The sequence below is a fragment of the Coffea arabica genome, chromosome 2e (assembly GCF_036785885.1).
Source record: "Coffea arabica cultivar ET-39 chromosome 2e, Coffea Arabica ET-39 HiFi, whole genome shotgun sequence".
Lineage (NCBI taxonomy): Eukaryota > Viridiplantae > Streptophyta > Magnoliopsida > Gentianales > Rubiaceae > Coffea > Coffea arabica.
Window position 1 is genome coordinate 69,036,980 of NC_092313.1, and position 143,341 is coordinate 69,180,320.

General features: G+C 35.6%; 10 protein-coding genes, 1 long non-coding RNA gene and 1 other non-coding gene across 35 annotated transcripts; 4 read left to right on the forward strand and 8 right to left on the reverse strand.

The window, feature by feature from the left end:
• Nucleotides 1-1,302: 1,302 nt before the first annotated feature.
• LOC113732779 (F-box protein At3g56470) lies at nt 1,303-4,121 on the forward strand. The gene is made up of 2 exons (XM_027258742.2): nt 1,303-1,453; nt 2,352-4,121. The coding sequence occupies exon 2, from the start codon at nt 2,489-2,491 to the stop codon at nt 3,674-3,676; it is 1,188 nt and encodes a 395-aa protein (XP_027114543.1). The 5' UTR covers nt 1,303-1,453; nt 2,352-2,488; the 3' UTR covers nt 3,677-4,121.
• Nucleotides 4,122-4,626: 505 nt separating this feature from the next.
• LOC113732780 (sodium/hydrogen exchanger 1) lies at nt 4,627-11,318 on the reverse strand. Its single transcript, XM_027258743.2, has 14 exons — nt 10,894-11,318; nt 10,648-10,766; nt 10,346-10,443; nt 9,572-9,631; nt 9,444-9,490; nt 9,158-9,352; nt 8,761-8,807; nt 8,276-8,342; nt 7,268-7,368; nt 6,656-6,757; nt 6,434-6,569; nt 6,290-6,352; nt 5,376-5,459; nt 4,627-5,250 (listed from the first exon to the last, which is right to left on the reverse strand). The coding sequence occupies exons 1-14, from the start codon at nt 11,059-11,061 to the stop codon at nt 4,909-4,911; spliced, it is 1,629 nt and encodes a 542-aa protein (XP_027114544.1). The 5' UTR covers nt 11,062-11,318; the 3' UTR covers nt 4,627-4,908.
• A 2,052-nt stretch (nt 11,319-13,370) lies between these two features.
• Nucleotides 13,371-28,786, reverse strand: LOC113732781 (uncharacterized). Of its 4 annotated transcripts, none has more exons than XM_027258745.2 (8): nt 28,388-28,786; nt 27,481-27,560; nt 24,401-24,465; nt 14,941-14,996; nt 14,749-14,806; nt 14,520-14,577; nt 14,160-14,232; nt 13,371-13,900 (listed from the first exon to the last, which is right to left on the reverse strand). In XM_027258745.2, the coding sequence occupies exons 1-8, from the start codon at nt 28,703-28,705 to the stop codon at nt 13,808-13,810; spliced, it is 801 nt and encodes a 266-aa protein (XP_027114546.1). In that variant the 5' UTR covers nt 28,706-28,786; the 3' UTR covers nt 13,371-13,807. The 4 variants fall into 4 exon arrangements, with proteins under 4 accessions (XP_027114546.1, XP_027114547.1, XP_027114548.1 ...); XM_072080798.1 differs by lacking the exon at nt 13,371-13,900 and adding an exon at nt 13,901-14,040; XM_027258746.2 differs by lacking the exon at nt 14,941-14,996 and having other exon boundaries at nt 24,405-24,465; nt 28,388-28,785.
• A 3,769-nt stretch (nt 28,787-32,555) lies between these two features.
• LOC113732783 (UPF0603 protein At1g54780, chloroplastic-like) lies at nt 32,556-35,575 on the forward strand. The gene is made up of 3 exons (XM_027258749.2): nt 32,556-33,126; nt 33,752-33,944; nt 35,164-35,575. Exons 1-3 carry the CDS (start codon nt 32,686-32,688, stop codon nt 35,409-35,411), a joined length of 882 nt encoding a protein of 293 aa, XP_027114550.1. The 5' UTR covers nt 32,556-32,685; the 3' UTR covers nt 35,412-35,575.
• A 62-nt stretch (nt 35,576-35,637) lies between these two features.
• On the reverse strand, nt 35,638-38,804 carry LOC113732782 (GDSL esterase/lipase At1g54790). The gene is made up of 5 exons (XM_027258748.2): nt 38,456-38,804; nt 38,152-38,352; nt 37,857-38,023; nt 37,265-37,535; nt 35,638-36,001 (listed from the first exon to the last, which is right to left on the reverse strand). Exons 1-5 carry the CDS (start codon nt 38,688-38,690, stop codon nt 35,733-35,735), a joined length of 1,143 nt encoding a protein of 380 aa, XP_027114549.1. The 5' UTR covers nt 38,691-38,804; the 3' UTR covers nt 35,638-35,732.
• A 2,516-nt stretch (nt 38,805-41,320) lies between these two features.
• LOC113732784 (kinesin-like protein KIN-1) lies at nt 41,321-46,945 on the reverse strand. The gene is made up of 16 exons (XM_027258750.2): nt 46,827-46,945; nt 46,569-46,707; nt 46,314-46,413; nt 45,735-45,778; nt 44,272-44,301; nt 44,060-44,182; nt 43,935-43,960; nt 43,747-43,828; nt 43,247-43,288; nt 43,137-43,170; nt 42,926-43,001; nt 42,638-42,857; nt 42,469-42,560; nt 42,182-42,296; nt 41,901-42,080; nt 41,321-41,616 (listed from the first exon to the last, which is right to left on the reverse strand). Exons 2-16 carry the CDS (start codon nt 46,680-46,682, stop codon nt 41,464-41,466), a joined length of 1,431 nt encoding a protein of 476 aa, XP_027114551.1. The 5' UTR covers nt 46,683-46,707; nt 46,827-46,945; the 3' UTR covers nt 41,321-41,463.
• A 1,355-nt stretch (nt 46,946-48,300) lies between these two features.
• LOC113732785 (uncharacterized) lies at nt 48,301-53,146 on the forward strand. 19 transcript variants are annotated; one of them, XM_072080800.1, is made up of 6 exons: nt 48,301-48,514; nt 48,622-48,669; nt 49,084-49,127; nt 49,372-49,415; nt 49,627-49,672; nt 52,763-53,146. In XM_072080800.1, exons 1-6 carry the CDS (start codon nt 48,448-48,450, stop codon nt 52,877-52,879), a joined length of 366 nt encoding a protein of 121 aa, XP_071936901.1. In that variant the 5' UTR covers nt 48,301-48,447; the 3' UTR covers nt 52,880-53,146. The 19 variants fall into 19 exon arrangements, 7 of the variants coding, with proteins under 7 accessions (XP_071936901.1, XP_071936900.1, XP_071936902.1 ...); XM_072080799.1 differs by having other exon boundaries at nt 48,304-48,514; nt 49,084-49,133; XM_072080801.1 differs by lacking the exon at nt 52,763-53,146 and adding an exon at nt 52,028-52,258 and having other exon boundaries at nt 48,311-48,514.
• Nucleotides 53,147-53,964: 818 nt separating this feature from the next.
• Nucleotides 53,965-60,414, reverse strand: LOC113732787 (uncharacterized). Of its 2 annotated transcripts, none has more exons than XM_027258761.2 (10): nt 60,062-60,414; nt 59,916-59,985; nt 59,680-59,817; nt 59,500-59,563; nt 59,326-59,413; nt 57,655-57,739; nt 57,434-57,490; nt 55,725-55,838; nt 55,334-55,404; nt 53,965-54,513 (listed from the first exon to the last, which is right to left on the reverse strand). In XM_027258761.2, the coding sequence occupies exons 1-10, from the start codon at nt 60,172-60,174 to the stop codon at nt 54,189-54,191; spliced, it is 1,125 nt and encodes a 374-aa protein (XP_027114562.1). In that variant the 5' UTR covers nt 60,175-60,414; the 3' UTR covers nt 53,965-54,188. The 2 variants fall into 2 exon arrangements, with proteins under 2 accessions (XP_027114562.1, XP_027114561.1); XM_027258760.2 differs by having other exon boundaries at nt 53,965-54,624; nt 60,062-60,408.
• A 4,831-nt stretch (nt 60,415-65,245) lies between these two features.
• On the reverse strand, nt 65,246-67,088 carry LOC113732788 (uncharacterized). Its single transcript, XR_003458887.2, has 2 exons — nt 66,651-67,088; nt 65,246-65,455 (listed from the first exon to the last, which is right to left on the reverse strand). It is a non-coding gene; the product is annotated as an uncharacterized lncRNA (long non-coding RNA).
• Nucleotides 67,089-70,640: 3,552 nt separating this feature from the next.
• On the forward strand, nt 70,641-86,842 carry LOC113732789 (branched-chain-amino-acid aminotransferase-like protein 1). 2 transcript variants are annotated; one of them, XM_027258762.2, is made up of 20 exons: nt 70,641-70,862; nt 72,248-72,346; nt 73,655-73,726; nt 74,320-74,412; nt 74,722-74,859; nt 75,749-75,807; nt 76,615-76,717; nt 77,440-77,613; nt 77,738-77,838; nt 78,786-78,840; nt 79,008-79,094; nt 79,238-79,289; nt 80,512-80,597; nt 81,887-81,940; nt 82,407-82,490; nt 82,943-83,014; nt 83,706-83,786; nt 84,508-84,543; nt 85,150-85,293; nt 86,477-86,842. In XM_027258762.2, the coding sequence occupies exons 1-19, from the start codon at nt 70,773-70,775 to the stop codon at nt 85,276-85,278; spliced, it is 1,665 nt and encodes a 554-aa protein (XP_027114563.1). In that variant the 5' UTR covers nt 70,641-70,772; the 3' UTR covers nt 85,279-85,293; nt 86,477-86,842. The 2 variants fall into 2 exon arrangements, with proteins under 2 accessions (XP_027114563.1, XP_027114564.1); XM_027258763.2 differs by lacking the exon at nt 86,477-86,842 and adding an exon at nt 86,112-86,264.
• Nucleotides 86,843-97,592: 10,750 nt separating this feature from the next.
• Nucleotides 97,593-98,672, reverse strand: LOC113729399 (F-box/kelch-repeat protein At1g57790-like). The gene has a single exon (XM_027253699.1). It carries the CDS (start codon nt 98,670-98,672, stop codon nt 97,593-97,595), a length of 1,080 nt encoding a protein of 359 aa, XP_027109500.1.
• Nucleotides 98,673-103,894: 5,222 nt separating this feature from the next.
• Nucleotides 103,895-104,001, reverse strand: LOC113733605 (small nucleolar RNA R71). Its single transcript, XR_003459108.2, has one exon. It is a non-coding gene; the product is annotated as a small nucleolar RNA R71 (small nucleolar RNA).
• Nucleotides 104,002-143,341: the final 39,340 nt, after the last annotated feature.

Genomic DNA, 143,341 nt, shown 5'->3' on the forward strand with positions numbered 1-143,341 from the left:
ATTGTAAATATTAATAACTAAAGAAGATTAGCAGCTTATCAATACCATGAAAATGACATAAAAACATCCAATTGAGATGTAATAGAACCAAGTCACAATTGTATGTTCACTTACAATAATACAATTGTAAACAACACTAAATAAGATTAATAGCGGTCAAGATGGAAACAAAACACAATAAGTCAAGTTACATTCCCTTATTCAACAAACTCAATCAAGTTGATTTTTCATATTCAACAAACTAAAGATACTCAGCAATAAGTCCAACTTTTCTCTTCATCAACCTAGCACAACAACTTCAGAACATTTGCTCTTCATCAATCTCGAGATGTGATAATTCACTTGATAAAGCAACCTTGACATTTGATGCCAAAATAAAAGAAGAAGCTTGTCACCAAGCTATAGTCTATAACAAAAAATTGGAGAAAATCAATTTAGATAAATCAAATTTCTTTAATACCTATTCAGTAACACAATCAACATCATCTTCTTCATCAAACAATGTATTACATGATATCCTTTCGGAAGTAGAACAAGTAGCTTGCACTAAAATAAAAAAATAGCTACATATTATGTTAGAGATATACAATTATGTTATTAATTATATTATTAAATATAAAGAATTGGATTATAACTAATTTATTATATTGTGTATCTATTTGTATTATGTATACATCTATAAATTTAAATATATATAAGTTTTTTTGTATGCGTGGAATGGGCCGAGTGTATGTTGCCCTGCCTCGCCCTATTTCTACCCCTACTAGGTGGGTGCCCGCCCGTTGCGACCTTTAAATGTATATAAGATTTAAATGTAAAGATAATCATTCAATGTATAGAAGATTTAAATGTAAAGATTTAAATGATTACGTGTCAATATAATCATTCAAAATGAGATATAAATGTAACGTCTCAAGACGACGCTAAATATAGAAAAAGGACAATTTTTCGTTGGTGCCTGGTTAGAAAATTAAATTTTCTAATCTTTAATTTATAAAAGACGTAACGTAAACGTAACGTTTATACAAATGTCTATATTATCTTTATATAAGTAAACGTAACGTCTATATTATACAGTCGTTTAAATTATCTTTATATTAATGAGATATAAACATAATCATTAAACGAGATATAATCGTTAAAGATAAAAATAGAAAAAGAATAATTTTTCGTTGGTGCTTGGTTGGAAAATCAAAATTTCAAATCTTTAATGGAAAAAAAATCTTTAGTGGGAAATTAACCCTTTATAATTCAAATTTGGGACCAGTATAAATGCTAATAATCCAACTGTATAATGCATGTTCAGCTGGTTCATTTCCTATTGTTCATATCCTGTTAGCCACTAGAAAAATCTCTCTATTTCTTTCCATCACTCCTATCCAAAATACAATAATCTTTTTCCTGCCGCTACCGTCGAGGTGTGATCGGCGGCGGGGGCGGCGGCAACTTTCCGGTAAGGGTAGCTATTAAAAAGGGTAGCCGTTTGAATTTGTTTGTAAAGTTTTATGATACTTACGGGTTAAAGGTTATGCTTTCGTGACGATTTTTATACCTTTTGCTATTGGATTTGGGGGGGGGGGGGGGGTTTGTTTTTCCTGTTTCCCTAAATTTTGTGACAAAGACAGGAAAAAAAAAAATCTGTGAGGGAGAATTGTGAAATTGGGGAATTTTTTTTGGTATTAACATTTTTTTAAGATTTATTTGTTTTCTGTGAAGCTTTTGTTTTGTTGAATTGGATTGTCATTTTGGTGAAGTTGATTAAGAAAATGCTGCGGGTTGTCTGTTTTTAGTTGTCTTGAACGGAATGAGAAAGGGTTTTTGCTTACTGCATTTTGGGCAGAATTAAAGTTTTCATTGATTAAGTTTATTAGCTTAAGCAATGGGAAATGGAGTCTTGATTAACAACTATGTATGGAAAACTAGCAATTTTAGCTCATTTGTTGAGTTTACGTATATCCCCTGATACTCTAATCAGTGAGCTGTGTGTTGTGTTTAATGATTTTGGTTGTTCACATTTTATATTGGGAGAAACCTTGAGAAAAATAGATCGAAATTAGGAATCCAGATTGTAGTTGAGTGGGTGGAATTCTGGTCTTTTGCTAACAAAAACTGTTCATGAAACTAAGAAATCTGTTTGCATTCCTTAAATTTATGTGGATGTCCCTATTTTCCACGTTGCTGACCGTGGAAGAATTTACAGGCTGTTTATTTTTTGGATTGCTTTGTATTTACCAGTTTCATTAGTGCTAAATTCACTTTGCTTTGATGAACATCATGTTGCACTTTTTTCCTGTTTGATTCTGAACATCAAGAAGGATCTAATGGGATTTTTCTACCCAAAATAATATTAGGGTTCTAACAGCGTCATGGCATCACCAGCATCACCCTGTAGATCTTTTATTTGGTATCTGTAGCTGCTTTTGGACCTTCTGCTGCGTTAGTATTGCTCTAAAGAGGAGAAAAGGGCCAAAAGGCCCATTTTTAGGAGATGGGAGGGGACAAAATTAGTGAGAGGACTTTGAGGTACAGAAGGAGGTCAACCATTGTTGTTGGAGCAAAGAAGCAGAGGTGCATCCCTAGAAAAAAGCAGAAGACTGAATACAGACCTTGGGCAGATCTTCACGAAGACATGTTGAGGATTATCAAGAGCAAGTTATGCCTTTCTGATCAAGTAAGGCTTAGTGCAGTTTGTAAAAGTTGGCAGCTTTCTGGGAGACCGCTGATGGCAATGGCCTATTTCTCTAAGCATTGCTATTCTGCAATCTCGCCGGATCCATGGGATGACTCATCTGATCGAGATGTTACCTTTGCATGCGAGATTTATGACTCTTGTGGTGGAAAGATTCACAAGGCTAGTTATAATATATCAGAAAGAGGTTGGCCTTCTTTTTTCTACCGATGGCCAGAGGTTTGTGCTTCCAAAGAGGGCTGGTTGCTTATAGTGGACTGTGCACACACTGCTGGAACTGTCACCTTTTGTAACCCTTTTTCCAACCTTGTTTTATCAGTACCCAGATTGGGACATCAGATAGATGTGGCAACTTTCTCTACAATCCCTACTTCGTCGAACTGCATAATCTTTGTTTTCTATCGTAGTTGGGGCAAGACACACCTTGGTACTTACCGTTTTGGTGATAAAAGTTGGACCAAACTAATAATTGCCGAGAGAAAAGCTGCAGCAGAAGTATTGAGCATGTTATACATCGAGGGGGTACTCTATTATGTTTTTGAGGATGGAATGTTGGGCTGCTTTAGTTATTCCGGGAAATATTGCAGTGTACTTACTGAAAGGTTTCCCAAACGCGATTCTAAAAGCTCCTTTGTTAGCTATCACCTGGTTGAACACAGGGAACAGATTCTCTTGGCAACCGCAGATGAGGACGCCAATTGGTGTATTTTCAGATATGATGAGTCTCAGATGAAATGGATTGCTGGGATAAGCTTAGGAAAGTGGGCATTATGCGTAAGTAGTAATTCGTTTGTAGTACAAGCTGTTGGGGATCAAGTTGACCTTGCAGACTGTATTTGCTACTTTGACTATGAAACCCATGATTTGAAGGTGTACTCGTTAAAGGATAAGCAATTGAAGGATCCGCAGCATAAAATACTGACATCTAGCGGTACTTTCGACCTCAAACATGACCTTACAATCTGGATTGAACCTCCTAATATTTGAAAGGGAATGACCATGTAAGCTTGCTAATATTTGGAAGGGACAGTTTAGTTGCTTTAGTTCTCATAGACAACAATTTGGTGGATCCTTATAAAATTTCAGTATCAAGCCCTTTGGTTGAGGATAATTTAAGAATTTTTCATTTACTATGGTGACTTTGTTATAAAATGGATATCCAGTACAGACTGAGGTGGGAATAGGATATTGCCTGCAAATGACTCAAAGCCATTTCGGTTTTCTCATTGCCAGAAACATGTGAAAGAGGGGATCTGATGTTTGTATTCAGGGGTTAGATGATATAGTATATTGCATCAAAAGTTGGGCTACTCAGACCAGTGCTGCTGGTTAGTGGTTACTTGAAATGTTTGTCTTGTAAATAACGATCTCAAAAATTTGTTATTCATATCCTTGGCAAATTCTCATTACTGGACTTAAACGTTGACTGGTACTTTTGTCTTTCCTACCTTTGTTTTCTTCAGCTGTCCCTGCATGTTAACTTGCTTCTGATGCAGTGATAAAACAATCGGAGAAACTACCCTGAAAAAGAAAGAGGGTTTGAATTAGTGACCCTATAACGCTTCCAAAGCCCCACCTAAAGGCGTGAACTCTACCCTGTAGGATCGCGTACGGATTTGCCAGATTAGTAACCACGCCTTCAGTTTACTCAAAATAACATGTTCTTAGCGCACCAAGTTGACCTATCTGAGGTTCAGTTGATTGACTTCAATTAGGATACACATTTCAAAACAATTTTGGTTAAGATTTTGGGGGGGGGGGGGGGGGGGGGGGGGTTTGCCATTCGGAGTTATGCAAGAGTACAATATTTTGTGTACTTCTGATTTCAACTGCTTTTTGTTAATCACTCTATACCTCAGATATTTGCTAAACACACTCAAACCTAATGCATTAGCTGATAAATGACTGTTAACTTTTCCTGTTGGAGACTGTGGGAGTGTAGGGTAATTTTGTGAGTGATTCAAATATGTCAGTTTACATGAAAACTATCATCTAGTATCAAACTAGTCCCATGACAGTAATTTAAGCTGATACCAAGCACATGTTCAAGTGGTAGATTGAAACAAACAAAATACATATTTCCACAGGCTTCTTAGCATATCATCAGATATGCTTAAACAGGGCAGAAATTCTTGGAATTGTTGGCTTGATCTTTTCTGTCAACCTGAAAATGGCTGTATTTGAGCAATCGCCACGAAATTCATTCCTGAATGTAGTTGTCAGTTTGAGTTGTTTAAATCGGAGGTTTCTTCTGCTGCACTTCTTGGTGAACCAGGAACAAAAGGAACAAAGCCTCGTCCACCGAAAACTGGTCTCATGAATTTATCATCAAATTTCCTCCAAAGGTGATGAACAGTTGATGTTGGATGTCTGATGAACAATTGGAGTTTACTTCGCCTTGGGGCTGATTGGTTGTTGCCATTATCTACTGCCCCTCCATTTTCCAGAGACAAGAGTCTCAGGTCTTCTAAACTTGCAAAATCATTTTCCCCAGAAGTCAATGGGTTTGCATTGTTTCGTAGCACTGCTTGAATCAGAGGCTTTGTCACGGAACCAAAAACCTGTCAAAAATGTTCCAGAAAGGAAAAAATTTGACTTACAAAAGAAAATGAACAGACTATAATATATAGAGTGTTGAAAAAAAGTATCTACACTGTTTGAGCCCATGTTTAATGGTAAAACTTACCACTGTACTAAATAGAACAACAATGATGATACAAGTAATCATCATAGCGTCCACATTTGCAGATGTAGTCCCAGACGATGAGAACTGAAGTTGCAGATTGAATACTTCAATTAGATTGCAATTAAATGTACTTCTCACCACTTGATCAAAGAGTTTTTTGCCAAAATAACACTCTTGCTAAAAATTATTCCCAATGTGATTTACTTTCAAAATTTATTCCCATAACGATGTTGTTGTTGCCATCTAGTTATCCTAATTGCCATGCAGGACAATAAGAAAGGAAAGTTTTAATTTAGTTTATAGTTTTCAACATGAACTAAAAATTTAAATTTTTTTTATTATAGAGGCACAAGAAGATTGCATAACCTTTATAATTCCCTTATAATTATTTAAAATAAATTCTACCATTATTGACCTTGCTATTATTGGTCTCTGAATTTTTTAAAATGTATCAAACCTAAAAATACAAAAAATTGCAACAAAAATTTCAATGAAAATTGTAAGCAATTACAAAAACTTCAAGACTATCATATTTGTTTATGTTATCCTTCCTACTCCTTAAAAAGACGAGAATAATTTTCATTTGCCTTGAGATTATTGATTTCGAGAAGCATATTTTTTAGATGTTGTTAATATAAATATTTTCTTCTTAGAATTACGTTTGACAAAGGAAAGATAATGAAAAAAAAAACACGGGAAGGTTTAGAAAGAAAATTGGAGAAGATATTATATAGGAAAGAGAAATGGAATGTGCCTTTATCTCCATCCTCGCACATATGCAGCCTAAGTGGTAAAAAAAGGATCATAAAGGTAATAAATTTTAAAATTAGATTACTTTGGGTATATGTTTTGGAAGAAGGGTTATTTTGGCAATAAATTCCTTGATCAAGAGTTCAAAAATTCATCTTATTCACCTGGTTGTAGGCTAAAGCAATAGTGACTGCACCTCTTATTAGACCTGCCCACCATATAATGAACTGAAATGCTAAAAGGTTAGCAGGAGGAGGAGGAGAATAGCTAGTAAGAAAGAGTGTATTAACATGGTATCCAAGACATACCTGCTTCTTTAGCTCAATCTCTTCACTGCCTTGTTTAGTGCAATTTAGAATGCAAGAAATAGGATAAACAAAGGCAGCTCTTCCTACCAATACGAGTGCAAACAAGGCCAAACTAACAATAATTGAAGTTCCTGCACTGAAACACAAATTAGTGAAGTCCATTACAAAACTCACCAATGCATCTTCGACTTGAGGAAAAGAAAACAAGGTAGTAACCCTTACCTCGCATTGCTTTCTTTCCACTTTGTGATGTCCAATGCATCCATTCCCACGTAAATGAATATAAAAGTTTCTGCTATGAAAGATAGTGTGGCAAATGCATGCCTGGAAATGTCTAGAATATCAAATGGTAATTCTCAAAGCAATTTTATGAAATCAAGTTAAAATCTGATGTCAGGATACTTCAGAGTCATTATACTTGTAAAAGATGTTTCACTTGTTGTTTGATTCTCAAAAGTGCTCTGTGACCTAGAGCCTGATCAGAAACTAGGCGGAGTGTAATGAGAGCTAAACTCAAATATGGATGATGGAAAATTTTCATAGAGTAGATCCCAGAGATGAAACAAATAATTTGGTCTATTGCAAGTGTTTCCTCTACCCAAAGAGAGAGCTGGTAATCTCTTGAATATAACACTTTTGGTTTTGTAAAAGGTCAAGAGAAGAAATTACAGAGGTTGATTTCTTGATTAAATTATTGGCATTAAATTGTTCTAAACCTGATGCATGCTAATTTCTGCAAGACACATTGCCTCTTTAAACATTCAGTCCTATAATCATGAAGCTACATTATGCAACAGGGAGATCATAGAAATTCAATCAGTAGTAAATTCTCACTTGGTTGTTACACGAGAGCTTTCAGTTACGTTGTGCCATGTGTAATGTGACATGACAATACCACAGAAGAAAATTGTCAGAATTCCACTTAGCGACAACAGCTGCAAGATGAGAATCACTTTCATCAATTTTCAGGAACACGAGTAGCCATGGAATTGCAATGATAATGGTTTAAACATTCCATCCTAGTTACTCTAGAAAAATATGCTGCTCTAGACGTGGGAGTGGTTTACGTTATTCTGGAAATTAGGGATGTGTATGTTCTATTACTTTTAACAATATTCTGCCATCAATCCATCTTGAAATATTATTCAGAATATTCCCCAATCATCTGGGGCATGGCATGTAAGATTCCAGAAAACAATTATAAAAAACAGTTCTGCAAGTAAGGCATATTTTATACTAGATAATGTGGGATGGAAGATGGAATAGAGAAGCATTAGATTTTAGTGGCATATGGTTAACTGAAAGATCATTTCTGCAAATAAACAGATAAAGATGTATAAAGACTATGGTAATGAAAATGACGGATCCAAAGGAAAAAAAGGGGTGAAACTATCTGTGTCCGAGTTCTCTCACATAATCGAGCATCAATTAGTTGGAAAAGAAAAGGTTTTACTTTTACCTACTTTCTAATCACCATGCAGATTACTACGTGACTAAATGATCAAGTCTCAAGCTAGAGGGACTCAAACTTGGGGCCATTTAACTTCAAGTCATCCATCTTAAACCTTTTTGTCATTAAACCATTAACTTACAGCTTTTGACTTGTATATAAGTGATCAAATCATCTGTTTTGGATGAGAACTTTGAAGACATAATGTATATGAAAAAACTGGTCTTTGACCAAATCCTATTTCACGAGGAATTGGTTTCCGTGTCTCCTTTGCAACAGTAGACTAGTGCCAAAAGCATCATGGAATGCACTATTAGTATAGCAAAACAAAAAAGTGGAAAACAAGTCTACAATATATGTAGAAGGGTGTGGAAACCAGTATATATTGGTACCTCAGCCACCATATATGATAGATATGCCAAGAGCATCATGATTGCAACTTCTCTATCCGTTGAATGCCTATCAATATGAAACAGTCTTATAAAGATGAGTGTCATGACAGGAATGCAGTAAAATGTTGATTTGATATTGTATTGTCGCCCTTTTATTTACCTTCCCACAAGTACATCTTGATTCTAGAAAAACACAAATTGGTACCTGAATCTTTTGTTTTCTCGAGTAGTTTATACATTGTGCTGTCATAGTCATATTCAACGTTGCTGACATAGTTTTGTGGTAATGTACTTCTAGATCCAGTAAGCTATGAACCAGTCTACTTATTTTCACACTAAAATATCAACAGAAGTAAATTGTCCAAAAACTATTTCATGCCTCAGAAACAGAAGGAATTCTTGTCTAACATGTTTGTAATTGATATTCTTCCCAAGCTCCAAAAGAAGATATTTATGAACAAGGCATAGTACCAACAAAACATTACCTTCCAAAGTACAGTGTCTTTATCCCAAAAGCACTCAAGAGTCCCACCTAGTATAGATGCACAGACACCAAGTTAAACTATCAAATAGAGAAGATGAAAGATCAAGAAGTTTGTAGGAGATTCCAGTCATGTTTCATTTTAAAAAAAAAAATTCTTTTAAGGGAATCTTATTTTGCTTCCTTAAAGATGAGAATATGGCACAGTTATTGCTTTTCCAATTACTACTATAGTAATTTATTGTAAAAGAACAAGTTATCAATTTGCTAACTTAACACGATCTTTTGTTTCTCGGGAAGATAATATATAAACTAGCTTATACATAGTAGATCAGTTAATGTATCATCACAATCATGAGTTACATATCGCTCGAATTTATGTTTTCTGAGGGTATACTTACAGCAATACCCAGAATAGTACTCGTGAAGAAGAGGTATAAGAAGTTTCCCAACAACTTTAATGCTGTCAAGCCATCGATATTACTGAAGTCAATTGACTGGACTGCATTGAAAAGTACAATGGAGGTTGCATCATTCACCACCCCCTCACCAAAGACAGCACTGTAAAGGAAGGGTGTTTGCTCTTGACTGAGGATCTTGTGCAAGGTGTGGCGAGAATTAGTCGAAAATGCAACATCTTCTAACATGACAGGTTTATGATCAATAGCTGAAAGTATGTAAATGTACCTGCAATGTACATACTGAATCTGTTGCCGACAATATTGCACCAATAGCTGCAGCATAAAATGCCTGGTTAGTGAATACCTGAATATAGATGGCCTTTGATAAAATCTTTATTTGTCTGTTTTTTTTACCTAGACAATCTTTCATAGTCAAGGATGTTATACCAATCTTTTTAAACAATAGAAAGGCACCTGCAAATTATCACGAACAAATAAAGTTAGTATATTTCTATTTGTTGAGGAATTAAATCCAATTCCTGAATTGCTATTTAGAAAGTAAAATCTGCATTTTAAATATGAAGCTGAATTAAAGTCTTGATACAAAGTCAAAAGGTGTTTGCTCTTCTGCACTTCAACTTCAAAGGACAAGAGGTACTATTAGAATCTATGCCAGTTTCAAGCAGCATTATTGTGATTTAGAATATGTGCAGAAGGAAAATATTTAACTAGCATTATTCCCGAAAAAAAAAATCTTTTTTGAGCTTTCACATAGGATGACCATGTTTTTTATTTTGTTGTATCAAGAGCTCATTCATGAAAGAAAAGCAACTCAATCATTGTAGCAAGGCTACTAGAAAAGAAGATAGTTTTTAGAAGTGGCAGCAAAGAGGAAATTTCATGCAAAACAATTTATTTTATATTTTTCTTTTAACTTCTGTTTGATAGCAAGTGATTGGCATTGCATATTATGAAACACAAAGTACTTTAAAAGAACTGGTGTGAGTTTTGGTCCAGAAATCAATTCTGTACTTGGATTGAAGTTCATGGAATGGTGAAATTTTCTTTTGATAGCGCTCTTCAGTTACAATTATTAGATTAGTAGGTACTAACCTTGGTAAATTTGGTAAACTACTTGAATTTGGAAAGCAAGAAACAGTAGAAACAGCAATAGAGACTAGATGTTACCCAGAGTTATAAGGCAGAAAGATATAACTGTTCCGAATATCCCAAACAACAATATCACCGAGAAATTTTTGAAAAATCGTTTTTTCTTGACCTGGAAACTGCAAACATGTCAAAGTTGGAAAAGTTAGATACAGGAGTCATCGCGGCCGCTTAATTCAAATATTTCTGGCTAAGAATTAGACTATGTCCTTCATATTTAAAACATGAACGGTTCTACTGCTGCAATTTCAAAAGCTGAACCAGACTTCAACCAAAACAACCTAATCTTAAACAGCAAAAGGATGGATGGATAAGGCTCTTACCCAGCATTGAAAATGATTGGGGGCAACAGATATATGAAGAATAAATCCTCATTGAAAACCAACACTCGTGAACTTTGGCCTTTACTGACGAGCAATACCACAGCTCCAGAAGCCAATCCCTATACATGAAAACTCGGTCTAAGTTCGTATATACTATAATAATGAAGACTCGAATCACATTGGAATCCATTGAAATTTACCTTAAAAAAACTTAAAAAAGATAAAACTAGACTGGCTTTTACTAACCAGCAGAAGGGCAGCTATTGATTCATTAGCCCATCGATTCTTTTCCACCAGGTGACCGATTACTATGCATGCACAGAGGAGAGCCACAAATACAGTAACAGCTATAACAGTTGATTGGTCAAGTATGGTGTTGGCCATGGAAGATAAAGTTTGAACCATGCTGGACATGGAAGTTGTCTGAGGCTTCACAGCGTAGTATTCAACTAAACTTAGCTATTACTATGATCTAAACTACTGTTGACTACTTATATGCGAAAAGAACTGGTGATCATTAATTTTTGTGCAGAAAAACTACGGTCACTTATCAGGAAATTAAGCAAAGGTACGATGAAACTTTTTGTTTTTTTTGAAGCAAAGGAACGATGAAACTTGATTTCAGAAGAGTTTGGAAGGAGGGAAGACTGGTAGTTGAAGGTTGCATTGTCTTATTGTTGGAAAAAAAAAAAAAAGAACTGTCCGTCACTGGTAAGATTTTTCTACAGCTTCTGAATCACATTTTTCCTTCGGATCTGTCAATTAGTGCATTTAATGGGGCTTCATTTTCAGGCAAGTGATAACAAGTTGGTAGGGCTGTTAGTTGGCTCTCACACATTTTTTTGATGATTTTCACTTGCTTATGACAAGAGGGGCATCTGATTTAGTCTGAAATGGTCTACAATGATCTTGGAAAGAAAAATTATGATAGTGTTTGATAAATTCAAACCATGTAATTTCTACGCTTAGCTTGATATTCTACATTTAGTCCAACCTAATTTGTTGAGAGTGGTGCAGGCAACATCAAGCCATCTACCTTTCCTGAGTGTCAAATTTGATGGCACAGGTAAAAATATTGCCAAAAAGGCAGAAACCGAAGTGGTTACTTACACTTCCCTGCACAATGCAAGGGATAGCTATGAAATCCATGCAAATGATTTATCCCCTGATGATCAAGAATTAACACTTACCATGGATTTTTGCAAGGAAATGTTAACAACCACAAACTCAATGGAATATAGAAACAGAACTACCCCACAAGGGAAAACAGACAAATCAAAAAGTCGGTACTTGACAATAAGACCACGGCTCTATCTGTACTAGATACTGACTCAGTAGGTCTTATTTCGGAGAAGAAATTGCAAACTTTCTTGACTTTTCAGCTAGGAAAGGAACTCCACTGTAGGATTGGGAATTTGAATACGATAAGGTAATTTGGTTATCAGCTATCACGCTCCACACCAAAGACTTGTGTTTCAATTGTCACTGAATCAAGCTTGTCCTTCTTAATCAGTCTTGAAGATAAGCATAAGATAGCTGATGATTGAATCTTGGGAATACAATTTGATAGCGAGACTCAAATTTATGCTTGTCTTGGGTGGAAAAAATGTAGTGCTTATCAAAATGTTATGTTTGACAAGATAATGTTAATGCGAATGCTTCATCAGCTAGAACTGTCATGTGATGATGAGAATAGAGATTTTTCACAATGATAGATTAGTTCAAATGCCACAAGATTTAAGGAGTTGAGACTAGCAATTTTGGACTAACCAAACCACCTTTTGCCAGGGAAATTGGAAATTTCTATTGATACGCAACAAAGGACCTAACTGGCACGGTTCAACAAACGCTCCACAATTCAACAAGGAAGTGACAGTCTATGCTTAAATTTTTATGAAGACATCAAACTTTGTGTATGAGCTAATAAGTAGGATACGAAGAAAATTAGGGGGAAATAGTGGAGTTTCCAACTTCATCTAACACGATGATTTCATACCATTTTTTTTTTCTTATATAGACCAGGTTTACCAATAGGCCGTCTCAAACAAATTTGATCCCACACAGGCGAGTCCTACTTGGTCGTGAGATGGTCTACTGGTAGACCTAGTTCATATTTTGTACGAGCATTAAGCATGTAATTCTCTCCTCGGTCAGCTTAAGCTGAATAGTATAGTTTCCTGTGCAATTTGATAACTCCAAATGAGAAAGAAATCAATGTAATGATTAAGGATCTATCTTCCACACTCCCCCTCTCGCCTTTGTTTTTCAATAAGCTAACTCCAATTAAAGGCAACGTGCAAAACCTGTGATGGGTTCAAACCTTGGTAATAACAGTGAGAAGAAAACAAGAAAAGCAGCAGCCTGATGCAAAAACCTTTTAAGGATTCATCTAACATCAGAGAGTTCAGGTCGTGTGCAGTAATGCTGAGTTAAAGAGGACAAATGTACAGTATCGCATGATTGAGTTTTATATCTATGAAATATTTATTTATAACGTAATAATATGCCTGAGTCTTAGACAGATTCTTATGCACGTCAAAGATTCAAACATGATTTTACAGCCACTCCAAAAAAAATATTAAGATAAACAAGCCTTTGGGGAAGAAGAAATTAATGAAATGGCAGGCTTTTTGCTAATAATACAGTGGTTTGTTTGGTCTCCTTCACCAATGTCCGCACAAATTTTAGAAAGATCCACCCTTGACTCCTAAAAGAAGCAAACATAACAACCAATGAAGATGAAAATTTGAAGTCATGAAAAGTTGATTACATGTCTTGGAGCTGACAAGATATAATAACTAGCCTACTAACAAAAATCTCAGCACCCAAAAAAGAAAGGACCAATCATTCTCAGCTTGCTGTTTGAAACTACAACCACCAAAAAAATTTAGGCCCCTTTCCAGCTTAAGTAAATCTCTCGACATATGCATACAACACATGTATATATCCCTACTCCTACATGCTGCTATGGCAAAGAAGAAAGTTTTTGCCTATAACAGGCATCCTCAGCAGAAATTATTCATAATGCCTATTACTGAAAAGGCTTGAGATGACTGATGACAGTGTCGGTATTTACTTTCAGCTGTTATCTGTAGCATCTTCTTTGTCCTAGTCAAAAGGAAATCCGGTTTATGAAGAAATCTCAGCACCAGATTATAGGCTATAAGACTGTCAACGAGACAGCAGCAGAACGAAGCTTCACACCATCATCATTCCACTTGTGCTGTGGTGCAGTAGCTCCAGCAATAATGGCCTAAAACATTTAAAGCAGACAAGAATATTGATGAAACAAACGCACACCAAATAAGTAAAAAAAGTTAGTTAAGAAGAGAAACATAAATTCAAGATTAGAGGATAATTTAATTCATTCAGGAAATTGTTGAATCCAGTGATCTGCAAGCAATAGTGAGAGATGAAATTACAAAAGTGCACTAAGCAGCAGCAGAATGAGCACTCTAATTTTTCAGGACAAAAAGAATCAAAGCTATTTAAGAGAATCGAAGCAAACATACTTTTCCACTATTTACAGCAGCTACAAGTGCAACATGTTGCTCATCGCTACCAAACTCATAGAAGTAGTAAGTCCTGAAATGCAAATATTATGGAAAGATATAAGGACACAGTTATACTTAAATTGCAGGAATAACAGTAATGAGAGATGGTTTTCCTGTAAAGATATTGAAGTCAAGAAAGCTTTCTAGTCTGAAAGTGCAGGGAAGAAAGAAAAACAGGTACTTCTATGGTTGACGAAAATCCAAATTTTCCATTTACACCTTTTAAAGCTTAATGTTTTTTTCTCGTATAGTATTTAGAATGCATTCATAAACAGGATAGCAATGTGTACTGATATGCTTTAAGAAACCTGTTCTTACCTAAATCCTTCATCCTCCTTTATTTTTATTGTGCGGGCAGAATAAAGGGTTGCTCCACCTGCCAGGCCATGTTCGGAATTGAAATATCAACACCAAAAAACAGACAAGTCACTTCTGAAAATGCAAGAAAGATCTGAGGGATAGACCATGAATTATCTTGATGAATGGAATGATGTTCAGGCCTTTGCTCGAAAGTAAAAAGCAGGTAAATCAACTAATACCAAAATACCTGGAACAAATATTTTAGCAGCCTCCTTTATGGAGCCTAAATCAGTAACATCTTTGGCCTGCTCAAAAAATTATAAGAAGCCAATTGTAAATTTGGTAACAGGACTGCACAATCTGTTCCCTTTCCAAAAAGGTTTTTTGCATATGCACAAAAAATGAAAAACGGAAATAGCTAAAGACATGAGTTATTTACACCAATATTGCTTTTCGTATCAAAGTCAAGCAACCATTGCTGGTTTTGATTGATTTCTGTAAAATAGAAATCGATTTGTCAAAAATCAGCTTTAAAGTTAATTTATAAGAAAGCAACTTCTGTTTTCCTCCTCATGATTACTTTTCTTCTTTCCGTTTGCAGTTCACACCCAACACCTTAATTCCTCTTCCTCCACACCTCAAAAGTATAACCACAAATATTGATGGACCTTACTTCAATCTTGATTCCAGTAATTTCCCATCTACAGCCAACAGAAGCTGCGATACAAGCTTTATTGCCTACAAGTATGCTGTCGAAGTCCAGCTGCATAAGCCTTGGGTGTTTGCTACCATTATGTTGTCAAATTGCAGCTGCAAATAAGCAGGCAAAAGCTATCCAACTTCTCACCACCTCCCCATGACATTCCAATTACTTTCTTTAGATCAGTCATTCACCTTAGTCATCAAGTGGTAGCAGCTAGAAATTGAAAACTTTGTATGGGTCTTTGAAGCAGTAGAAAGGAACTCATACGTATACAGCTTCAAGTTCCAGCTTTATAAAAAGGAACTCAGAAATCATATACTTATTTGACACTGAACACCTGCTAGTCATATACTCATTTTTGCTTAAGGTGAAAGAGAAGCATTTTCAGATTGGTTTCTAAAAGATTGACATCATTGTCAACATTTCATGATGAAGCTAATTGGACAAATCAATGTCTGATGAGCTCAGATACTTAAATTATCTCATTTTTAGTCTTTAGTACCTTTTACTTGCGATAATGCTACAAAAGTAGCAGATCCTGAGAGCTTTTGCTTTAGTGAAAGGGGATTATCTCCTCCAGGGAGTAGGAGTTAGCAAGCACTGGATCAAGCTCGAAGCCCCACATACAAGAGCTCAAGAACTCTCTTGTGGCAATGAAAATCTCCTTTTACAAAAACAGAAAGCTAAAGTATGATAAAATATTCTGCAGCTTTTGTCAAATTACTTCATACTAACCATGGAATAATTTATTACAACATTGCATGCATTACACTACATATCACATCATTTTGATGCATGCAAATGAAAGCAATGTTAAAGAAGTATGCAATCAAGTGACAGAAATGGCAGGACACTTTTTGACAGCTTTCAAGTTTACTGTTTGTAAGACAAGCTTCTCTCCTCCAAGGATGTGTCAGATTTGAAATGAGTTTTTATTGTGAAAGAAGCTCCAGAACTCCAAAAGATTTTTTGGTGGTGGTGGTGGTGGTGGTGGTGGTGGGGGGGGGGGCGACTTTAGCATCTTGTCACATAGTGCCTTGTTTGACAAATGGAACAATTTTCGGTTTGGTATGCTTGCTTATGCTTCTCCTATGTCTTATGCCTCAATCTGGAAAGGTTGTGTATAATACATATACATATGGAAGTATGATACAAACTAAGGCATGTATGGGTATGTTCACCTTGTGGGGCAAACTCAATATATAAGTTAATCAGATGTCTGTATGCTTTAAATATTACCCATATTCTCCATATGAGTTTCCCCTTTGCAGGAAAAAATCAAGGGTGCCAGAAAGAAGTATGATGTGCCAAAAGGGGTTGTTCATGCTTTTAGAAATGGACAACTTTTATGTGTTGTAGGAGGATTAGAAAACTAACCTTACTATGTATGGGGACAGGTTATCATGATTGCTCAAACCACCAGAATTGTAAACTTGAATATATTGGCCAAAATCCAAGTTCAGACTTGGTTGCACACGAACAACATGCTAAATTCTTATTGCACATGGAATACCCTCAGAACATAAAAATTAGGTGTCAATGTCACATATGGTACAGACTGTGTAACTCGGCTGGACTATTTTATTCCTATTCTCAAATCTCAATTTAAGATCAAGCCATAGTTCTTTTTTCTTGAGTGCTATTGGTGCCATAGCACCCATTTTAAACTCAACAGAAACAAGGGAACAATGAATTGGCCATGCCCATAACCAAATTATGCCACATCTAGCACAAATGAATTGAAGCCAACCAAAGTTTGACAAATACAAGGATGCCAACTGCAGAAAAGAAAAGGTGGGTTGCTCTTTCTATATATTTCCCAAATCACATAAGAGGGGAAATAGTTATATCACTTAGAGATTACTTCTTGAGCAAATATTCTTACTTTCTTAGTAATCACTCTTGCTCTTCATTGACAAAGTTTTACAGTAACTTACATGCTTCAAACAAGGTGCAGATTATGGCCAAGTCCACCTAAATAACCACTAACGCTTCATTTATGATGTTAAACCCATATAAAAAGGGATTTTGACTCCTTTTGAGTTAGGATTATTGGGTTAAACAGGAGGAAAACTCCTAGGCCAACCACGGTCTATAGTGGGATGTCAAAAGGTGCAGATTATGGCCAAGTCCACCTAAATAACCACTAGTGCTTCATTTATAATGTTAAACCCATATAAAAAGGGATTTTGACTCCTTTTGAGTTAAACTGGAGGAAAACTCCTAGGCCAACCACGATCTATAGTGGGATGTCAAGGATTTGTTGAAGAACAAGCATTAGATGCAATTAGGAACATCCAGTTTCCTATTTCTCCCATTTACATACGAGTTGCTCAAGAAACCCACCAAAATGGATCTCCTCATCTACATTGTCTGATTCAATTCACAGGTAAATTTCGCACTGAATCTGCTAGGTTCTTCGATATCAAATCACCCAATTCAAATTCAATGTTCCATCCAAATGTTCAAGGCGCAAGGAATTTATCCGCAGTTAGGAATTACATATCAAAATACTGAGACTTTGTCGAATGGGGAAACTTCGGACCAGATGGCCGGAGCAGATTCTCATCTGACGAAACGAGGGAGGTATATGCCACTGTGCTTGTCAGGGACGACAAGGGAATGACCCTTGATGTCATCAAAAAGGGCGATTCTCGATCATTCATCATTCACTACGACAAATTATCGAGTAATCTCGACAGAATATTCCAGAAGCCACCAGAACCATACATGGCTCTCTTCCCTCAAGCCGAACGCGTTCCTACGTTCTTGATAAATTGGGCCACTCAAAATGTAATTGGGCCTGCTAACAAACCACACAGGTGCATGTCTATAATAATCGAATGCTCAAATCGAACAGGTAAAACATGTTGGGCTAGAAGTTTCAATCTTCAGGCACACAATTACTATGCAAGCCATATTGATCTGACCCATCACTGTGACAATGCGTGGTATAACATCATAGATAACGTAAACCCTCAGTTTCCCAAACACTGGAAAGAATTCCTAGAGGCACAACGAGATTGGTCATCCAATTGCAAATATGCCAAACCAAGGAAAATAAAAAGGGAAATTCCAACCATTGTACTCTGCAATCCTGGTCTCAATTCTTCGTATCATGACTACTTAAATGCACCAAATCGCGTGGATCTCCTCAACTGGACTAAGCACAATGCAGCATTCTACTTTCTCGAACAGCCCCTATTCGCACTCACAGACCAGTCCCACCACTTGGTCGGTGTCAATTCAGACAAACTACAACCTCCGCAAGAGGCTCCGCCTCGACAAGATGTAGGCACGGCTCCTGATTAGCCTCGACAAGATGTGGGTACGGCTCCTGATCAGGATTCCCTTGCGGAGGTTGTAGTTCGCCCGAATTGACAGGGATTGGTCTGGAACGTGGTGTCCCTTATTGCATCAATTCCACTGAAAAAATATACAACCACACGTGAACTTAACTGTTGTTGTCCGCCTCTTCTTCTTCTTAAACAGGTGGTAGCTGATCTTGATTTGTGAGTGCGAATAGAGGTTATTCGAGAAAGTAGAATGCTGCATGGTGTTTAGTCCAGCTGAGGAGATTCACGCGATTTGGTACACTTAAGTAGTCATGATACGAAGAATTGGGACCAAAATTGCAGAACACAATAGTTGGAATTCCCCTTTTTATTTTCCTTGGTTTGGTATATTTGCAATTGGATGACCAATTTCGTTGTGCCCCTAAGAATTCTTTCCAGTGTTTGAGAAACTGAGAATTTACGTCATCTACGATGTTATACCACGCATTGTCACAATGATGGGTCAGATCAATATGGCCTGCATAGTAATTGTGTGTCTGAGGATTGAGACTTCTAACCCAATATGTTTTACCTGTTCAACTTTGGCCTTCGATTATTATGGACACGCGCCTGTGTGGCCTATTAGCAGGCCCAGTTACATTTTGAGTGGCCAAATTTATCAAGAACGTAGGAATGCGTTCGGCCTGAGGGAAGAGAGCCATGTATGGTTCTGGTAACTTCTGCAATATTCTGTCAAGATTACTAGATAATTTGTTGTAGTGAATGATGAATGATTAAGAATCGCTCTTCTTGATGACATCAAGGGTCATTTCCCTTATCATCCTTGGCAAGCGCAGCGGCATATATCTCCCCCATTTTGTCAGATGAAAATATGCTCCGGCCATCTGGTCGAAAGTTTTTCCATTCGACAAAGTCTCCGTATTTTGATATGTAATCCCTAACTGCAGATGAATTCCTTGCGCCTTGAACATTTGGATGAAACATTGAATTTAAATTGGATAATTTGAAATCGAAGAACCTTACAGATTCAGTGCGAAATTTACCTGTGAATTGAATCAGACAATGTAGACGAGGAGATCCATCTTGGTGGGTTTCTTGAACAACTCGTATGTAAATGGGAGAAATATAGAATTGGATGTTCCTAATTGCATCTAGGGTCTGTTTGGTTAGAAGTAAAATGTTTTCCTTGGGAAAATATTTTCCGTGGAAGTAATTTTTCATGAAAATCATTTCCCTTTCATCATTTTCAGGTGTTTGGTTAGCTTATTGAAAATATTTTCTTACTTCATTTTTCTGGTGTTTGTTTAACTTTTGAAATATTTTCACTTTTATCTCTATCTTTACTTTCTACACATTATAACTACATACTTCTTCCCATGAGAAAATTTATCTCATTGTTTAACTTTAAAAAATCTTGGAGAATTGTATATTTGAATAAAAAATATCTCCTTAAACAATAAACAAATTACTGGCCATTTAGTGTCAAATATCAATCACATGCAATGCTTATTGTGACATATATCTTGCACTTTCACTGCTGAAAGTTTCTCTAGAAAAGAATGTCCCTATTATACATAATTAATTACTAGCATAGGATGAGCAGGATGAGGTTTTTTTTTTATTTTGAATATACTAGGGGGAGGGTTGGGTGGTACGGGGGAGGGAGTGTAAAGAAGAGGTCTTGGGTTCGAGTCCTCCTGTTTATAATAAAAAAAAAAAAAGAACATACTACAAGATGTTTTCAGTAAGTTTGGAACATACTACAGGCGGGATGCATGCATTTCGGAAAACAACTTAAGTAAGTTTGGAAGGGAAGTTGTTTTTCATAAGATGAGTGAAAATATTTTACATAGGAAGGAAAATGTTTTCAGTAACTTTTGTGCAACCAAACACGGGAAATTAGGAAAATATTTTCCTGAAAAACATTTTCACCCGAAACAAACGGACCCCTATGTTTGTTCTTTGGTAAGAACACACCTGGGATAGATGAGGAAGATGTTCTTTGCGTTGATGAAGAAGAAAAAAGGAATTTGAAATGAACGACCCAAATCGGACCGAGTTGAGCTGACCCGGTTTAGGCCACCCATTGTGCACTTGCAACCGCAAACACACCAAATCCCAAGGCCCATGGACCAAGGTCTACCTAAGAATTTACCTACAATGAAAGCCAATACAGGCCCACTGTTTGTCCATGTTTCAAGAGATTCAACATTCCAATAACATCAATCATAATGATGAAAGAACTTACTCCCCTCTAGAGCACCTCCTCTCCCGCTCCACCAAATGCCTAAATCCGCTATGCTCAAATCTTTTCATTTAATTGAAACCTAATACATTTGGGCATCATTAGGACACTCAGTACAAATATTAGCTATATAAGCTCAACTTGAATCCAAACTCATCAATGGTAGTAACTAGGGTTACACCACATAAGAAAAAACATGGCATATATACTTTCATGAATCCTCTAGAATAAATTTGAAAAGACCTAGAAAACATTCAAAAACTACTTTTGCCTATATATCAATAAACATAAGGCATGAGCAACTTTGGTGTTACACCTTTTGATTGTACCAAAAATATGCTCAATCACATGCTACTATCACATGGCTACCTAATAACAACAACATCCAATAATTTTCACTCCTTTTTTTACGTCATTTTCTTTTTAGTTCCCTTGCTAAATCTATTTTTCTAAATTGCACAAATTTTAAGGTGTGAGCTTCCAGTATGCTAAAATATGTCGGGGTGGGGGGTTTGGCGTGTTTTAGTCTTGTTTTAGATGCGCAAAAGTTTTATTTAAACACTATCTACAGTAACTTGTAAAAACACTCAAGTTTTATAAAAATCACCAATGAAAACACCCAAAAAGACCAAAAAACCCACATCCATTCCTTCTTCTACCACCATTCCCACTTCCACCACCTATGTTACTAGGAGTTGGGTACGAGTGTTGAATTCAAGTATGTATTTAAGTGTCTAATTCGTCAACTATCTAAAATTAGGCTGATTCCTTTGAATATCAATGAAAAAATCGCACAAATATTGTTCTGATAGGGTGCTTTTCTTCAACTCTACCTGCCAACTTGGGAAAATTCTTTTTTTAAAAAAACACCTGAAGGCTGCCAAGCTGACTAAGCACGGCAAGCTTGGGAAAATTTGAATCTAGAATACCGGCTACGTGCATCACCTCCTACTGACATCTACGTTCTCGGGTGAGTTTGATCAACAAACAGATCGCCCTTGATTATCTCTAATGACATCTAAATTAAGTAACCAAATTTCATGAGTACTCCTCTCTAATCCCTTGGACATTTAGGTTTCAAGAAATTGTTCCTTTAAACGCTAGTAATGTCTTGGGTACAGAAGACAATGGGCCAGCTAAAAAATGGTTAGCACTTATTAAGAAAACTATAAACAGTCTTCTGGGCACAAGTGGTGGTTACTACATGCCTCCCTAGTCCCTGAACAGTCTTCCGGGCACAAGTGGCAGCTGCTACACGCAGGGCCAGCTTTCTTTTTGAAAAGAATCACCTAACATGCCCTACAGATTTCATCCTTTTTTTCTTTGGCATCATTTCTGCCGGGCTGAGTCATTCAATTTTTTCAAAAAAAAATTACCTAGGCTGTCGAGCTGAGTCAGCCCGGTAGCCTTTAGATTTTATTTTTTTAAAAAAATATTTTCCCAACCCTACATTTACAAAACACGGCAGGTATAGTTGAAGAAAATCCTGTCAGAACAACATATGTGCAATTTTTTTTCACCGATATTCAAAGGAATTAACCCTAAAATTAGGATATGCGGACACTTCTAAGGACTCAAAACACCAGTACAGGGGTACAGCAAAATTTCTAGTAAACATATGATTTGGCAAATTTCTTAAATTAATACTAAAAAATAAATTTGTCCCTTGAATGAGGAAATCTCCAATCCATTTCTCAATCTAGTGATGCCACATCTATTTAAATAATTTTTTTGAAACATTGTATGTGGCACCTCTCACAAAATTGTATTTGCATTTCAATCCTTGAATTGAAATGAAAATTTTTTTTAATGACCGTGAGATATGCCACATCATTCACAATTACAATCTGTTAGAGGTGCTGCACACTTGCAACATAAAAAAAAATTCCATCAGTGCAGTGTGGCACCTCAAATGATTTTTAAATATATATATATATTGCAACGGCTATAATAGGGCAATATTTTTTAAAATCATTAATGGAAATTTTTTTAATATTGTGAGGTGCCACATAGAGCAGTGTGAAGTACCTCTAATGGATTGTACTTATGAGAGGTATCGCACACCCTCTCACGGTTATTTATATTTAAATCTCTATCTAGGGATTGAAATGCAAATATAATTTTATGAGATGTGAGCACACTATTTCAAAAGAATGAAATAAAAATTTAAGTTTGGTGCACTAGATTGAGAAACGGATCGAAGAAATGAGGGACAAATTTATTTTTCGGCATTAATTTAAGAAATTTGCCTATGTGATTTATAGAGTATAGCCAAACATACAAGTTATAGCCCAATAAAGATTGGAGAATTCTAAATCATAGCTCATTAAGGATTCCAGTGTAACAAGTCTTCTATATCCATGAGTTTTCTCAACCATGTCTCCTCCCCATCAACATCACGTCTCACAAAAGTCAAAGTTTTTGACGTGTCAAACTTGTATCCCATACTGGCACCAGCGTTAGGTCATGTCAACACGGGTACTTTGGAGTCAAATGAAGAGTCCAAGTAACATAGTCCACCAGCCCACCTCCTCCCTACCACTCTTGACCCCCTCTCCGCCACTCTTTCCCTCCTTTTCTGCCACCGCTTCTTCTACCCCCTCCCTCCTACTTTTCTCTTCCCTTCTGTTCTTTTCCCCTCCACCACCAAAGCGGCCACATCCACCCCCTTTTTTCCCCTCTTTTAGAGGAAGGGGTGAGGAGGGAAAGAGAGAGTGGAGGGGGAAAGTGGGGTGGGAATGGTGGCTTGGATGGTACAAGGGGCAAAGTGGGGAGGGGGTGGTGGATATGGGGAAGGAGGAGAAGTGGAGGAGAAGAGGGGAAGGAGAAGGGGCGAAGTTGGTGGATAGGGGGAAAGATGAGGTGGGGAGGAGAAGTGAGGGTGGTGGGTTGGTGGAGGGGGGGTGGGGGAGGGAGTGCTTTCAAAAATTCATCAATTATATGGTGTTTTGGAAAAATTCCTAAAACCAATGTCGTGATCTATAGTGAAGTTTTATACAAAATCCCAAAAAACAACCATCTATTTGGACCCAGCATGGCGACGCGTGTTTACTCAAACAACATTAGTAAATACTTGAATATCCCAAAGAAAGGCTTCAGATGGGCATGAACTAACTTTTCTTCCATTTTTGCTACATGATAACCAAATACATGCAATAGGATATATATTAAAAGAAAAGGTTCCATTTTGCAAGAATTGAACATAGAGCACTTATTAAGAGTCTTCAATTTTTTGTCTTAAAATGAAAGTTTGATTCTCGCTATCCCCATCCCCTTTGCTCTCCTTTCTTCCAAAAGCTCGCCTCTAAATTATTGAGAAACACAAAGTGGTACTTGAAAGCATGAATTGCTCTGCTCACATAAAATAGAGGTATAGACTACCCCTCAAAAGCCTTTCCTTTGAAAATGATCATTTGGCAAAGAGAAATGACAGCACATGATAGTTATCTTGACGGAAACAAAAGGCAATGTTAGCTTAGTTTCTCAATGCGTAGGCAGCCAAAGAATTTTCTGTTTTGGAACATCTTCTTATCTAGCTCGACTACCAGAAAGTAGATGCCTCAAATGCGACAATAAAACAATAAGAGGGACAAAAGTAAATCAGTTTCTGGTGTTACTGAAATTAATTCAGAGTAAGCACTATAATTCCACTTACCAACCTCTAAGAATGTGATCTTCAGTTGATTAGAAGGGCGAATGACAACACTTAACACTTCGGACCTGGATCACAAGCCAAAAGTGTAAAAATTGATTGTTAATGAACACAAATTCAAGTCTAAAACTCCAGTAACTTAAAAAAAATTAAAAAATTACCATTACATGGAATGGTGAAGGAAGATGAAAAGGTAGATGATCAAGCGGGTAAAGTGATAATGGAAAACATAGAGATGCTACAGAATGTACTCAAGCCCTTAAAATTCACTCAAAATCCTGTCTGATCAATCACCAGGGGAATTTATGGCAAACCAAACATAAATTCCTGAAGAAGGCAAAAGTTAAACTTTGTAATATTAGCAACTCAGAAACATTCTGTTGTCTCAACTGTTCATTTTTCCCAAAGTAATAACTTGAGAATGCCAAGAACATTTTCACATTGATTTCTTCTATACAAGCTTCAATACATTCAGATTCTGATCCAACTTAAAATACTTTAGAAGGGCTGCAACAACTAACTAGGTTCCTTTTAGGCGCTGGATGATGGAGGGGCAGACAACATAAAGACATGAATTCAAAGCCCTTTCTTGCAAGGAGACGTATCTATATAAATCAGTCACTCAGCCGAAAGCCAATGGAAAATACCATTTTCTAAATCTCTTCTTCCACAGCCATATGTCAGTAATTTGATATTGATATTGCCTTTGTGAAAAATTTTCAATCCAAAAGGCAGCCAGAAAGACAAGGCAGTCCAAGAGAAAAGGACTGAGGTCAGGAAAACAAGGTTCTCTATCTCCTCTTAAGTCACCAAGTATGGTACAATAACCAGACTCCTAGAAACAACCAAGAAGAACAAGCTGAAATGACAATCCTTATGCCTGTTGGAAAAAGAAGGTGGCAGTGACTGTTGGAGGAGTGGTCAAAGTTTAGTACTAAGCCTTTATCGTAAGGGCCAAAACAAAAATATACAAGCTAAAAGCTAATAAGCATAGGGATTCCTGGACTCAAAAAGTCTTGCCTTCCATTTGGTTCACGGGTTTTGACACTCCCCACTGGGTATAGCTGGTATTGACACCCATACATGATGTTTAGTTTAGCTCTATGGATATGTATCTATCACTTTCAAAAAACCTAAAATTAGGCAATGGCCATTATAGACCAAATTGGGCATAGGCACTTTCAGCCCATAAAAGAATTTGAAGTGCAAACAAAAACAAAAAAGAAAAAGGAAAAAAGAACACAACAGTGGATCTCTTCCAAGTTTCTTTCTCCAGTGATGCACCCCTTCCCCTCACCGCCTGGAAACTCTCATCAATTTCCCCTTCTTTTGGCCTCTTCCCTCCTGAAATTCTCAGCAATATCCCCTTCTCTTTTGGGCTCTTAACTCCTGAATTCTCATTGATTTCCCTTCTCTTTGGCACCTCCTAATTACAATGCATAACAACATGGCAACATGGCAGTGAAGATTTTGTGGCAGTGATCATGGTTGTTTTGGTTAACGGGCTAAATTTCATGAGTCTGGTATTTGTTTCAACTTTGGTGCAGTAGGTGTCAATCTAAATTTTATAAGTTTGTCTTATATTCTATGGCCTACTTTGAGTTATATTAATTCAGATTTACCTCTTCCACATCAAGGGTACTAATCTGAGTTTGATCTCAATTTCATTTTGAGAAGGGCTGGAGGTGCCTTAGCTGGCAGCACACTTGTCTGTTAGAGGTGGAGTTGGACAGTAGCAATGAAAGAGGAAGCTTGCTATGGAAACAGATAAAGGAAGGAAGAATGAAATTGATGAAGGAAAAAAAAACTGTGACCCATTACCGATGGAGATTAAACCAAACAACCTAAAAAGGTTTGACCAACACCCATTGACATCGAGGAATTTTCATATCCATTACCATTGTCATTGAGGAATTTTCACATCAAGGGTACTAATCTGAGTTTGATCTCAATTTCATTTTCAGAAGGGCTGGAGGTGCCTTAGCTGGCAACGCATTTGGCTGTTAGAGGTGGAGTTGGACAGTAGCAATAAAATAGGGAGCTTGTTATGAAAAGAGATAAAGGAAGGAAGAATGAGACTGATGAAGGGAGGGAGGGAAAATAAACTATAACCATGGAGATTAAACCAAACAACCTAAAAAGGCTTGACCAACAACCATTAACATTGAGGAATTTTTATATCCATTACCATTTTCATTCCGTAGTATCTAACAAATGGGTGGTCACCCAGCCAAATTAGCAGCATACCATATCAGAGCAATTCATTTTACCAAAAAGAGAAAGGACTCCATCACTTGCTCTTAAAAGGAAGGATGGAAGGTAATAGGCAAGAGAGAACCAATATTACGTTTGTTCTCTTGAAAGTTACTGTGTAGCAATTTCAAAGTCCTAGCAAGCAACATTCTTGAAGAATTACTTTGACGAATCAATATTATAATGGTACAAGGTCAAATAACGAGAAAGGGTTAGGACAAAGAGGCATCAGTAAATGTTTCCTGCCACAAGCAGTTGATCAACTAGAACAGATACTATTGCAGGCCTCTATGCAAGAAAGAAGTGGAATTAGATTTCACAAGCATAGTTAACACCAAGAACATTGCATTAATCAGATCTCTAGAAAATCTTTACTTTAGTTGAATAACCAGGATAAGACATAAAACTTGATAGCAAGAAAGTGCCACCATATTGTCACCAAATGAGCCAACTTCACATACTGAAAACCCATCAAAAATCACTAAAACACTCTAATGAGACCTGAAAATATCAGGCATGTTAATGTCTACTAAGTGCCTCTCCACACCAACCTACCAAAATTAGACGGACTATTTTCCACCTAACTTCTTAACCCCATAAAACCTGCTCAGCTGCATTACCATTGCAACTGAGAGCCATATCTTTGACGAGCAATCTCAATCACATGCTTAATTGTTCATAAGAAAGAGTCATTACATTCTATAGTGTTCACTTCAGTTTATGTATTTTGCTGGAAATTCTGGGGTTCTCAAAAGATATTTTTCACAAGTGAAACAATAAAGAAGCAGGACAAGGCAATTGTAAATGAAACCAAACATCAGAACAATTACCCATCTGGAGATGCAAATCGCGCAGCAAAAGTCTTTGGCTTTGCCTTATCTCCATACAGAGACAGTCCAGCGTTATAATCCTATAACACAGAAAAGATTAGACCCTGTACATTAACAAAAATGAGATATCTAAGATATTAGCAGAAGACCACTATCAAAACGTATGAAGCTGGTTAATTGAGATATCATAGTGTTACTGCATCATAACTGCATTTGGTGATTAGTATGCACTTTTACCAAATAGTGAGTATTTGGTACCAAAACATATTCAAAGGAAGCTGCAAGATTTAGAAAGAAAGCCACTAAACAAGATTACAATTCATCTGCTGGTAAAACTAAAACATTACTAGCAAACAGTAAACTTAAAGAAAACTTTGAAATTTGCTTCAGCTGCAATGGAAGTCCTTTCAAGATGTTCCACAGCAAATTTAATCCAAATTACAGTTTTAACTTGGAATAGAGTCCGCATTTTAGCTTGATTTTGTTCATTATAATTGTAATTTTGAAGAAACTCAGAGTTAGAATGAATTGCTTCAGGAAGGTTACGGCTTTTACTGATCTTAACAACTTTACAGTCAATCTCATGAGTTTCCCATAAGTAAGTTTTGCTAGTTGGAATACTGTAATATGTGAACTCTACAGAGTGGATAAGATCATTGTATGAGCATACGGAATTTATTTTTTAATTTTTCCAACAAATCATTTTGAACCTTTAAAAAAAAAGAATGAGAAGAAAGTTCCCTAATGGATCTAATCTAGCTTTTTTTTAAAAATGGAGAGTTTCACTGAATACCAAAAAATTTTACATAAATGCAGCTTACCAAACTGTGACATCAGTCCAATAATACCAATGAATTACTAAACAAATATTTAAAAAAGAACAAGCTTAAAAGAATTGGTTCCAAACCTCAGGCTCCAAGATGTCTTCAAACTGAGGTGGGACCCGGATGGCAAATCCATCGCCATAGAACTGAAACCAAGATTTGGTATTGGCAATTCCTGATAGAAAAGAAGTTGATGATGCTTCAGCAGCAGATGATGGGGGGATTTGAGGGCATTGAAGGGCCAAGGAGAGGACAGAGCTCAGTGAAGTGGTAGTGAAAATAATACCAAGCCTCCTTGAGATAAAAATGCTGGGGTGCTTGAGAGGTGAAATGGGCTTTCTTGAAATGGGGTTTTGAGGGGGTTTCGGAGAGAGGCAGAGGAGGAAAGTGGACATGGCCATGAAAGATGGTGGAGACGATGGGAATGGAGACGGGGACTGGGATTCATGGCTGGTGATGTGGGGAATACATAATGTGGGACAGTTCTTGGGGATTTTATTTTATCTGTGGGAATCTTTTGCACTTAGGGGGTTGGTGGTAATTTCAAAAAATGGAATTCAGGATGTGGAGAAAATTATAAAGAGGGAAAATAGCGAGATTGCACGCAAAGTAAATTTGACGGTTTTGGAGACATATTTGGACAAGGACAAATTCCACTTTATACTCCAAAACCTAAGTCAGTTTGGTAAGAAGGTTTCGGAATGAAAAATTAGAATAAATTTCATAATTATTGTTTGGATTACTACTATCAGAATTGAAATTTTGGAATCATATCTAAAAATTTAGAGTTCCCCAATTCCCTAGTAACTTGGAGGGTTTTAAAAAAATCCAAATCTGATTCCTATTTCGAAATGGGGCTCGTCGGCCATCGGTTAAAAAATTAATATATAATTATATACATATCTATATAATTATATATTATATAATTACAATATTTAATTATAATTATATATTTTATTATAATATTAGTATACTTATTATAATATATTTATAATAATAAATATAAATATAATTATTATATACACATATATAATATATTTTATATATTATAATTATTTAATTAAATATGATTATATTGTTATAATATATATTATGAATTTGTTAATATTGTATAATAATATATTTATATTATTTATAAATATATTTATAAATGTATATTATATGTGCACATAATTATAATATATTATATGTGTATATAATAATAATACATTATATAATTATAATTATATTTATTATTATAAATATAATAATGTATAAATGTATAATAATTATATTTAATATATAATATACATTATAATTATATATTTATATTATAATATTTGTATAATTATATTCAATTATATATAATATTTAATTTAATTAGTTACAAACTTATAATAATGATATTATTAGTTATATATATTATATAATGCAAATTAGTATATATAATATAATTGATATTATCAATTATACTAATAATTATACATGTTTACTTAAAAATCAAAGCAAGAATATCATTACTAAAACGTCAACCTATAGATCAACCCTCTACATCAAAAACAAATGAAATAGTTATTTCTGAAAACCCATCAGATGAAAAATAATATTTAAATATAATTGAGGGAATAACATTTCAAAAATGGTATGCATTAGTAATCGTAATGGTAGAAGATTTTAAGAAAACATTTGTAGCATTATTAGATAGTGGAGCAGATCAGAGTTGTATAAAAGAAGGATTCATCCCAACAAAGTATTGTGAAAGAACAAATGAAAAATTAAGAGCTGCAAATGGAGAAAAATTACAAGTAAAATATAAATTTACTAAGGGATCAATATGCAATAATAATTATTGTATAAGACATAATTTTATTATAGTAAAAAATATTCACATATATATAATTTTAGGAACACCCTTCTTTATTCAAATATATCCTTTTGCTGTAAATAGTGAAGGAGTTCACACAAATATTATGGAAAAAACTATAACTTTTAAATTTCTAACACCAATAAAACAAAAAGAATTACTAGTATTACAATCATCTTCTATCTATAAAACAATAAATACTATTCAACATGTTAAACAACAAATCAATTATTTTAAAGAAGAAAAATCATATTTAAAAATAGAAGAACAATTAAATTAAACAACTATGCAAAACGAATTTTAGAATTAGAAGAAATAATAAAAACAGAAGTATGCATAGAAATACCAAATGCATTGCATATAATTATAATATATTATATGTGTATATAATAATAATATATTATATATTTATATTTATTATTATAAATATAATAATATATAATAATTATTATATTTAATATATAATATACATTATAATTATTTAATATATTAGTATAATAAATATTTATATATATTATATAATTATAATTATAATTATATATAATATTTAATTTAATTAGTTACAAACTTATAATAAGGATATTATTAGTTATATGCATTATATAATATATATTAATATATGTAATATAATTGATATTATCAATTATACTAATAATTATATATGTTTACTAATAGAAATTATTAATTAGTTATACTAAATTTACTAATACATTTATAGTAATACATTTAATTAGTGAAAATTTCTTATATCCCATTTCGAAAGAGCCAACGAACCAAACATCAACTATAGTAATGATATACATTCCTGGTATTGAATCAAACAGATGTATTGGAATGACTGACTTAATCCAAATCCAGAATGAATGATTCCAAACTCAAATCCAATTCCAAGGTGTGAACCAAACGCCACCTTATATCACTTTTTCACTTTATAATTTTAATTTTAATTTTAAACATTTTGCATCCTAACTGTCAAATTTGTCCCATTTAAATCCAATCAATAACTACGTTTGCAAAATTAACTAGATAAAGGATTGTAAAAATTAATGACAATGTATGGCTTTAATTACTAATATTGTTAGTAAAATTAACGAGATAAATAATGGTGCAAGTTAATGCCAAAGTATCTTTTTTTTTAACTACGATACCGTGGTACCTTTTGACCATTTTCGGCATATTATCATTGATTTGTTATATCTTCTATGCACTTAATTTTGCTAAGTTTTTATTATTTGGATTTAAGGATGATAAATTTGAAAGCCCAAGGTGCAAAGTGTCTAATTTTGGGAATTTGGGGTGTAAAGTGTTCAGAACTAAACTTTAGGGTATAAAAATGGGAAAGTGATATAAATTTAGGGTGCAAAATAGAATTAGCCCTTTGGACTATTGATATTTGAATATAACCAAACAATTTGATTAAATTCCTAATCTAAAGTTAATCAACTATTCTTATTCCTCAATTTTTCGCACGAAGCCTTTTAGAATTTCAAACTGTTGGACAATTTGAATCTTTTACATTATATATGATTCCAAACTCATAATGATTCTGAGACTATAATAGCATTTATTTGTTTTGCTTGTGTTGTTTTATTTTATAGCGATAGCACAAAGATGAAGAAAAGGCAATAACATGTTCCATAGATAATACAATGAAAAGTTACCAAATTTAATAGACTCTTTTGAGTTTTGCAAAAGATAATAAATTTGACAGGCTTTTTAGAGTTTCTACAGCTTTGTTGTCATCCAGAGTTCAGACTTAACCCCTTCTTGTTTTGGGATATGGTGGTATATTTGTTATGATTTGAAACCAAATTCCAACTTTAAATATTTGTTATTTGTGAATCAATTATACCTCTCTTTTTTTTTGTTTTTGTCAAATAAATTATACCACTCTCAATTTTTGTGTTCGAATATTCTGTGCATGTCTTTATTTCCAATTGCGAAAACACTTTAACCACATTTCGAGATTTTTTTAATTAAAACAATTTATTTAAAATCATAGTGGAAAAGCTCCTAAAGTTAATTAGTAATAGTAGCTGAAAGAAACTTTGGCAACTTGAGAGTATTTTTTCCCCAAGTAATATCATTGCTATGCCTATTAGTCCAGCAAGAGCATGTTGAGTCCTTAAGTCATGACTATATAAATATTTTTCAGTGTTCAACTGTAAAGAATTCAGACAATCACTTGCTCAATTTTAGGTATTTCATTTGTATTTTAGCCATCAAGACATGTTTGATTTAGGAATTCTTCCAAGCCAACTGCCAAAACAGTGTATGTTGTATACCCGCCAAAACAGTGTGTGTTATTAGTCCAAAAGGCCCCTATCCTTTTTCCATGGTTCAGAAATTAGAACGTTATCTGATTCAAATCCAGCCAAGAATTCAAGCCACTCAAAAATATGAATCCCAAAAATTCATCAGAAAACTATCTGAGCAAGAGAAGGAAAATCACTTTCTGTTTCCAACTTCCAATGTCCAAATTCTTCTCTTTCATATCCCACCAATCCTGATCTGTTGCTGTTTTAGTTTCCCCCTGCCATGGAAACCATCCTCTCCCCTTCTTCATTCTGCCCGCTCTTCAACCCCAAGATTTCATCCCTTCAATCCAAACCAACTTCCCTATTACTCAGTAAAAGTAGCAGTACCATTTGCTCTTGCCTCAAGAAACAACCAACTCAGTTATCTGTTAGTGATAAACAATCTTCTTCATCTCCTACAAATTGGCTTTCTCATGTCCAGCAAGGTCTTGCAGCTCTAGCAATTTCTCTTGCACTCAGTTACTGCCCAATCTTACCTACTCACTCTGCATTTGCATCTGAATTTGATGTACTAAATGATGGTCCACCAACAGAATCATATGTGGTTGATGATGCTAATGTTCTTAGCAGGCTCACAAAATCCGACTTGAAAAGATTGTTATCTGATCTTGAATCAAGAAAAGGGTACCACATTAATGTCATCACTGTCCGAAAACTCACTGTAAACCTTTTTACTCTGCCTTTCCCTTAATTTCATCATTTTGAATATCTTTTTTCTTTTCCCCTTTTGGAAGACATAAAATGGATTTTTTGTGTGAACTAATTTGCTGTCTTTCACCATGAATTGCTCCTTGTTTGTCTTGTGTGATGCTGAATTACTTTACCAATTTATTAAGACTTGGAATGCTCCACGTCTATGTCTCTTGTGTCAAACAAGGATTAGAGATGGTTGGAATATTGCTTCCTTGGTGTTTGCCAGAATCCGGACTTGTCAAAGATTAGTCTCCTATGTTTCATTTTTGTTTAGTACTTTAGATTCTTTTGACTTCCACTTCCAAGTTTCCTTGAGATAATGCAGTTCATGCACTGTGCATATATTTTGCACGGGGAACTAAAATGAGAACGAGAAAGGTTTAATATGAAGTACCAAATATGTTGAATTTGCAACAATTTTACTAGACTAGAAGAAATCTACAATATACCATCAGAGCTGGAACATTTCCCTTAACATGCATTGCATGCAAACCATTTTAGGTGCTAGGGTGAAATTCAAACCTTAACAGTTCAAGTGATACCGGGTGCTGTTAAGGGAAAGGTTTGTAATTGTTCATGTTCTTTGGTTGTAGAGCAAAGCTGATGCTTTTGAGTATGCTGACCAAGTTTTAGAACGTTGGTACCCTTCTCTTGAAGAAGGCAATAATAAGGGGATAGTTGTTCTTGTCACCAGTCAAAAGGAAGGTGCAATTACTGGAGGCCCTGAATTTATTCAGGCTGTTGGTGATACTGTTCTTGATGCCACTGTCTCTGAAAATCTTCCAGGTATAGTTCTTCTTTCTTCTTCTTTTGGTTCACTTTATTTTCACTGCATTTGTTTTTGCTGGTAGCAGTGCAGCTTCTGCTATTATTGCCATTATGTACGTAAACTAAAAATACTGGGGCAACCTTCATACCAAAAAGTTCATGTTTCTTGGTTAACAAAAAGTGGAGAAAGACTTTCATTTCTTACAACAAAGAAAATGTAGGAATGAGAACATTCTGCCAAAAGGCATTATTTTACCACAGACGTTATCAGACAGAAACCAGAATATTATTTTCCTATTACATCCTGAATCAATACAGCACTAATTTACCAAATACAATTAATAAACTTCATCTTGATTGTGCCTATATTTGATTGTTTAGAATAGATGTCCAAGTTTGATGCCGTAGATGAGCTAGGCTTCAAGTCTTATACTGTGGATATGCCCTCAACACCATTGCTTGCATCAGAGATTATTGTAGGACTCCTATTATTTATGGCAAAAGCTTTCCAATAGGTGATCATGTCTTCATTTTGCTTGGAAATACTAGTTTATGTGCCAATTCGATTAGAAAGTAGGACATTACATCTCTGGATCCAAAATACACCTGTCAAATATACTTCTCTGTGCCTCATGGCCCTCATCCCACTCCCCGGTCGAAGCAGGAACCGTTTCTTCGACATGTTCGATCCAAACGAAATAACATAAGAATCTTAAAGGGATTTGTAAAGGAAATCCCTGGAAGTTTGGGAAACTTTCAGAAATTAAGGTCCAGCTTATCTGAGTCTGAGGTAAGACAATGTGCGCATACTGGCTTAAGCAATAAAGCTCCTTCAGTCGAAAATACATTGTCAAACCTATTTTCCATTTCTCTTTGTTTATTTAGGTTATTTCAATTAGAGAACCAAACGAAGAAGCTCCATTGTGTACCCATTCTTCAACTAAGTTAGTAGCTGCAGATAAAGGGTCAAGTTCACGAGACAGAAACCGCGATTGCATGCATACTTGGGTTTGGTTATGGGCTTCATCTTGGGTATGCAACGTCTGGAGTCCGTCTCAGGGATGAACATTGCCCCAAAATTGTTGCCTATGTTTCTGCTGTTCCCTAGTCAAAATAACCAATATCTAGAATGAAGGATAAGCTAAACGATGCATGAAGGACAACTTTTATTTGTCATGCCAACTGCCAAGCAGTTAAGAGCCTGCTAACTATGAGCATGTTTTTTTCCTTGATGTAGTGCTAGCAACTGACGAGAAATACAATGAAGCAGTATACAGCACTGCCAAGCGTCTAGTTTCTGCAATTGATGGGCTTCCTGACCCTGGTGGCCCCAAATTCAAGGAGAACAAAAGAGAATCTAACTTCAAATCCAGGGAGGAAACCGAGGAGAAAAGAGGGCAATTCACACTTGTTGTTGGAGGTTTATTAGTGATCGCATTTGTTGTTCCCATGGCTCAATACTATGCTTATGTCTCCAAGAAATGAACTGATCTCAATTTGTAGTTTTAGTTGGATTCTTATTTTGCTCATAGCTGAGCAAAGAGGTATAAAGATATTGTACAAAATGGTCATTGAAAAGTGACAAGACCCTATCCGTCACAATACTCCCACTTTTTTTCGCAACTTTATTGATGTTTTTCGTGGAACAAGACCGTAGTCAAGAAAACACTTAAATTCTTTCTTTTTTTCTTCGCTTCGAACTTCCCTTCCATTGAGAAAATGACTTTCTTTATTTCAGATTCTTCAATAAATTTAGTTCCATTACAGAAAAAATGAGAAGCATATCTTCATTTTTTTTTTTGGTTCTCAAAACTTGAGTTTAAGTAGGAAGGGCATCTGATCCGCAAAGGGTGGATCAGAATATTTTCCAGTGAGAATTTGGGAGGCCACAAAATGATTTGCAGCTTCAGTGTAATGAATTCCATCCCAGTTTACGTATTCAGTACTATCATTGCATGCTTTCACTGTCACTGATGTTCCATTCAGAACCTTGGTTTGGCCACAGGTTATCCGACTGTCATAGTTCAATGGTGGACCTCCTGTTCCACAGCATACCATTATAGGTTGTTCAAATCCTGCAAGTTTAATGCAGTCACGCAATCAAATTTCTTTATGCTGCAGAACTTTGTTATGAAATTACTACATATTCATAATTCTTGACCCCATTCACTAGCATCCACAGATTACTTCCTATTTAATACTCCTTCGCCCCATTTTATTAGTCTTGATTTCTAGTTTGATTTGTCCCAAATTATTTGTCGTGGTCGTAAAAGGAAAATAAAAAAAAGAATAATATCCCCATTTTAAGCTTCATTCAATTTCCAAAAAGAGCAGTAAAGTTATGTTTCAATATTAAGTGCTCTAAAATACTAATGTAGAATTGAAAAACAACTAACAACGTTTTGAATTTTAGTTAAGAGCTAATCATGGAAAGAGTTTTATAATAGTTGATCAAAAATTATAAATTTCTTAAACTATGTGCAAAGCTGATAATGACAAGTAAAATGGAACGGATTGAGTAGAATTTATTGTCCAAACAAATGATGTGGGGATTCCACAATTCAAAGACAGATTGTAGTGGTTTGAATTTCTTGAGTGTAGTACTGGTAACAAGTGCCTACCAACTAGTCCATTCCACCTAAAAGTCTGAAACCTACCATTAATGAGTCACTGAAACTTGGAACTAAAAAAGCAGGATAAAATCTGTTTTCAATGTTGTCTAGACCATAAAGAATATTCATTAGACTATTATGCCAGTATTGTTAAGTTTAAATTGAACCAACTTGACTGGAAGGTTATGCTTTTGATTTAACGGTCAAAATGATAGAGTCAAGAACTCGTTAAAGCTGATAAAGAATCCAAAAACAATTTGACTTCAAATGGGCATCCTATAATTGCAGTTCAACAAGTAATGAACAATCTCTGATTACACACATTCTTTGTCTTCTATTATTGCTGTAGCCAAGAAAACTTTTTTTTTTTTGGGGTACTTAAAGGGTTGCTGATTGCTTAAGAATACTTAAATCCGAATGATGGACAAGTAATGATTGGGACTACGTCCGATGAAACACGTCTATCAACTACCAAGCCCGCCTACACATGTCCCAAATAAATTGGCTGAGGATGCTGAAATGCAAGAAATTGGCTGAAAGAATTTGCACATTCAATTTCCCTAATCTAATCACGATCTATAATGTACCAGACATAAAATACTTAAGTTGAAGTTCTTTTAATTTTGTATCAAGAAATAAAAGTTAGTTAAAACCTTTGGATTCAAGTTAAAGTTGAGCAAAATATCAGGTGGAAATATAAGCAAATAAAGGGTGTAAAATACTGACCGTATTTGGAGTAGTTGGCAATGAGATTGGATTTAATTGAGAATATATCAACATGTGTAACATTTGCGTCTGAATATTGGCCTTGCAACTTCTTGCAAAGTGCATAAAGCTGGAGGTTTAGAAGTTTGGAAGCTTGATTGTGGGTGATGACACATCCAAGCTCGTCAAGCTTGGATGGATCAGTTCCAAATTTGGCAATATTTTGAGCTAAGCAACCAAGAGGACCCGTGTTGTGAATCCAAAAATTCCTTGCTCCTTCATCATATAATTTCTGCCAAAGCAAACAAAAAATCCACGAAGGAGGCACATTTAGATACGACAAATTATTTACAATATGATTATACGACAATTACGAATGATATACATAGAATTACTATTGGCATTTTTAAGGAATAAAACTTGTGTTGTGCAAAATAGCTAGACTCTTTAGATACTTTCATCATGTTACTAATTTGGATGAGAACTTAGTTACTATAAGTTTATTATAGTTCTAAAACTATGATAATATTAGTACATGGCATAATTATGCATGCCAAGCTTGATGCAGAAGAAATTAACTAACATTTGAGTGTGTTGTCTACATTTTACCAACCTTAATGCCAGCTTCAAATTCTGCTAAAGTGGTTGGGATTGAAGCAATAATTTGATCGTATGTCTTCGAATAAAAGGCACCAGCAAGATCATTCTGGCCTATATCGAAAGTGTAAAGCCCCTTCTGGAAAACATCTGCTGCTGGAATATACTTGTCTGCTTTCCTACCTGCAATCGAGTCAATCAAAATTTACGTTACACAACTAAATTGTCCTTCAGTACTTGTATTTGTACTCGCTTGTGATGCAAAACATCATTTTAACTTGTCTTTGAAGATATGCATCTGTTCAACATACCTTTAGGCTGAAGGTCAAGAACTCGGCTCTTGAATCTGATGAACTGGTCCACTTGAACCCCAAATGAAAATGGGCTAATAGCATTAGCTGTTGCTGGAAGTATGGTAGAAGCAGCAACCGCGAAATCACATCCCCTTTTGAAACTCGGCGCACCGATGGAATCCAAGTAAGGATTTAGATATGGAAGTTCCAGTGCATCCACTGCAAAATGGAGAAAGACTTCCTTAAAGCAGAGAAACAGGGGAAATGGTTGAAGCTGAAGTGGACGAAACAAAAAATGCAGCCCCTATAGGAGAAATCTTACTTAAGAAATCTATGATCAAACGGCCATCGCAGAACCTGCCAGATGGTTTTCTGAAGTAAGTTTGTCCATTTGGTGGAAGAAGGGATTCTCCCACACCAGCAACAAGGCCTCCCGTGTCAGAATTTGAATCACCAAAGTTGAACACTGCAGGGTAATTGAAGTCAATTGAATTGGAAAAGGGAATGCAAATCAAGAATAAGGTGAAAATGTGGATAGTGGAAGCCTTTGAAGCCATGTCCAGTCTGAGACACAGCTCCAGGTCTTTTCTGTGTTTTGGCTGTGAATTGAACCACTCAACCGGATGGCATACCCCATAAAAAAAAGGAATATCTGGTAGGCTTTTGTGTGTATCTAAAGTTATCTTAAATTATGGGAAAGCCCAAAAATAGAAGGGTCCCTATTGATCAATTGCTGGTATATCCTTGTAGTCTTAAAGATATGGGCTGCGCTTATTGGGGGTTACTTATATCTTATTCAGCACAATTACCATTTGCTGTACATGCATGTTGCAGACATAGATTGTGGTCAACATGTAATGTTAGCTCGTACAACAGCGTATTATTGTTTATTGGATTTCAGTGTCGTTCCATTCATTAGACATCTACATTACTGCAGTCTACAAGTGGCAATACACCTATGGTTGAACGTTACGGCCCGTTTGGCAAGTGAATTTTTTGGGTATTTATTTAAAACTTTATTATAACTTACTATAAAAGTTGTAGGAAAAAATTTTGAAATGTGTAAATTTTTGGATATTTTAAAGTATATAATTTAAAATTTTGAGAAGTTTTTTGAGATTACTGTAGTTAAAGTTGTTAAAAAATTTATAGCAGACAAACTTGGTCAAAACTTACCTGCCAAACAAGAGTTATGAAAACAAGGGGCAAAAACTTGTTGGAAGGAAATCATCTTTTTATTTGTTATTTCTTAAGCAAGAGTCAAACTTAAAGAGAGTAAACACAAAAAGATTTAAAGAAAGAGCTTTTTGTTTTCAAGCAAAAAGTAGTGCAAAATTGCAAAGAATTGTTGTTAATGGATCTTATTGAGAGAATATGTGCTTTGAGTGCACGAAGTGTTAATCTAAGTACTCTAGCGGCTGTTAACTTTATTGCTCATAGTACCATTTTCTGTACCATTAGAATTGAGAGGATTATAAAGTCTCTTTTAGGTATCATACCATTAAGTTAAATGGTGAAATAAGTGTTTTTGACTCTCAAATTATAACAATTTCAAAAATTCAAATGTTAAACAAATATCATCATTAAGACATTTATATTGAGGGAATGCTATCTTAAAGAAACCAAAGAACTTTACATCAAAATATATGGAAAAAAATATATATTGTGAAGTTATAAACATATTTTTAACTTTGCCCTATCCTGTAATTTAGTCTGGATCGGCCAATCCGCTGAACCGATTACTTTACCAGTTTACCTAGGTTGGGTTCTTAAGCTCTGCCGACAAGGAATCAACGGAATTTTTTTTTTTTTTGGGGGGGAAACATAACTGCATTATCCATGATCTATGAATAAGTCTCCTAAATATCAAGAAGAAGAAGCAGGACCAGTTTTTTAAAAAGCAATTCTGCAAGCCATACTTTTCTGTATTAGCTTCCACGTGTGGGGCATACATTACTTCTTGTTTCTTCCTTTTCCATATCACGGGTGAGGAAAATGCATCATTCCAAAATCTTCAAGTCACAAGAAAGAAAAAGAAACATGTCTTCAAGTAACAAGAATAATTATCCCTTCATGGGGAAACACAATTGGTCCCAAATAATTAGCAACTGACAAAAAAGAACCTTACCAAATGCAGCCTGTAAAACTAGAGCCTATACGAGTGTAAGATCTTTTCATTTATCGAGAAAGAGGAACGCCCAAAATTCACGTCCTAGTAATTTTCGTCCTTGTGGTAATTGCCATAGAAAAGTGAACCAGGAAAGCAAAGTCGAAATGTGAAACAAATCTTCTCAATGGACAAAGTAAGAATCCAAAACATACCGAGGGATAGGGGTCAGCGTGATTTCAACTTGAGAGACTCGACAACTTACGAAAACTAAGGGTCACTTACCTACCATATTATGGAATGAGGACTAACATTGCCTTGCAGAATTTACTGGCTAAATGAGGACGTTAAGAGATCATTCTCAACTCAGTAAGGGACCCCTCTTTCATGCTTGGGAGGAGGGAGACCTCCCTTTGGAGCCAAGCTGGATCATCTTCTCGTACGTTCCTGTCAATTTTGAGGTCATTTAGTTTTAACCTCACACCAAAGGATATCAAAAACTTGTCCTCGGCAATTTTCAGTTCCTTTTTACAGAAATGAATAGATAGGTAGATTACCTAAACACCGTTTGACAGAAAATTTTATGCTCATGTAACAACTTGTGCTGAAAGAAAATCCGCGTTTATGAGGAGCAAAGCTTAAGGAAGTCCAGGTGAGAGCGAGTACCATAATTCATGAAGATGAAGATATACCCCAACAGACGCTCCCTCAGGAAGGTGATGCAATTCTAATGGACTCACCATCTCTGCCTTTCACCTAAGCCTACTCTTCACCATTGTCTGTACGCTTTTTCGTTCTAAAATTTTCAAACTTCAAGGTTGTCAATTTCCTTTCAGTCCGCATATTAAGTGGCATTTCTGCATAGCGCACCTTAGGCAACCACATACTGTAGATGTCAATTGGTCACCGGCCGCAGGGTGCAGACTTTGGTTGAAACGTTAACAACACGATTCAAAGAAACTCTTCCAAGTACACATGCGTAAATTCAGTAATAGATACCAAAAATCAAGCACAACTTCAAAGGCAGCTAAAGAATAAAATGAATAAAAAATTCGAAATTGTCACTAATCAAGCCAATCAGCTTTTAAACTGTGCTTCTCATTTTGAATGTTTGAAGTTGAACTCCTAAACAAAAGTAACATAGCAACCAGTGATCCATGTAAAGAACCTTAGAAGAGCATGAAGAACAAAAACTTGTATTCAGTAACCATGCAGCTGTTATCTTAATTTGTTACATGGAAGAATGAAGGAACCCAAAGGTTGATGCCGAAAGTCCCACTCAAAAAGCTTGCGCTTCCTTTTGCTTCTTTGTGCAGAGGGTAAGACATTTCAGTAGCCCTCAATTTGGCCTTTAGAATGGCATTCTGTTCTGTAAGCTGGACAAATTTGAACCGCAAAAGTAAGTTTAAAACCATCACCTATGACCATTGTATATTTTTCAACCATAACCCAAACAATTTAAATTACGTGCAATGCATCCTACCATGTCACAACTCAGTCATAATAAGAGACCACATCTATGAAGACCGATTTCGCTATGGTAACTCGCTTCTTTTTGTAATTAAACTTTCAAATTAAATCAAACATAATATGCTGGATGGATTAGCTTCTCGTGTTCTGCCTAAAGAAAGCAAGAAAGCATTTTCTATTTCCCTCTTACCTCTTCAACCTTGGAATTCAGATCTTCAACAGCTTTTTGCAACAGTGAAATTGTTCTCAAAGTAATGTCTTCGTAAGCAGCTTCCACCTCTTCAACAGAACCTGGATCAAAGAAAAAATCATCCAGTATAAACAGCTGCTCTAGCAAATCCACATCTTCAGCTTTGAAATTCTCCTTCAACTGCATAAATTATAGAAAGTTCCTTAGGCATGAAAAGCATATAAGATAAAATTGAAATACAGAAGTCAGATTTACTTTGGTGAACACAATTCAGATAAGACCTTGTTGAGTGTCCTCTCACGTAGCTCATCTTTATTTAGAGACATGGTTTCATGCTTTTTGGCAATTATGTCTTCTGGGGAATTCACACGTATTGATGCCTTTATGTGCTTTGCTCTGCCAATTAAACAGAAATATCTTTCAATAGTTTCCCTTCGTCCAACATATAGAACACCAGGATCCAAAGAATTGCGTGAAAACAAAAGGACACCAAAGAATATCTGTGTAACTTTCAGTTATCTATAATGAGAAACTGTATAAAACTTTCAAGACAGGTAGAATGACATGCCTCGCACCAAATCGAAGAGTGGACAGGCTTTCAGGAGCATTTGAAGGACTTGGTGAGCAGCAGCAAAGCAAAGCTGTTTGGGATTTACCTCCCTGTAAAATGGAAGCTTATTAGCCCTAGGAGGAGTGGAAGCACAACAAACAATTGGAATTCAGGAAAGGAAACTAACAAAAACATCCTGTAGGATCCTGGTAAGTTTAGAATCTCGATAGGGAACATGATTTGCTTTTCCAGGGGAACCACCAGTCAGAGCATTTATTACATTCCCCAGAGCTGAAAGGGATTTGTTGATGGACTTGGCTTCTTCAAGAACTCTACCTTCAGCTCCAGTTTTTTCAACTTTCTCAGATCCAGCCAAGTCCACAAGTATCAACTTTCCAGATTTCATCCTGTTGACAGATTCAACATCTTCAAGTTTCATTTCATACAAGTCTTCACAATGCATAGTGAAGTATACCTTCTAGTCTTTGTGATTTCTTGCTGGACAGTGAACGTGTAAATGCAATGACTTCTGCTGCTAGCCATATTCATTTCTGGACTTGTTAAACCATACAAAGTGATATGCATAAAAAAGAATCTAAGACCTCTATAATACTTAGAAAGGAACAAGACAAAGGAAAGGGAATTATTGGAAAGCCAGAAACAATAATAAAAAGATACGAGGATACGGGTTTCTCCAACCGCTCTGTTAGCTATCCCATTCTGCAATTCAATCAGCTATAAAAACATCTGTTCTAGTACTTTAACACATGGAAAAGGACAAGAATAGATATCGTACACATAGACTTTGCAGTGCCTCTGTACAATTGGTAACATTAATCTGTAAAAGAGAAAACATACACTCCTGAGATCTAACAAGATATAAATGAGCAAAAATTTACAAAAACAAGCAGCCAACATGACAAAGCATATGAGTGAAGTAACAGATGAACACCTAGTCTCTTTGGATGCAAAAGATTAAGCTAAAAAAACCACTAAAGGTCTATGTTAAAAATTTCCAATGAAGGAGCTCTAGTCAACACGAGCAAATACCAAGCTTGCACTACCCTGCGAAGGATTTAGGGCTGGCAGTAGAAAAGCACCAGTTCTTGTTCCTCTAATACTTAAAATAGGTGCACTTAAACACAGGATACAAAGACCAAATAAAACCAAATTGTGGTAGAGACTTCTATGAACCTGTCTTCCTCAGGCTCATATAGACTATTCTAATTACTGGCAAAGGTGCACCATAATCAGATTAGGATGAACAATAAGGATGGAGAAGGTAGCATATCTTACCTCTGTAGCTCCATAAAGAAATATCCCCTGCTGCCTATTCTCCTTAATCTGTATGTTGTCATTGACTAATTCAAACAGGTCCCTAAAAGAAGGGAGAATGCTTATTATTAAGAACATTATTATCTCTAGTGTACAGGTTAGGTACTGCAAACTGGAAGTCCAAGAAGTATGTCCCATTGAGAACGGACCTTACTTTCTCCATGTAAATCTCAACCTGTAAGCATCAAATCAACAGGTAAGTCATATAGCATGAATAAAATAAAAAATGAAATTGCAAATCTCAAGTACGCAATTAATTAAACTTTCTACACACCATGGATAACTTGATCATGGAGCTGGCCGTCTCATCTGAAAGTGCGATAGCCTCAAAAAGGCCATTCACCACTTTTGGCAACAGTCCTTTGTTCTTCTCATCTCCATCCATGATGCTAGGCCCCTAAAGTTGAGAGAATTCAATGAAACTCCTAGTTTAACATGCGTCTATCTACTGCAGCTTCACTAGACTGTGTAGCATCGTCCTCTTACCTCCATGGTATATGTCTTCCCTGCTCCAGTCTGTTGCCAATAATATACAACAGCTTCATTAAATTCAAATGGTTTTCAAGTAACCCGAGAAATCTATTAATAAGTCTCTGAAGGAAACTTCATGATGCAAAAAATGCAAGTTTCAATCCTGATCTCTAAAGTTGATGATGTTAATGGAAGCATGCCATATAATTTGGCTTTAACTCGCAAATGTCTCCAGCAAACTGTATAGTGGTCAAACTCTCGCCCTGATCTGATATTTTTACTCGAATTGAATTTCATGCTACATCAACAGTTCCTCATTATCTAGCCAAATCATTGTCTACAAAAAATGAGTAAATTAGCTACGTGATGAATAGAACAAATCAATGTTCTTCTTGGACCTTAATTGGAGCTTGATATAATTTGAAAAACAAGAAGATGTCCTACAATATTAATTAGAAATAATTAGACACATCAACAAAAATTTTCATTCAAACTCAAAGTAGGGTCTGCTAGCCATTTCCCTCCCCCCAACCCCAACATACACCAACCAATTGAAAAAAAAAAGAAGAAAGAAAATATTATTTGGCACATGTACAACTTATTCTTCTGTAGTAAAATGACCATATACACTTCATAACTCTAGAACATGTGAACAAAGGACTTTTTGATACTTAAATCACCAGCATGACTCTTGAAGTCAAATTTCTAGCATATACATTCCACAACTTTAACTATGATGAAAGTTAAGATGGGGAAGAAATTATCTACATTTGGAAAAGAAATTAGTTGGTTTCATGAGAATATGGTGAGACAAAAGCTTCTTTTTGCTGATCAGAAACTCAAATAAATGTATTGTCAGATCACTACTTTTGACTTCAGCAGTTAAGCTTCTGCAGGATTTTGAGAACTACCATAATGCAGCATATGTAGAATTTCGTTAGCTGAACTCTTGATAGAAATTGAGGAATAATGTCACGTATTCACCAATATCAGAACGCTCAATAACTAAATAGAGTTTTCATCATGAAAAACACGATACCAGCAAATCAAGAAAATAAATATTGATCAACATTATCTGCCGTGGCAGCTGCATACTATTATCTCTGGCATTTGGGAACGTAACCTCACTTATTTTAATCAAGTGCCTCATTCTATGTAAAATTTAAGAACAAAACAAGACACAAGCAGCTACAATCTCAAACATCTGGAACTTTATGCCTTCTTTCATACAATTCTTGATTTATCTTAATTTTTCCTCATGATCATAAGTATGCTGTAGTTATGATGGTTAAAGCAACAATTAAGAAAAGCTACAAAGTGGACATCTCATGTTTATTAATTCTGCAATTATTTATTCTGAAATGCAGGTTCTGCAATCAAGAAGTTTGTTAAATCTGCTTGTAGAATACTCAATATATTACTACGAAGGCACTGCAGACGTGAAAAGACAACAATGGGAAATGTTGAATCATGACTACCTGTCCATAGGTGATAATTGCCCCATTAATTCCATCAACAGCAGCTGTTGAAACAAAAAATAAAAAATAAAAAGATGTGAATAAGAATTACAGGTTAAACTTCTTGTTAAAAGACAATTGTAGGAAGTGAAAGCAAATCCAATTGTTCCACTAATACTGCCTGTTTCATAAAAAAAAAAAAAAAAAAAAAGGATCAGCTTAAGCTTAAGGTTTACTGACCATAGACAACAAGAGATGAATTCGTTCCTGGTTTACAAACACAAAACGAGATTTTGAATCTACTAGCATCAACCGCTAACGTCTTCAATCTTTGGATGTAACCAAGATATAGAGTTTTTGAGTCGTAATCTTACCAATCTTCCAGTATAAAGGACCAGATCAACTTTGATATTTCCATTCTTTTTTTTTTTTCACTTCTAATCAACTTAGCAATTCTAATCTACAGTTTGTCTCATCTTTTGTTTAAAGCAAACATTTCTCACAACATCTACCAAACATTAAAAAATATACAAGCGCTAACAACATTCAATAATCTCATTGTAGAAAGCTGAAACCAGAGAATCAATAGAAATTTGATACCTTGCACAAGAGGCAGAGCAATAAAATCATACACTTCAGATTGCGGAGATCCTGGATAGAAAACTCTATCGAAGCTAAAATTGAAGTCCTCCTTCTCATCCTACCATACACCGACAAAATTCACAAAATTTTCTTATTTCACAAATTTATCACTTGAAATTATGCTTCAACAACTCAACAGGATACAATTTTAGTAGAAAAGCATATAACTTACGAACATATACTAACATTATTGTCGAAATTGAAAATTAGAACCTTGAATATGAAGGATTCAGAGTCTACGCGGTGTATGCAGATGGAATCGCCGTGATCGGCTCTTTCTTTCTGATTAAGAGGTCTGAATAGCGCGCAAACTTTGATTTTTGACATTTTCTGTGTTTGAATTGATGAGAACCTGAAAATCGACCACAAAATTCAACTAAAAATATACAATTGATTATTGATCAAAGTTCGGTTTTGAACTACACATTCACAGTTCACAGACCAAAAATGCATAAGCACAGGGAACTATACCTGATTGGAGAAGAAGACTGAATGAGAATTCGAGGATTTTTTTGAAGATTTTCCCGCCAAAATCTGGAGAGAGAAAACTTTGGAGTCGAAAATGATGATCAGCGACGTCTTAACGGAAAAACAAGTATTCGGACCTATTTATAGGGCTAATTTCTTAAAATATACCTGAAAAAAAAATTCCGTTAAATGTACCTCACCTTTGGTACCAAACTATAGCTGACATACCAAATCAGCACGGCAGAAAATTTTTTTTTTTAAGTTGTAGGCTACCGTGCTGACTGTGCACGGTAGCCTGCAGTCGAATTTTTTTCTTTTAAAAGGCAGCCTGCTACCATGCACTCTTTTTTCAAGGCAGCCTTCTACGCCAGTCTTTTTCACCAAGAGCTTGTTTTGAAATGGGGCGCATGGGGGGAAGTACTTTGGAATGATTTGATTGGGACGCTAGTGAGTTAATGAGCACCATTTACATGGTTCTATCAACCCTTTTCTTGCGTGTTCTGAATCGACTTCCTTATTTATAAAGAAGAGATGCCCCGTAGAAGACTTCAGGCCACCGAAGCTAACAAAAGGCTAAGGAGACCCATTTAGTATGGTATTTTTATGCCGACTAAAGTAACTTCAGGGGTTAGCTTTTCAAATGTTAAAAGAATAAGGGCAGCTAATTCATCCGCATCTGTTGGAGGAAGGATATCCTTTCGCCCAAAATTTACTTTTCAAAAGGGCACCTGCTACGGTGCTGATTGTGCACAGTAGCAAGCTGTCCGTGCACAGTTAGCACGATAGCCCGCAACTTTTAAAAAAAAAAAAATTTGCTGCTGTGCTGACTAGGCACGATAGGTATAGTTTTGTACTACGGGTCTATCAGAGAGGTACATTTGGCGGACATTTTTTTTTCAGATATATTCTAAGAAATTAGCCTATTTATAGTTAGCATAGTGCACACTTGTGGGCAAAATATGCTATTGCCGAGTTGAAGAGAATTACGTGAATTGCCCAACTAAAGCCTATATTTACCTTTTTGGACCCTAAAAGTTTTTTTTTCTTTCTTTGTTTTGACAAATAAAGGATTAGTGGTTTCCTTTGCTTCAAATTGAACTGCCAGAAAGCGGAATATATGAATGAAGGGATCTCAACTCATTTGTTGGATGAAAGATCAATTTTTGCAGGCATGGTTTGGTTAAGTTTACCATAAAACTTATTAACGAAACTAGGTAGAATGATAGTTTTTCTTGTGACTTATTAAAGTAGTACAAAACGATTAACTATTAAACGTGACTTTGTTTATATATCTTTCTCTTCTACTTGCAGCGAATCCATCTATAAAGCTCAAGAAATCCACCTTCCTATCCTCATTAACATATATAGTAAATGTGTGAATGCCAATCCCTCCAATTGAACACAATTGCTGACGTGGCACGCTGTGATTGGCCGATTGATGGTAGTCCTCCGTTGATTGAGCTGATGAATTGAATTGAGGACAAAATCGAGATTTCACCTCATCATTCAATAGATAGGGTTTCTGAAGCTGCTGCCGAGAGTCTCTTCTGCGCCTCCCTATCTAATCCTCCTCCTCGATTTCTTTCTTTTTTTCTTCTCTCTTATTTTCACTTCTTTTCTTTCCATGATTCGCTGTTGTCCAGATCTTCCTCTTCGTGGCTCTCCAGCTCCATTACTCTCCATTGATCAAGGTGATAACAATGAATGGGCCTCCCTATCTAATCCTTCTTCTTGGTTTCTTTCTCCTTTTCTTCTCTCATTTTTACTTCTTTTCATTCCTTGATTCGCTGTTGTTCAGATCTGCCTCTCCGTGGCTCTCCAGCTCCATTACTCTCCGTTGATCAAGGTGTAACAATGAATGGGAAGCAAACATTTATTTTACTTTAGGCTACTTAGTCATAATTTTTTCTTCATATTACTTAGCCATATTAAAAATCTTTTTTCCCCTTTTCGTTTTTTCCGCACATGATTCCTCGAACCCATCTGCTGTAATATTCGTCCCAAAGATATCTTCTTTACACCCCCAATGTTAATATGGATGGTCTGTATCAAAATTAGGGATGCCCAGATATTAGAAATTCGCTAGCTTTTGCTCCAGTCTTGGGGGATTCAAATCTTGCATTCTTTTTTTCACAACTTTCTACTGTTCGATGTTTCCTGTTTCGTTTCATGGAGTTATCTTTTTAATACAAGAGAGAAAAAATTATGATTACTTTAGGTTACTCAATCATTGTTTTTCTTTCTTTTTTTTCTTGGGCAGATTGGAAGGCAACAGTTGTTCGTCTCATATTTTATGAGAAAAAGGTAGAGGTGAGCTTTTTTTCCTACAGATTAATTCGTGATCATTTGTTTCTATCTTGGAGAGTCGGCTATTTTCTCCTTCCATCTTTAAATTCTAACAAATACATTTTTTATTATTGCTTTTTTTCCTATACACTATTATCTTTATTGTTGTGTGATTATTCTCTTCTTGTGCGAACATCTATATGGTTATTCTACTAGCTGTTTTTTTCTCACTTGTTATTGATATGTGCCTTTTTCTTTTTAGAAAATTTTTAGTGCTTCTTCTCTCCCGCATTCTCGTTCCTCATGGTGAGTTTTCTAATTTTTGCATCCGTGCTTACTTTTATTTTTTTTTCCTGAGCTCTATTTTAAGTTTTTTATTATTGTTATAAGTGTTGTTGCTGTTTATATTTGGAGGATTTGTTTTGTCCACTTTTTTAATTTGCAATTATGGTTTCTAATTTTTTTTCTCTATATATAAGTAGCAAAAAGTAGTTCCTACCTTTATATTTGATTTCAGGTTTTCATCTTCAAGGTCAAAGAACTCAGTAAACGTGGCAAAAAAGGTTATTACCTTTTTGTTTGATTTCATGTTTTTATCTTCAAGGTTAAAAGAACTCATGCAAATATAATGGATTTTAATGTCTTAATATCTGTTTTCCTTGCTGAAAAGTTTTTTATGATTTTTTCAAAATTTCCCCTCGACTTATTTCCTAATCATTCACTTCAAGTAGCACAGCATACTAGATCTTATATTTGCAAAATACCAAAACAAACAGGTAGCGTTTGTATAAATCTCCATTTTTGAATTTGTGAAATAGAAGAAAAGAAAACGTGGTCTTCTTATTTCTTGTACTTGCTGTGTGTTTTGAAGTTCAATTGAAACTCATGTGCTTGGAAAACTTTAGAAATTAACATTTTCATTTTATTTTAAATATTGTTGGGGTTGTCAAATTGAATTAATTGAAGAATCTTTAAATATGACACATATGCTCTTATTTTCCAAATGCTTAAAAATTGCACTTTTTGATTGAGTTTTTACTAAACAGGGACAAAAGTAGGATTTCGCCTTGAAAAAATGCATATGCAATTAGAATGTATGAACAAAATTAGTTTAGTGGTTCATATATGCCTCAGCAAAAGTGTACTGAAAAAAGAGTTTGATCTCAAATGAAGGTCCGGACTTTCTCACCCACTGGTAATTAGTTAAGCAATGGAGGTATGCAAGTGACCAGCAAATTGAGTACTCAATGAATCGGTTATTACTTTATTTTTGGAGTTAAGATTTTTGTTACAATCTATTTCCATCCAAGAGGTTTGCTAATGTGTTGCTTGCTTAACTAGACTTCATCCTCTATATAACATTTTCTTGCCTTGAATCATAAAAGAAATGATGGCCGTATTTTGTTTGGAAAGTGCTCTGCTTTCAATGCTCTATGCTTTTAATTCATGACCCTAAGTTGCCTCTTACCACTTCTAAAAATTTTAACATGGAAATAATTACTAGGTAATTCAGTTTTGGGTGTTTTAAATCTGTATTTGCTAAACATGATGTTCCCTGTTACATTTTAGTATGATTAAGTTTGGAAAGTCTGATTTTTATAGCCAGTTTGTTGTACTTTGTGAAATTGGATCCAACTGAGAAAGAACCCTAAACAGGTTAACGGACAACAATTAAAGTTCGAATTGCCAATTGAAAGATTCAATGAGTGAATGTTAAACAGATTTTCAATCTACCTTTAAGTTTTTCTACGAGAAAGAACTTAATGGAAGGAAATGTTACTTTTGAAGTAGATTTGCTAAACTCTCTTGTAAATTACAATAGGATGCATAATCCATGCCAAATATGGCATCTAGATGTTCCAGTAGAAGAAGACCCCTCTACTTTGAGAGAAATTGGTATAGACTTCTTTGCAGAATCTTAGAATACAATTATTATTTCTTCCACTTTTGTTTTTAGGCTGAGGCATATATGCCATATTTGCCGCATCTTCTATCAGTTTTGTAGCTACTGCATTTCAATTGTGTTGTTGCAGTTTGCAAGAATTATTATGGTGCTCTTGATTCTCATTGGGCAAGATCCAAGTAATGAACTTTGCCACGAATCCTTGGAAATTACTTCTTATGTATGATTTGTTTATAGCCTTTCCAATTACCAATAACTTCAATTCTTCGGCACTGCTTGGATTAATAACAAAAATAGGTTAGCTTGAGATATGAAACATTTCAGATTTCGTCATTGTTAGATAAATTTTATAGCCAAACATGATTGGTCTTTTAATTTTTTTTTTGTGGTATTTATGAGCAATAATTTGATTTGGACAGCAAATCAGAAAGTGTAAGCGCCCATATTTGAAACTATTCATTTTTGTTTCGTGTTAGGTAATGGATGATATTTTTGCACTATATTTAACCCACAAATGCAGTCTAATATAGGTTGTCCTGCTAGGTTCAGCTCTTGATTCACACATCCAATACGATTTTATCAATATGGACTGTGCTTATTTATTTATTTTTTCCTTCTTCCTTTTGGGTTTTGGTTGCCATAATTATCGACACTATGTATCTTTGTTGTTTTTGTTGGAATCCTCTATTCGTAGGCTAGAAACATGCACAAAACTAAACTTCTTCGAAATGCTATAGCCTTAAGAAATCCAGGATTGGCAGGAGCAAAAGAACTCAGTAGAGACTCCTCTGGTTGTTGGATGGAAGGCTATAGTAGAAACAGTGCAAACTTGGGAATTGCTATCAATATTTTGGCTGAACTATGGGGTTTTAGAGACGGAATTATGCTTGCTTTGGAGTTAAATATTCAATTCCTAGATATTGAAGTTGACTGCCTTGACATCATATCTCTAATGAAATCAAATACTCTCAGTAATCATAATAATCATTGTTTGCAATATAATTGTTGATTACAGAGTCCTATTGCGGTTGCAATAAGAAGTGAATAGATGTGTAGATGGCTAGCTAGACTGGGAGGCAAGATGGAATGGCATTTTGTAATTTTGGATTCCTATCCTCATGAACTACCTTTTGCTTTAGATGAAGATTTGAGGGGAAATTTTTTTCCTCGTAATACTTGTTTGGCTTGTACTTGGTGTTTTATTTAATCTATTTGTACCCAAAAAACAGGAAAATGTTCCGGAGCATTTTTTTCCTTCTCCTATGTGACTTGACCAAAACTAACCGTTATAGGAGACATCCGGTCTTTAAAATTTCGATGGATGAGTATAGTCCAGAAAGTACTACCAAGTACCAACCAATCGAGACTACAAACTTTGTTCCCCCCACCGCCAAGTGCAGCTGCTACAGTACTTTATTTGGATTGATATAATATACTATTGCACAAGTTACTTCTCCATGAATGTTGAGTTGGACAAACATATATAAAGCCAATCTCGGCTATTTATACTTATTATGTGATTTTTTGGATTATTGTTTCTTTCATTGAATTGTAATACATAAGCGGATATAGTTGAACAAATTTGAAAATTTACTTGGCATAATTGAAAACTCTTGCATTCCCCAATTGAAAACTCTTGTATGCGAATTAATCTCTAACTATTTTACCCAATTTTTTTTGTCAATCTTTCTTGAAACAATCTATTAAACAAAAGGAACACCTTTACTAAGATTGTTAATAAACTTTGTAGGTGGAGTTGGCTTTATTTGTTTTGCTTGATATTAGATCTCATCATGATTGCGGTATGGCTTTTCCGGCTATTAGAGTAAGTATTTGGATTCTAAATTATTTCTTAACAAAAAGTTGAATCGGATTATAGTCAATGGATGCCAGTATTTTGCTTGCGATTCTAAAAAAATTGTATATATAATATATATATGTATATGAAGAGGACCCAGTTAATTTTTTCTTTCAATTTTGATTGATTAAGAGCCTAGATATTGGAGCCTTGAAAGCGTATGGAGTTCTTAGCTCGATATCTTTGTTTTTGTCTTCCTTTCTAATACTTTTAGTAAGTTGTTCATTATGCACCCTAACAATTAGTGGCTATAAAAATTCCATTTTCTCTTGGTTTTATGATGATTTCTTTTAATGTTTTAACACTTGTGCGTGATGATCTAGCTCAATCAAATTAAAGTTTATGAACAACATTATTAGCTTCTCCTTGATTACGTGTATCTATTTTTTTTAATTCTATTTTCATTCTATGCAGAAGCAAGGAGCATCTTAGTGATCTTAGTAGTCTAATCATGATATTGTCTTGCATTTTCTTAACAAATATTCATATTCACTACTAAATAAGACTACAAAAACAGAACGGCAAAGCTTTTGGTGCATATTTGTGTAACTTTTCATACTTAATATAAGAATTTGAATCACTGGGCATTTTTGGGCAACCGTGAAAATTACACCGCGCATCGTGCGGTGTTATCCTCCTAGTATGATACAAAGCAGCATTGCAGTTTCCCAAAAAAGTCATAAGAACATGGCAATGGTGGCTGCTCATTCCCATGAGCTACCGAAAGTCAATTCTTGGACCCAAGCTGCAGCATATGGTTTTCCTATAACAATGCACCCTTCTGCTTAGATATGTCAACGACCACAACTGAGAATCTAATCGATGGTAAAGCACCCTTTATGGTTTCACACTATGCCACCTGATTTTCCTTACATGTCAAAAATTTCTTCGTATCTCTTATAGTTTTTGGACAAAAAGTAGTGACTATACCGTCGTTAGTTGAAATGTTAGTATCGCCTTTTCTGAAATACTAGCAGAACAACAGCATAATGACTTCACATAAAGTTATAAAGAAATCATGTCAATATATGCAAAACCACAGGGAAGTTGGAATAGATTTATAGTGTTTTCTCACACACGTTTTCGGAGGCCAATTGAATGGAAGTACCTTACATGCACTTTAGACTTCATATCAAATCACAGGGAAGTTATGTGGATACCTTAAAAGGTTGTGATTACATGCAAAATCACAGTGGGTTACTAGTAATTTACCCAAATAATTACTAGATCACTATCTGCAACGTCGGATACAAAATTGATACACCAAGCTGGCACCAGAGAGGGTATCTCTGCATGGAGAACAGAAACTTGGCAGAAGTTAATTGTATGAAATGCTAAAAATCCGTATGGTGGATCGCTGATATGATTTTGCATAGGGAAGCAAATCAAATGGCTTCGAATTCTCAGTAATGTCGGCGACAGTAAGGTTTGCCTCCTTCGTTAGCTCAAGAAAGTAATTGAATGTCTCAATGTTACGAATCACAGAAGCAATATATGCTACAGGGCGTCTCTCCAACGCATCATCTTTGTCCTCAACACATGGAGCACTGCAACTCTCGGCTTTTCCTTTGCTGCTATCAAACTCGAAATCCGCATGTTGAACTTCACTTCTGATACATTTGGAATCTGGTTGACATCCCTCACTGCGAACACTTCCATGATTAGGGAATGATGTTCCACGTTTCAGAAGAACAGTCAGGACGCGAACAAGATGGGGAAGGTATAATGGGTCATAAATGACATCTGCACCCACACTGCAGAATAGTAGAGAAGGTTACAAGGCTTACTTTGAGCTATAGGAGAGGAAAAGCAGAAAAAACTAGGAAGTCTAATTTACATGAACTGGAAAAAGGATGTCATGTGTTAGATCTCAATGCTGTAGTTGTGAACTGCTTAAGGTGCAATTAGCACCAAGAAACCATGACAGATAGGTGCAATGCACAAAGGGAGGTGGCTTTTAAAAGAGAGGCATGGGTGGAAAGCACACGTGCATAAAGTATTACAAATACTGGCTTCTAAGGGTAACAACTCACAACAAGCAAATCAACATTTAGCAAGTGGTTGAGAATTGGCAGCAGGAAAGTACGGGATACCAGAACAGCTTTAAAGGAAGATGTGTGAGAGAGAGAGATGCCAGTATGGATACTTGGGTTGGGAGGGTAAAGCAGGGAGAGAATATGAACATGGAGCAATCAGTAACTTCCCCAGCCAAAATATGCCCGAAAAAAAAAAAATTCTCTCTCAGTTCCCTGGAAAGCATTCTAAAAGTTGGAACATTGATGATACATGGACAAACTAATCATCGCAAAACTAACAAGTTCCTTTCTACATCAGAAAAGAGAACCAAAGGCATGGAACAATGTTCACAGTCTCGTAGAAGCCAAATAGATTTCTACTGTATTTAAAAAAAAAAAACAACAACAACAACAACAACAAAAAGAAACAAAAAGCAAAAGAACTTACATTATGTCTGGCGCAAAGTTTTGCAGCTCAATTTCTGTTGCAGATTCCCATGGTAAATGAACGCACTGCACCTGCAACCAAAATTATGTCAAGTTGATTAGCTGCTTGTCCTTGTCCTAGTAAAGTAAATCCATGAACAGCAAGGCAAGCTTTATAACAATGAAAAGCTTCTAGCCCTTCGCAGAAATTACCTCCAAATTTTAGGAAGGACCAAACCTCATCAAAATGACAGCAGAAATAAGAAATGTCTTGAAAATGCAAGGTTTTCAGATACTTATATTCCTTTATAAAGGAAATCAGTTTCTTTAAAATTTAGCTCTGCTAGTTTTAGGAAACCAGAACACAATACTAAGAAAACCAACATATGTAGGAACCAAAGTCCTATACTTACTGTACTTGCATCTTTTTTGCATTCTGGTACGTCAATTCTTGTGCTGAGCAGATTTGACTCCAAATTAAGCCTCATATTGGATAAAGTGGACAGGTCGCCATCACTCAAAACCACCTGCATAAAGAAATCAATTTAAGATATGATGGTATCAGAAGTCTTTTATATGCTCTCAAGAATCTTTTCACTCTGATGAGAGGGAAATAAATGCATAAAAAATCATGCCATTTAACAAAACTTGAGAAGGATGTTCTTGAAAAGACAGTAAACATACTGTTTAACCAATGATAAAAGCAGTTTTATTGGACAATTTTATCTACTAGTAGCAACTGAGACAGAAATGGTTGAAAAGTTTAGATGTATTCCCATATATAGCTCTTGCTCGAAAAGACTCTCAAGAAGTTTACCCAACTAGAAGCAGTCCAAGCCTCAGCAGGAATCAAATTTTCTTTGGCAACATTGACCAAGATATCTACATTTCAAGATTATATTTTTAAAGGTGAAATTTGGACTCTGAAGCTTTCTCCTAGTTGCTAGAATCCATCTACTGAAGACCATAATAATTGTGGATATTTAGACGCCAGACATAGTATGATCAAATTAATCAACAAATTATATAAGTGCTCCAAACAGAGGAGTTAAAATGCCAATATTGGGAATTATTTGAGATCTCAAACAGTAAGACCCATAGAGATATTATTACCTAAGGAACATTGCGACACAGTAAGCGCATAAAAAATGTACTGGAATAATAAATTACCAATTCTATTCCTAAAGCTGCCAATCCAATTTTGTAAGCTGAATCTTTCCTGATAAATAGATCTAACATCAATCGTAATCTCAATAAATATGTCAAACCTACTGTGGAATCAACGTGAATGGAGGCACCAAAATGCAGGTATAGGTGTCAATGGTATAAATGGTAAAAAATTTGTTGATCAAACCAAGAATTCAACACTTTTCAGTGAATTGAATTAAGCATCTCAGAAGTATTCAAGCTTTGTTTGCAAAATCATAAGAATTATCAAAACTGTACTTATAAATCTTGAGCTCTCTTTATGGAGGTTTAGCTTTCCCAAAATAGTTATTGGAACAGTTCATTGCAACTTGCATTGATTTGCTACAACCAGGCCTCAACACAAGAAATAATACTTTCATCTCTAACCAAGCTGTCAACATTTCTCCAATTTAAAGAGTTAAGAGTATTCTGAACAAAGCCCATGAAAATTACCAAAATCAGATGATTGCTATTTGTATACAGGCCTTCATAAGAGGTGAAGTGCCTTGCATCAGGTAATTACATAATTGAACATCAATCTGAGAATTGAAATATATCCAGCTGACAGTAAATGCCAACCAGTGCCCTCAACGATAAAAATGAAACTTTTAGGCGCACAACTCAAATTCTATATGCGTCTTAATTGCACAGAAACGAGAAGGGTTCACTGTATGATCTTCAATATATTAAGAGTAAACACAAGTCTCTGGATAAAGATGGAAGAAGGCCTTACATAAAACCAATAAGAAAGATGGTCGAAAGCATATGGATGCATTTTTTTTTTTAATTCAACAAAAAGCATGCTGGTTCCTTCAACGAACTGTAATACATGCATAACAATTAGAGAGGAGAGAGAGTTTGTGAGAAAAGCACACTGACTCCTTGCAGAAACCATAAACATACACATAATGGCTTGAGTTAGGGAGAGACTTACAGCAGAAGCTTTCACGTGGGCCAAACATATACCAACCAAACCTACACCTGAACCAACCTGTTTCTTGGTCAATTACCACAAAAATAAAATTCCACTAGAAATATAACATAATCATGATTAGTAAAATGAAGATGAATAAGCAAGTCAAAATTCACACTCTTCCCAGGGAGTGAAAGATGGAAAAACAGAACAGCAACTAAATTCTGGAAGGCATACCTCACCTCAAAACAAGATCTATTGGAAAATATGTTTGGGAAAGAAAGTATAAACTCTGAGAGGAAAAGACTTGAGGGCCAGATTGAACACCTGTTTAGACCATGACAGAAAGGAAATCCAATGAGGTCACAAACCGATCTCAGACCAACTAAAGTACATTAGACATTAAAAATATAAAAAAAACAATGGTCAGACTATAGAAAACCACTAATAGGGAGATTAAAAGAAAATCTTGTCGAATTTCATTCCTAAGAAAATAAGAACAAAAATGTTTTTTGAGGATATAGCATTTTCTCCTATGTTGCATTTTTGCATTTGAACAAATCAGTAGGTTGCATTTCAGCGACTCAATATTTGCCTACTCATACATATATGCTAAGTTAAGAAACATGCCAATGAGATCATGCAAATAAAAGACACTATTATTGCACGAGGCTCCCCCACTTCAGGTCTAATTAGATTTCTTAGTTTTATCTTTTTCTTTGTTTTGCAGGCCCCGGGGGCCCAGGGAGTACACTTACCAGTCTGTTTAAGTTATTTTCATTTACTGAACATTTGACTTCCCAAGTAACAAAACGCAACCTTAGTCTTACTTATGGTCAAAGATACAGAAAAATCCTTCTCCAGGTTTTCCCAACTCCCCAGACCACTTCTTTTCTCATTTTTAATCCAGTACATCCACCCTTCAAAACTTTTCCTGCAACTCAATGTTAAGCAAACCAAACCTGGTAAACTCAGTTAGAAACATTTTCTTACTTAAAAAGAGTAATCATTTTCACCATATTTGAACTACAAATTCATGTCCTGCTGTAATGAACATCTCAAATCAGAAAAAAGAGCAACTGCGTATATAAGGTCTCTGAATGACGAGTCTGAAATCAAGGTAAGACACAAGTTGCCTATCACCCAGAGTCCATCTTGCATCCATGATTCAGGAATCCCAGCCAAGCTAGTTGGCCTTCTTATTCAGTTACGTATTCAAATATGAAACTACTATTCTTTCTCTGTCAACTTATGGTCTGTCCTTTTGAGAAGAAGCATGCCACTTGCACTGATGGACATTGAAAAAACAACATGAAAGTTCTTGTATCCTTTTCCACATCCTCCTGGCCGAAAAAAGGGGGAGGGGGAAGAGAGAAATGGTATGTCCATCTACCCCATTACTTTGATCAAGATTGAGCTCAATTTCATATGTGGCAATTCTGCCAAGATCTATTCATTAGTTGGGGAGAGAAAACGAGAAGCAGAGTGGGCATAACAAAGGTAAAACTTGGCAATCAACGTGGAGTATGAAGAGGGCCATACAGTATGGAAAATCTCACACAACAATTCCCTTCCCAGACACTGGAGAATTAGCACCTCACAGTGTAAATAAAAAATGTGACAAACATTATCATTTCCCTAGGGTTGGTTTGAAGAGACAAGTAGAATAGAAATTTTAAACGAAGAAAGCATGTATTTGGGAACTATTAACATCTCCACATTCACCAGTCAAGAAAGCATATTGATAATTTGTTCACTTTCTGCACTACTTCTATCCAACAGCGGGGGTGAGATTGGCAAAATAATACCTATGCAACAGTAAAGAAAGCAACCTCTTTCCAAATATATTTTCTCATTGCAATCCTTACAAAATTGGATTCCCTCATCAACATTTAAAAGGAAAAAGGGTATACCCTGTATCTCCTTCAAGCATGTTCACTGAACAATGAAGTGACACTTCCAACTTCTTAGATTTCGGACAACTTGAAAGTTCACAACATTCTACAAGTGCCAAATCAACGCAAAAACTATTAGTAATCACAATAACAAAAGATAATAAATGCAAGGTATTTTATATAAATCCTCACCATCAGGAAAAAGAAATGAAATTCTTTTCAAAACCCTTGAGTTCCCTCCTGAAAAGTTGTCACCCTGGAAAACCCACAAAAATTGAACCAAAAAAAAAAAAAAACTTATCTTTCAAATAAACTTTTGCAAGAAGGCCATAAAATATAACAAGAAAAAAAATTTTAAGAAAAAATCACTACCTTTAAATTAGTCATGATAAAAGCATAATGCTCATATAATTCATCCAACACAACACCTCCATCTGACTCAATTTCGCCAATTAGCTTCTTTAAAACCCTTTTCAAGTAAGGCCCCTGCTGGCAACCACCATCCCCTACCTAAACAGATACATGAAAACCTCTCCCAAAAAAAAAGAAGAAGAAGAGGAAGAAAGAAAGAGGACCAGTCAAAAAATTCAAAAATTTCATTAACTTACTGTAGTGTTAATATAATTGTTCCAAATGAAGCCCTGTATACTTTCCCCAATCAAACCACCACCACACTTCCTGACAGTTGTTCAAAAACTTTGCATGTGAGCCCCAGAAATTTACCGTTCCGCACAATATGATAGCATTTGTTTACCTTGCCAAGGAGATTAGGACGTCAGGGGGTTCCATTGCAAGAAAGGCGGAAATCAGATGTAGATACGGAGGCTTAGAAATGTCTACTGCTTGCTGGTTTTCTTGGATATCCATGGCCTTTCTGAACAGAGTATGCTTGCAGACGACGTGTTTGTTATTTTGCGCCAAAGACTTCTTTGCTGGGGAAATAAAAAAACCTTTTTAAGGAAAAATCGTTTTTCAAGTGGATAAAATTTCGTGTCCGAACCTCTTGCGACCATATTTTGCCTGAATCCATCATTTTAAAAGCAAAAATGTTAGATCTTATTTGTAGTTAAACAAATAATCCTGTCCATTTTTATTTTTGCCCATAAAAGGTCAGATCTACTAGAAGTAGCAAAATGAATTCGTATCCACCAATCCATCCATATAAACCAATCTTAAATGGATTTGGATGATACATATAAATTTAATGGTTTTAAATAAATAATTTATTTAAATTTAATTATATTGGTAGATTTAAATGGATTATCTATGTGTCATTCATATACATTCACTTAACTTAAAAAACAGAAAACAAATATGGTGATTGCAAATATTTATAAAAAAGCGAGATAGAACCTCATGGACTATTTATTCTTTCCTTCATAACTTTCTCACATGCCAAATTAATTTTGTGGAATCACCTATCCTTTCTTTCATAGCTAGAAGTGGCAAAATGAATATATGGTTGATAAATGGTTTTAGTTAATTATTATAATTATATTTATGTAATATATATTATAAAATTATTAATATTATAAAATAATATATTTATATTATTTATAAATATATTTATATGTGCATATAATTATAATATATATAATTAGAAATCTTAGTTCAAATTTCCGTGTTCCTTTTTCACTTCTCTAATCCGAGTTTATTGTCAAAATAACTCTTCTTTTGAAACATATACCCAAAGTAACCTAATTTTAAAATTTATTACCTTTATAATTCTTTTTTTTCAGTATAGGTTGCATATGTGATAGGATAGAGATAGAGGTACATACTATCTCTCTTTCCCAATTAATATCTTCCCTGATTCTCTCTCTGAATCTACCCACTTTTTTTTCCTTTATTATTTTTTGTCCTTTCGTTATTTTTCCTTGTCAAATGTAATTGTTAAAATTCAATATTTATATTAACAACATCTAAAACTTCATTATCATTCCTGATATTGTATCTGTAGATGAAAATATTCTGCTCGAATTGATAATTTCTAGATAAATGAAGATTATTCTCTTGTCTTTTCTGTTGTGCAGTTTTTGGAACATTCCTATGGCCTTCAAAAAATTTTGAATACTAATTGCTTTAACAAATGATTTCTCACACCGTGTGCTTGATAAAATGTCTAAGAGGAAAACTACATAACAACATAAATTCATGTTCAATATAAGCATGTTCATTTGTAGTGCCTCTCTATCACATAATCAAATAATCTCGTATACTTGAAGTATTTTTGCACATTTATTCAACATCAATTAATGGCTTGTGTTACTTTTGAGAAACTTTAGCATTATCTTAATTGCAATAGTTTGATTACTTTTTGTAAAAGTACTTTTCAAGGAGTAGAAAGCATAACATAAACAAATATGATAACCTTGAAATTTTTTAACTTTTTCTTATTATTGCTTATAATGTTCATTGCAATTTTTGTATTTTGCAAATTTATTTTTGAAAAAATATATGCAATAAGTTTGATACATTTTAAAAAATTGCAGAGAGCAATAATAGCAAGGTCGATAATGGTAAATTTTATTTTAAATAATTATAAGGAAATTATCAAAGTTATGAAATTTTCTTGTGCGACTATAATAAAACAGTTTAAATTTTTAGTTTTTATTGAAAACTATAAACTAGATTAAAGCTTTCCTTTCTTGTTATCCTACATGACAATCAAGGTAATTAGGTGGCAACAATAACATCGATTTGGGAATAAAATTTGAAAGTGAATCACATTGGGAATATTTTTTAGAAAGAGTGTTATTTTGGCAAAAAACTCCCTTAAATCCCATCTCTTCCCTATTGAAAAAAATAAAAAGAAAAAAAAATGATCGCCTGACGCACCAATAAATAAAGTGGAAAAAAGGAGGGAAGAGGGTAAGTTGCCATAACAATTTCACTTGCCAAGTTTGACGGAAGACTCTGAAAGGCTTTCTTTAGAGTGGCATAAACCTAACCACATTTAGTTTTAATCATTGCTTAGTTTTAATCTTCAAACGCAAAAGTTCAGATGCTTCGACAAGGTCTAAGCCTATGTTACGAACATCCCCAGTCCATGTGCAGATTATAGAGTACTTAATGAATGAGAAATGCTTGAAGATCAATGCAGTAAACTCCTTCAGGCTAAACAGGGTTGGATGTCCCTATCATGTGTTCCTCCAATTTCATCGAACTAAAAATCGCAGAGACGATTCGTTATGATGGACGGCAGAGGTCTCTGAATCAAACGCAACCTCAACCGTCTGCTGCTGGCTTGACAGCATCAAGACAACCACAAACTGATAAAAAAAAAATGTACAGATAATCGAGGAACAGAGAATGATCATATGCCCCCAGGAAGCAATGGCTAATTGTAATGGCATCCCTGATTGCAACAGCAACATTTGAGGTCGCACTTCACCCTCCTGGTGGACTCAAAGAGTAACAATAATACAACTTCTCTTGCAGATATTGCAACTCATAGGCCAGGACATGCAATCTTTTATGACCTGAAACGCTACGAATCTAATTGTTTCCTGTTTTGTAACACACACGTCTTTGTGATTTCTGATAGCATCATAGTTGCTCTGATAAGCCCAAGAACGATCAAATTCGAGTTTAGCAGATTTTTCAACTATATGCTTTCTTTGCTGTTCTGGTTTGCTCTCAACACTTGGTTCGGCTTTTCACCCTTGATTGCTGCAGCATGGAAGATGTTGAGGAAGTTGAAAACTACACAGCTTCTTGAGTGAGTTTTTTGTCAGATACTATCCACGAAAGAAGTGCTACATGTACTAACTGTGGAAATCAAGTAAAAGTCATTATTCTGTTTCTGCATAAGCTATTAGTATTGATTACCAGAAGGGTGGCAGACTAGTGGTTTGTGCAAACTTTTCTTTGTCATTTTTTGAACTTTCAATTTTATTCTTATAGAAGCTAATTTTTAACTTAATTGCCTAATCGTATTTTGCCAACATAACTACTCATAACCACCCTACACATTGTAACTACCAAATTAGTATAACATTATAATTTTAATAAACTTATTTAAATTGTATTTATGTAAAAAAATAAAAATTCATATAATATTAATTCATTTAAATTATTTTTAAATTGCACATACTTTGGCTGTGCCCTTAACATTAGTTGTTATTATTATTTTAATGATGGCAACATTCTTAATCTTAAAGGTGGTTGGTTCTTAGACCAAATATAATCAAGCAAATTGAACATAATTTCTCTTAATTATAATTGAATATCTCAAGGTGATGGAATTTTTATTCCTATGTAAAAAGTTCAAGCATATTGTGTTTAAGAAACAATAGCCTAATTCAAGGTTATTATTTCTCTTTAATCTGTACAATCAAAAGAAATATAAGCTTTTCTACACAATCAAAAGTAGTTGAACAATCGAACATAATCAAATTACAAAGAGTGCATTAATTAGGAGAAATGTAATTTTGAGAAAATTCTACACAATTTATTTCTTACATGATAGGACTGGCAATAGGGTTGGATTGACGCAATCTTGGACCAGGGGTTTGGCTACCAATGTTTATAGGCTGGCAAGGTGAGAACTCAAAATATAGACCCAGTTAAAATGGGTTGAGCTTCGATAATGCTCTGAGTTCAACCATACATAAGCTTGGCCCATATAATTATTTATTTAATGTAAAAATTATATATAATATTTATTAAATAAAATTGATATAAATAATTAATCATTATTTAAAGAGTTATGAATTTGTAGGCAAAATTTTTAATAAGTTACAAAAGTTATCGCATTCCTTTGTATGTTATTATTTTAGTGCCAACATTCATTGTATCAAGACGGTTTTGTATGTTGTTATTTTAAAGTTAACATTCATTATATCAGAGCGTTTCTTTATGTTATTATCTTAGTATACACTATCATCGTTGAATTCATAACATGTGTACAAAAATTAATTTTCAAATTCAAATTTTGCATAGTTATCAATCATCCAACGCTAATAGTGATTAATTCTTATTGTACGAGTAAATCTTTCCTACACTGACGGTGTATACACTATCATCGTTGGATTCATGACATGTGCGCAAAAGTTGAATTTCAAATTCAAATTTTACATAGTTGTCAATCATCCAACGCTGATAGTATATACACTGTCTTTTATTTGTATTAGAATCTACATTATATGATAGATTTCTGCTATTTTCATCTACACTTCAACTTCTGATTCACCTTGTTAGACAAGGGAACCTTTATTGGGGCATTTTAATAAAAGATCAAATGGTATTGACCAAATTTTGAATCAGTGAGTAGCTTCTAAAGAATTTATTTTGGGAATTATGGGAGTTATAATTCATTTTAAAAGGGTTATATATCTTACGTCTTAAATGAGAGAGTTATGATATTTAGATTCCTAACTTCACTAACAAATTTTATACTAGTTATATAAGTTACCATTTGCAAAATTCGTCATACATTATATTTAGACATATGATTTATATTTAATATTAAGTGTGTATGTATAGTAGGTCTGTCAATTGGACAAGTTTTAAAATTTTCACGCTTAATCACAGTTAAAAATATAAAAATTGAGTTCATTCAAATTTCAATCATCCAAGCTAGGGGTGCAAACGAGCCGAATCGAGTCGAGTTTTGAGCTTATCGAGTCGAGTCAGGCATATTTATATGAGAGCTCGAGTTCGAGCTCGAGCTCGTCGAGCTCGAAAAATAGAGCTCGAGCTCGGCTCGACGTAAGAAAAGGAAAACTCGAGATCGACTCGTTTATGACTCGTGAGCTTAGCTCGAAATCTGGCTCGCGAATAGCTCGAGTTTCGCTCGATTTTCTAGCTCGCATGAAGCTCGAAAGCAGCTCGAATTCTAGCTCGTTTGGAGCTCGAGTTCGAACTCGAAAATAGCTCGAAAATTTCTGAAACTTTAAGCAAGAATACAGCATTTTTCCCCCATTTTTTGACAAAATTTGCGCATGAAATAACTACAATTTTTCACATATTCTTGATTTTGCGGCCTACAAATTATGCACTAATACAATCATAAATGTCCAAATGTCCACTAATACAAATTATCCAAAAATTATCCACTAATACAAATTATCCAAATGTCCACAAAAATCCATTAATACAAATTATGATAACTTCACTAATGCCAGCAATGGATCTACAAACCAACCTGCAGGCAACATGCAAGAGCTCCTTCAATCCATCAAGAACTTCAAAAGATAGAAATATACTCATTAAAATGAAATTATATGAGGAAATACAGGTCTTTTAGTCCAATTTTTCAGCCAAAGCTCAAAATATTACAAGCTATCACAAATTTACAACACAAAATATTTGTTATAGACAGCTTGATACATCCAATTGAAAAGATATATAGGCACGAAAGTCCAGCCCCAATTTCGTTAAGCTGTTTTAGTCTCCCTCTACCCATTTTACAGAGAAAGCAAAAAAAAACTTGGGCAAAAATTAATTATCTTTGCAGAAGAACCTGCCCGGAAAAAGAAAATCAGATAACTTCAAACAACTCAACAAATTTCACGACTTTCTATTGAAACTGTAAATACTGAGAAAAAATTCCACTAATAAGTAATTAAACAGATGTCTCCTTAAATGCCACTATCCCATAGTTACTACAAGATCTGGAGCAATATCAAGCCTCTTAGCACTGTCTCCATTTCATTTTAAGCATTTTTATTATCAGAATCCAAAAAATTATAAAATTGTAAAATCTTAAAACTTTGGGGGAATTGTAAAATCTTAAAACTTTGGGGGATAAATAAATAAAAAAAATAATAATAAAGTAAAATGAAGGACCAAAATCATGATCCTAGGAATGGGGTCGTCTTTTCTCCTCTGCGGACAGAACATCAAAAAGCTCAAGTCTGATCATTTCCAATCAAAATGAAAATCACAAGATCCTTCCCATGCCATTTCAATCCAAATTCATACGATGGGAGGCATAAAGCAACAACAAAAAAATGCAAGACTGCAATACATCAAAATTTCTCAGGTGCGAGGAAATGAACCTGCGGACTTAGCCGGTTCTTTAACATGAAAGAAAAAATGCAAACGAATCTTCTTTCAATAAGAATTTTCAGCCAGGCATTTCGTCGAACAGGTTAGGGGCATCACAAATTTCACTAATCTTCTACTCAATTAAATCTATATTCAGCCCCCACAATTTACAGCAAAACCAAAAGAATACAGTCTAATCAACACACAGAAAAGGCCACGAACAATCGACGTAAAATTTGAAACAACATGCTAACGGCGGACATGGCACGTTCATCAGCAAACATGCTCTGAAATCTTTCAAAGCTTATGTTCGAATGAAAACTGAAATATAATGGAGAAGATTAACTTACAGTGGTCTCTCGCGGTGAAGTTGCTGAAGTGGAGAAGATTAACTTTTTCAGATGAACCTTCCTTGCTCTGTTTTTTCGCAGCTTTGCTCCTCTGCCTTTCCTTGGAACTTGCCTTTCTTCCCAACCTGCCCTTAGCACTACAAGATCTTGGAGGTTGCTGAAGTGGAGATGGCGGAAGCGGTGGAGATGCAGCTAGCAGTAGCACCGATGACTGTGGCTGAAGTGGGAGGAAGTGAAGAAACTCGAGATGCAGCTAGCGGTAGCAGCAATGGCAGTGACGGAAGTGGAAATTGGGAGTTTGGGACAGTCGGTGGCGGAGGAAGAAGATCAATCGAAGGAGTCAGCAGAGCATAAAAGTTAACCTAAGTGAAGGAAGGAGGAAAGTTTACCAACAGTGGCTGAACATCGATTATAGCTTAGTGCGCAGAGAACATGTAAATTTTAATTGAAGCAAGGGTATTTTTGTAATTTCACACTTACTCGAGCCCAACGAGCGGCTCGTCGAGCTATCGAGCCTAAGAAACGAAGGCTCGAGCTCACCTCGTTTATCTTAACGAACTGCTCGAGCTCGGCTCGAGCTCGGTCAACACGAGCTCGAGCCGAGCTTTGACTCGAGCTGCTCGCGAGCAGCTCGAGTCGTCACCAGTCCTAATCCAAGCTCAGCTCTTTTACATCATTAGGCTTTAGGCATCAATATGGGCTTGTCCAAATTGAACAACTTCCTATTTTAAAATTATATTTTCTAAAAATACAAGATATTAATTAAATAAGTTTAAAGTTTAAGATTTTAATAGCAAGATTAATCATATTCATTATTATACATTTCAAAATAATTGTCCGTTTGGATCCCTTGTTTTTGGGGTTATTTTTGAAAAACTGTTTTTCACATTCCAAATGCTACAGTAAATGTGTATTTCCAAAACAACTCCGAAAACACCATATCCAAACATTATATCAAAAACAACTACATATGTATATTCAATTTGTATATTTTAATTATGTATATTATATATATTATATTAATATAAATTGAAATATACAGATTGAAAATTATATATATATTATATATTATATAAATATTTATATACATTAATATTATACATAATATTGTATATTATAAATAATATAATATAATAAACATAATATGTAATATTGTATACATAAATGTGTAAATATTTATGCATAATATATTATGTACATTATATTATAATATATACATTATAAATGTATAATATTATTATGTACATTATTGTGTATAATAATGTATAATAATTTTATGTATAATATTTAATATGCATAATATGTAATAATGTAATAATGTATATTATGTATAATATATTATATATATACAATATTATGTATATTATACAAATTGAAAATTATATATTATATATTTATATACTATATATTACATGAATATTTATATAATGAAATATACAATAAATATTACAAATTGAAATATTATACAAACACCAAATTTATAATATTATAATATTTATAATTAATATTAATGTATATTATATATATTAAATATTTATTTATTTATTTATAAATATTTTATTTTTTAAAAAAAATATTTTTATATATTTATAATATATTTATATGAATATTATACATTATATAAATTATATAAAATATAAAATATAATATATAATATATATTATACATTTATATAAATGTACATTTATACATAATATATATATTAATGTATATTTATAATATACATTTATATTATGTATATATATAATATAATACATTTATACATTTATATTAATATACATAATATTAATTTTACATTTATACATTTGTACATTTATATTAATTATATTAATAAATTTATACATAATATTAATATATATTAATAAAATTATAATTTATATAATATTCATTTGTAATTTATACATTTATAATAATATGCACTTATACATTTATAAATATATTTATATTATGTATTATATATAATATAATACATTTATATATTTATATATAAATACATAAATATATTTATTTATAAATATTTATAAATGTACTATAAATGCATAAATGTATATTTATATAAAAATATAAAAATTATAAATTATAATTTATACATTTACATAATATTCATTTATAATTTATACATTTACAATAATATACACTTATACATTTATAAATATATTTATATTATGTATTATATATAATATAATACATTTATAATACATTTATATATTTATATAAATATATTTATTTATAAATATTTATAAAGGTATTATAAATGCATAAATGTATATTTATATAAAAATATAAAATATATAATTTATACATTTATACATTTATAATAATATACACTTATACATTTATAAATATATTTATATTATGTATTATATATAATATAATACATTTATATATTTTTTTAGTGAATTTATAAATACATTTATTTATAAATATTTATAAATGTATTATAAATGCATAAATGTTTATAAAAATTATAAATTATAAAAATACCCAAAAATATGTTTTAAAAATATCTCTAAAAATAATCCAAAAAACATCTACAGTAAAAGTTTTTTATATAGTTTTTGAAAAACAACCCCAAAAACAACTAATCCAAACGGACTTGTATTTCAAAAATGAAATGCTACCGTGCTGTTTTTGAAAAACAACTCCAAAAACAGCTAATCCAAACGGAGTTAAAGTAGAACATTTATTTGTGACGTGTGGTTGGTAGGTTTTATTAACTACTGCTTGTGTTTGTTTGGACAGCAGATTACTTGGCCAAATATATTTGCTTACATCATCATTACAATTTTCAATACATTTTTTTATCTTTCCAATTACCTTTTTATCTCACATACATCACATCACAAAAAGTGATACAGTAAAAATATCTCAAATAATTTACAATCCAAATGTATGTGAAATAAAAAGGTAATTGGGAAGATAAAAAGATGTGTTGGAAATTGTAATGATGATATAAGCAAATAAATTTTGACAAATAATCCTCTATCCAAACAAACCCATCTGATTTCCATGATAATCCAAAATAATCCTCTTTTGCTCATGTCTGATGTCCATGACACAAGTTTGGATTAGGTACACATCTATCATTAATAAAAAATTGATTCATATGATGGATTAATTGAAAAAATTATATTAAGCAATTCATCCTGGTAAATATTGGCAGTGTTAATTTTATTTGATTGAGGTTTATATCCTTTACAAGAATCATTTGGTTGTTATAACTGGCTTGTTTTAATTGAGAATCATTTGAATTTGTTTTGATCATTCATAATTGCCTTTTTGTGATTTGACAGATATGAATTAGCTGGAGAGTAGGTAGAGGATACATCAATATCTTTTTTTTTTTTTTTTTCCTTTCTAGCGATATATTTTCCAAACTTTTCCAAATGAGTCTACTTACCAAAAATGACTTAAAAAAAATCACACACGACATTCCTGACATGAGTCCACTTAAATTGCTTTTGTAAGCAATTTCACTAATACCCCCTCATATTTGATAAATTTAAAATAGATATATATTGGGCATAGTAAATTAACTATCTAATGCAAAAACTTGAGGGCTGCCATGGAATCGAATTTTTTTCTCTCTCTTAATACCAATTTTATATTGTTTTTCTATTTGAATTGGATTGATTTGTTACAAACTAATTAATTTTAGGGGAGGTTTCTGATATTTTGAAAACCTCACAGGAGGGCTTAAATGGTATTGTCCTTTACTACAGGACTTTTCTTTCCAAATACTTCCCACATTTGGACCGAAACTGTAGCTTCCCTTATTTGTCAAGAAAGAGCCGCTGGATTCCCCTCTGGAAAAAGAAATAAGTCAAGAGAACAAAATCGACATCAGTCATATGAGATTTAGCAAACCAACGGCGATCAAAATTTGCACCGTTTGACGTCCGACAAGAACAAAAAGCCAGCACTATCGTCGGTCACGATTAGGACACGCATGCGTCAGTAAGGCGGTAATATGGCACACTGAAAAAGTCAAAATTTATTACTCCTACTCTGCAACTCAACCATCTTCAATCCTTTTTTTCAAGAACAAAAGAACCCGTCCCAGTTCGTCGCTGTACTTTCCTTTCCAATCACAGCAATCCCAGAAAGAAAACAACCAGAAACATGGCAGAAAACAATGGAGGAATTGAGGTGATTCATTCATGGTCTGCTCCCAGGTCTCTCAGCACCAGCCTTATGTACTCTTTTGCCCAGGTATTGAATCCTTGTCAACCGCTTTTATGAAATAGTGGCATTGATGAATGTTTCTGTCTGTCTCTCTCTCTTCTTCTTTTATTCTAAATATATTCATTTTCAGACGCGGATTATGTCTTGTTTTCGCTTTATTCCGAGTCCCTTTTCAAATTTGTTTCCATTCTTTCCATCTACTCTTTTTTTTTCCTTCTTCTGTGGTGCTTTTGATTGTTTTGGTAATAGATATGCAGTTCACATTTTATGTAGAGTGTGGAATGAATACTCAACTGCGTTATAAGAATGTCAATTGTTGGTGATTTTGGCCTAATGGTGGTTGTCTCCAGTCTCACTCTCTTGGATTTCTTGATTTCATTAGTCAATATTTGAATTGTTTATTTCACGTGTTTGCATTGATTCTAGTTTGTGCTAACTGAAAGTATGTATGTTGCTTCCCAACTGTTTAATCACCAGGTTAGCTACTCAGTTTAATTACAGTGACCTCCCCTGTTGTTTGGCCCGTATGGCTAGTTTCCACAACCTCCAAACTGAAATTCTATAGCTAATATTTTCATAGCATGGAGTAGGGTACTTTTGCAATCCCACATCCACTTGTTGCTGGCATACAGGGAGAGATAGATGGTAGAGAGCTGCCTGTGCCAAAAGCATTTTTTAAACTTGATATGACCTTGAGATAACCTCACTCTAATTTTAACAACCAGAAAGTAGATTTTTGTAGTTATCACAAAACGTCAGTCTGTTCATAGCAGGGTATATTGTGCAACCAAAACTGCCAAAAAGTGATATGAAGAAGTCTCGTCCAAATGTAACTTATTTGATTAGCTCATCTCTGCAAAACTTGCTCGTATAGTCTCTTGGTTGAACTTTTTGGAATTAAAGTGTCCAGGTATGGCCCACTTCTTTTAGGAGGCATTAGAACTAATGTACTAAACAGGTGGTCTTCCAGACTACAATTGTTGTATGCTACATTAGAGAAAGATTAACCATGCTTGTAATTGATAAAAATTGTACCTCATGGCTGCATATGCTTAACAAACTATCTGGAATTCAGGTTTCACAACCTCATTAACACGAAGTTCAGTTGCTAAGTAAACTTCATGGTTAGAGTGTCATGACAAGTACTTTGTTAGCAAACAGCAGAGATAAGAAACTGACAATACAGTACAAATGCCTTTATTTACAATTCAATTTAGTAGCTTAGTTGCGTGCAGATCAACTAATCACAGGATTGTGTAGCTTCATTGACCAATTAGTCAAAAGATTTCGTAGTCCACTCTCACAGTTCTGTGTAGATAATTTGATTGTTATGTGAGGGAGAGAAGTGTACTATTGATAGTTGATCATTGTTTCTTAATGGCTTGTGTAAACTTTTGATTTGATTTGCGCAGAGAGATGATACAGAGGTGCTTGATGAACCACTATATGCGAATTTCCTGCGCGTAACGGGGTTAGAAAGGCCATACCAACAAGAACTTCTTTCCAAGTTGGTACGCCCATATGGAGCTCTAGCATGTGCAGTTTGAATTGCAGAATCCATTTCTTTAATTGTGTTTCTTCTCAAATTCAGCAGTACAAATTCATAGTTTATTCCCCTAGTTTGAATTTTGCTTCTTTACTAGTCTTATTCTAGCTTTGCCTTGTGATGCTGACATGTGCTGGATTGTGCTTATTACTGAACTATGGGATAATTAATTTTATGCTTCTAGCAAAGTTATGTGTTCATACAATGTTTTGAGGTGCTTAGCCAGCTAGCTTTCTAGGTGGTATTTAAAAAGTACAAACTTCAGCATTGAGTATATCTTGAGGAAGTTTGTGTAGTACCAATGACCTTGTTGCTTCTGCAGAAAAGTTCTTTGATGAGCTGAAGATCAGGTATATCAGGCTTGGGAGAGAATTTTGATCTGTGAAGCTATAGGAGACATATATTAGGTTATGGTGTTGATCTTAAGTGATGGTGGTCACCAGGAATTTTGTTAAAGCATTGAGGCCCAAGTAATTCCTCTACTAGGAGGCTAAGATTTTTGCTTCTTTGTGGGTGGAGTTGAAGAGTTTAAGGTAGAGCAGACGTGCACTTGTTAGATTGTTGTATTGGTAAGGTTTGATTAAATGAAAGTTTAGGCCTATTCACGCCATGTCATGTCAAATAAAGCAGAGAAAATGGAAATTGTAGGAAGATCTTTTTATGAATAAATTACTGACAGAAGTCTTCTTGGACCACCTATACGGATACAGTCACCTAGGATTTGGGGACTAAAACCTGCTGAAGTCACATTATTACATGCCAACTGCATAATTCAAATTATTTGTTACCCTTGACCTAAATGCTTAATCCAAGTAACTCATTGACCTAGGATATTGTATACTAATCACATCCTTTACAAACATTTGATGTGGGACTTCGGGGGTCTCACATTCATTTTCTCAAGTTGAACTATAACGAATTACATAGACTGCATTCTGAAAATTGTAGATAACTAGATTTGCAGCTCTAAATCAGTTGATAATTTTTTTTTTTCTAAATCAGTTGATAATTTGATGAAGCTTTCCACTCGTAAAAGTTGCCAATTAGTAGCACATACAAGAGCAGGTTGGAAGTTTATTGCATAAAAGTTGTGCTTTTTTTCAGCTTAGACAACTGTATTTTTCAAAGACTTACTTTCTTACTTTTATTATTTTTTTTATCAGGTTCTTTCCATTAACCTTGAATTCCATAGGATGGCATATGTTCTATTTTGTTATTGAGCTTCTTATAAGCTTCAGTCATTGTAATCTAGTTGCTATTGTGAAATGAACAGGAATCTGATGGAAATAAGGTGGTCAGGGAGATTATTTTTGGTCCTGGAGGAAAGAAGTATCGGTTTTGTAAGGTAGTCTTCTGATACTCCATATTGCAGACTCTTTGCTTGCCTCTCTGTTCCTGCAAATCTGTCCCATATTTTGGTCTCTTTGCCTTCAATTTTTCATTAACAAAGATTTTCTCATCATGTGACTGCATCATGTTTTAGGTTAATGTAGTTATCAGATGCGAAAATATACTCAGTGAAGTTTCCTGTTTTGTTGTTGTTATGTTTTGGCAGTGTTGAAATAGGTGATTGTTGTTCTCAGTGTTTTTCTTTTTCCTTATTTTCTTTTAAAAAACTAGTACCTAGTAGAGTATGTGAAGTACAAAACCTTTCAAAGCAGATGAAGAGTTGGAAAGACAAATTAGGCTTAGTAATATATGACCAGCTTCTGATTCCTGTGAGGAAGAATATTGGGCTGAGGATTGATGTACACAGATTTTGATACAATTTGCACTTCTTCTGGCTTTGAAGTTTGTTGAAATTCAATATATGTTTGAGTTTTGTGTATCATCAATATCAAGAATCATTTGTTTAATGTTGAAGGATAAGATTTTTTTTGATGATTTTTCATGAAATTGTAGGAACTAATTTGTGTTTTTTCTTCATCTAATTTATAGCATTTGGCTAAACAACTTCTACCTGGTTTGAGTGAAGATTTGATGAAGAAAGGAAAGCACTTCATACTTATCCGGAATCCTCTTGAAATTTTGGTGAGTATGTACTGTATTACCTTTAAGTTTCATCTATTAGACTTGAGATTTACTTTGCAAATTGCATTTTAATTAAACACTAAAATACTCTTTCCTTATCTAACTGCACTTTTGTTCAGTTATAGGTTATTAACAGGTTTATTTTAGTAGTTACTTCAAGGCAAAAGCCTGAGAATATGCTTCAGATATTATGATTAAGTGTAAAAGTTTGTATGGCAACAGCTTTTTTTTTTGTCTGTTCTTGTTTCTGAGTAGATCTTTGTCTATTATTGTCATTTTTCTGAATTGATTTCCTATATTGGTTGTCAGCCATCCTTTGATAAGGTTGTGCCCCCATCCTTTTCTGAACTGGGATTGGCAGGATTGGTCTCCATATACAGTCAGCTATGCGAATTGGGAAAGCCTCCAGCAATCATTGATGCGGCAGAACTGCAAGCGGATCCTGAGGTCCTGAAGAATTTTCCCCTTCTGTATGGTTTTCCTTGAGGCATTGTCTTTCCACTTCTCCTTCATATGGGAGTTTGACTGCTTTTTTGTGCCTTCTGGTCATTTCCCCCAAAGTAAAGTTTTGAATTGTGATTTTATCCAGGATGTCAGGTTATTACCAACTAAGTGGCCCATGGTCTAAATAATATAGGATGGTCATGGCACTAAATTCTTTATGCTCCTATCTTGATTTCATTTTACACAAAGAAGTACAAAGATAGTTGTGTTGGCCTAGAAAAGACTAAAACAGGAGTGAGAGACGACACATAAATCAAGAAAACAAACAGATACTCTATACTCTTCTTCTTTAGCTTTTAATGTGGAGTCTAGAGTACTAGTTTCTGCCAAAACAGTTCCATCTATTGTGGAACTCTTGCCTAAATGGGCTTCATCATGTTGGAAGTTAGTCTAGGGCTTCTAGCTTACTCCTTAGAACCACGGGGTTCTATGTTAGGGGGACAGAGGTTGACTATAGTTGCATTCTTTCTCCTTCCCCCTCCTATGCTGCTCTGCTCACTTGCTGCCTTGCCCTTCATTTTCTTTATAATTTGGTTACAATAAATAGAGTTTTATCTTGATAGAAGGTCTTATACTACTTGAAAGTTAAAAATGGCCGAACCATTTCACATCATTTTTGGGAATTGTAAGCTAACATGTAAACCTTTTAAAAGCGTGATTGTTAGATGATAGAAGATTGCTTTTATTTGACTAGTTTTGAAAATCTTCGTCCATGTATTTGTAGTTATTAGGGTGCACTGAATATCACTTGTACATTATTACCTGATATTGAACAGCTGAATCCTTCTACTCCTTTAAGTAAACAATTTTGTTGCCTATTGTCCTTCTGCAGTTTGCTTTACGTGGACTTTGTGAAGATCTCGGCATTCCTTTTCAAGATTCAATGCTTAAGTAAGCCAAAGCAATGCTCAAACAACCTTCGCTCTTAAGCTTTGCTTCTAAATTTTTAGTAAACGTCATTGTAAATTATTATGTTAAGTTGGTATTTCATCCTTCAGTTTTGAAACAAACAGCTTGATTTGTATTAGGTGATGTGGACAAAATGAATGATACATGTTCTTGGATAAAAAGAAATTGAATCGCACATGTTCTTGGTCCTCTGAGTTGGGTCAATCCATTTTGTTTTCTTTGTAGACATATACCACAAATATCTGGAAGTACATGCCTTTTGGAAATTACTGCATATAAAATTGGCATTGATCAAGCAGCAGAAACTGTTCACTACGTGACATTATTATCTGGGATTCACAAATATTTGATTTTATCATAAAATGTCACTGAGAATCCACAGAAGATACTAATATTATGGCATTGTAGAACTATATTATCACGTAAATTCTGATACCAAAAGGTTATTCAGTCAAGAATATAATTCCTTAATGCATTTGACAGCTATGACCTTATTTAGTAGTCTTCTTGGTAAACTTTTTAGATTTGCAAAACAAGCATGTATACTCAGGAATTCATTTTGGGATAAATAGATCCACATGCATGCACATACAAACAGGCATATATACAGATTCCTATCTTGCAAAAAGTCTGATAATATATTACTCTATCTAATGCAGAATATAGGCTTTATTTTTGCCCCTGCTTCCACGTTGTTCTTTGTTTTTTGATTGAATGCCATGTCTTATGGTAGTTGCGGAAGATAATATTAATATTGACTGTTGACCAATTTAAACTTTGTATTTGTAGATGGGAAGCTGGACCAAAATCATTTGATGGTTTGTGGGCCCCATGGTGGTACAAAAGTGTACGTGAATCAACATGTTTCACACCCAATACAAAGTATCCTTCGGTAGGTAGTATTGCAGTCAACTACATTTTGAGTGGCTTCCAATATTATATATTGACTTATAGGGACAACTCAAGTGTTGTTCCTCAAATGTGTTCATGCACTTTAAGTTGGAAGCTTACAGAATCTTAGACTTATGATGCCATAGTATGTTCTGTGGAATCCAACTTGTTTGCATGTGTCAACATTTTAGCTTGACAAATCTTTCTACAGACCTTTTTAATCCAAACATCTTTACTCTCTTTTCCACTTTCTGTACTGGCCTTTCGGATTACCCCACTCTTAATTAATTCTTCTGTTTCTCTTTCATAGCATTATGACAGATATACACAAGTCACTAGCATCATCTTGTTCTCATTTTAGTGTTAGATATATGAACACTTATGCTTCAATAGTTGTTTAGAAAGTGAGTTGGAGTTTCTTAAACTTGAGATTCCTTGAGTTGATCTGTTTATAGAATAACCAGTGCTTCAAACAGCTTAGAATTCTGTTGTTCGTATGATTTAGGATGCTAGATTATAAGCATGATTTTGAAATTAGAAGTGCTATTCTTAGCATGAGATATAGAATGGGCAACACAGAATCATCAGATGACCATTTAATTTTATTAGCTCAATATGCACGTGCATTGGAGAATAATAGCAGATAATCTGTACAATGCGTTAAAAATCTCTGAAAACCATTTCTAGTTTCCCTTTGATTCTATATTTCTTGTGTTTTTTCAGCCCCTTCCACAACCCCTGTATGACCTGCTGGAGCAGAGTTTGCCTTTCTACAACATGCTTAGGCACCGAGTAAAACGGAGGTCTTCTTTGCCTCATCCAAGTCTTCCTGTTCCTGCTAATGAGAAGCTGCTTGCTTGGGTTGGAGATGAAATTGTGCCTCGTGAGAGTGCAAGGGTACTTCTTTACGGAACTTGGGGGGAAAACACTTTATGAAATTACAATGCAAAATAAACCCTATTTAGTGATTAATGTATCTTCAAGGTTAATGAATCTGACCCTTACTACTGGAATTGTAAAGATTTCAGTCTTTGACTCGGTTGTACAAGGTGGCGATGCAGTTTGGGAGGGGCTGCGGGTGTATAAAGGAAAGATATTTAAGCTTGAGGAGCACTTGGACAGGTTAGTTAAATGAAGTTAACAGAATTTTTGGAATACTTGGTTTTCATACTACCTGCATTTCTGAATTACTGTAATATACTTTGCACAGAGACAGAAGGGTTCAAATTACAAACACTAAGGATTTGACAAAATTGTCAAAAATGGTTGACTATGTTTGTGGATGATTAATTGTATATATTTGATTTCTAAGCTCTTTATTAAAATTTAATATATAAACATTTAGCGCCTTTGCTAGATCAAAATATCTTTCTTCTAGCTGATGATTCCTTGAGTATACCAGCTTCGATAATGGACAAGCAGCAAAAATTAACTAAATTTGTAACTGCTAAATGAAGAAACTGATGCAATTTTTTCTTGATCCTTGTATCACTCTTTTGAATCCTTCTCCTTTCACCCATCGCAGAATTGAGTGTTTTTGAATTGAGTGGCTAATGCTTCTCAAATCTGGTGATGTCTAAATGAGCTGTTGGTTGGTATCCTTCGTACTTGTTATACTTTTTACTGAATGTAATGTCTTTTCTGCTGAAATAATATTCTTGTAATTATTTAAATTGGTAGCATACAGGCAATGTAATCCTCAATCTTATGTCTTGTAAAGTAGTTCACATTCTTTGCACAAGAGCAAATTTTGTTTTTATGATTGCTACTAGAAAACTGACCTTTTATCATTTCTTATTTAAATTGGTAGCATAAAGCCAACCTAGCAGAATCCACAATCATACTTCCTGTAAAGTAGTTGACATTCTTTTTAGAAGTGCAATTGCTTGTATGATTGTTTAATAGAAGGGTGAGTTTTTGTCATCTCTTATTTAAGTTGCCTGGTTCAAAATTTGTTCTGGATTTATGCAGTGTAGTGTTAAAGATGAATGCCTTGTAGGAGTAAAAGATGACCATTTTAACAGAGTAAATAAAGAAATCTAAATTACTAAGTTCATGTCTCTTGTCAGATTGTTTGACTCAGCAAAAGCTTTAGCTTTCAGCAATGTACCAACTCGTGACGAGGTGATGACTCAATATACTTCTTTCATTTTCTTATCTCCTGGCATTATGAAGCTATAATTGTAAACAACTCTACTGGGATTTTACCGTAATAGAACACCTAAAATACCCTTGAATGTCTGATGCTGAAAAATGTTAATTCTTGAGAGTGATTCTGCTACATTATGCAGGTTAAGGAAGCTATATTTAAAACTCTCATCTATAATGGGATGTTTGATAATGCACACATCCGACTAACTATGACTCGTGGCAAGAAGGTTTCTACTTCTCATATATCTTTATCATTGTAACTGTGGAGATTTACTATATAGAAGTGTCCGTTTTCTTTTTTGTTGTGAAAATATTTTATTTTACAAATTTACTAAAACTTTGTGACTAACATTTTATTGATTTTTCACAGGTCACCTCTGGAATGAGCCCAGCATTCAATCTTTATGGATGTACTTTGATTGGTATGATGGACTTAAAATTTTCATAGATGTTATCTGCCAAGGGCATGGCTCTAATTATTGTGTATCTCACTTTTATTTTGGTTACTACATGGTATTGTTGCTTTAAAAGAATTGCTGGTGTGGTACTAGGTTGGAATTCTGTCTGTTTCTTGGTATCTTGTTCTTTCTGAAGAATCATCATTGATCTCCTTTATAGATCTATATGTTCCTTAAGCCAAATAAAACATATTCCATAAGGAGATCATCAAGTTGAGCCTTCTTGCCCAGTTGAATATCCAAAAGATTTCTATTTAGTTGTTTTTTACCATTACATTTGTGCCTCAAAATTTTCTGTTGTTTTTAATGTCTTTTGGTCTAACACTTCCATTTTTTATAACGTTATGAAGGAATGATATAATGATACAAGTTCTACAAGTTAACTAGTTGCTAGTGCCATAATATATCCAAGTTACTTCTGACATGTGAGACTGTCAACAAAAAAAAAAAAAAAAAAAACTGTGAGACAGTCAATGAGGTATAGCAAGCTTCATTTGCAATTCAAACATTGTCTAGGCTGTGTACTTTTCCCTGATTCTTGAAGAAGCCTACAACTTTTTCCATTCATGGAAGCTTATTTTTACACCAGAGAGACCTATGCAACCTAAAATCTTTTAAAAGAATGACTGAATCCACAACAGATTATGGGTTGCATTTCTTGACAAACTGACCATGGATTTGGGTATCGGCAATGACCTAGGCAATTTTTGATAATTTTTTAAATTATTACTTGGTCCTCAAACCCTTCAAACCAGACTAAAAGATGCAAGATATGCATCTTGATAAACAGTCTTAGAGAGCTTGTTGAGGCTCCGTGACTAACAATTTTTCTTATACTGGCATCTGACTGATAGAGTTTCCATGTGCTGTTGAGGATAGGTTGCTTCTGAGAGAACTCCACCTCATATATTTGCACCATCTATAGCATTTAGAGGGAACATGTTAGTTAATGTATCAGCTACTTTGTCACTTTTCATTTGCAAAAAAAAAAAAATGCAACAATCTGATTCTTTGCAAGAAATTTCTCTTTCCAAGTTTGCCTTTCCAATTAGCTCTGGCAGTTACTCTACTTGAGCAGAAAATTTTGCCATAAGATATGCTTGAGAACCAATCCTAAATTAAGGCATCTAATATAGCATATTGGCTATTTTACTTCACTGTAATTGTCTCCTTTGGGTTTTGGCAGTGCTTGCTGAGTGGAAACTGCCAATCTATGATAATACAAGGGGGATAACTCTGGTGACAGCAGCCACACGTCGTAATTCACCAAATGTAATGTTTTTAAATGGTTTCTGTTGTTGCCTTCTACTTTATGCCATATTCTTCTCTCATTTAGAACTGATCTCATCAACAAATTAAAGGGTTTGACAATTATGATTGTTTTCCATGAGAGGGATTGGAGTTATGCATGGACTAGCATGTGTAATTTTAATCATCAGAGTATTCGTGTTGTCCCTATTTACGTTATGACATATGACATATGACATCTGGCATTGTAATTTCTTATACTGATCCCATTATCCATGAGCATTGTATTTCTGGCTTGCTTGCAACATCATGCATTATGCTCAGTGACCTAATGTCAAACACGTGCTTCCTTCAACATCATGACTGCACTCTGTATGGCTCTCCATTGTCAGAATATTCTGTTTGATACTCAAACTCATCTGCTGAATAGATATATGGGAAAGAAAATCCATCTGGGGTATATTCAAAACATGTGGCTATCATCAGCAAGTTTCACAAAGAATTCACTCTATGCCAGTTAAATTCAGTTCAATATAATCAGCCGAATATGGAAGCTTATTTGTTAATAAATTAGGATTTTTTTTTTCCATAAGTGCTTGAGACAAGCAATTACTGAAGCCTGTTTGTCCTGTTTTCTGTTGATGCTCCTTGTCGTTGGATGGAACTTGTTTTGAATTGGGAAAAAATATAAAATTTTTTAATATGAATAAGAATTTTTCCTTATCTTAGTTATAATATGCATTAAGTTGGAAAGTGTATCCCTGATATTTTTAATATATTATCGCCACCATGGTTGTCATTAGCTCACCTGAACTCAAAAACGGCCATTACTTCCAGCCACAGATGTATCATATCCATTGACAAAAGATTGCACCACCTACAATACAATTTTACTGGCAAGAAAATGTACAAGAATGATGGATGTAGACCACAATAACAGAGGCATTCCATATCATAGATTTGCTGTGGTAATTAGATCATCTGATGTAAAGCTAGTTCTTCAGATTTTGTGATGATATTGTTGGTACACTCGTATTTCTTCCTTAGGAATAACTTCTACAGAGTCTAGCAGTTGATTCCCAGGTGACCACATTAACATTTGTGTTTCATTTACTGCATCATCTAGTTATATACTTGGCTAGCGGTGTTGTCTTTCATCTTCTAGAAAACTTTATAGGTGAAAAATGATCGATTGTGCCATCTTTCCGTCTACAGTTAATATTGATAAACAATCTTTCCAAAGATCATAATGCAAAAGCTTCCTTTCACTAAATTTTTATATGAGACAATGAAATCAATGTTCACTTTTGCAGAATCTGGATTCCAAGATTCACCATAACAACCTTCTTAACAACATTCTTGCCAAGGTATAATCTTATTCCAGGTCTGCAACTTATTCTTGAAAGAGATTACAAAAGTACCTAATCCAATGTTTTTCCTGTCAACTTCATATGACTGGAATCCTATTCTTGACTAAGATGTCACATCATGCAACATGATGTACATATAATAACAGAGAACTCCTCTTCAGTAATTACCTTCGTGCCCCTCTCTCTCTCTCATGCTTTTTCATTTGTATCATAATTCGAATTTGTTACCAGGAAGAAAATAATGCGAATGGTTTTTTTTTATCTGCTGTATTGACATATTTTCAAACTGAAAAGCAAACTTGGAAGAATGAAAAAAAGAAAACTTTGAAGCATTCAATCATGGAGAAGAATAATGGTAAAAAGATGTCCAGTCAACAATTTCATTAAAAGGAATGGGGTGGCATGCCATACTCTTCCTGTTGATATGCAACAATGATACGTTAGTGTTGCCAATTTGGTGCAGATAGAGGGGAATAACGCCAAGGCTGATGATGCCATTATGCTCGATAAAGATGGTTATGTGTCAGAAACAAACGCTACAAATATTGTAAGTTTATATGCCTGCTGCATATCCTTTGTTTCTCTTGGTTTTTATTGATTTTTTTGGCTCCCCTCCCCTTCCTTTTCTCTTTAATGGGGTTTTCTTGGAGCCTCCTAGAGATGAGCTCACAGCATGAGGAATTGTCAATCCTAGATAACATATTCACTCTATTCAGTCTCTCTCTCTCTCTCTCTCCCCCCCGCTCCCTCCCCTTCATGTGGGTCCTTGGGTTTTGTGGCAATTATCAGGTCCAGGTTTGTTGCAGCCCGCCTTATTTGTTTCTAGTTGTCTGTCAATACCCACCAGCTCTGCACTAATAAAGCTACTGTGTTTGTACGATGTTAGGGGGTAGTCTGGTTGCTCCCAGATGTGCAATTTTTCTCATGCCTCTTTGAACTATTTAAAAGAGAAATTTCTGATTGGTTTCCTGATGATGTATTGTAATGTTACTGTTGCAGTTCTTAGTCAAGAAAGGTGGTGTTCTGACACCTCATGCTGATTATTGTCTTCCTGGGGTGACTCGAGCAACGGTAAGCTCCATAATATTCTGTTGGATGTAAAATTCTGAAGAAAGGCATCTATCTACATTTCAGGAGTGGTATCATAATTTTCTCAGAAGTCAATTCTAACACATAAAGACACAAAACATTAGTAAGGCAAGGCACCAGTTGATGCTTGTTTTGCATTCTCTTCCAATTCGCAAGCTAAAGTTGTATGCAGTTGGCGTGTGTCTGCTTCCGGACATCCAGAAAACCGGCATTGCATGGCCATTTACTTCTTCTCATGAATGTTTCATCTTCAATGATGATGTAATCAGAACTTGTTACCTATCGTTTTTCTTATTGTTTATCTGATATTTGTTTTGGGATGTCTGCAACTGCATGACTCTTATGGATGTGGCTTATATTTCTTGGACAGTAACACCTACAGAAATATTTTTTATCATACTATAGATAAATGGTTATAGTAGTAGTCCTGTATAAGCCATGAATAGCTAGGATGGTTGTAAGGGTTCCTATCTTAAAGCATATAAACTCCATATATTCTCCATATAGACTAGACCCAGATAAAATCATGAATATCTTCGGTTAGCACATGAAAGGACAAAGTTCCACATGTTTCCATCTCATGCAAATGCTTTATGACATCTGCTTGCTAAGTGTAATGGTAAATTTTGCGGTATCCATATGCTTGATCGTAAATATTCTTTAAGCTCTGCAGGTTATTGACCTTGTGGTAAAGGAGCAGTTGGATTTACAAGAGCGGCGTCTTAGCTTATCCGAATTTCATACTGCAGATGAGGTCTGGTTTTGTTCTTCTAGATACTAGCTGAACATCCCATTAAGAAATTTTCTATTCTGCTTTCTTATAGTGAATCTTGAGCTTGGCAAAGTTTGTGAATGCTTAAGAAATTACTAAGGTGGAGCTTGTTCTATTAGGCCAAAAACCTCATCAAGTGGACTGATCTCATATTGACACTAATGATATCCATTGCGAAAGGTTGCATATACTTCTTCACACATACGTGAGGATTTCTGTCAGAAATATAAAAAGCGTCCTTCTTTCTTTTACACACTGAGGTTTACAAGTAACTGCAAGATTCAGAGAAACTTACACCAGTAATGTTTGGATACCCTTTCAAAAGTTAGTTTGGACTTGCATGACCATCCTGGCACCATGACTCAGGAAATGGAAGTGTCACAGTTAGCTCATTTTTCTATTTTCCTGTGGTTGGAACTCCTTCAGGAAGTAGTCTATTCCTACGCATAAAGATGAAGCAAGGGGTTTGCTAACCCTTTTTTGTCTTCGTCTGCGGTTCCATTCTTTCTGTCATTTAACACTTGTGATGAAGCACATCGAACTGGCAAAATGATGAAACAATCCTTGCTACATCAACCGACTAATGATAAATTTTTGAAACTTGCCATCACCTTCTTAAATCCTATCACCTCTCAAGTACATTGTGATTTTTAAGCTTCATTCCTGGACAGTGTGCTGTTCTAACTAGTTGTCTTGCTTCCAGGTCTGGACTACTGGAACCGTGGGAGAGCTTAGCCCGGTATGTCTGTGTTTTCATATCCTTGAGTACAAACTTCTAACATCATCTTTATAGCCTTTTAATAAACAAACTTCATCATTTAATCAGTGTGGCATTCTGTGATCTAGTGAATTTTATGTTTCAATTGTTTATCACCAGCTTCTTGTCATTTTTTATTGTTTTCAATTTTTCTTTGACTGAACTAAGGCATTCATCAAAAGACTTTGGTTTGTAATCTGTTCTTTGGGTGGCAATAGAAGCCTAACTTGTTCTTCCTATAGCTACATATTCTGTCAAAATCCAAATTGGCTTTATATGGTTGGGTACTACTAAAATGCACTTGTTAAAAATGCAGCTCAAAATGGTGTTTGAATTGATGTCATATTTAATCCATCTACTACTTAAGAGGGGTTGCTGTTCAAAATCCTGATTTCTTAATATGTTCATTGTAGAGTAGTCAATTAAATCTTCTTAATATACTCATTGTAGCGTCAGACCACGTGTCATTTTGTAATTAGACAATGAAAGATCTAAAATCATCAAAATCTTCTGCATCATTTTTTAATAACATATGCTGCTGGTTTTGCTTATGTTGATGAATGATGTAATGTCACGAACCTGCACCAGGTTATTAGAATTGATGGGCGCATGGTTGGTGATGGCCGAATTGGACCTGTGACTCAAAGATTGCAGAATGCTTACAAGGAGCTGACTGAAGAGTCTGGTGTTTCTATACCAACCTATCAGAAAACCTGAATTGAGGTTCTAAAGGTGTGTCTATTGTCTCTTCTCTGGTTTGTTTCCACTGTCTGTTTTCATTTGCCTCTCTTTTATTCTGTGTGTGTGTCTTTGGCACTCTTAAAGTGAAGTTTGATGGTTTAATAATAATAATCTGTAGTTACTAATGTGCAGCATGTGCATTGGATTAATACTTCATCCAAACTAGTACCTTTTCTTAGGCTGTTCGTACTAGTGCTTGTATCTTTCAGTATGCACCCAAACAACTCAGTGCTTACACGACAAACATTAATCTGCTGGCCGCCTAGTCCCAGAAGATGTTACTTTTGTATGGAATAAGTGTGTTACATGTGGTTGCTGAAACAAGGCCTTCAATACCTGTTTGCACCTCCAGATTGTACTACACAAAATATTAGGATAGCTGCCATTTTTTATTTGCTAAGCAAATTATCACTGCGTTTTAGCATGCCGCTTAAACTACTCAAGTGCTAATAAGTTATTCAACGTTATTTTTTGTTTTCGGATGAGTCTGTCTCTGTGCAAAGTCTGATGCCTTGTGTTAGTCAGAGAATGGGTTACCAATTCAGCAACACTTGGAGCTAACCTGCTCATAACCCTCCTATAATATGGGTGCAAATATTTGTAAAATGATAAACAGAAAGTAAAGAAGCTTTGTGTACAGATTGCAAGAAGCATTGTCTTTAGACTTTTCTCCACTAATACATAAACTGTGAATTTTCTGGAAATAAGACCGTGATGTAAACTGACTCATGTGGAAGTTTTTAATGAAAGAGAAATTTTGTGGAAAGTTTCTTCTTTAAAAACAAAAGTTAACAAGTGAATCTTTGCAGTAGAGGGAGGAGAGATGAGTAGCTCAAACAATCAAAGATTTGATTCTGGAAGCTGGAGAAATTGAATGAATTCCTGTTAGTTCCTCCACTTCTTCAGGAGAACTAAAACCACTGTATTCTCTATAATTGGCTTTCAGCAAATATTCTTAGAAACTCAACTTTTTGCTTGTAAACAGCTGTAAATGAGTCAAACATCTCATTAATGGTCGCGTAAATTGTATTGGGCTTAAAAAAAAAATTAGGGAGTAGGGAATTTTAATACCGTGAATTTTTCGCTGATTTGCTGGGATTAGATTATTTTTTCATTTCCTATTGCCTACTAATTATTGTTTTTATCAATTCCTTCATAAAACATATTGGGGCAGGCTGCCAAGGTTGACAAGATCTCGGCCAAAAAAATTGCATTTCATTGGTTGATTCAATGTAGCAGCTGAAAGCATGGTGCTGAAGCAAATGTCGCCAGAAATAATTTATCATTGATAAGGTTTAATTTGTGACAGAAATAAGAGATGACAGGGGTGATAAATCTACTGGAAATTTCGGCACAGAGCTATATTTTGTAGCTGGATTCTGTTTCTTTAATCTTTTGGTACCTTATTAAGGTGGGTTTGCCTGCTTTGTCGCAATGCAAGGTTATGATTTCTCTACAGGATTAGTCTCATATTGCACTGTATAATCTTCTAAGTTTCATTGCATCCAATGATAAAGCTTTGAACTCGTTAAAGAAGTTATTTCTACTGTCAAACTCTGTTATTTGGAACGAGGAATTTATATACTTCCATACAAACTGGATCTTGTGCCCTCCCTGTATATTGTTGAATAGAAAGCTTGACAGTAATCCTTTTTCTTTCCTGTTTCTTTCCTTCTTAGGTTGCTTTTTTTTCTTTTCTTTTCTTTTCAAAGAAAATGAAGGTTTTGAAATTCTCTCCTAAATCTTTCTTTGTTTTTGATTGTTAGACCATAACTCCAAAATCCCAGAATGATATGACACCAAAGCTTTTGGAATGGAGTTCTCCACCCCAAATTGTATGAAAAGAAAAAGAATCTGAATAAACTTTGAAATACTTTCCATGAAATGTTTCGCATATATTGTGTATCAAGAACCACTTTAACCGATCCTCAGAGTTGAAATGTTCAATTTCAAACATGATATAAAAGGTTAGGTGCATAAAATTAAAAGCCCTGAGTGTCTCAAAAAATGGTACCAACAGCTAAAATCAGTTGTTTCCAACAGGAACCTTAGTTGTAGCACCCCTCTTATTTCGTCTGAATTTTAAAAAGCTGTAAAATTACGAATGTGTTTTCAGTTTCACAACTATATGCTGTCAAGTTTTTCTCTTCAAAAGAATTCAATCGTAAAGAGTGACTGAATGACGCGGCATATAAAAGCAACAGATGTAGATACGAGAATTTTTAAAATCAGCACGTTTAAGTCATAGATACAAATATAAAATTTTTTAAAATTAGGGTTTCAGGCCATCATTTATTTTGTGTTTGTCGTATAAGTAATATGTCATTTAGAGCAGGATTTTCCTTTACAGAATTAGCTAAAGAGATTCAAAACCAACTAGAAAGGAATCATAAACACCTAAAAGATAATACTTACGCTTATGAGAGGAGGGCAGAAAAGTATGACATTTTCTAAAACTATTTCTATCATCCAATAAAAATATAATGATAAGATGATCTTAAAAAACATTTTTACATGTCCAGGATAAATTTTGACAATATTGATTGCACTAACATGTAAAACCCAATAAAAATAAAGAAAAGGAATTTGACTAATTTCCTATAGCACAAGGTTCAACTAGACATTGTTTATAGCTAAAAACAGGCGTAAACGTGAAAACCTTCAAATTGATGGCTGATGAGACTGACAAGGGTGAATCCTGGTCCAGACAATCTTCTGCATCCTCAACTGTGGATAAGAGTTCACAAAAAATAATAAGTGGGAGGGTTGGAAAATATTTTATTACTAATCCTGCCTACGTTATTTTTTAATTTTTATAAATTTATAGCCGAAGATGGGTGAAATTTAAAAAGTAGTGAGCAAGAATAGGGATGTGATTTGAATGCACACATTTAATTCGTAAAGTCTCAACTTTAACCACTAGACAAGGTCTCCTCCGAGACAGACTATCGATTTTGGGACCAATCAAAGAAAGAAAATACTATATATGAATTTTCTTCATAATCCCAAACCTTTAAAATTAGGGGAAGCTGACCATCAAATTCAAATAACCGACGGTCAAATGATCATGTGCGGACCTGGTGATGATGCCATGTTCTTTTTGCCAATTCTTTCACAGAACCACGATTTCGCGTGACCAGAAGCTCCAATTTCGCCCAAAAATGGCTTATCTTGCTGGATTTCCCCTATCTTGATAAACACAGTAAAATTCATATTTAAATAACCAACGGCAAACAATTGTCGGCCAACAATTGCAATCTTGCTAGATTTCCACTGTGAGTAACACAATACAACTCACCATTTTTGTTCCATTATAAGCCACACTAGGTACATCTTAGGCTTCCAACCATAAGAATAGAGGAACATGTTACTAAAGAATTCTAACAAAATGATTTTTAGATACCACTAATAGTAAGTCAAAGTTAAAAAAAAAAAAATTTCTACTTCATGGTAAATTTGTGAACTTACAAGATAAAAGTAAAATTTCTCACAAAAAAAGAGCAAAATTTTCTATTAATTTGAGGAGCAACCTAAAGTAGGAAGGAAATTTTGAAAAATAAAAAAAATTTGGGGGGCGATGTTAAAAAAAATAAAGGGAGTATTTTTAAATTCAAGGGTGCAAATGTGAGTCAAATAAATAAAAATAGAAACTTTTACAAGTTATAATCATAATTTTAAAAGTTGACAGCCACCATCAACATAGCATGGCTCTACCCATGAACATGGATGACAATTATAACTTAGCATCTCCAAGAAAAAAGCATTCAATCATCAACATTTAACTTATAATATGTTTGTTAGGTTTTCAAAGGCTGAGTACTTCCGTCTGTCCGACTTATATGACAACTGTTTGTGTTCAAAATTATTTGGAAAAATACTTTAAAATAATTTGTAGCACTTTTGATGATTGTGCACTTTTTATAATATGATGTATGTTAACCTAAAAAAGTTGTTAAAAATAATAAGTGATTGAAAGATGTTTTTAGTAATGCAACAAACAACGTTTATTCAAAAACATTGGCTATCCAAACACGCTTGTCCTTTAATTAGTTGGATGTTAGCAAGGTTTAGCAAACTAGAATAAAAAACGTTTATCCTAACCCCAAAAAGAAGAAGAAGAAGAAGAAGAAGAAGAAGAAGAGGGGAAAATGATGACGAGGGAAATGTAGAAAAAGAAGTAGTAGAGCATTAAATTGCTCACTTTTTCTCTATGTGTACATGTTTAAGAATTTTTTTTTTTGTTTTGTTGTACTGGTTCCTTTAGAAAGAAAAAAAGAAAAACCTAATTTAGTTCTAAACATTAATATGCTACCACATAAATAATCCTAATAATGTCAAAAGCATACCAGTGATAAAGGAACAATGAAGTATGCAAAATTGCAGATGAATTCCGTAGAGGTTGAGTCAATTATGCCCATATCATAAATTTTATGCACATAAACTCCATGTTTGGATTGTGCATTATTTTACTTTATTTACACCTTATTTACACACACTGATTTGCTTGCATCATCAACACATTTTTCAATCACCTTTTTATCTCACATACATCATATCAAAAAAGTGCTACAGTACTTTTTCACAAAATTATCTCAAATAATTTACAATCCAAAGAGTTTGAATTGCAATTACGGTTAAAATGCTTTCCTTGAGAAATGGATTCTAGTGATCCATGCTGCATATGTTTCCACTATATACGTTATTCTACTGTTAAAACATATGTATATAGTTATTTATACACTTGATTTTGTCCTCTCCCTGTAAATTCTTGATTAGAAAAGTTGACAGAAATCCCTTTTCTTTTCTGTTTTCCCTCTTTCATATGCTTTTTTGTTGATGGGGGGGGGGGGGGGGACTAGAAACCGTCATCTACTATCTTTCTGGTTGTGCAGCAGGTTGAACCATTCTTAGACTTATTAGCACTTCCATTATAGATTCAAATAAGAAGATTGTTGTCCACTTTGTCTATTAATTACTTGCAAGCGAATAGATCAATTCCCAATGAAACGGAGACTTTTAGCCAACAGTTATGAATTTATGAGATCAGAAATCAAGAAAAACAAAAATCTCTTGAACTACATATGTTGCTAATCTATTTTTTAATCTAATTTTTCATTTAAAAGAAATGAAGATTTTGAATTATTTATTTCTAATCTCTCCTATTTCTCAAACTTTCTTTATGTTTGATGTTCTGGACTATATATAATAATATCACAGATCCAGAATTGCAGATTGCATAACAGAATTTCCATCACTTTTCAACTGTTGACAGATTTCTAAGCTAATCCTAGCTGAGTTGGTGATGGAATTGACTTATTGACCTAACAACAAAGGCCCCGGAATTGAATCCTTCACCCCCAATTGCATTAAAAAAAGGCAGAAGATGCTATTTATTTATTAAAATTTGGATGATTTGCACCAGATGCTTATCAAATATTATTTGTTTTTTTTGGTCAAAGGTAATTTTTTATTAGAAAAATTTTGGCAGAGTTTCCCCTTATAAATGGACGAAACTCCCTGCCAACAAACCCAAATACAAGAAATTTATCCACATGGTAGTAAGTTACTACTAGTGATGTAAGCGAGCCGAGTCATAATCGAGTAGCTCGGTCAACGGCTTGGCTTCAACTCGGGTTGACCGAGTTCGAGCCGAGTCTCGAGCTATTCGATTGTCATTCGAGTCGAGTTTCGAGCCAATATTTTGAGGCTCGAGACTTGTCGAGCTACTCGTCGAGTCAGGGGTATTTAAATAATATATTTATAATTTAAATAATATATATGTATTATAATTATAAAATGACCATTATGGGTATAAGTTTTACGGAATTTACAATAAACTCTTCTTTATAATAAAATTTCATAATGGCAAAAAAGTAATAACATAATTGTAAAAAGATCTAAAAAGAAAAAATGTCTAAAAAAGAGAAGATTGGTCGAGTCGAGTCAAAAAGCTTGATTAGGCTCGACTTGATAAGACTTGACTAAAAGTCGAGCCTTATCGAGTCGAGTCTCGAGTTTAAAGCGAGTTTCTTTAGTCAAGCTTCGCGTATCGATTTTTTGTACTCGGTCGAGCTTGAGTCGAGCTCGAGCCTAAGTATATATGAGTCAAGTCGAGCTCGAGTATAGCAATACTCGAGCTTGACTTGGCTCGATTACATCCCTAGTTACTACAGTGTAACATTACGACAGTTTGAAGACAATTTAATAACAACTGCATGGTTAAAATAGAACGGCCAACCAAATAAGACTCAACTGCAGAATTTCGAACTGGGCTTTTCATCCACGCTGAACACATTTCCTAATTGAAGGCAGGCCTATTCTATCTAAGCGAAATGCCCCACGAGCTTTCATAGGGAGGTCCACAAGCTGATGATATGTTGTATTGAAACCTTGATCACATCCCATGTTTGCTAAAGAATCGGCAACTTGATTACTTTCCCGAAAGCAATGAGAAATTGCAACAAAATTAGACGAAAACTTTAGAAGGTATTTAACCTCTGTATAAATACTCCATGGACAGCTATATCCCTGTTTTAGGATGTGAACAAGAACCAACGAATCCATTTCAATGTGCAAGTTAACATAACCACGAGAGAGACACAACTTAACCCCAACGAGAAGAGCGAGCGACTCAGCTTGAATGCTGGTTACATTCCCAAAAAAAGAGGAGAAAGCGAGCAGGAAATTTCCTCCATCATCACGCAAAACCCCACCACCACCTGCCCTCCCTGGGTTACCCCTTGAACAGCCATCAGTATTAAGTTTAAATACACCCAAGAGTGGCCGACACCACCTTACAATCATAAATGAGACTTTCTTATGAATATAAGAGAGCGAAAACTTCATTAACCGGTCCACATATTTGAAAATTTGTAACCTAAAACATGCTTCCAGAAAGGTAAATGAAATAAACCTAAGTGTATCAAAAGATTACATCAAAGCCTAGAATCTAGAATCGAGCCGTTTGAACGAGAACCTTAGTAATAATAACCCTCTTATTTTGTTCGGATCTTCATTGCTGTAAAATTGGGAAACTTCTTTCTACTACTGCAGTCAAATTTTTACTAATAATTCTTCTTGAAAACTAGCTAGCCGGAGAATATTCATAGCTGGAACATACACCACTGGAGAAAAAAGTGAAAAGCCTGAGTGATATACTTTTTTTTTTTTTTGTCACAACGATTGAATTTCTATAACCTAATCTAGGGGGAGGAGGAGATGACTCGATGTGAGTACAGACTCCATCGATGAAGGTCAATTAAGATCACCACAAATTGTGGCAAATTTTGATGGGAGCCAAGGATTGAATCCTTGAACTCCCACCTTCCCAAGACTTAAGATGTCTTTGGATTACCAACAATCCAAGAGGCTGTTGGCAAAAAGCCTGAGTGATATACGATAATTACAAAATAAAAATACAAGAAGGGATAAAAATATGAGTATGCTGTCCAGGACGTAGGTTATCTTTTAGTTTATGTTTGTTGTATTATAGTCGGATTTTTTTTAAAAAAAGTATAGCATGTATATTTTTATAGACCATATATATTTGGGTTCCACTCATAATACAAAAGAAGAAAATCTCAAACTACAGATGAAAAAAAAATGAGAATCTTAAAAAACATTTACATGTACTAGAGGATGACAGATACCCACAATAAAATTTGTCATTATTATAGATTGGATTATGAAATGAAAAATCCATTTCAAATAACAAAAAAACCCAATGGGATTAATTTCCTACAGAACAAGTTTCAGCTAGATATTGTTTTACAGCTAAATAGAGGCTCAAACGCGTAAACCTTCCAGTTGCTAACTGAGGAGACTTCATCCTTGTATAAACAGTCTTCTGCATCCTCAACTCTGGATATTAGTACACCAAAGGAATAACTGCAAAAGCTGGAAATATTATTGCTAACCTACCCACGTTATCCTTAACAGCCCGCCTATTCTGAGACCCTTTGAAAAAGGAAATACTAGATATGTCTTTTGAGTCGAAATAATTCCTGACCCTTAAATCCAGTAGAAGTTGGCCTTCATATACAAATAACCAATGGTCAATCAATCTTGTGTCTACCTATAGATGCTGCCATATTGTTCTTGCTACCAATTTTCTTCCAGAGGGGGACGATGATTTTGTGTAATCAAGCACCAACATCGGCCAATACAGCCAAATCATGCTAGATTTCCATCACGATAAGTACAATAAAACTCACCATTTTGTTCACTGTAAAATACGCTTGAGATTGGTCGACCTTGTAAAACATAACCAACATCAACTTTTTGTGCACTCTTAGCCTTGATAACCCAATACAGTATTTAAATTTAATGGATTTAGATTTCAATATATTCATATGCATTTGATAACAAAAAATAGAACATCTTAATTAATTAAGTGATATTTAATTTTCTAAGCAAAACTTACTCTAAAAAATAAGTGATAACATATTCACTTATCAGTTAATACAAAACATGCTCAAATGTTAAGATTTTAATACCTAACAATTCACTACCTTAATAGATTCAAACTTTAGGTTTCAATTTTATCAAACACACCCTTAACTATGGATTTCCGTTCTGACTTATTCAGAAAATTTTTGAATAATTTATAGCAAATTTTGTAATGTGATGAACGTAAAAATAAAAGAATGGCGAAAAGGATAACAAAATGATAGTGAAATGTGTTTAATTATACAATATAAATATATTTTCAACAAATTCGCTATCCAAACATACTTTTATCCTCTAATAAGTTGGATGCCAGCTAAATGTACCAAACAAGAATAGAAAAAGTTCATCATATGACCAAAGAGAGACAAAACAAATGTGATAACCACTAAAAATAAAAGAATAAGATGGTCCAATGACCACGGAAAAAAAAAATGTAGAGCATTCAAGTGCTCTCTCTCTCTTCTACCTCTGTGTATATGTGTGTTACAGAAAAGAAAAAAAAATACTATGTGCAATCCAACAAAGAGTTCCAGTCATGTAGGTAAGAAAGAAGCATTTTTTCTTTTTAAAAATAAATCATGTAGGTAAAAGTAGTTCCATATTTTTGTGAAGTAATTAATTAATAAATAATCTAAAAGTCAAATTAGAGTTTTAAACTTAATTACAATCATTGTAATTAAAATGCTCTCTTTTAAAATTGGATTTCAATGGTCCGTGATATTGTGACCGAGTGACGATGGCTAATTTTCCCTGCATATTTTTTAAGCATGAGTGCTTGTTCTTGAACGCTGTACTAGCTGACTGGGGGCCTCAAGTATTTCCAAGAAATTACATATAACCCCCTGTGGTTTAGCAATGCTAGATGATCCCCTTAATGTTTTAAAATGATCATATAACTCCCCTATAATTTTATGTAAAGTGGGAAATGGACAGAATGCACAATTCATTTTAGCGATTATATGAGACACGCTTCAAAAATGCGTATCATAAAATCATAATCTATTTATCCCCTTATGAATAGTATAAATGTCCACTTTATCCCTTATAGGTTTACACTTATCCACATAATCCCTCTATAGTTTTATATACGGTGATTAAGTCTTCGTTTGATTTAGCATTTAAGTAAGGACACTACTGGTATTTCAACTAATGATGTTATATAGACTATTTTTTGTCAAATTTCCATTTTATATGAAAATATAAAAGGTAAAATGGATATTTTGAAATGTTAGAGAGGTTATGTGGTAATAAATGAAACCGCAAGGTGTTTATTTGTAATTTAGACATTTATATTTGAACGAGGGCATTGTGTACTAATATATTCAATGAGTTATTGCTAAAATCAGGTGGTGTAGATGAAGTTTTTTTTTATGCATAAGGGTACGTATTTTAAGAAATGCAGATTATGTGAAGCAACCAATAAGACATTATGAATTGAATAATGTCAGATTTAATTTAGAGTTTTGCAGATTCTGGGCATTGAGTGTATGTCTATTATTTTCAGTAGTAACCGCATGTAGTGATAAAATATAGGGATAATTTCAGATACCTACCCTGAGGTTTCTGACAGTCTCACTCCCCTCTCCTGTGGTTTCAAAATACCACTAACCTCCCCTAAAACTAAATAGGCAGTCTCAAAGTAGACCCAATTAAAAAATACAAACAATAAAAAAATGGGGAACTAGAGAGAGGAACAACTATATACCACAAATGCCCTTATTATCTTGCATTAATGAGCTAATCTCATATGAAGAAAAAGTAGGGAATTTAACAAGAATGAAACTTGAACGAGTGTAAGTGAAATTAAAGCATGAAAGAAGGTCTGAACCTCAGTAGAATGCAATGGAAGGCAACGGCTCTTTCTGGTAGTCATTTCTAATGTCCATATGCAACTGCCAGTTTAGAAGACTCTTTATGAGAGTAAAATAGCAAGAGATATAATTGAAGTGCTTGGTGTTGGATGAAAAACGCATGGACACGGGAGGAAGATGGGTTCCAGAAACGTATACAAACGAGATGATCTTAAAGGTCTTCACGTCATAACTATATATGACTAATTGGACTAGTTTAAGAAACAAGAAATGGTAATAACTCCAACCAAGTGCATGTTAGCCACAGCCCCTTGCTTTGTTTTTCCGCATTCTAATATCATGGTTCTTGGCAGACATGGGATGGATGATCCCTGCCATCAGGAAAGGGCCAGAGAAAGCACTACATAGCCACTCAAAAACTAATTACTAGTAATATATCAAGATACACAGGAGCAAGATTTCGAATTACTCTAACAAGACTACCAATTAAACTGGCAGTTAGGAGTTTTTCCATCAGGAGAGACAATCAGTCTAGAAGATAGACTACATTGCAATACACAGAGATATGCAAGCAAGAACATAGTACAATAATTAACTACTACATAGGAGGTGGTACCATTTCAGTTCAGAAATTTATTGCCTGGATGTCTAAGAGTAGAGTTAGTTGCAATGCTGCAGCAATCTTCTTGCTTGACAATACTGAAATTTCTCAGCACTTCCAAACTGAGGCTGACAAGAGCTCACGCCGCTGCCAAGACAACACTAATGATGCTTGGCACTTCTCTACGTGAAATCCTCGAACTTGGCTCCTCTTGACAACACACTCAGCTTGGGTTTCAGCAAAATTACTGATCGGCACTGATGAAAACGCCGCAGAAGCAAAGAGATTTGTCTAGGGCGGAATTTGGTTCGGTGATTGCAGTCTGCCAAACACAATGCTTTCAATTGTAGGCTGAATAAGGAACCTCTCAATCTTGTTAACAGCACCTGAAGCCATATTAGCAACATCAACTGAGTCCAGGAATACTTCATAGTACTGGAGAGCATTAAGCAAGTGATGGTACGGAGGAAGTTCAAACCTTTCACACCCATGATCCAACATTACCACAATTTTAGGTGAAAGCTGCTTGATAAAGCAGAGCAGTGAAGGCAGTATAGTGGGTCAACTAGAAACAAACCACAAAGGAAAGTTTACAGCAATCGTATCACTCTCAGATGACCTGAATGAAGATGCTGAATAACCACTTGGGTCAAAAGAGTCAAATTCACCACCTCAAGCTCGAATTTTATACCAAGATCATTAGCAAAATGTGTTAGACTTTCATGCATAAGGCTAATCTCAACCGAATGGTAGGTTGAAGGAGAAGCAAAGGCAGTAATCTTCAGAGAAGTTGTCCCTCTATTTTTCCTGGGAAGCTCTTGCATAAAAGAAGACCACTGAGCACCACAACCAATATCAAAGTCTATAATGTGAATATTTGCTGCATCATCAAGGGCTTCAAGAAGGGCCTGATTGCGGGTAAAATTCTTGAATTGGATAAGCGGTGAAACTTCAGAGAGCATTTTACAAGCCCCCATCTTGAAGGTGCCTTTAACAGCATTCATGATGATTATGCTGAACGAAATATTAGCAAACTTGTGAGGGTATTTAAGTCTTTTTGATGACGATAGTGTAAGAAATGGGATCTAAAATTCTGACAGGGGAGGTTAGTGGTATTTTTGAAACCACAGGGGAGGGGAGTGAGACTGTCAGAAACCTCAGGGGAGATATCTGAAATTATCCCTAAAATATACGTCACCCAAGAAAAGAAAGGGATTAACGATGGATTCGTGTCAAATAATTTCCTGATTGGCCACGTCAAAATGCAAAGCCAAAGCAGGAATTGTTTATCCATCATAAAATTTGTCAAAGTCAATTGCACTATGAAATGCAAAATCCATTAAAACAAAAACGGAAAACCAACAAGATCAATTTCCTATAGCACAAAGGTTCAATTAAACATTGTTAACAGAAAAGGAAAACCAATGGGATCAATCTCCTATAGCACAAGGAGGTTCAACTAGACATTGTTCACAGGTAAATAGAGGCCTATACCCATAAACCTTCAAGTTGCTAACCGAGGAGACTTGATACTTGCATAAACAATCTTCTGCATCCTCAACTCTGGATAGTAGCACAGAAGGAGAACAACTCGAAAGGCATGAAAGCATTACTGCAAAGTTACCCACATTATCCTTGACAGCCCACCTGTTCTGGGACCAGTCGAAATAGGAAATACTAAACATATATTTCCCATCCTTCAAATTTCTAACAAGGAAAACTAGTAGAAGCTGACCCTCGTATTGAAATAACCAATGCCTAATTGTAATTGATCCTGGGACTAACCCTTGATGCTTCCATGTTTTTGCTGCCAATTCTTTTAGAGTTCGACGGTTTTGTGTGATCACGTTCCAACGGCGGCCAACAATGGCAAATTTTGCTAGTTCTCCTCCGTCACAAACACAATAAAATTCTCCTTTTTGTTCACTATAAACCACACTTGAAATTGGTTCATCGTGTAGAATATAATCAACCTCAACTTTTTGTGTACACCAGTTATCCTTACCGAAAGAATATGTAGCAATGTAAGTGTCGCCAAGATGTCGATACGATATGAAAAATACACAATCTGGAGCAGTAGGGTTTGTGGAAAAAGTAGCAACATCAGAATGATGATCCATCAAAGTGGGGAGCCAGAAGTAATCATTGGAAATAGGACTGTAGACTAAAAATAAGGTCTCACATGGTACCTTAACCTTCCTAGCAAAAAGCAACCAGCCTTTTTTCGAAGCGCATAATTTTGCAGCGATGATAAAGTCGAATATCTTTGTCCGATTGGCAGTTTTAAGGTTGTATGATTCCCTGGAACAAGGGTCAAACAGCTTTGGTTGGACAAGGTATAGATCCCTCTCTAAGTAGAATATCCATGGTAGACTGCTTTTACGCCTAATTCCTTTACTTTTGTCCCACCAATCTTTGCAAACTGCACTCGAACGAACCAGGTCACCAAAGCTCAATTTCTCCCAGATTGTCCTGAAAAGATCCTCAGGAAGATCAGCCCAAGGCGCCATGATCAAGCTAGTCCTTAGTGTGTTTCTCTCCATCCCAATATCCCAATATATATGTTTGATGGACCTATTTCGAGTTCTTGGTACTCAAAAAAAAAAAAAGCCCTTGTCAGTCTTCACCTTAATATGGAAAACTAATATGAGTTTGGTTGGGAATGCAAGTCCAATCAGGGTAGTAAACAGGGAGATAGCGAAACACTGTTTAGCATTAATTTATCCTCAACTATGGGGCCCAAATAATTAAGCTCAATTCGTTCTTTCTTGTGTTTAGCAAGGAGCCAAGGACCAATCTGCCCTCGAGAATTGAACTGTGCGGCTATGCCCACAGCTCATTGTTCTGAATTTCGAAGCTCTAGCCTTGATAAAGAAATTTTGGTAAGATAATCGGTTTTTATGATGTTGTTGTTTGCTCTTGTATTTAGATTATACATTGTTTAAATGATTAAAAAAGATAAAATTCATAATCAACCAAAGAGTATCTTTCACTGATTCTAATTGTTACACATAATCACTTTCCATAATTAGATTTTACATATAATCACTTTTCATAATCAAATTCTGTAAAATCTAAAACAAATGGGAATAAAGCCTAACTTGCAAAATATTTGACATTTGAGGGGTATAACTTATACTAAAAACTTAATTTTCAAGGGGCGTCAAAAGTTAATTCACGAATTTTACAACTCAAATTCTCAGCAATGAAACCACCAGAATCTGCCGTTTCCGAGGAGAACCTTAGTAATAATACTCTAACTTCAATTGACACATATAATGCCAATCCTTTCCAACTACAACCTTAGGAATAATACCTTTCTTATTAATTCATCCGAATTCACCACTATATGCCTTCAATTTTTCACCAACGTTTCTTCAAAAGTAGCTAAAGAGCATTTATATTTGGATTATACACCACAGGCGTATGCCTAACTGATACTCAATGCTTGCAAAAAAAGAGAGAAGGGGGGGGGGGGGGGTTGGGTGGAGGAGGATAAAAAGCATAATTTTTTTTTTCATGAAACCATTTGTCTTTCATTACCACTTATTTACCTAAGAAAATCTCCAATAGCAATATAATAACGTGAAAGGAAGTTACTTATTTCCATTTTCTTGCTTCTTTTTATTTTTCTAGAATTACAACTGAAAAGTTATTCTTAAGAAGGGTGATTTTTCACCAAAAGTGTAACCAAATAGATAACTGTTTTCTTTAATACAAGACTTAGCAGTGCTGTGTTGCAAATGGGTTTTCAATTTATAATGTGTTGAACCAAGATTTTTTCCATACGACATGGTAGTAATACCTCAAATGTTCTCATCTAATTAGAGGGAAAAAAAATTAGAAATTTTGATTTTGTTACTTACTTCCCATAACTTTCAGGGAATACGTTCTTTGGAATTGATATCAGTATCATGTCAATTATTCTATAGGATATGTGAGAAAAATCTATTTTATTGTTCCTTCCCGACCGACAATTAATTTTGTTGAAGAGGCCCGATCGATTATGATGGCTTCTCTTTTCTTTCTCACTATTACGAATTTATTTCTCACTAGCTCTTGATTCTTCCATTTTTTGTATGGTTGGAACAGTTTTGCCAATTTTTGAGAACCAAGCGAAACAAAAGCATCTCGTAAAACTTATCGAGTCACTAGCGATAAAAATTACTAGCTTAAATATAACATTTTCCGAAGCATAATAATGTTTCTAAGAACATTGGAAACAAGAAGTACGATATAGTACAAGAAGTTGGAAAGAGAAATATTTGGGATGAGATTAAAACAGACCACCAATTTTGTAAGGAATCCTAGAGATAAAGCAACAGAAAATTAAAATTTTTGATTCCTCAGAAAACCTTTAGCCATGATAAAACATATGCAACTAAAAGGGTTTTTAAGTGTATTACCTCAATCAATGAAGAAACACACGAGCGTTTGATGCAGAGAGATGCGAGAGATCCGTGTAGCCACTCAAATGTTCAGCCTCTAACAGTGATCCACACGAACTTTTAGCCAAAACTTCCAAACCCGAATAAGCTTAATCTAGATTAGTGCTAGTTATTGCCAAGATACCTCTCACAAATTGGTTGAGAAAACCCTAGTTTTTCACCATGAAAAACTTGCCCTAACAAAAAAATTAAGAGATGCGATATTTTTCTTATTTTTTTGGACGAATTTTAGGTATTTTTTCTCTCAAGATTTTTCTCAAAAATCTCACAAGATAATTTGGGTATCCATTAGTCTTGCAAGTAAAAGTTTAGTGAGTATTTATAAATAAATAAGTTATCCATATCCTTATTGGAAACCTGAAACCAGTTTCTAATAGAATTCAACTTCCTTATTCTAATACAACACCTGTATTTGGAAGATTTAAATTTATTTGCAAATTAAACTATCCAATACAAATTAAACTACAAGTTATAATACTTATCCTTCAAGTCCCTACTTGAAATTTATTTAATCCAATTAAATAAGTTCTTAATGTGTGTGGCCCATTAGATTCCCAAATACATTGATAATAAGAACTAATCATAGTTTCTAATTAATAAGAACTAGATAAATTAAAAGAATTTATCGTTGATTTAACTTATCAATCAACTCATTCTTACATATCAAAATTGGCATCTAGTAATGTATCATGACCACCCAAGTAATGAGAAAGTCAAGTGGATGACTTCACCTTTCAATGAACATATATCATACAATTAATATCCTTTTATCACACTTATCTCACATTAATCATGGAATAAGTCATGTCAATTTCACTATATGATTACTGTTTTTTTTCGTGTACCAAAATATAACTTCCAAAAGAACTAGCACATAGAAACATCTTTCTAACATTTATTCACTTAGTACTAAGATTTCTTGACTTATATTTCTACAAATGCTCGTAAATGAGATAACTCCTCTTTCACAAGAGGTGGTAAATTATTAAAGATTATTCACTACCTTTCCGTATTTCAAGTATATACCCATATGTTAATTTTTTGAGCATTCCCTTTATGGGAGCAAACAAATAACACAAAGTATAACAATCTATACTCAAAGTACCATGATAATTCTAAATCAAAGAATCATGATAAGGTGTTAATTGTTAGTAATTTTATTATTAATTTTTCCCTGTTTCCATGCCAAATATTATTTTAATTGTCAACATATACTTATATTTGGCATCTGGACTCAATTTCAGGAAGTGGAGCAGAAAAGAGAGATTTTCTTACAACAAATACTCCACACGTGGGAAGTTTCTAAAGAACATACAAGCTAGGTTCCACGGGTGTATTTGTGCTGGAATTGATGATTATAGTGGACTCCTCCGTTTTGATAATTGCAGAGGAATTGATGATTGTGCTGGAATTAATTGGAATGATGTTTTCTTTCATTATCTAACGGGGACCACGTAGAAAGTCTGTCCTTATGGTGGGAGATGTACTCATTAGCCAAGATGTTGGCTTTGATGATTGTAGTTTTTCCAATTGCTCCCTACGTAGAGTAGTGGGCTCAAGGAGAAAAGACTATGAAAAAGCTATGAAGACTAAGACTTGCCTTATATATATCGAACGATGGCAGAAGACAATAGGCTAGTGAGTTGTAGTTTTCTTTCAAAATTAAGCTCCGTAGGAGGATAGAGGAGTTTGTAGTTTTTCTCTCCGAGGGATGTTCCAGAGGAGAGAATAGGGAGTTGTTTTGGTTTGTTGAATTCTATTGTGCAATTTTCTTATTTTCTTCTGAGAGCTTTGTTATTCACTCTCTCAATTATCGAAGAAAGATGATGTCTTTAAATTCAATTGAATTGTGTGAAGATTTTCGTATGAGGCGTGGCTAATTTTCTCATCTAGTCAAGGATCAACGCGAAAACTCAGTCCCAAATATCTGTGAGATCTAATTAATTTTACGTGTTCCTTAATTTGTTAATATTTGCATGTTTTCTATTTTAATTTCCATGGGATTATTTTGTTAATTGGATATCAAGGGCCCGATGTGCAATTTGACTTATTAATCTCTTGTCAAATTAATCAATTAAATCCGTAATTGTTTAGTTGGTTAATATTAGTGACAACTAGTATTTTCACATACTAGGGGGACATACAATCTGATTTAAATAACCCTTGTAGCGTGTTATTAATTTGGGTTAGGCTTTTCTAGTTTTTAATGCAATTAGGAAATTAATTCCTACGGTCGTACCTAGGAGTATTTCCTGGTTAGAGGTAATCAACGGTCGTACCTTGGTTATCAATAAATTAAGGAAAAACTGGTCGTTAGAGTTTATCGGCGACTATAACTAGCCTATTAATTAAATTAAGTGAACCTTCTTTGCATCAATGATCAGATGAATGAACTGTGTCTGCGTAGTTGTATCCTTGGCTAGAATTTATTTATCATTTATTTAATTGCTATTTACAATTGTATAAATTGTTTAATTATTTTTAGTTTATTTCTGATAAAAATCCCCCGTGTCCCGAACTTGTAAAGAATCGAATTTTTCCCAGTCCCTGTGGATTCGACCCTACTCACTACTATACACAGAAAATTTATTTTTCTCGAGTAGGTATTTATTATTGCACAGGCTCGACACCTGTCAATTTTTGGCGCCGTTGCCGGGGACTGGCGTTAATCATTTGTTTCTTTTTAAGTTCATTTTTTTCTGGTATTTTTCTAGTTTATGCCTCGCTCTTCTCGTACAGGCGAATTAATTTTCGACCCTGAAGTAGAGAAGACCGCGCGTAGAACGAGAAAAGAAACCAGGCGGCTCAGGGAGGAGCAATACGATATTGCTCCTCAGGAACTTGATCCAGAGGTTGAGCCGACAAATTTGTCTGGTGACAATTCAAGTGATTCAGACCAAGAGGAAGTCACTATGGCAAATGCACGAACACTAAGGGAGTTGGCTGCTCCTGATTTAAATCAGCAGCCCTTGTGCATTACTTTTCCACATTTAAATGATGACACTCCCTTTGAACTAAAATCTGGTCTAATTCATCTCTTGCCATCTTTCCATGGTCTATCAGGTGAGGAGCCCTACAAGCACTTGCAAGAGTTCGACGTCGTTTGCAACAGTATGAAGCCTCCGGGAATTACAGAAGAGCAAATAAAGATGAGGGCTTTCCCCTTCTCTTTGAAGGACTCTGCAAAAGACTGGCTCTACTACCTACCGCCTGGTAGTATCACCACGTGGGATCAATTGAAGAAAAAATTTCTGGACAAGTACTTTCCGGCGTCTCGAGCTGCGAGCCTGAGGAAAGAGATATGTGGTATCAAACAACACCCTAGCGAATCTCTCTATAAGTACTGGGAGAGATTTAAGAAACTGTGCACCAAATGCCCTCAGCATCAGATAAGTGAGCAACTGCTCATTCAATATTTCTATGAGGGGTTGCTTTTCAGGGACAGAAGCATAATCGATGCTGCAAGTGGAGGGGCGTTGGTGAACAAAACCCCTCGAGGAGCATGGGAGTTGATTGAAGGGATGGCTGAGAACTCACAGCAGTTTGGTTCAAGAGAGGACATCCCGACGCGTAAGGTGAATGAGGTGGAAACGTCCTCTATCCAACAGCAGATCTCCGAATTAACATCTTTCGTAAGACAATTAGCTGTAGGGAGTGCTTCACAAGTCAAAGTGTGTGGGGTGTGCACTGCCGTAGGTCATCCTACGGAAATGTGTCCACTGGTTCAAGAAGAAACTGCAGAACAGGTGAACATGGCTGGCCACGCGCCCGCGCCAAGAAAGCAGTACGACCCATACTCAAACACCTACAATCCTGGTTGGAGGGATCACCCCAACCTTAGCTATGGAGGAAATAGGCAGTCTAACTTTGTGCCAAATAGACAGCAAGGACACCAACAGCAGTACCATCCTCGCCCACCACCACCACTCCCTTCAAACTCAAGTCCGTCCATGGAAGAGATGATGAAGCAATTACTTGCTAATCAACAAAAGACGGATTCAGACCTGCAAAGCATGAGAAATCAACTGGGACAGGTGCAATCATTGCAAAATCAAATGAATCAAATGGCTATAACAATCAACCGTTTGGAGTCCCAAGTTCAAGGAAAATTGCCATCTCAACCTGAGGCAAATCCAAAGAATGTAAGTGCAATGACTTTAAGGAGTGGCAAGGAAGTTCAAGGACCCGAACCGGTGATTCCTAAAGACAAGGACGAGGAACGGATTGAGAAAGAATTGGAAGAGGAGGGCACAGACAACAAAAATGCAAAGGTACCCTCGAACCCAATTCCTACAGCTAAAACTAATCCACCTCCCTTTCCTAGCAGGTTAGAAAAACCAAAGAAGCAAGACAAGGAAAAAGAGGTCCTGGAGATTTTTCGCAAGGTGGAGATCAACATACCCCTACTGGATGCGATTAAACAAGTACCCAGGTACGCAAAATTTTTGAGGGACCTGTGTGCCAACCGCAAGCGGTTGAAGGGGGATGAACGAGTTATAGTTGGGGAGAATGTTTCAGCAATTCTACAAAGAAAGCTTCCACCGAAATGCGGAGATCCAGGTATGTTTACTATTCCTTGTAGGATAGGTAATACTTTGATTGGGAAGGCCATGTTAGACCTGGGAGCCTCAATTAATGTCATGCCAAAGTCCATTTATGCCTCCTTAAACTTAGGCCCTTTGAAAGAGACTGGGATAATAATTCAATTAGCTGACAGGACCAATGCATACCCTGACGGGTTGATTGAAGATGTTTTGGTAAAAATTAATGAATTGGTTTTTCCAGCTGATTTTTATGTGCTCGACATGGAGGATGAACACTCCCGTGATCCGTCACCTGTGTTGTTAGGTAGACCCTTTTTAAGTACAGCCCGAACCAAAATTGATGTTAATAAGGGTACTTTGTCTATGGAATTTGATGGTGAGATTGTTCACTTTAACATCTTTGAGACCATGAAATATCCATCCGATTCAAATATTGGCTCTGTTTTCTCGATAAATGTTATTGACCCTGCTATACAGGAGGTTTTTGAAATTGAAGGCAGGGATGAACTAGAGGTCGTCCTGACCAGGCACTTTGAGTCCGAAACAACCTCTAGGGTAGAGTTGAGTGAAGAGCTTAAATGCGTGATTGGATCGTTGCAAACGTTACCAACCACGAAGACAAGGTATGATCTTGCACCGATTTTCATACCCGAACCTCACCAAAGGTTACTTCCATCTGTGGTGCAGGCACCTGTCTTGGAACTAAAACCACTGCCGAAACACCTAAAGTATGTATACTTAGGTGAAGGGGAGACACTTCCAGTGATCATCTCCGCGGGTTTATCAAAGGTTCAAGAAGAGAAACTACTTCGAGTTCTTAGGGAACATAAGCAGGCGATAGGATGGACCATCGCCGACATCAAGGGAATTAGCCCTGCGGTGTGTATGCACCGAATTCGACTCGAGGAGAATGCTAAACCCGTACGGCAAGCTCAACGGAGATTAAATCCTCTCATGATGGAGGTCGTAAAGAAAGAGATTTTAAAACTGCTGGACGTTGGAATTATATTTGCAATATCAGATAGCCCGTGGGTAAGTCCAGTACAGGTGGTCCCGAAGAAGGCAGGGGTGACAGTGGAATCAAACCAAGAGGGTGAGCTCGTACCAATTCGAAAGCCCACCGGATGGCGACAGTGTATCGATTACCGAAAGCTAAATGCCGTCACGAAAAAGGACCATTTTCCCCTCCCTTTCATTGACCAGATGGTGGAGCGATTAGCATGTCGAGCTTACTATTGTTTTTTGGATGGATTTTCAGGTTATTTTCAAATTGCCATCGCACCCGAGGACCAAGAGAAGACTACTTTCACCTGCCCATTTGGAACATTTGCATACCGAAGGATGCCATTTGGATTGTGTAATGCACCTGCTACCTTTCAAAGATGCATGGTAAGTATCTTTTCAGAATATGTTGAGAAGATTATTGAGGTTTTCATGGACGATTTTAGTGTATATGGTGAAAGTTTTGAAAACTGTCTAGATAACCTGAAATTGATCTTAGTAAGGTGTATAGAAACTAATCTCGTGCTTAATTGGGAAAAATGTCATTTTATGGTTGAACACGGGATAGTTTTGGGTCATGTTGTATCATCTACAGGTATTGAGGTTGATAAGGCAAAAATAGATGTTATATCTACTTTACCTTACCCAGCGAGTGTGCGGGAAGTTCGTTCTTTCTTGGGTCACGCAGGTTTCTATAGAAGATTCATCAAGGATTTCTCGAAAATTGGAGCACCCTTGTTCCAACTTTTGCAAAAAGATGTATCCTTCGAATTTGATGAAGCATGTAAGGGGGCATTCAATAAGTTAAAGGAGTTATTGATCACCTCACCTATTATCCAACCCCCTGACTGGAACCTCCCATTCGAGATCATGTGCGACGCCAGTGACTATGCAGTTGGTGCGGTATTGGGTCAAAGAGTAGGAAAAGCAGCTCATGCTATTTACTACGCATCTCGAGCCTTGAACGGAGCTCAATTGAACTATTCAACCACCGAAAAGGAGCTTTTAGCGGTTGTTTTTGCCTTAGAAAAATTTCGGTCTTATTTACTTGGTGCTAAAGTTATTATTTTTTCTGATCATGCAGCTTTACGGTATTTATTGACCAAGAAAGAGGCAAAACCGCGATTGATACGGTGGATATTGTTGTTACAAGAATTCAACCTGGAGATCCGAGATAAGAAAGGGGCGGAGAATCTGGTAGCAGATCACTTGAGTCGAGTACAAGTCGTCGAAGATGACATCCCATTGAGAGAAGCATTCCCCGAGGAGCATTTATTTTCTATTAACTCATCTTTGCCTTGGTATGCAGATATTGTTAATTTTCTAGTCACTGACAAATTTCCTACAGGATGGCCTAAGGCAAAGAGAGACAAGTTGAGGAGCGATGCAAAGTTCTACATTTGGGATGATCCTTACCTCTGGAAGCGGGGTGCTGATCAAATCATCCGTAGATGTGTAAGTGAAGTTGAATTTCAATCTATTCTAGCCTATTGTCACTCTTTTGCATGTGGAGGTCACTTTGGACCGAAGAGAACGGCTCGTAAGGTGCTAGAGAGTGGATTCTATTGGCCAACTCTATTCAAGGATGCCTACTCATTTTGTAAGTCATGTGATAAGTGTCAAAGAGTGGGTAATATCTCTCGTAGGGATCAAATGACTCAAACCCCAATGATTTTTGTTGAAATTTTTGACGTTTGGGGCATTGATTTTATGGGTCCTTTTCCTTCGTCCTTTGGTTTTTTGTATATATTGCTTGCTGTAGATTATGTTTCGAAGTGGGTAGAAGCAAAGGCTACCCGCACTAATGATTCCAAAGTGGTTGCAGAATTCGTTAAGTCTAATATTTTTGTTCGCTTTGGGATGCCGCGAGCAATTGTAAGTGATCGGGGTACTCATTTCTGCAACAAAACGATCGCTGCAATTTTTAGGAGATATGGTGTCTTGCACAAAGTTTCTACATCCTACCATCCTCAAACAAATGGTCAGGCGGAAGCATCGAACCGAGAGATCAAATCAATTCTAGAAAAGATGGTCCGACCCGATAGGAAGGATTGGAGTGTGAGACTAGATGATGCACTATGGGCATATAGGACGGCATATAAAACACCCATTGGCATGTCCCCTTACCGATTGGTATTTGGAAAGCCATGTCATCTCCCGGTCGAGTTTGAGCATAGAGCATTTTGGGCGGTCAAACAATGCAACATGGATATCGAGGAAGGCGGAATTCAAAGAAAGTTACAATTACTAGAGTTGGAAGAAATCCGAAATGAAGCATACGAGAATGCAGTGATCTATAAGGAGAAGAATCGGATCTTTCATGACCAACAGATCTCTAGGAAGACATTCGTCTGCGGGCAAAAAGTTTTACTATACCACTCCAAATTGAAACTATTTCCAGGTAAATTACGTTCTCGTTGGATTGGCCCTTTTGTTGTGACTAATGTCTTTCATTATGGTGCAGTAGAGATCCAAAGTTTGAAGACGGAGAAGAAATTTGTGGTGAATGGTCACCGTCTCAAGCCGTATTATGAAGGATTTCCAGTTGAGCGGGTAGAGATGATGCATTTGGAGGACCCAATTTGCTTAGTTTAAGCAAATTACGGGTTATGTCTAGCCAAAGACACTAAAGAAAGGCGCTAGTTTGGGAGGCAACCCGAATATTAGTCTTGTTATTTTTAGTTGTCTTGTTATTTCTAGTTGTTCTTCTTTTGCACCAAGTCATTTACTCGTTGGGTAGTATCTGTATTAATATTTCTTTCACTGCAATCAGGAAGTGAAATCTTGGCGTGCCCGCGCGGTGTTTGAGTTTTCTGAGACCAGAGGACGAAAACCAATCTTGGCGTGCCCGCGCGGTGTTTGAGTTTTCTGAGACCAGAGGACGAAGACTAATCTTGGCGTGCCCACGCGGTGTTGGACGACCCAAACCATGTTTTTGCAATACAAAAAAAAAAAAAAATATAAAAAAAAAAAAAAAAAAAAAATTTTCCTCTTCTCTTTTCTTTTTCTTCTTTCTTTCTTTCTTTCTTTTTCTTTCTTCTTCGGCTGCGAACCTCACCCCACCGCCGCCCACCCCAGCTCTAACCGCCGCCCACCCAGCTCTTCTCGCCGCTGCCTCGGCTCTCCTCGTCAAGGGTGACCACCAGCTCATCTGACCTCCTTCACCCTTGCCATAGCCACCGCCTCCAAGATCCGCCTGAAGCCCCGAAAGCCGCGCACCACCAGATCCAGCTGCCGCAAACTCTTCTCTCCCATAGCCACCACCTTCATCGCACCACTGGCTTCGTATGCACGCGCCTGCCTCAATCTTTTTCTATTATTATTTTTTATTTTCTTATTTTATTATTGCAGTATGTTTTTATTATTTTTATTACAATACGTTTTTGAAAATTTTGCGTGTTTGGACTACCTGACATTTCTATTCCTCCTTAGTTGGGTACTTCTGTGTTACTTTGCTTGTTTCTTTTTACTTTGCTTGATTTTTATTTATTTAGTAGATTGACTTGTGGTTAGTCGTGTGATTTTTAGAATTGAATGTCCAATCGTTAATCATTATATATATATATTTTAGGTCGAATTGTGTTTAATCTGCTGTACTTTGTGTTTAACTGTGGGTAATTTGCTACAGTTGTTTGTTCAATTGGGAGGTGCCTTTAACACTTATATTTACTTATTGAAGTAGATTGCCTTCAACTGCCTTATATGAGAACTTTTTTTTTTTTTTTTTTCTTTCTGTTTGCATTTCAATTACTACATTGATTGGGGTGATTATGAGGTGCATTATTATTACATTTGGCTAAGTTTGGAACCACGAGTGTTTATTGATTGCATTTGTTATAAGTGTTGGGATATCTGTATAACTTGTGAGTGAATGCAGTGTGCATTTTGTTCATTGAATTGATTTTTCATTTGTTAGTGCTTTGAATTTCTTGTTTCCATTATTCGTTAGCAACTGTTGTCTATTGTGGTACGGAATGCAATTTGGAAAGAATGGTGAAACCACGATCCCGACCCTTTGACCTCCGCTCCGCCTCCTCCAACTACAGGTGCTAATAGCTGGCGCCAGCTTCAGGGGAGTTTCGTTGTCCATCTTCTTATTTTTACTAATTAATTATCACATTGAGGGCAATGTGTACTTTAAGTGTGGGGGGATTTGGATTTGATTGGAGTTTCTTTAAATTGTTGCTTTTCTTATTGTCGTCTTGATGAATAAATGTGGCAACTCACTCTTCTATTGCTGGTTGTGATTTATCCTATGAATTTTGTTTAGATGGCAAGTAAAAGCATATTATCTTGGTGAATATTATGAGTTTAATGACTTGGTGCAAATTGTGGTTAAATTGTTTAGGCAATATAAATATTTTACTAGCAATTGTTGAGTGAATTGGGCAATTGTTGATCTTAGTTCTCCATATTAGGAGATGACGTGGGTCATGATCTTTAATTATATGGTATTCTGATGCTTTAATTATGGTTAATAAATGACTCTACTCCGCTAGTGCCGTCACCCAGTAACCGGGAGTCTTCACCACAAGTGTCGACTCTCGCGTCAAAAAGTGGCGATATCTATGAGTAGTTAGTCCTGAAGCTGTGAAAAGTTGAGTAACTGGGCTCTTTCATCTAAAAATGTCAGAATTCACGTCAAAAGACTTGAATAGCTTGGGACTGAGCATTTTGTGAAAAAAAAAAAAAGAAAAGAAAAGAAAAGAAAAGAAAATAATAAGTAAGCTTATGATCATGTTGGCCTGCCGATCCTTGTTCTTCAATGTTGAGATTTTGATTTTCAGTTGACCCAATTGCTAACTTTTGCTAGTTTAATATTTTGATTTCTTAGACGAGTTAGCTACGAATTGGACGAGTCTATGATTTCAGGAGCTAACCGGGAGAAATATGTCTTGACACTTAGCCACTAAAACTTGATTTTGGGATAAGCGTAGCTTGGCAGTAAATGAAATGAGAGTTAGCCATTGTTGAATTTAGTTGTTCCCATGCTTGAGGACAAGCATGATTTAAGTGTGGGGGAAATTGATAAGGTGTTAATTGTTAGTAATTTTATTATTAATTTTTCCCTGTTTCCATGCCAAATATTATTTTAATTGTCAACATATACTTATATTTGGCATCTGGACTCAATTTCAGGAAGTGGAGCAGAAAAGAGAGATTTTCTTACAACAAATACTCCACACGTGGGAAGTTTCTAAAGAACATACAAGCTAGGTTCCACGGGTGTATTTGTGCTGGAATTGATGATTATAGTGGACTCCTCCGTTTTGATAATTGCAGAGGAATTGATGATTGTGCTGGAATTAATTGGAATGATGTTTTCTTTCATTATCTAACGGGGACCACGTAGAAAGTCTGTCCTTATGGTGGGAGATGTACTCATTAGCCAAGATGTTGGCTTTGATGATTGTAGTTTTTCCAATTGCTCCCTACGTAGAGTAGTGGGCTCAAGGAGAAAAGACTATGAAAAAGCTATGAAGACTAAGACTTGCCTTATATATATCGAACGATGGCAGAAGACAAGAGGCTAGTGAGTTGTAGTTTTCTTTCAAAATTAAGCTCCGTAGGAGGATAGAGGAGTTTGTAGTTTTTCTCTCCGAGGGATGTTCCAGAGGAGAGAATAGGGAGTTGTTTTGGTTTGTTGAATTCTATTGTGCAATTTTCTTATTTTCTTCTGAGAGCTTTGTTATTCACTCTCTCAATTATCGAAGAAAGATGTTGTCTTTAAATTCAATTGAATTGTGTGAAGATTTTCGTATGAGGCGTGGCTAATTTTCTCATCTAGTCAAGGATCAACGCGAAGACTCAGTCCCAAATATCTGTGAGATCTAATTAATTTTACGTGTTCCTTAATTTGTTAATATTTGCATGTTTTCTATTTTAATTTCCATGGGATTATTTTGTTAATTGGATATCAAGGGCCCGATGTGCAATTTGACTTATTAATCTCTTGTCAAATTAATCAATTAAATCCGTAATTGTTTAGTTGGTTAATATTAGTGACAACTAGTATTTTCACATACTAGGGGGACATACAATCTGATTTAAATAACCCTTGTAGCGTGTTATTAATTTGGGTTAGGCTTTTCTAGTTTTTAATGCAATTAGGAAATTAATTCCTACGGTCGTACCTAGGAGTATTTCCTGGTTAGAGGTAATCAACGGTCGTACCTTGGTTATCAATAAATTAAGGAAAAACTGGTCGTTAGAGTTTATCGGCGACTATAACTAGCCTATTAATTAAATTAAGTGAACCTTCTTTGCATCAATGATCAGATGAATGAACTGTGTCTGCGTAGTTGTATCCTTGGCTAGAATTTATTTATCATTTATTTAATTGCTATTTACAATTGTATAAATTGTTTAATTATTTTTAGTTTATTTCTGATAAAAATCCCCCGTGTCCCGAACTTGTAAAGAATCGAATTTTTCCCAGTCCCTGTGGATTCGACCCTACTCACTACTATACACAGAAAATTTATTTTTCTCGAGTAGGTATTTATTATTGCACAGGCTCGACACCTGTCAAATCACTTATATAAAACGTCATTTAGAGATTAATTCTTTTGGCACAAAAGAAATCTCTATGCGGATCAATATAGTGAACTTAATTATGCTATCAAGCACTCATATACGTACTAATTTAGTGTCTCACACACTATAGTAGATGAGCTTTACTACTTCTCTAATAGATGCGACATAGTATATGCTAGTTTAACTATATTAACAATGTTTCAATCTTGTTAATACTTTGACTAGAGATATTTAAAAATAAATTTTATATTTAATCAAATGAACCTCATCATCACAACATTTATGATTTTATTGATCAAGTTTATTCTAGGAAATCTATCATACAAATATAAATATACAAGCAATCAATATGATAAAGATGTTATTTATTAATGCATAAATAGTTCAAATACATATAAAATTCCTAAAAGTGATTGTCTTTAGAGCATACATAATTTCAAATTCATGGGTCCTTACCACATAATCATTTTCAGTTGATTAGGGAGCAATCTAATTACAGAAGGATTCTTATTTAATCACATTTGACTTGGGACAAACGCAATATGGTGCAAAACGTTTGGCATCGCAACCCTTCATTAGTTTACGGTTATGAGAAGGGATGCCATGAAGAAGAGGCTCGAGAGTTGGTGTTGCACGGTCGACATCTGCAGCCGCCAACTGGGTAAAGGAACCTGGAACTGAATCATCATCTGCCACTACTTCTAAATGAAGGTGGACACTTAGGTTCCGTTTGATAAAACTGAATCTGAATACTGAAATAATTAATTTGCTGAATTTTAAGCACTGAAAAAAATATATGAATGTCTGAATGTTAATGCTAAACCTATTTATGCTGTTTGATAAATATTTATAGCTGAATGCTTAATAAGTTTAATTTGACAATTTTGCCCTTATATCCTTTCATTCAAAAAAGAAATAGAATCTATGATTTAATTAGTTTAAAATTGTTAGGTATGAAAATGACAATATTTATTTTTAAATCAAATTAATATAAAAGATGAAATATATTATATGAGGAGTATGGAGAAGATGTGAAAGTCATTAAAAAGGGAGAAAAGAGAAACTAAAAATCGTTAGATAGAGGATACTATGTTTTTTAATTAGATAAGAATTTTGAACATAATTAACAAACAATGGTAGATTTGGTAGATAAGATAAGGTAGTTGAAGTAATTCTATTGATTCTTATCAGAATTAAGCATTCAGTTAGGATTCTTGTGCTGAAAAAAATACACACAGGTTCAGCACTGCTTAACAAGTTCAGCATATAGATTTTCATTTATCAAATACTCAAAACATCTGAATGTCTGAAAAAATTCAGATTCAGCACTTTTTTATGTTATCAAATAGACCCTTAGTGCTAACATGCCTGTTATTGCAACTATTAGCAACCCAATCTTGGCCATTGCAAAACTTAATTAAATTAAATTAAATTACTACTATTAGATAGGCCTATTCTGAACAATGAAGTATATATACATACATATATATATATATATATATATATAGGTTTGTCTTCAGATGTAGTTTAGATGTTAAGATGTACTTTAGATGTTAGATTTTTAGAAATATTAGATTAATTATGGAAAGCATATATATGCAAGGGGACTAATTAGTGAAATTGTATAAATATAAGAGAAAGTAGTAATTATTAGCATGTGTATATATATGGTAGGTTGGCTGGTTGAGTGGAATGTAGGTGTGTTAACGAATGCCTTATAGGCACCTGTTAGAAGAATCCTATAAAAATATATATATATGTGTGTGCGTGTGTGTGTATGTATGTATAATGTATTTATGTATATATGTATGTATGTATGTTTGTATGTATGCATGTATGTATATGTATATATAGAATTTTAGAAACAAAGTTGTTTGAATATGATTCACAAAATAGTTTAAAAAGCTATACATAACTCCCTCATAATTTGGATTAAAGTGTCAAAATTACATAATTTGCATTTCATAACGGAGTCAATTAAAATATCAAAAGTACCCCTTTGTGAAGTTGGAAATTATTAATTAACCACAAGGGGTTATGTATATATTTTGAAAACTATAAGGGGGTTATGTAGTAAAGTACTAAACCATAAGGGAGTTATGTAGTAAAATATAAAATCACAAGGGGTTATAGTGTCATGTAAATTAAGTTTATATATGTTGGTCACTTCAATCATTTTAATTTTTAAACAAGGATATTCTCGATATTTAATTTGGATTCCATTGTGGATGATCATTTCCATTGCATTAACACTTTAATTCAAATTATAAGGGGATTGTGTATAGATTTTGAAACTATAGGACGGTTATATAGAAAATCGCTAAACCACGGGAGGTAAAGTGTATTTTACCCTAAAGAAATATGAAATATGGCTATATGCACTTGTTATAGTGGGTTACCTGCGGTGCACTTGTTATGCAGCTAACGTAGCAATATGAAAAGATATACAGTATGTGGTACATATGGATTGAAATATTATGAAAATTTGTCAATTGATTATTTGCAAGTATCGACACCTAAATGCAGACGATCATATGCTCATTTTCTCATAGGTAAATTTTGCATGTGTCAAAACACATAATGGATTCCACGTTATTTATTTCTTTGATCTTGCTATTCTTTATGTGTTAACTACTACGAATATTAAATGCGTTCTTGCTTCACAGGTCATATAGTTTTTTTTCAGCTCTCCAGAGCTAGAAAATCCTGGGACAGAATGGAAAATCTGGGTTCTATAGCGATGATTTGCAATGCGACTATTCGTTTCTCCTGAAGCAAGGACAAGAAAGAATCAAAGCATAGTGCATCGCTTGGAGTCCATGACATATCTGCAAGACTGCAACAATATAGATCAACAATTGCAGATTCAAGGAGGTTCACTTTAGTTGGCAAAAATACGCTAGAAGCATATTTGCCTGGAATGGGACTTGAATATCTAATTTCCGGCAAGTCCGAATGAAGCATATTTATCGGAAAGCAAAAAATATTGCAGACACGCTTGCAAGGATTGGTGGAAAAAGCTTTTGTCATACTTTTCAACTTTTGTTGACTGCCCTTCTCAACTAAGACCAATTTTGATTGATGAGCTGAGGGGTGTGAGCTACCTCAGATCTGTGTAATGACTTGACTTGTATATATATGGACAAGGGGCCTGGACGGTTGTCTCACGGCTTGGATGAAGCCTCAAAAATTTGTGCGGCTCAGATCACGTCTTGTAACTCGATTTTCACGCCGTGTGGAACCCACAAAAATGTTGTTTTATTTTACTCGCTGTTGTTCAATTGTTACACCTTGTACAGATGATGTTACACCATGTACAAATGGTGTTACACCTTCCGGAGCGGTTGTCATATGTATACGCACACATGCTACAGGGACTTTGCCCAACGAGTAGCACGTCCTTAAATGGTGCGAAGAGGGGTCATTTCAAAAGTTGGATATTTTTAGTTCTTTAAAATATGCTAATACCTTCACCTTGTGGTTGTCTTCTGCACAATGCCATGCCAGCTGGTTTTTTATTTCCTTTGGGTTTACCTTGTTCACACTAATCTCATGGCAGCAAGAAAAAGCAATCTTCTATATTTTTTTGGAATTCTTTTGGTAAAGAAAAATTTGTATGTGGTGAACTCCTGTTACTCCATGAATCAAAGCATTGTAGACACCCTATTTTTTTCAAATTTTTTTAAAATTTTTATTATGTCTTTGTTTACATCATTGTTTAAACAATCATTTTTATTTTTATTTTTGTAGGAAAAAGCTAAAATGAAAAGAAAAAAAAAACAGAAATGAAAGTGCAGTTTTGCCAAAAAAAAAAAATTAATTTTTTTCAACCGCGCGCGCGCCATCCTCTCATTTTTGCAGCCCAGGAGTAGGAAACGAGTACAAGGAAGTGGAATTGCAGCTGCCATTTTTCGTCTAATTTCCATTTGATTTTTTTTTTTTGCCTTTTTCTTTCCTCCAAGCCTTGCTAGTATGATGCCAACTCATATCAACAAGAATCATCATCAAAGATCTAGAAAATCAGCCATCTAATGGCCCTCAAATTCAAATGCCCCAAAAACCCAGCTTTATGTGTCCCAAGAAAGTCACTTCTTTTAACCAGAATTCGCACTTGCTGAACTTAGCATACAATTGATGCTCCCTTAAGGTCTGCAAAACAACCCTCAAGTGATTCTCATGGTCTTTCACATTCTTGGAATATACCAAAATATCATCAATAAAGACCACCACAAATTGATCCAGATAAGGTTTAAAAACCCTATGCATTAAATCCATAAAAGCAGCAGGAGCATTTGTTAACCCAAATGGCATCACGGCAAACTCAAAATGCCCATATCTCGAGTTAAAAGCAGTTTTAGGTATGTCCTCCTCCAAAATCATCAACTGATAGTAACCCTGTCTCAAATCCAACTTAGAGAATACTACAGCCCCTTGTAATTGGTCAAACAACTCATCAATGTGGGGCAGCGGGTATTTATTCTTAGTTGTAACATTATTCAATCCTCTATAGTCTATACATAGTCTCAAACTCCCGTCCTTTTTCTTAACAAACAAAACTGGGGCTCCCCACGGAGAATCACTCTCTTTAATAAAACCCCTTTCTAGCAAATCTTGTAATTACAATTTCAACTCCTTCAATTCGGCTGGGGCCATTCGATATGGCGTCCTAGAAATAGGGGCTACTCCCGGAGTTACATCAATCTTAAAGGCTATTTCCCGTTCCGGGGGTAGAGATTCCAATTCTTCAGAAAAAACATCAGGAAAGTCTTTCACTATAGGCATGTCCTCCAAATTCACCTTATCACTAGGGGTGTTAATAAGAAAAGCCAAATATCCTTGAGCTCCTTTACTTAGTAATTTTCTAGCCCGAATTCCTGAAATAAGTGCAGACGAAACTAATTTACCCCTTACATCCAATTTCAGGGTTGCTTCTCCTGGAATACGCAACTCCACAACCTTCGTCCTACAGTTTAGCTGAGCATTATAACGGGCTAACCAATCCATCCATAAGATTACATCGTATCCCTTAATCATCAATCCCATCAAATCAGCCGATAATTTTCGCTCCCCAATCCATATTTCACAATCTTGATACACCAAGTTAGCCATTAGACTTTGATCCCCAGTAGGCGTTTTAACCTCTAGATCATATGGTAACTTAATTGGCTTCAAGTCTATCCCACTCATGAAATTAGGGTTTACAAAAGAATGTGTAGCACCTGGATCAATTAAAACCCTAGCTAAACGGTGAAAGATTGGAATCGTACCTTCTACCACCTCAGTTGCCTCAGGAACTTGTTGATAATCCAGTGCATAAACCCTGACCGGTACTTTCGGTCGACTTCCTCCGACACTGGTTTGCTTAGAGGCTGACTTTTCTGGTCTTTGAGCATTTCCCCCTGTCTTTGGTGATTTTGGACAATTGGTCACTTGATGTTCAGTACTACCACAAAATAAACATTTCCCCGACTTTCTCCAGCAATCATTCTCAGAATGGTTGGATTTACCGCAGTATCCACATGTAACTTGAGGAGTCACAGCCGATCCAATAGGAGGTGCTCCCCTAACTTGAGTTGTTCCACTACGGCCCCCTCTAGTTAGAGCTCCCCTAGAAGCTCCAACAGACTTCACTCCTCCAACTCAGCCATCTATCTTGGAAGGTTGTGCACTCTTACTTGCTTGACCAGAGGTATGACTAGGAAAGTTTCTTTTTCTACTGTGGAAGTCTCTCACTTGCATCCTTGCATTTTCTACCCTCTGAGCTTTCTCTAGTGCCTCCGTGAATGTAGAGATTTGGGCTGCAGCCAAACCCTCTTGTACCTCCACATTAAGTCCCTGAATAAATCGTCTAACCTCTTTCGTTCATTGACCACTAGCTCAGGGGCATACTTGAAAAGTTTAGTGAATTTTCCTTCATACTCCGCTACACTAAGAGTTCCCTGTTTCAGCTTGATAAATTCATCCTCCCTCTTCTCTTGGATTAAGGGCAGAAGAAACTTTTCATTAAATTCCCTTGTAAAATTCTCCCAAGTCCACGGGGTTTGAGTTCTCTCCTATTTTCCTTTTATCAGATCCCACCAAGCACGGGCTACTCCCTCAAATTGAAAAGCAGCGAAATTCACTCGCCTATCTTCAGTGTAGTCTAAAGCAGCGAATATGTTGGTCATCCTTTCCAACCAATTCTCCGCCACCTCAGGATCAGGTTCGCCAAGAAACTTAGGCGGGTTAAATTTCAAGAACCTCTCTAAGGCTCTATCCTCTCCTCTTTCTTGACCCCCAGGTTGGTTAAATGGTCCAGGGCCTTGTCTATCAGCTAGGCGCTCTAGTATATCAGTCATCCTATTAATGGCAGTAGCCACTTGATTACCCTCAATATTTTGCTGACCTTGGATCGGTGCAGTTGCCGATCCCTGGTCACCCCTTTGAGGTTGGGCCTGTCTAGTCCCTCGCCCACGACCTCGACCACGGCCTCGACCACCTCTTAATCCTTCCATAACCTAGGCGTGCCTAGTGCAAGAATAAATAAATTATGCGATGCAAAGTAAAGAGTAGGAACAAATCAAGAAAACATTGGAATTAACAATAATTTACATTCATTAGCATATCAAGTTCATACAATTAGCAAGTCATGGGGTAGTCACAAAATATAACACACAGGTGCCACAAGAGTACTTTCAGTCACAGAAGACTAAAGTAAAGCAAGTGCTTCCAAAAATAGGTCACACAGTCATGCAAAATACAATGGCCTCAGCACTTAGCATCACCCCTGCTAATTCTAGCTATACAAGTCAAAAGAGTCAAAAGAGTGGTCAAACTGCCTAGACCTAGTCCACAGTAGGACTATCAGGAGGAACCTCCTCCTCAGGATCCTCCTCCTCAGGGCTAGGAGCTACCTCCATCGCATCCTCCACTAGCCTAGTGGCATTAGGTACAATATCGGAAGCCCTACTACGGACCTCCTCCCTCAACCTAGTAAGCTGAGCCCTAGTACTCTGAAGCTCATCACGGACCACAGCAGATGTGGCCACCTCACCCTCGATCACCTCCTCGAGCTCGGCAATCCGCTCACCCTGAGCGCTAACCATCTGTCTGAGCTCATCCACCTCTGCCTGAAGATCTCTATTAAGATCCACTAGCTGACGACGCTCGTCGTCCAGAGCAAGCACAAGGTAGTTCGGGTAAGCAAAGGTAACCCTACAAGCACATCGGGGGTATCGAGTAGCAGGCGAGTAGCGTACACGAGCTCCCCCACCTAAAGCTCGGTAGTAGATAGGCCTAGGAGGCGCTACATGACCATTCGCATGGCCATTCGCATGGAAAATTTCAGTTTTGTTATGAATCTTTGAAAAATCGTAACTCACTCGGCATAAGTCGAGAATTGGAAAACTTTATACCGTTGGAAACCTCTTAGAAAGTACTACAAGTTCCTAGAAGACACTTTTCCATGAATCGAAGTGGAAAGTGCTCAAAAATGAGCTTAAAGTTGCTGTTCCAAATCACCCAGGATTGAGCCGGGGTTGGTTTTTCGCTAACTTTGAAAATTCGGCAGAATTCACTCGTTGCAAACCATCCCTTGAAATTTATAGCTCAATTAGAGGTGCAAGTAAGGTTTAGGGTAGAACAAGAGGATCGAGAATCGGAGTTTCGAGCACCAAGATATGGTAGCTCAAAGTTGGGTAAATTTCAAGACTGTTAACAAATTTCCAGATTTGGTTCCGACTTTGGACCTTTAGTTAAGTGTCGAAACGGACTTGGATTGATACCAAATTTTGTAGTATAATACTCCTATATGAAGGGTATTTCTATATCAAATTTTGTGGAAAAATACCTTCGGAAAGGTGGTTAATCAATCATCCAAAGTTTTGAAATTACTAAGGCAAAACTGCCTTTAGCTCTATTTCTCCCCGTTTCCAAACATTCGGCTAAGAAAAACTCTAAACATGGTTCATTTGTGCAAGAAAAATCAAGGAGCCTACATGGTACATCTAGTAGGTGTTTAGCACCAAGAAATTCACTTAGTAAGACCACAACAAGTCTCACATCTAATCTGTCCAAATCCAAGAGTTTTCAAAACGAGGCAGTTGCCGTATTTTGATCATAAATCATTCAATTTAACTCGGTATTTGGAATGGTTGATAGTGTTGGAAAATAAATTCATAGGGCTATAATTTCACAGAAGAAATCATTTTAAATTTCGGAACACAACTAGCTCGAAATCGAGCTTCAAATCACAGCTTCTGCATTTCATTCTAGCAGAACAGAGAGACAGAACTGCTGAATTCAGAAGAGTGGTGCGGTTCACACACATGGAACTAGAATGTGCGTTTTATACCCTTGGAAAGATTGGAACATCTAGTTTCAAATGCCGCTAACGGCAATTGATTTTAACATCGGAGCACAGAGTTATGGACGAAATACGAACACTGGTCTGGTCATTACGAAAACAGTTTCCAGATTACTAGCTTTGGAAAATAAATTCATTTGACCAACCAAAACTCAATATTTTCCAATGAAAATTTTTACACAACTAATAAAACATATAAACATCATATTCAAGCCATCAGATCTTCAAAAATTGGCCTTAAAATAAACGGACAGGTAGGGGCAAAATCGGAACTTTTTGCTTCAAGAGCTCAACGAAGTTTCTGGCAATAATACACCTTTAATCTACTTCCTTAAGCACTAATTCAACAATAAAACCATCATCAAACATCATCACAGCCATCAACTCAAAGTGGGAGTTCATAGAGCCCACATTTAATAATTTCCAACAATAATAAGCTACCCATAAGCATAATCAAGCTCTTAAGTGTGAGTTGGCCTTCATTGAACAAGAATTGAAGAGTGGATCATGGTTACCTTACTTGTGTGCTAAAAGGTCAGATTTTGGTGTCCCAAAAGCCCCAAGAAAATCCGTTAATGTGCAGCTCCTTCTTTGTCCAAGTGATTGTCCAAGTTGTCTTGAGCTTGTGTGGTGAATCTATGAAGGTTCGGTGGTGATTTGAGTGAGTTTGTAGAGGAAATGTTGGAAAAGTTTTCGGTTGTTTCTGCAGTGGCTAGCCGGCCATGGAGTTTGGAGAAATGAATTGTTGGTCTGACACTTTGACGTATAAGGAACGCTACTCGTCTAATAGTTTAAGTGCGGAAAAGAATTAATTGCAAATAGTGTGCCTACGCGCGCGTTTTGTGCTCGATTTCTCTTAAATTCGTTGCACTAGTGCACTAAACCTCTAGAGCACTTACATTCATATAAATATTATTCATTCTTAATTGTCCCAAAATAATGGTCCAAAGTCCCTCAATTAAGCGCGCACGTGAAAACACGTATTTCCAATTTAGGCGCAATAAAATGAAACTTTCGAGAAATTCTTATAACGATCGTACCACTAACTATCACTTGAGTCTTTAAACCTAAAATTGCCTATTTTAGGACCATTGTACATGTCTCCGAATTTTCGAGCTTATTGTACTCCCAATTGGCTAAAGTTTTCAGACACGTTTTCACTTTTTTCACTAATTAGGCTTTTAAGAAAATAATAATTTTAATTTCTTTTTTGAAACGAGACACTTTAAAAATATAACGAAACTATAAAACCATGTACTTAGGTCTAGTAAGGCTAGAAAAATATTATTCGTGGCAAGAATTCAAATAGATAATTAATTTAGCCAAAATTAGGGATTTTAAAATAATAGAATTTTCGAGTCCTCACATCCTCTCCCCCTTAAGAAATTTCGTCCTCGAAATTTACCTTGATTGGTGAACAGGCCTGGATACTTTTCTCGAATTGCTTCTTCAACCTCCTAAGTTGCTTCCTCCAACCCATGGTTCTTCCAGAGGACCTTTACTAATGGTATCTGTTTATTCCTCAATTCCTTCACCTTCCTATCCAGAAGCTTAACCGGTTTCTCCTCATAGGTCAAAGTCTCATCAATCTCAATGTTCTCTGGTTGTAAGACATGTGATGGATCTGGGTGGTACCTTTTAAGCATAGATACATGGAACACATTATGAATTCGAGATAAATTCGGCGGTAATTCCAATTTATAGGCTACACTCCCTACACGTTGGATAATCTTATAAGGCCCTACAAATTTTGGCTGTAATTTCTTTCCTTTCCCGGACATCAAGCTTGCTTTCAAAGGTGTAATCTTGAGAAATACCAAATCTCCAACAGTAAACTCCAAATCCTTTTTTCGATTATCGGCATAACTCTTTTGGCGGCTCTGGGCAACCTGAATTCTCTGGCGTACCAACTTTACCTTTTCATTAGCTTCCTCAATCCAAGGTATTGTGGTCGGATCTAAGATTTTCCGTTCACCTACTTCGTCCCAACAAATTGGAGACCTACATTTTCGACCATAAAGTGCCTCCTACGGGGCCATCTGAATAGAAGAGTGGAAACTATTGTTGTAGGCAAATTCCACTAAAGTAAAAAACTTACTCCAATTTTCTCCAAAGTCCAGAACACAAGTCCTTAACATGTCCTCAAGTGTTTGAATTGTCCTCTCCGACTGTCCATCAGTCTGGGGATGATAAGTGGTACTAAAGTTCAACTTAGTCCCCAATACCTCTTGCATCTTTTGCCAGAACCTCAAAACAAATCTCGGATCCCTGTCGGACACGATACTCACAGGTATGCCATGCAACCTAATGATCTCATCCAAATACAACCTGGCCAACTTCTCCAACGGGTACTTCATGTTAATCGGCAGAAAATGGGCCGACTTGGTCAATCTATCCACTATTATCAAATCGCATCATGGCCTCTCTGTGTTCTTGGTAATCCCGATACAAAATTCATAATGATATTCTCCCATTTCCACTTAGGTATTTCTAGAGGTTGTAAAAGTCCTGATGGTTTCTGATGTTCGGCTTTAACCTGTTGACAAATTAAACATATTTGGACAAATTGGGCAATTTTCCTCTTCATGTTCTCCCACCAATACAGACTCTTTAAGTCTTGGTACATTTTATTCCCTCCTGGATGTACCGTAAACTTTGATCGGTGTGCCTCTTCTAAGATTTCCTTTCTAAGCCCTTTATTCTTTGGCACAACTACCCGATTCCGAAATCTCAATATTCCATCTGACCCCAGATTAAAATCTGTTTTTTCTCCCATTTTAACCTTTTTCGCCCATTTTTGCACTTCCGTGTCCTTGTCTTGAAATTCCTTAATACGTTCCAATAAAGTGGAAGTTACTATAATATTCCTCAAAATTACCTTCCTTGGTTCCAATCAAGGATTCCAGTAGCTCACTTCTTCCAATAATTGAAACTCCTTAATCATCAATCCAGTCATTTGCACTTGACGGCTCAAAGCATCGGCCACTACATTAGCTTTCCCTGGATGGTACTTAATCGTACAGTCATAGTCTTCCAGAAATTCCATCCATCTACTTTGCCTCAAATTCAGCTTCTTTTGATAAAACAAGTACTTAAGACTTTTGTGGTCCGTAAAAACCTCAAATGTTACTCCATACAAATAATGTCTCCATTTCTTCAAAGCAAAGACCACGGCTGCTAATTCCAAATCATGAGTCGGGTAATTCCCTTCATGCAGTTTCAATTTCCTAGAGGCATATTCTATCACTTTATCATTTTGCATCAAAACACATCCCAAACCTTCCTTAGAGGCGTCCGTGTAAACCACAAAACTATCTTTTCCGTTTGGCAAAGCTAACACAGGTGCCCTTGTTAACCTTCTTTTCAATTCCTGAAAACTTTCCTCACACTTAGAACTCCATATAAACTTCCCATTTTTCTTGGTCAATTCAGTCATGGGTCCAGCGATTTTTGAAAAATCCTGAATGAATCTCCGGTAATACCCTGCTAAACCAATAAAACTCCGAACCTCGGTAGGGTTTTCCGGTCGTTTCCATTTCGAAACGGCTTCAACTTTAGCTGGATCCACTTTAATCCCATCCCTAGAAATTATGTGTCCCAAGAAAGTCACTTCTTTTAACCAGAATTCGCACTTGCTGAACTTAGCATACAATTGATGCTCCCTTAAGGTCTGCAAAACAACCCTCAAGTGATTCTCATGGTCTTTCACATTCTTGGAATATACCAAAATATCATCAATAAAGACCACCACAAATTGATCCAGATAAGGTTTAAAAACCCTATGCATTAAATCCATAAAAGCAGCAGGAGCATTTGTTAACCCAAATGGCATCACGGCAAACTCAAAATGCCCATATCTTGAGTTAAAAGCAGTTTTAGGTATGTCCTCCTCCAAAATCCTCAACTGATAGTAACCCTGTCTCAAATCCAACTTAGAGAATACTACAGCCCCTTGTAATTGGTCAAACAACTCATCAATGTGGGGCAGCGGGTATTTATTCTTAGTTGTAACATTATTCAATCCTCTATAGTCTATACATAGTCTCAAACTCCCGTCCTTGTTCTTAACAAACAAAACTGGGGCTCCCCACGGAGAATCACTCTCTTTAATAAAACCCCTTTCTAGCAAATCTTGTAATTACAATTTCAACTCCTTCAATTCGGCTGGGGCCATTCGATATGGCGTCCTAGAAATAGGGGCTACTCCCGGAGTTACATCAATCTTAAAGGCTATTTCCCGTTCCGGGGGTAGAGATTCCAATTCTTCAGAAAAAACATCAGGAAAGTCTTTCACTATAGGCATGTCCTCCAAATTCACCTTATCACTAGGGGTGTTAATAAGAAAAGCCAAATATCCTTGAGCTCCTTTACTTAGTAATTTTCTAGCCCGAATTCCTGAAATAAGTGCAGACGAAACTAATTTACCCCTTACATCCAATTTCAGGGTTGCTTCTCCTGGAATACGCAACTCCACAACCTTCGTCCTACAGTTTAGCTGAGCATTATAACGGGCTAACCAATCCATCCATAAGATTACATCGTATCCCTTAATCATCAATCCCATCAAATCAGCCGATAATTTTCGCTCCCCAATCCAGACTTCACAATCTTGATACACCAAGTTAGCCATTAGACTTTGATCCCCAGTAGGCGTTTTAACCTCTAGATCATATGGTAACTTAATTGGCTTCAAGTCTATCCCACTCATGAAATTAGGGTTTACAAAAGAATGTGTAGCACCTGGATCAATTAAAACCCTAGCTAAACGGTGAAAGATTGGAATCGTACCTTCTACCACCTCAGTTGCCTCAGGAACTTGTTGATAATCCAGTGCATAAACCCTGACCGGTACTTTCGGTCGACTTCCTCCGACACTGGTTTGCTTAGAGGCTGACTTTTCTGGTCTTTGAGCATTTCCCCCTGTCTTTGGTGATTTTGGACAATTGGTCACTTGATGTTCAGTACTACCACAAAATAAACATTTCCCCGACTTTCTCCAGCAATCGTTCTCAGAATGGTTGGATTTACCGCAGTATCCACATGTAACTTGAGGAGTCACAGCCGATCCAATAGGAGGTGCTCCCCTAACTTGAGTTGTTCCACTACGGCCCCCTCTAGTTAGAGCTCCCCTAGAAGCTCCAACAGACTTCACTCCTCCAACTCAGCCATCTATCTTGGAAGGTTGTGCACTCTTACTTGCTTGACCAGAGGTATGACTAGGAAAGTTTCTTTTTCTACTGTGGAAGTCTCTCACTTGCATCCTTGCATTTTCTACCCTCTGAGCTTTCTCTAGTGCCTCCGTGAATGTAGAGATTTGGGCTGCAGCCAAACCCTCTTGTACCTCCACATTAAGTCCCTGAATAAATCGTCTAACCTCTTTCGTTCATTGACCACTAGCTCAGGGGCATACTTGAAAAGTTTAGTGAATTTTCCTTCATACTCCGCTACACTAAGAGTTCCCTGTTTCAGCTTGATAAATTCATCCTCCCTCTTCTCTTGGATTAAGGGCAGAAGAAACTTTTCATTAAATTCCCTTGTAAAATTCTCCCAAGTCCACGGGGTTTGAGTTCTCTCCTATTTTCCTTTTATCAGATCCCACCAAGCACGGGCTACTCCCTCAAATTGAAAAGCAGCGAAATTCACTCGCCTATCTTCAGTGTAGTCTAAAGCAGCGAATATGTTGGTCATCCTTTCCAACCAATTCTCCGCCACCTCAGGATCAGGTTCGCCAAGAAACTTAGGCGGGTTAAATTTCAAGAACCTCTCTAAGGCTCTATCCTCTCCTCTTTCTTGACCCCCAGGTTGGTTAAATGGTCCAGGGCCTTGTCTATCAGCTAGGCGCTCTAGTATATCAGTCATCCTATTAATGGCAGTAGCCACTTGATTACCCTCAATATTTTCCTGACCTTGGATCGGTGCAGTTGCCGATCCCTGGTCACCCCTTTGAGGTTGGGCCTGTCTAGTCCCTCGCCCACGACCTCGACCACGGCCTCGACCACCTCTTAATCCTTCTATAACCTAGGCGTGCCTAGTGCAAGAATAAATAAATTATGCGATGCAAAGTAAAGAGTAGGAACAAATCAAGAAAACATTGGAATTAACAATAATTTACATTCATTAGCATATCAAGTTCATACAATTAGCAAGTCATGGGGTAGTCACAAAATATAACACACAGGTGCCACAAGAGTACTTTCAGTCACAGACGACTAAAGTAAAGCAAGTGCTTCCAAAAATAGGCCACACAGTCATGAAAAATACAATGGCCTCAGCACTTAGCATCACCCCTGCTAATTCTAGCTATACTAGTCAAAAGAGTCAAAAGAGTGGTCAAACTGCCTAGACCTAGTCCACAGTAGGACTATCAGGAGGAACCTCCTCCTCAGGATCCTCCACCTCAGGACTAGGAGCTACCTCCATCGCATCCTCCACTAGCCTAGTGGCATCAGCTACAATATCGGAAGCCCTACTACGGACCTCCTCCCTCAACCTAGTAAGCTGAGCCCTAGTACTCTGAAGCTCATCACGGACCACAGCAGATGTGGCCACCTCACCCTCGATCACCTCCTCGAGCTCGGCAATCCGCTCACCCTGAGCGCTAACCATCTGTCTGAGCTCATCCACCTCTGCCTGAAGATCTCTATTAAGATCCACTAGCTGACGACGCTCGTCGTCCAGAGTAAGCACAAGGTAGTTCGGGTAAGCAAAGGTAACCCTACAAGCACATCGGGGGTATCGAGTAGCAGGCGAGTAGCGTACACGAGCTCCCCCACCTAAAGCTCGGTAGTAGATAGGCCTAGGAGGCGCTACATGACCATTCGCATGGCCATTCCCGTTGGCTGCCGGAACTCCATTTCCGTTTTCCATCCCTGCAAAATAATAGTACCTTTCGAGTTAGAAATTTAAATCGCTATCTAGTTCGGATGTCGTTTATGCATGCCTACCCCAAGCTCTAGTATGCCCCAAATACCTATTTAGGTATAACTAAATTATCCGGTCTCAGGTTTTAAGGGTAGAGTATCCAATATGCCTCCCATATAGATCTCTAACCTAGCGCTAACCTAGCGCTCTGATACCAACTGTGACGCCCCCACTTCTCCCTAAGGCGAACCAAAGGGTATCCGCGGGACGCCTGCCTAACTCTCGCCAGGACTCAAGCAATTCTATTCAAACTTAATATTTGACTACACAAAGCAAGTCAAAACTTAGATACAATAAATGCGGAAGCGTTCAAGCTTAACAAAAGTCATCCGTTATCCAACCCGTACATCGGGTGTTCAACAACCATCATAAATCTCAAATATACATCATGCCCCAAAAGTTACATTCGAATTTCAAAATACAACCCAAAAGCCAAGACAAAGTCAAAAGTAATAGAAACCCTAAACAAAAGCGTAGCAGGAAGGTTTCTTCGATACCTCGCCAAGTTCAATCCTGTTAAGGAAAACAAATCTACAGGGTGAGCAAAAACGCTCGTGAGGCCAAGAACACACATACAAGCACATTGCTCAAATAACAATCTCAATTTATAAGTCAAGCAATCATATTTTAGTAATTAACAATTTACTGGAAATATAACCAGAAACAATTCAAGGATACTGGAGCCCTCAGGAGCTATATTCCACTTGCACATTCAATAACCTCCACGAATTGACACTCCGTCAATCGGGTAGGTTTAGTCCGTAGAACTCCACTTAACCTGTCCCCTTTCACCTTACATACCCCTGTATCGGGCCCGCCTGTCATTTGTTTGTGGCGATACTACTCGAGTATGCCAAGCAAGACCTCTCACTAGGTCAAGTTTATATATCTCATGGCTCGCCAAGGTTCTCGACCAAGCCCATGCCGGCTCGAGTCCAAGGTCGGTCAATGAGATTTGGGCGTCCCCATGTGCACTTGTGTGTCGAGGAGATTCACTCCAACGACGTAGGCGACTATAGCATACCATTACATTTCATTCATTCATTCAATGCATTTCAATCATTCATTCAATACATTTCAACCATTAATATTTCATTTTTAATGAGAACGAGTGTGGTAAAGTATACACTCGACTCCACTTTCAAGATTTTCAATCATTAATAACAATTAAACATGTAACAAGTTTACATACACCTGACACTCACCAAGTATTAGGTGTAAGTAAGGTCAAGGAAAGTTCAAGCGTCCACCGTGGGATCCTCTTGAAGGTCCTCGTGTGCGCCTGAGCAAATAATAGTGAATTATCATCCAAATCCCAAATATCGAGGAATAATTCGTTCACTAGTATTAATCTAGGGGATTCCGTGAAAATGAACCGCAATTACTCGTAAATCGAGGTTCGAGAGGGGTTTGATAACATTCAAAAGTATTTAAGTCTTTATCTAGGAAATCGGGGATAAAACGTTTAGATAATATCAAAAGAATAAAGGGTTCTTGAAAAATTCTATTTCCTTGAAAGTTGGAAAATTTCAGTTTTGTTATGAATCTTTGAAAAATCGTAACTCACTCGGCATAAGTCGAGAATTGGAAAACTTTATACCGTTGGAAACCTCTTAGAAAGTAATACAAGTTCCTAGAAGACACTTTTCCATGAATCGAAGTGGAAAGTGCTCAAAAATGAGCTTAAAGTTGCTGTTCCAAATCACCCAGGATTGAGCCGGGGTTGGTTTTTCGCTAACTTTGAAAATTCGGCAGAATTCACTCGTTGCAAACCATCCCTTGAAATTTATAGCTCAATTAGAGGTGCAAGTAAGGTTTAGGGTAGAACAAGCGGATCGAGAATCGGAGTTTCGAGCACCAAGATATGGTAGCTCAAAGTTGGGTAAATTTCAAGACTGTTAACAAATTTCCAGATTTGGTTCCGACTTTGGACCTTTAGTTAAGTGTCGAAACGGACTTGGATTGATACCAAATTTTGTAGTATAATACTCCTATATGAAGGGTATTTCTATATCAAATTTTGTGGAAAAATACCTTCGGAAAGGTGGGGTTAATCAATCATCCAAAGTTTTGAAATTACTAAGGCAAAACTGCCTTTAGCTCTATTTCTCCCCGTTTCCAAACATTCGGCTAAGGAAAACTCTAAACATGGTTCATTTGTGCAAGAAAAATCCAAGGATCCTACATGGTACATCTAGTAGGTGTTTAGCACCAAGAAATTCACTTAGTAAGACCACAACAAGTCTCACATCTAATCTGTCCAAATCCAAGAGTTTTCAAAACGAGGCAGTTGCCGTATTTTGATCATAAATCATTCAATTTAACTCGAAATTGGGAATGGTTGATAGTGTTGGAAAATACATTCATAGGGTATAATTTCACAGAAGAAATCATTTTAAATTTCGTCACACAACTAGCTCGAAATCGAGCTTCAAATCACAGCTTCTGCATTTCATTCTAGCAGAACAGAGAGACAGAACTGCTGAATTCAGAAGAGTGGTGCGGTTCACACACATGGAACTAGAATGTGCGTTTTATACCCTTGGAAATATGGGAATGTCTAGTTTCAAATTCCGCTAACGGCACTTGATTTTGATATCGGAGAACAGAGATATGGACGAAATACGAACACTGGTCTGGTCATTACGAAAACAGTTTCCAGATTACTAGCTTTGGAAAATAAATTCATTTGACCAACCAAAACTCAATATTTTCCAATGAAAATTTTTACACAACTAATACAACATATAAACATCATATTCAAGCCATCAGATCTTCAAAAATTGGCCTTAAAATAAACGGACAGGTTGGGGCAAAATCGGAACTTTTTGCTTCAAGAGCTCAACGAAGTTTCTGGCAATAATACACCTTTAATCTACTTCCTTAAGCACTAATTCAACAATAAAACCATCATCAAACATCATCACAGCCATCATCTCAAAGTGGGAGTTCATAGAGCCCACATTTAACAATTTCCAACAATAATAAGCTACCCATAAGCATAATCAAGCTGTTAAGTGTGAGTTGGCCTTCATTGAACAAGAATTGAAGAGTGGATCATGGTTACCTTACTTGTGTGCTAAAAGGTCAGATTTTGGTGTCCCAAAAGCCCCAAGAAAATCCGTGAATGTGCAGCTCCTTCTTTGTCCAAGTGATTGTCCAAGTTGTCTTGAGCTTGTGTGGTGAATCTATGAAGGTTCGGTGGTGATTTGAGTGAGTTTGTAGAGGAAATGTTGGAAAAGTTTTCGGTTGTTTCTGCAGTGGCTAGCCGGCCATGGAGTTTGGAGAAATGAATTGTTGGTCTGACACTTTGGCGTATAAGGAATGCTACTCGTCTAATAGTTTAAGTGCGGAAAAGAATTAATTGCAAATAGTGTGCCTACGCGCGCGTTTTGTGCTCGATTTCTCTTAAATTCGTTGCACTAGTGCACTAAACCTCTAGAGCACTTACATTCATATAAATATTATTCATTCTTAATTGTCCCAAAATAATGGTCCAAAGTCCCTCAATTAAGCGCGCACGTGAAAACACGTATTTCCAATTTAGGCGCAATAAAATGAAACTTTCGAGAAATTCTTATAACGATCGTACCACTAACTATCACTTGAGTCTTTAAACCTAAAATTGCCTATTTTAGGACCATTGTACATGTCTCCGAATTTTCGAGCTTATTGTACTCCCAATTGGCTAAAGTTTTCAGACACGTTTTCACTTTTTTCACTAATTAGGCTTTTAAAAAATAATAATTTTAATTTTTTTTTGAAACGAGACACTTTAAAAATATAACGAAACTATAAAACCATGTACTTAGGTCTAGTAAGGCTAGAAAAATATTATTCGTGGCAAGAATTCAAATAGATAATTAATTTAGCCAAAATTAGGGATTTTAAAATAATAGAATTTTCGAGTCCTCACAACTACACTATTATAACCCGATAGAAAATGCAGCATAGTTGTTCACTGATATTTCTTGATGGGACCAGGTTTTTTAGTTGATTTCTTTATCTCTTGTTTTGGGTTAATGTCTTTTTTACTTGTTGGAACTTGCCCTATTCTCAGGGCAATTCCGTACAATGGAGTAAGAGGTATGTGCCGTGTGACGACCCCACCTTCCTCTAGAGCGTACCCAGAGGTTAGCGGATCACCTGTCCAACTCTCGTCAGGACTCACTCACTAACATTTTCAAATCAATAAAACTAAAATCCTTCAATGTAACATTTATATATTACAAATCGTCCCAGTATTCAAACCAAAGTACAGGCCAAAAGAAAAGAACTTAACGACTAATACCATGATACAGTGTCGGCCAAATACAAATTCAAGATTTTCTTTTACAGATTATTAATATTTTTGTCTCTCTCATCCTGCACTCTGTTAAGGACAAGAAATAATGGGGTAACCTAAAAATCCAGTGGGATTTCGAGAAAACATGCAGTCAAATTAGTAAATTATCAATCACATATATCAAATCATAAAACGAAGAAGGTCAACAATTACAAGTAAAGTCATTAACAGTTCACATATTCAAATAAGTAATTTAACACCAACAAGAAAAGGATACAATACTGATACAGTGGCTCCCACCAGGATCTAGGCAGAGCACCCAAGATTCAAACGTTGATACAACTGATATGGTGGCTCCTGCCAGGTTTTCGACAGAGCACTCAAGATTCAAACGTTGATACAACTAATACAGTGGCTCTTACGAGATTCTAGGCGTAACAATTAGTCTTGTTAAATATTTCACTTACAACTCAAGAATGCAGTGGGTTCTTGCAAGTCAGTTCCGCAGCAGTGTTTTTCAAGTCCGTTGACACTCCGTCAACGTTTGAAATGCAGCAATAACAATGTCCGTAAATCACCACTTAATTTCAATATTCGTCCACCGATCAACCCTCTTGTCAGGCCCGAACTCCAAGAACATAGAACACTAGGTGGTAATACTCGAGTATACCAATTTCAAAGGACGCATCCTACGGATTAAACAATAAATAATAAACACTACCCATGGTTCATCAATTTTCTCGACCAAACCCTTGCTGATTTGATTCGACTAACTATCCGATGGGGTTTAGGATTCCAAGCACACAGTATAATCGATGAGATAACATTTCTAACTAACTTTCAAGTCATGTACATGTATATCAGTTCATTTGTAAATAGTTCACTTATAAATAGGATAACAAGAGTTCAATCAAGTTAGGTCTAGTGCGATAAGGTACGCACTCGCCTATTCATTTGCAATTCAAGATATATAGCATTATCAATCAATTAGGCGAATTGAGTATCATTCAAGTCAAGTTAGGTTGAGTGCGATAAAGTACACACTCGCCTATTGTAATAACAAGTCAAGATATCTAGCAATTTCAAGAAACAAATCACATTTCGATCAACAAATCACATAAAGCATCAATCAATTAAATCACATGGTCCTACAAGGCAATTGGAATACTCACCAATTGATTTCAATCTTTTCACTTCAAACCTCGGTTCTCTCTCTTGGTCATTCTCAAGTCTTGTGATCATATCATACATCAAGAGTCTAACCACTTAAAGCCAATGTAAATGAGTAAGTTTCACTTAACAAATATAGCAATTTGCACGTTTAATCCTAGTATAACTTCCAGAAGGGTAAAGTTTTTTTGTTCAAATCAAAGGGCAAACCACGTGCTTGTTAAATCAATGTCTCAATCAAAATATTGAGTAAAAGTATGTCAATTATAGTCAAGAGTTTAGAAGAAAATTGGTCAAGACTTTCGATGGTCAAAATAGAAAATTTTGGACGAAAAGTTGGTTTGGAAAAAACTCATTTCCTTTTGCTTAAATTTCTTTGTTTTGGCTCAAAACCAACACACATGTGGAGATCAAAGTCTTGACAAGCATTTTGAGCAAAAGTATGTCACAATCATCATACAAATTTTAGCACTAAAACTGAATTTTTCTAACAATCAAACGTTTTGAGGCAAACATCATTTTCCTTCCCTTAAATCATTTTGTTTTGGCTCAAATCCAACCTATATGTGAAAATCAAGGGTTTCTCTGATAACTCGAGCAATGGTAGATCAAAAGTAGCCCAAACCTAAAACTCAAAAACTCCAAATCAACATACATGTGAAGATCAAAATATTAGCAAGTATTTTGAACATAATATGTCAAAACCATCCCAAACTTTCAACTCAAACAAAATTTTTCAGCAACTTATCCTTAAATTCCTTTCCTCTAATTTCAAAGTTTCAACCTTATTTTCGTGAAAAAAATACAATAAATCATGGCTAGCATAGCATGTGTCATATGGTATATATTCTTGGTAAGAAAAATCATCAAAATCACACATATATAACTTGAATTTAGGCTATGCACTTCATGTACCAAAATTGAAATTGAAAATTGACAATATAACTTGAGAACAACAATCCCTCCATAGAAATCCTTCCTTTTCATCAAAATTGCACATATAACTCTAGACTAAGCTAAAGAGATTATGCACCAAAGTTAGAAAATTACAATATAACTTGACAAAATCATGAAATCTTCCATAAAGATTCTTCCTTTAACTTCTATAACATCATATCTCAAATAAACTCAAAAATAAGGGAAGAAAACTATGGTTTCTAGCCAAGCTCACCTCTTTACCTCCAACCCCAAGGAAGGCAAACAAATCAAGAAAGATGCAAAACTTTCTTCCTCCAAGAACTCCACCAATAGTTTCTTTCCAAGCTTAATTCACAGTTTTATGGAGTGGATTAGGATTTTATCTTGTTTTTCTCACTAATCAAGTAAAAAATCAAGACTTGAATTTCGAATTTTTATCTCCCTTTCTCTCTCTCTCTCTTTCTCTATTCAACCAAGACAAGAAAGAAAAAGAAGAAAAAATTGTGAAGAACTAAAGTTTTGGTTGAATAAAGCTTAGTCTTGATTAAAAAGTTGTAGTGATTTGATAAGTGGTAAGATAAGGATTAGTCTTGGTAGTCAAGATGTTGTAGTGGTGTGACAAGTGGCAAGATAAAAATTAGTCTTGGTCAAGGTTTTATGAATAAGTGACAAGTGGCAAGAAATCAATTTATCTCTATCCAATTGTCTCTAATCACCCAAATATCTAGTGTTTCTCCAATTAATTCTTAACACCTGTTGTCTTAGAATCCCTTTTGCACAAAACTCATTCTAATCCACCAAATTTATTACACATACTGTTTATCTCAATCCGTAACTTTTGATGATTACAAAAAATGGATGTTACTAATATTCTCTGATTAGATCTTTTCAGAATTGGAGCAGAACAGGTTCAAAGGCTAACATATGCTGCAATAGCTATCGGACGCACATAAAGACTGCATCGGCCGTCCAACAACCATTGAGTAACTTCGGACGCATGAAGAACCCACTCTCGGACGTCCGAAGATGATAAGCCAAGTCCTCTAAGCTAATTGACCTCGATCGGACGTACAACACCTGAGTACCGGACGTCCGACAAATGTTGCGACACTTCGGACGCAAAACATTGGAGGCACCGGACGTCCGAACGAATTGAAGGAGAATTCTCAGTTTTTCATCATACCTTCGGACGCATATTCTGGGGGTACCGGACGTCCTAAATATTTCAAAATTTTTTTTTGAACTCACTGCTTGCGTTCGGATGCAGAAAACTAGCCTACCGGACGTCCGACAGCACCAACGGCTAGTTGACTCTTCATCTACCTTCTATCCGTTAGTAGCATTAATTGAAGAATTTTTTGGTCTCTTATAAAAAAGAAAAGGTCAACCACTTCAGAAAACTTTTGCACATTGAAACTACATCAAATTTTGAGTGATTCAAGTATGAGAATACTCTTTAAAGAAGATTTGTACTCTTAGTTGTGTAACTTTCGATAAGTTTTTCAAGTGTGTTTCTATTTTTTCAATAGTGTAGCTTTGTGGGGGTTATCTGAGTGATTGTAAAACTTCCTTACTTGACCAAGTGCGGCTTGGGGCGAGGAGGAAGTGATTTTTCCTTTGTACACAAGAGATTGGTTGTAAGTTGATCAATTTGAAAAATCTTGCTATATAAAGTGGTATTCAAACTCAAGTGGAGTTTAAAACTTGGTTTGCTATTCTATTCTTTTACTTACTGTCTTACAATATAAATTGTCTCTCTTCTACTCCCAAACACTTGTGCTTCCTCATCAATTGCTCCATTGTGTGGTCCTTCAGAAAAAGAGGGCAAGTTCTAAAAAAATGACTCATATCTTGGCCAGTTTTTTAAACCACCTAATTCACCCCCCCTCTTAGGTTGTTTTCGATTCTTACAATTGGTATCAGAGATTGGTCTCTTAGAGATTAAGCTCAATCGGCTTTGGAGTAAAAATGACAACCAACAATGCCATATTTTTTGAAGGACAATCCGTCATTAGACCCCCAATGTTCAATGGATCAAATTATGTGGGTTGGAAGGATAGGATGATTATTTTCTTACAATCTATTGATATTGAGTTGTGGTTTATTGTCAATGAAGGTCCATATGATACCTCTATTATTGATGAAGTTACTCTTAGGCCGAGACCAAAAACAAGGAGTAAGCTGACTGGTGATGATAGAACTCATCTTACTTTAAATGCCAAGATTATGAATATTTTATACAGTGTTTTAGATTCAAATGAGCCTATTAGAGTCAAAGGCTGTAGATCTGTAAAAGAGATTTGGGATAAATTCAGAAAAATCCATGAAGGAAGTAAGAATGTGAGAGATCGAAAGAAGTCCATTATGGTCACTATATATGAATCTTTTAAGATGGAATCTCATAAAAATATTGACAAGATGTATTGCAGATTCAATGATTTTATTAAGAACTTAGAAGTACTTGAAAAGGATTACTCTCTAGGTGAGAAAAATAAAAAAATTCTGAATGCTTTATCCAAGGATTGGAAAAGTAAAGTGACTGCCATTGAGGATGCTAAAGATCTAAATAGCTTACCCATTGAATCTCTTATTAATTCTCTAATTTCTTATGAGCTGAAACTCAAGTCCAAGGTGCAGGAGGAAGAAGATACAAAGGTGAGAAAGAGTATTGCTCTAAAAGCCTCACAAGATGAAGATGATTCAGTCTCCTTAGATGAAGATGACATGGAAGGTGATGACAGTGATATTGCACTCATCACAAAAAGTTTCAAAAGAATACTCAACAAGAGAAGATTCAGAAAAGGTGGATCCAACAATTCATTCCCAAATCAGTTCAACAACTTAAGAAACAAAGGGAAGCTAGAGCTCAATAAAAAGCAAAGTGATAAGTACTTTGAATGTGGCCAACTTAGACACTACACAAATAAATGTCCAATAAAGAAAAGGAAGGAAAGCAAGGTTGAACGAAAATCAAAATTTAACAATTTTCAAATCACCTGGAATGATTGCAATTCAGAAAGTGAAGTTGAAGAAGAAGAGAAATCTGTCCAAATGACTTTCATGGCCATTGGTGATGAAGAGGTAACTACTTGTAACTCTCAAACTGATAGTGATAACGAATCTGATGATGATGTTAACTCTTTTATGGAAAGAATACATAACAGTTTGAAAGAATCCTATGTTAGAAACAAAGAACTAAAACAGAAAATTAACTTTCTGATTCAAGACAATGCAAGTCTTGTTCGACAAAACAAATGTCTGATCAATGAAAATGAGAACCTGAAAAGGATTAAAAATGATTTGCATGCTGAACTTGATAGAAAGACAAACTTCTGTGACATGCTCAAAAATGAACAAAGTACCTTGAAAAGAAGAATGGATGATCTTAGTCAGATGCTTCAACATAAGAAACAAAACTGTTTTCAAAGGAATGATACAAAACTTCATTTTGGTACTCATAAGAAAAGGTTGAATCATAGTGCAAATGAGTTTACGCTCTATAAGAAAAGGCAAATTAGATTTATTAAACCTGTTCATTTGAATAATTCATTGACTATGTGTAGTTTTTGTTGTCAATTTTGCCACATAAAAAGTAATTGTTATGTTAAGAAAAATATGAGATATGGCATGAGATGTATGTGGATGGTTAGATATAATGCTAACTCTCAAGAACCCAAAAAGTAAAGGGTACCAAATGTTATCTTGTGGACTTTTGTGTAGGTGAACCTGGTGAACATTGTTAAGGAATCAAAGTGGTTCATAGATAGTGGATGCTCAAGACATATGACTGGTGTTCCATCATAGTTCATCAAGTTCAAGCTAAAAGCAAGCGGAAAGGTAACATTTGAAGATGATAATAAAGCCAAAATTGTTGGAATTGGTGATGTTGGTAAGAATGGTCAAAGCTTTGTTCACAATGTTCTTTTAGTTGATAATTTGAGTTATAACCTGTTAAGTATTAGTCAATTGTGTGATAGGAATCTGTTTGTGTTCTTTAAAAAGTATGAATACCTTGTTCTTGACTCTGAATTCAACACTGTTTTCAAAGGAAAAAGAGTTAATGACATCTATGTAGTTATTCTTGAAAAAGTTGATTCTTCTAACCTTAGTTGTCTCAAAGTTGCAAATGAGGACCCCTGGTTGTGGCATAGAAGGTTTTGTCATTTTAATATGGATCTGCTAAAAGAAATTTTCAAAAAGAAACTTGTTAGGGAACAACCAAAAATCAAATTTGAAAAGGACAGAATTTGTGATGCTTGCCAATTTGGAAAACAAGTCAAAATGTCTTTTAAACCCAAGAAATGTGTTTCTACTACAAAGTCTCTAGAACTTTTACATCTTGATTTATTTGGTCCTACACAAACTACCAGTTAGGTGATAAAAGATTTTACTTTGTTGTTGTTGATGATTATTCTAAATATACTTGGATGATGTTTCTTGCACATAAAGATAATACTTTCAAAAATTTTGTTTCACTATTTGCAAAAGTTTAGAATCTGATTGGATTGAAAATCATCAAAATCAGAAGTGACAATGGCTCAGAATTTTATTTTTGTGGTTTTCCAGAATTTTGTAACAACAATGGTATTACACATGAATTTTCAATTGCAAGAGTTCCCTAACAAAATGGGGTTGTTGAAAGAAAGAATAGAACTCTTCAAGAAGCTGCTAGAACCATGCTAAGTGAGTGTAATTTATCAAAATACTTTTGGGTTGAAACTATAAATACAGCTTGCTATACCATGAATAGAGTTCTTTTAAGACCAATCTTGAACAAAACCTCCTATGAGCTGATGTTTGATAAAAAGCCTGTAGTTGGATACTTTAAAGTTTTTAGTTGCAAATGCTTCATTTTAAACATCAAGAAACATCTCGAAAAGTTTGATAAAAAATCTGATGAGAGAATTTTCTTAGAATATTGTGAGAATAATAAAGGTTTTAGAGTCTACAATCGAAGAAATTTGGTTATAGAGAAAGCTATACATATCACTTTTGATGAATCTAATGGTGACATTTCCATAAGTAGTGGTGAAGATGATGATACAGGTATTCAAGAAGAACTAAAGAAACTCACAATCACTGACCAAGGCATTGCTTCACCAGAAAATGATTCAAAAGAAGAAGAAACTCAAGACAGTTCAGTAAGGGAAGACAATGACAGAGACACTAGTACATCTAACGATCTTTCAAGAGTTTGAAAATTTGGTCAAAACCACCCTAAGGAGCTCATCATTGGTGATCCATCCGAGAAGGTCAGAACTCGTTCCTCCTCTAAACAACTAATGAATAATTTTGCATTAGTTTCACTCTTTGAACCCAAAAATATTGTTGATGCTTTGAAAGATAAGAACTGAATTTTAGCTATGGAAGAGGAGTTAAATCAATTTGAAAGAAACAAGATGTGGACATTAGTTGCTAGACCAAAAGATCATTCTATCACTGGCACAAACTGGGTTGTTAGAAACAAAATGAATGACAAAGGTGAGATAGTAAGAAATAAAGCCAGACTTGTAGTCGAGGGATATACTCAAGAAGAAGGAATTGATTTTGATGATTCATTTGCACCCGTAACTATGCCGGAATCAATTAGAATGTTTTTGGCCTTTGCATATTTCAAGAACTTTAAATTATTTCAAATGAATGTTAAAAATGCTTTCTTAAATGGATTTATTGACCAAGAAGTATATGTTGATCAAACTGCTGGTTTTGAAAATGAAATTTATCCAAATCATGTATTTAAACTCTCAAAAACTTTGTATGGACTAAAACAAGCTCCAAGAGTATGGTATGAACGTTTGAGTGATTTTTTAATTGAAAATGGTTTTAAATGAGATATTGTGGATACTACTCTTTTCACTAAGTAAAGTTCATGTGATCTTTTAATTGTGCAAATATATGTGGATGATATTATATTCGGTGCTACTAATGAGAGTTTGTGTAAGGATTTTTTCAATATCATGCAAAAAGAGTTTGAAATAAGTATGATGGGAGAATTAAATTTCTTCCTTGGACTCCAAGTGGTTCAAACCCGAGATGGAATGTTCATCAATCAAACAAAATGCACCAAGGAACTGCTCAAAAGTTTTGGAATGGAGGATTCAAAGCAGGTCGGAACACCTATGTGCACGTCTACCAAACTTGACAAGGATGAAGAAGGTACAAAAGTTGTTGAAAAGAAGTATAGAGGTATGATTGGTAGTTTGCTTTACTTAACGGCTAGTAGACCTGATATCATGTTTGCTGTGTGCTTATGTGCTCGTTTTCAGTCTTGTCCAAAGGAATCACATTTAAATGCAGTAAAAAGAATTCTTAGATATCTAAAAGAAATCTTGAATTTTAGCCTATGGTATCCTAAGTGTCATGAATTTCTTTTGTATGAATTCTCTGATGCTGATTTCGGCGGTTGTAGGGTTGATAGAAAAAGTGCAACAGGTATATGTAATTTTCTTAAAAATTGCTTAGTATCCTGGTTTAGCAAGAGACAAAATGCTATTTCACTATCTACAACTGAAACTGAATATGTTGCCGCTGGAGCTTGTTGTGCTCAATTATTGTGGATAAAAAATACATTGAATGATTTTATATTGATATATGATTGCGTGCCTATGTATTGTGATAATACTAGTGTAATAAATTTGATAAAAAATTCCATCTAACATTCTAGGATAAAGCACATAGGCATAAAGGATCATTTCATTCGCGATCTTGTCCATAAGGGTGAAATTTGTGTTCAATATGTCTGTTCAAAAGATCAAATTGCTGATATTCTCATAAAAGCCTTACCACTGGATCAATTTGTGTCTTTGAGAACAAAATTGGGTGTTTCAAAAAAAATACTCTAAAAATTCTCTGGTCACTCTTTATCGGACGTCCGATGTGTTAGAACGGACATCCGACAGTGTTCTTGCTCATTTACCCAGAAAATTTTGGTTCGGACGGAGGTATCGGACTCTCTACTTCGTTAAGTCGTCCGACACTCAAAAATTGCGTCTTATAAGGAAGCCCTCTGCGTTATTCAGTTCATTCTTACCCTTTTATCTCGGACGCAACTCTTCATATTCCCTCAATTTGAAAATTTAAATTTATCTCTTCTCGGAAGAAGTACCAAGAAATCACTCTTACCAACACCTTCACATATCTATTTCGAGTTTATTGCGCATCATAACTTCCCCCAACCGCCAACTGCACTATAAATCCCAATTCTTGCCCGAAACTCTAACCACAAAAATTTCTCCCTCTGTCGACAGTTCGTGCATCCACTGTAGTTCATACTGCACTCCTCATCATTTGATACTTATTTGTATCACATTACACAACCAAATCACACTACATTGCAATCATGGTGAGGATTAAAGGAGGATCTGTGAGTGCCGGACGCACCTTCAAGTTTCGTGATTAGGAGGATGAAGATGTTCAAGTTGTCGAACCTTCCATCAAATCACCCAAAAAGAAAACTGGAAATCGTGGTGGAAAAAAAAGCAATCTGCAAGGAAAAAACAGAATGCGCAAACCAGAGAGCCATCTGTTGAACCATCCGATGAGCAGATGGAGGAGCATCAATCTGAAAGACATCCAGTAAGTGGCAATGAAGAGGAACTGGAGAAGCCTACCGATACAGATGTAACCACCACGAAATCACCCAGGAAAGGAAAAAGGATTGTCAAAAGGAAGAGCATTGCTTAACCCAAGGGAAGGCAAACTGCTGATCCTTCTGGGGAAAAGCAAGATGCAGAGAAAAATGTTGAGGAACAGTAGACTGATGAACCATCTACCAGGAAGTCACCAAGGACAAGGTCTGGTGTCCAGGGTAATGCACCAATTACTCTGCGCAGTGGAAAAAGAAAGTGTCCAGAAAATGAACAATCAGAGACCCAAACTGCTGTTGAACTTACTTTCCTGCCCAAGTTCATCGATGATGAAGCCAGGGAGAGGTTTGAATGGATCTTGCAGAAAGGTTTCATCACTCAAAGGACCATCATTCCCTACGAATTCCGTAAGCTTGACCTTGAACCTGTTCTCAACCTTTTTGAATTCAAAAAATGGACCCATCTTTTGACCATTCCAAACACCTACTATCCTGACATGCTTCATCAATTTTTTACAAACCTCAAAAAGGGTCAATCACATACTGATCTCATTTCACGTGTCAATTCTGTCAACATAGAGTTGAATCCTGAAATTGTCAACTCTATTTTGGAAACCAAAATTGAAAATGATTTTAAAGACAAAATTACAAATTTCTTTTCTTTCCTCTGCATACCATCACTTGCATATAACAAAATTGATGATCTATTTTCAGTCACACTTTAATACTCCTGTTGAGGCAAGATTGGAAGATCTTAGTTCTTAAAATCTGATCATTTTTACCATAATTTCAAATCTGTTGGTGCCCACTGATGGTCATAAAACTGATGCAAACAAAATGAAACTTTATCTGTTCTACTGTTTTATTGAAAAAATCCGAATTGATTTTGGTTTTGTCATGTGTAAATTTCTGCTCAAAATCAGCACTGACACCCGTAGGAAACTGTCCTATGAAAAATTTCTGACTCCTACTTTTACTCATTTTGAAATTTCCTTTACTGGCAAATCTCCAAAAGAGAGTGCATCAACTGTGTGTTCAAAAGCTTACCTTGAAAGGAAAAATCTGAAATTTTTTTAGGGTCATTGGTGCTAAAAAGAAACTGTCTCTGAGTCTAGGAGAAAAAATCTTCATGAAACTCCTGTAACCCCTAGAATTCTTCGAGACCAGTCTATGTATGTGACACCCTTCACCATTCATCCTAGAAGGTCAGCCTCTATGCATATTTCATCCAACCTTAAGGTCATCTCTCTGTTGATGACCTCAAACAACATATCCTACTTTTTGAAGATGGTTTGATGATGATCATGACTTTTGAACAACAAGCCACCTTCGTTGCCAAAAGGAATCTGCTTGTACCCTCATTCCTCCAGAAAATGAAAATGCACACCGAAAGGAGCCTAGAACTGAGCCAACCACTGAGACTAC

What these genes read in the sequence shown, in the direction of transcription:
- LOC113732779 (XM_027258742.2), top strand. Translation starts at nt 2,489, where the DNA reads ATGGGAGGGGACAAAATTAGTGAGAGGACTTTGAGGTACAGAAGGAGG.
- LOC113732780 (XM_027258743.2), bottom strand. Translation starts at nt 11,061, where the DNA reads ATGTCCAGCATGGTTCAAACTTTATCTTCCATGGCCAACACCATACTT. An exon ending in TTTCTGCCTTATAACTCTGG is followed by an intron (nt 9,632 to 10,345) that starts GTAACATCTAGT and finishes GATAATTTGCAG; the next exon opens with GTGCCTTTCTATTGTTTAAA. An exon ending in GTACTATTCTGGGTATTGCT is followed by an intron (nt 8,808 to 9,157) that starts GTAAGTATACCC and finishes CATCTATACTAG; the next exon opens with GTGGGACTCTTGAGTGCTTT.
- LOC113732781 (XM_027258745.2), bottom strand. Translation starts at nt 28,705, where the DNA reads ATGGCCATGTCCACTTTCCTCCTCTGCCTCTCTCCGAAACCCCCTCAA. An exon ending in AAGACATCTTGGAGCCTGAG is followed by an intron (nt 27,561 to 28,387) that starts GTTTGGAACCAA and finishes TCTGTGTTATAG; the next exon opens with GATTATAACGCTGGACTGTC. An exon ending in CTGCTGTAAATAGTGGAAAA is followed by an intron (nt 13,901 to 14,159) that starts GTATGTTTGCTT and finishes TAAATGTTTTAG; the next exon opens with GCCATTATTGCTGGAGCTAC.
- LOC113732783 (XM_027258749.2), top strand. Translation starts at nt 32,686, where the DNA reads ATGGAAACCATCCTCTCCCCTTCTTCATTCTGCCCGCTCTTCAACCCC. An exon ending in TCACTGTCCGAAAACTCACT is followed by an intron (nt 33,127 to 33,751) that starts GTAAACCTTTTT and finishes CTTTGGTTGTAG; the next exon opens with AGCAAAGCTGATGCTTTTGA. An exon ending in TGTCTCTGAAAATCTTCCAG is followed by an intron (nt 33,945 to 35,163) that starts GTATAGTTCTTC and finishes TCCTTGATGTAG; the next exon opens with TGCTAGCAACTGACGAGAAA.
- LOC113732782 (XM_027258748.2), bottom strand. Translation starts at nt 38,690, where the DNA reads ATGGCTTCAAAGGCTTCCACTATCCACATTTTCACCTTATTCTTGATT. An exon ending in TCTTGACCTTCAGCCTAAAG is followed by an intron (nt 38,024 to 38,151) that starts GTATGTTGAACA and finishes ACTCGATTGCAG; the next exon opens with GTAGGAAAGCAGACAAGTAT. An exon ending in TGCCAACTACTCCAAATACG is followed by an intron (nt 36,002 to 37,264) that starts GTCAGTATTTTA and finishes TTAAACTTGCAG; the next exon opens with GATTTGAACAACCTATAATG.
- LOC113732784 (XM_027258750.2), bottom strand. Translation starts at nt 46,682, where the DNA reads ATGTCAAAAATCAAAGTTTGCGCGCTATTCAGACCTCTTAATCAGAAA. An exon ending in TGCTCTGCCTCTTGTGCAAG is followed by an intron (nt 45,779 to 46,313) that starts GTATCAAATTTC and finishes TTGTTTCAACAG; the next exon opens with CTGCTGTTGATGGAATTAAT. An exon ending in CAATTATCACCTATGGACAG is followed by an intron (nt 44,302 to 45,734) that starts GTAGTCATGATT and finishes TATTGGCAACAG; the next exon opens with ACTGGAGCAGGGAAGACATA.
- LOC113732785 (XM_072080799.1), top strand. Translation starts at nt 48,448, where the DNA reads ATGATTCGCTGTTGTCCAGATCTTCCTCTTCGTGGCTCTCCAGCTCCA. An exon ending in ATTACTCTCCATTGATCAAG is followed by an intron (nt 48,515 to 48,621) that starts GTGATAACAATG and finishes GCTGTTGTTCAG; the next exon opens with ATCTGCCTCTCCGTGGCTCT. An exon ending in ATTACTCTCCGTTGATCAAG is followed by an intron (nt 48,670 to 49,083) that starts GTGTAACAATGA and finishes TTTCTTGGGCAG; the next exon opens with ATTGGAAGGCAACAGTTGTT.
- LOC113732787 (XM_027258760.2), bottom strand. Translation starts at nt 60,174, where the DNA reads ATGGATATCCAAGAAAACCAGCAAGCAGTAGACATTTCTAAGCCTCCG. An exon ending in GCAAAAAAGATGCAAGTACA is followed by an intron (nt 55,405 to 55,724) that starts GTAAGTATAGGA and finishes TTTTGGTTGCAG; the next exon opens with GTGCAGTGCGTTCATTTACC. An exon ending in AACTTTGCGCCAGACATAAT is followed by an intron (nt 54,625 to 55,333) that starts GTAAGTTCTTTT and finishes ACTATTCTGCAG; the next exon opens with TGTGGGTGCAGATGTCATTT.
- LOC113732789 (XM_027258762.2), top strand. Translation starts at nt 70,773, where the DNA reads ATGGCAGAAAACAATGGAGGAATTGAGGTGATTCATTCATGGTCTGCT. An exon ending in TTATGGATGTACTTTGATTG is followed by an intron (nt 79,290 to 80,511) that starts GTATGATGGACT and finishes GGGTTTTGGCAG; the next exon opens with TGCTTGCTGAGTGGAAACTG. An exon ending in AATTTCATACTGCAGATGAG is followed by an intron (nt 83,787 to 84,507) that starts GTCTGGTTTTGT and finishes TCTTGCTTCCAG; the next exon opens with GTCTGGACTACTGGAACCGT.
- LOC113729399 (XM_027253699.1), bottom strand. Translation starts at nt 98,672, where the DNA reads ATGGCGCCTTGGGCTGATCTTCCTGAGGATCTTTTCAGGACAATCTGG.